This window comes from Rana temporaria, chromosome 1 (assembly GCF_905171775.1).
Source record: "Rana temporaria chromosome 1, aRanTem1.1, whole genome shotgun sequence".
In the NCBI taxonomy this organism is placed as follows: domain Eukaryota; kingdom Metazoa; phylum Chordata; class Amphibia; order Anura; family Ranidae; genus Rana; species Rana temporaria.
Genome location: NC_053489.1, coordinates 220,909,613 through 221,053,791, shown reverse-complemented (window position 1 = coordinate 221,053,791; position 144,179 = coordinate 220,909,613). Strand labels below are relative to the sequence as shown.

Here is a 144,179-nt window from a genome sequence, read left to right as displayed (position 1 = left end):
TTGCACCTGAAGAACTCTTCCTCTAAAACTGCTCTGCCCCATTGCTCAACCCCATTGCTCAATACATGTGCAAAAATGCTGGCACGCAGCTTGTAAAGTGCCTGGAAGAAAATAATTCAAATACACCACATCTGCTCAGATGAGAATGCAAGGTTAAATTAAATACTGTTTTCTGATAGGAAAAGAGCAACTGGAAAAGGAAACGACAACCCTGTGTGTGAATTACTGTCAGAAAAATATAGAAAAGCCAGCTCTAAAAATATTAAAATCATATAATAAATGCCCTTTAGGTACTGCTAATATTATTATAATACTAGTTATTAATAATTAATATTATTAGTACCTACACTCAAAAACTCACTGCACATACACAATAATTTTTCCCTTTAGCATAATGAGATTTCATTCATAAGAAGTGTTTTTGTAGTGTTTTTGTCTTTTTTGACATGATTATGAACAACATTGCAAATATGCATGTAGCCACTAGAGGGTGCTAGAATAATAGAAAGACTTTAGGGAAGAAGAAGAAGAAGAAACAAATCAAACATGCACATCATTTATCAGTGACAATTTCAAATCAGTTGTTATTTTTTTAATTCATTAGAATAAATAAGCACTACTTATAAAGATAAAAGTGCATTTTCATTTTATACATTTCTTTCAAAAGTTGGTAATAATTATTAAAAGTTGAGTTCAAAAGTAAAAGTTAATAATAATCATGTGTCATTGCACTACATTACTTTCCAAGAATAATAACCTTTTTTTTTTTTTTTCTGTAAATCTGTTTTACACATTTGTTATATAGCTCAGTGTTACTTAGAACAGTTACTCAGTGTGCACAGAACATATTTATGGAAAACTTGGCTGCTGGCAAGGTGAATGAAGAAACTTGTATGTATGGTGCAATCACTACAAATATCCCCGGCATGACATGACCTCTGGGAGTGATCATAACATATTTCTTCCATGTTAGAAATGGTCACCTTCAACAACTGTATTCAACAGAAGCAGGTACCAGCTTTCACAGCTAAGAAAAACAAAAGATGCGACTTCTAGCTAAAAAAGGCAACAAAACCTTTCAGGTTTACAATAATCAAACAATTGATTAATGAATTCATATATGTACCGTATTTTCCGGCGTATAAGACGACTGGGCGTATAAGACGACCCCCTAATTTTCCAGGAAAAATTTTGGTTTTGGGATATACTCACTGTATAACACTACCCCCTTCTTACTAGTCTTTCTGGAAGCTGAGGGGTAGCCAGAACCGCTGACAGAAACAGGCTTTTTCAAATCTCACTGTGCCATTACATTACATTCCTCACTGTGCCATTACGTTACATACCCCCACTGTGCCATCACTTGCCCCCTCTCTGTGCCATCACTTGACCCCTCTCTGTGCCTGAGCTTGCCCCCTCTCTGTGCCTGAGCTTGCCCCCTCTCTGTGCCTGAGCTTGCCCCCTCTCTGTGCCTGAGCTTGCCCCCTCTCTGTGCCTGAGCTTGCCCCCACTGTGCCTGAGCTTGCCCCCACTGTGCCTGAGCTTGCCCCCACTGTGCCTGAGCTTGCCCCCACTGTGCCTGAGCTTGCCCCCCACTGTGCCTAAACTTGCCCCCCAGTGCCATCACTCACTTTTTTTTCAGGCGGTGCGGTGACAGTCTCCGACTGCTGCGCGCGTCAATGATTTCAAAGACGCGCCTTCTCCTCAGACTGTCCTGTGTTAGGCGGAACACAAAATATCCCAGCAGCGCCTCTGTTCTGTTCGCCTATCATGGTCGTCTTCTCATCTCGTCCGAGGATGAGAAGGCATCTGTGATAGGAGGAACACAGAACAGAGGCGCTGCTGGGAAGATTTCTGTTCCACCTAACACAGGACAGTCTGAGGAGAAGGCGCGTCTTTTAAATCACTGACGCTCGCAGCAGTCGGAGACTGTCACCGCACCGCACCGCCTATTCACAAAAAAGTGTGATGGCAGAGACCGTACCCGGCGTATAAGACGACCCCCGACTTTGGATGCATTTTTTTGCATCCAGAAAGTCGTCTTATACGCCGGAAAATACGGTATGTTTTTACTGAAGAGTTTGAGAAGTTTAGCAGACATAGCACTGTGTTTCTGAAGGCTGGCCATACACAAGAACTTTTTTTTTTTTTTTGTGCGCGTTGAACAAAAGAAAACGACTCGATTTGGATGGGGAAATCGCTCTCGCTGTGCAATTGTATTCTGACAGCGGGGAAACTTCCCCACCAGAATACACTGATCAGCACTGGTGGCTATAGCCTGTGGCACTGATTGATAGAAAAATTCCCAACAGGCTGGCTGTACACAAGTGGATCGATTTGTGAACAACCAGCCTGCCAATATACCCACTTGCCAACCACCCCATAGCAGATTTACTGCTACAGGTCAGCCGTGCTGCGCAGGATCGCGTATATATATGTGATTCTGCACTTGCGGGTATTGGGTGCGAGTGCACGCCACCCGTGACTTGCTCCTGCTATGATTTCAACAGTAAGAGCTGATCAGTGGGTCCCGCAGACCCGATGTCCGCTGACACTTGCTGATCATTTGTTACACAAGCAGAACGGCAGAATGTCAGTACAGAAGGCATGGATCCTGTGTTTCTGTAAAGCAGAATGCCTTCCATTAAAGCACCTCCCCCACTACACTGAAACAGCTAGGCATACAGTTGACCTTTTCATCGCCCCGGATTTTAACCCCTTCCCTGCCAGTGTCATTAGTACAGTGACAGTGCATATTTTTAGCACTAATCACAGTAATAATGGGCCAGATTCACAAAAGAGATACAACGGCGTATCTCCTGATGCGCCGTAGTATCTCTGAGATACGATTGTCGTATCTATCCGGCTGATTCATAGAATCAGTTACGCATAGATAGCCCTAAGATCCGACAGGTGTAACTGTGTTACACCGTCGGATATTAGGCTGCAATTCTAGGCCGGCCGCTAGGTGGCGATTCCATTGCAGTCTGTGTAGAATATGCAAATGACTAGTTACGCCGATTCACGAACGTCCGCTTTGCCCGTCGATCTAAATTTACGTAGTTTCCGTAGAGATGCGTCGCGTAAAACTAAGGGTGCCCTCTAGGTGGTGTAACCCATGTTAAGTATGGCCGTCGTTCCCGCGTCGAAATTTTAAATTTCACGTCGTTTGCGTAAGTCGTCCGTGAATGGCGCTGGACGCCATTGACGTTAACTTTGAAACCAATGACGTCCTTGCGACGTCATTTAGCGCAATGCACGTCGGGTAATTTTACAGATGGAGCATGCGTAGTACGTTCGGCGCAGGAACACGCCTAATTTAAATGGTGCCCGCCCCATTTGAATTAGGTGGGCTTGCGCCGAGCGGATTTACGCTACGCCGCCGCAAGTTTACAGGTAAGTGCTTTGTGAATCAGGCACTTACGCTGTAAACTTGCGGCGGTGTAACGTAAATGGGATACGTTACGCCGCCGCAGCATAACGTAGTTCTATGTGAATCTGGCCCTATATCACTGGTTCCCAAAAAAGCGTCAAAAGTGTCAGTTAGGTGTCTGATTTGTCTGCCGCAATATCACAGTCCCGCTGATCGCCGCCATTACTAGTAAAATAAAATATTTCATAGTTTGTAGACGCCATAACTTTTGCGCAAACCAATCAATATAGGCTTATTGTGATTTGTTATACCATAAATATGTAGCAGAATACATATTGGCCTAAACTGATGAATAAATTTGATTTTTTTTTTAAAAATTTATTGTATGTGTTTTAAAACAGAAAGTAAAAAAATCAAAAAAAAAATCAAAATTGTCAGTCTTTTTTTGTTAATAGAGAAAAAAAATAAAAAAATGCAGAGGTGATCAAGTACAACTAAAAGAAAGCTCTATCTGTGGGGAAAAAAAGGACATAACTGTTAGTTAAAGTAATGCAGTGCTGTATCACAAAAAATAGCCTGGTCATAAAGAGGTGTAAATCTTCCCAAGGTTAAGTGGTTAAGGATTGAAATTCGGCCAGTCCCTGCTCTCAGCCAGCTGAATTTCAGGACTTTAGGACTGCTGCAAACACTTACTCAATTAACATACCTGAGCTTGAAACCTCCCTTTTGTACCAACTTACTACATAAAAAAAAAAATACTGATTATAAAAACTCATCTTTAGCGAAACCTTTTTTTGCTTTGGATAGAGTTTGGAATGGTTAAAACTAGGGATGAGCAGAATATACTTGGGTTTGGTTCGAGACACGGGTCTCCAAATCCAAACCCCATTTGGAAGCCAAAGTTAAAAAAGAGTCATGAGAATTTTCTTGGCTAATAAAAAGTTTTGCCTATAGTTGTACTTTAACCGCTTGCCGACCGCCCACCGTAGTTTTGCGGCGGCAGGTCGGCTCGGCTGCGCAAAATCACGTAATATTACGTGATTTCGCATTTCAGCCACTAGGGGCGCGCGCGCCCGCTGCTCGCCCCTGGTGCCGACGTGCGTGCCCGGCGGGCGCGATCACCGCCGGGCACCCGCGATCGCTCGTTACAGAGCGAGAATCACACACAGCTCCCGGTCCTTTCAGAGGGAGAAATGACTGATCACATGTTTATACAATGTATGAACAGCGATCTGTCATTTCCCCTAATCAGTCCCACCCCCCCTTCAGTTAGAACATACCTTGGGAACATAATTAAGCCCTTCCCCGCCCCCTTCCCTGCCAGTGAAATTTTTACAGTAATCAATGCATTTTTATAGCACGGATCGCTATAAAAATGCCAATGGTCCCAAAAATGTGCCAAAAGTGTCCGAAGTGTCCCCCATAAGGTCGCAGTACCAGAAAAATCGCAGATCGCCGCCATTACTAGTAAAAAAAAATTTTTTATAAAAATGCCATAAAACTATCCCCTATTTTGTAGACGCTATAACTTTTGCGCAAACCAATCAATAGACGCTTATTGCGTTTTTTTTTACGGAAAATATGTAGAATACGTATTGGCCTAAACTGAGGAAAAAAATAGTTTTTTTTATACATTTTTTGGGGATATTTATTACAGCAAAAAGTAAAAAACATTATTTTTTTCAAAATTGTCGCTCTATTTTTGTTTATAGCGCAAAAAATAAAAAACGCAGAGGTAATCAAATACCACCAAAAGAAAGCTCTATTTGTGGGAAAAAAAGGAGGCCTATTTTGTTTGGGAGCCACGTCGCACGACCGCGCAATTGTTAAAGCGATGCAGTGCCGAATCGCAAAAAGTGGCCCGGTCATTGACCAGCAAAATGTCTCGGGGCTGAAGTGGTTAAACTCTGACTAAAGTTGCAGTTGCTGACATCACAGAGCTGCTGCAGGCTCTGCAAGGTCCTGACATATCATTTTAAAATTTTCCCACATTTCTCCTTTTAAAATCAGGTGGGTCCCCAGCATTTTTTTCAGCAACAGTATACACGGGATACATATATTTGGCTTTAGCACCGTTTTTTCATTTCTTTTGCAATTAGCTTGGCTTGCATATAGCAGCAACGCCCCAATCTGATTTTTTGCAGTTTAAAATAAATCTGTTAGCTTTAAAGGATAAGTTCACCTTTGGGAACGTGTTCCATGTTCCACCCTACTTTAGGGATACTGGAGAAATACTGCAGAGGATACAGAAGTGAGAAATTGGCCAGAAGCAGGACAGGTTTATATAGGGATAATATATAGGGATAATAGGCCAAAATGTACTTGAAATAAAGATTTCAAACAGGTGTATTACTACAAGAATTAGATGCTGCAGATAGTACCGTAGGGGTTAAATTGGCTAGTAGCAGTACAATTTTATTGAGCAAATATAGGTCCAAATTTACTAGAGAGAAAGAGCACAGACTAAGGTTTAAGTGGAAGAATTAAGATACAGTAGTAGAGGATACAGCATTGTAAAATTAGACAGCAGCAGGACAATTTTATTGGGGATGGTAAACCCTATTTGATGTATTCATATATTTAATTAGATCTACTGGGATAGGGAGAGTTGTGAATGTGGGTAATATAAAGTTAGGTGCTTTGGTTGCACACTTATTTTTTTCTTTCAGGCAATGCAGCAATTTCAGGCAATGTAACAGGTTCATTTAGCGTGACAAACAATGTGACAAGCATTTTGTTTTATTGGCACTTATTCCTGAAAATAACAACTGTTATTGCTTAGTTGGGGATGGAGGAGAGGGACAAATATGTCCCTCTTCTCTTTGTCCACCTTTAATTAAAACCATGGCAATTCGAAAAAACAGCATATTTTTTTTTTTTTAATTACTGATAACGTAAAATAGTGATTACCAGAGGTCGTAAGATTTTACCCCCTTCATGACCAGGCCATTTTTGGCTATTCGGCAATGCGCTATTGCGCTGTCATGCAACACTGTACCCAAACAAAATTTATATAATTTTTCATATATTTTTTTTTTTCACAGAAATAGAGCTTTCTTTTGGTGGTATTTAAATCACCACTGTTTTGTTTTTAAAAAAAAAAACAATATTTTTTTACTTTCTGCTGTAAAACATATCTGCAAAACATATCTGCAAAAAAATGTATTCTGCTACATGTCATTGATGGAAAAAAATCCCAATAAGTGTATATTAATTGATTTGCATGAAAGTTATAGCACCTACAAACTATGGTATATATACTGGAATTGTTTTATTTATTCTATACTACTAATGACGGTGATCAGCGACTTCCAGTGCAGCGGGCAATATGACACTAATTGATTTTGGGGGGGAGCTGACTAACTGCCACTGACATCACCAGTGACACTAAGGCCTTGTACACACGACCGAACATGTTTGCTGAAACTGGTCCGCGGACCAGTTTCCGCGGACATGTTCGGTCGTCTGTACGGCCGACCGGACCGGATTCCCGGCCGAGCGGACAGGTTTCCAGCGGACAAATGTTTCTTAGCATGCTAAGAAACATGTCCGCTGGAAGCCTGTCCGTCGGACATGTTCGGTCGTCTGTATGACTCAACGGACGAAAGCCCTCGAATGCGTCAAAGTGATTCGACGCATGCGTGGAAGCATTGACCTTCCAGGGTCGTGCACGTCGCCACATCATCGTCGCGGCCACATCATCGCGGACCGTTTTCATCGGACAGGTCCCGTCGTGTGTACGAGGCCTAATACAGTAATCAGCGATCAAGGGATTAAATTTGTACCTAACTATGTGTAACGTGTGCTATTATTACTAATAGGTCTCTAAGTTTCTCATCCCTGCTTTGCAGGTATAAGAAACAGATTGCTCTCTCTGCACAGAGCTCTGTGTTGATTGTGAATTGTGATTGTACACAGCCGATCAGCAGGTCCTGTCTATGAATTACTGACAGGGTCCCACTTTGTACAATAGCAGCTGGTGCCAGCCAGGGGCATGCATGCGCCCTAAACCCAGAAGTAGGCAGAGATGTACGGGTACATTGCTTTGCCTACACCAGCTACCCATCCGCAGTACATTGCGGGCAGACGGAGAGTGGTTTAAACAGTTTTTACCATCTATATCAATAGTTCGGTAAGGAGGCTTGGTTTTTCCCTGGGCATTCCCCAGGTTTTGTTGTTATCTGTAACAACATTGCCTAATTAGATCCTGCTTCAATAAAGAAGTATTGTTCAAATAATTTCAATAAAGAAGTGTCAGAAAACAACTGTATTCGCATTAGAAAACCATTGTGCAAAAGAAGGAAACATAGCACACTTTAGCAGTGTTAAGAAGGAAAATGGCTGATACTTATCTCACACTGCAGTTGCTATTGATCCAAGCAACAGCAAAGAAAGAAAAATTATCTATGGAACATTTGTCAGAAAAAAACTAATAATGTTCAAGAACTCCCTCATTACTCCCTCATTACTCCTGTAATGGCCATCAGACTCCTCTCTAACTTATCACACCTCACACCCAACAGACACGTCACCACCTCTATACAGTACTGTGCTTTAGAAAATACTTGGTTAAGGTGTATCTTCAGACAAAACCTTTTTTTTTTTAAATAGATTTAGAACCCTCTGTCCAGTTATGTTGTTTTTAATGTTGTGGTTGGCCATTGTTACCAAGAAAGAAACTGATGGAAAATCCAAAATTTAAGATGTCCCCAGAACAAGAGGTAAGAAGAAAACATTGTGCCGGCATTTTTTTTAAATACATGCTTTATGGCGGATTTACGCCAGCCGCCAGGCTATGGGGCGGTTGCGCCTGTGACTACATGCCGAGCCTGCAGTGCCGCCCTAGTAGCGGCGGCAGTGAGGAGATGAGGGGAGAGAGCCGTGACGAGGAGCAGCCGGACGGAAGTGCCGCATGCCCGGTGGAGCGGATAAGATGGAAGCCCTGCATGTACTTGGCGGGCTTGCCGCGATATCCGCTCCCCCTCCTCCTGGGTGCCCGGGATCTGGTGTCACACCCGGGGAATGGCCCAGATTTCAGTGCGGAGAGCCGGCGGGAGGAGGAGACAAGAGCCGAGCTGAAGGAGAGAGGCGCCGGGCTACACAGGAAGGAAGCTTCCCCGACCACGGACAACACGGCTCTGCCTGCTCCTCTCACTGCATCCACCGGACTTCTACCAGCAGCAGTGGCAACCACTTCTCACCCTCCCTGTCTGCCTCCTCCCTCCTTCCCACCGCCTTCATCTCCATCCTCCCTCCCTCCTTCCATCTCCATACAGAGCCCCATCCTTCCATCTCCATACAGAGCCCCATCCTTCCATCTCCATCCCTCCCTCCTTCCATCTCTATACAGAGCCCCATCCTCCCTTCCTCCTTCCATCTCCATCCTTCCATCTCCATACAGAGCCCTATCCTTCCATCTCTACACAGAGCCCCATCCTCCCTCCCTCCCACCTTCCATCTCCATACAGAGCCCCATCCTTCCATCTCCATCCCTCCCTCCTTCCATCTCTATACAGAGCCCCATCCTCCCTTCCTCCTTCCATCTCCATCCTTCCATCTCCATACAGAGCCCTATCCTTCCATCTCTACACAGAGCCCCATCCTCCCTCCCTCCCTCCTTCCATCTCCATACAGAGCCCCATCTCCATCCCTCCCTCCTTCCATCTCTATACAGAGCCCCATCCTCCCTTCCTCCTTCCATCTCCATCCTTCCATCTCCATACAGAGCCCTATCCTTCCATCTCTACACAGAGCCCCATCCTCCCTCCCTCCCTCCTTCCATCTCCATACAGAGCCCCATCCTTCCATCTCCATCCCTCCCTCCTTCCATCTCTATACAGAGCCCCATCCTCCCTTCCTCCTTCCATCTCCATCCTTCCATCTCCATACAGAGCCCTATCCTTCCATCTCTACACAGAGCCCCATCCTCCCTCCCTCCCTCCTTCAATCTCCATACAGAGCCCCATCCTTCCATCTCCATCCCTCCCTCCTTCCATCTCTATACAGAGCCCCATCCTCCCTTCCTCCTTCCATCTCCATCCTTCCATCTCCATACAGAGCCCTATCCTTCCATCTCTACACAGAGCCCCATCCTCCCTCCCTCCCTCCTTCCATCTCCATACAGAGCCCCATCCTTCCATCTCCATCCCTCCCTCCTTCCATCTCTATACAGAGCCCCATCCTCCCTTCCTCCTTCCATCTCCATCCTTCCATCTCCATACAGAGCCCCATCCTTCCATCTCCATACAGAGCCCCATCCTTCCATCTCCATCCCTCCCTCCTTCCATCTCTATACAGAGCCCCATCCTCCCTTCCTCCTTCCATCTCCATCCTTCCATCTCCATACAGAGCCCTATCCTTCCATCTCTACACAGAGCCCCATCCTCCCTCCCTCCCTCCTTCCATCTCCATACAGAGCCCCATCCTTCCATCTCCATCCCTCCCTCCTTCCATCTCTATACAGAGCCCCATCCTCCCTTCCTCCTTCCATCTCCATCCTTCCATCTCCATACAGAGCCCTATCCTTCCATCTCTACACAGAGCCCCATCCTCCCTCCCTCCTTCCATCTCCATACAGAGCCCCATCCTTCCATCTCCATCCCTCCCTCCTTCCATCTCTATACAGAGCCCCATCCTCCCTTCCTCCTTCCATCTCCATCCTTCCATCTCCATACAGAGCCCTATCCTTCCATCTCTACACAGAGCCCCATCCTCCCTCCCTCCATCCTTCCATCTCCATACAGAGCCCCATCCTTCCATCTTTCCCTCTATCCTTCCGTCTCTATACAGACCCCATCCTTCCATCCCTCCATCTTTATGCAGAGCCCCATCTTTCCATCTCTCCCTCTATCCTTCCGTCTCTATACAGACCCCATCCTTCCATCCCTCTATCCTTCCCTCTCCATCCTTCCATTTCCATCTCTCCCTCCCTCCATCATTCCATCTCCATCCATCCCTCCCTCCATCCTTTAATCTCTATACAGAGCCCCATCCTTCCATCTCTCCCTCCATCCTTTCATCCTCATCTCTCCCTCCATCCTTTCATCCCCATCTCTCCCTCCATCCTTTCATCCCCATCTCTCCCTCCATCCTTTCATCCCCATCCCTCCCTCCATCCTTTAATCTCTATACAGAGCCCCATCCTTCCATCTCTCCCTCCATCCTTTCATCCCCATCTCTCCCTCCATCCTTTCATCCCCATCTCTCCCTCCATCCTTCAATCTCTGTATAGAGCCCCATCCTTCCATCCTTACCTCGATTCTTCCATCTCCATCCCTCCCTCTCTTCATACATCTCCATCCTTCCCTCCATCTTTCCATCTCCATCCCTCCATCTTTCTCTATACAGAGCCCCAGCCTTCCACTCTATCCTCCCATCTCTATACAGGGTCCCATCCCTTCATCCTTCCATCTCTATACAGAGCCACATCCTCCCATCTCTCCCTCCATCCTTCTATCTCCATTCCTCCCTCCTTCCTTCCATCCCTGTACAGAACCCCATCCTTCCATCTCCATCCCTCCCTACACCCTTCCAACTCCATCCCTCCCTCCTTCCATCTCCATCCCTCACTCCTTCCCTCCATCTCTGTACAGAGCCCCATCCCTCCATCCCTCACTCCTTCCCTCCATCTCTGTACAGAGCCCCATCCCTCCATCCCTCCAGCGCTGGTATAGTGAAAACACAGGCAGCAATAAAACATTGACTCTGCTTTTAAGTTAATAGTGCATTGCACTGTGTACAGAGGGGGACACAGACGTGCAGGGGGGTACTGATATGTGGGGGGCAGGCGTGCAGGGGGGGACAGATATGTGTGTGGGGGGACAAACACGCAGGGGGGTACTGATATGTGTGTGGGGTGGACAGATATGTGTGTGGGGGGCAGGCGTGCAGGGGGGTACTGGTGTGTGTGGGGGGGGGGGGCAGACGTGCGGGGGGGTACTGATATGTGTGTTTGTGTGGGGGGGGGGAGACATGCAGGGGGGTAATATGTGTGTGGGGGGGGACAGATGTGCAGGGGGTTACTGATATGTGTGTGTGGGTGACGGATGGACAGATATGTGTGTGGGCGGAGGACAGGTGTGGGGGGGCAGATGTGCAGGGGGTACAGAGGGGGAACAGATATCTGTGTGTGCAGGGGGTACAGAGGGGGAACAGATATGTGTGTGTGCAGGGGGGTACAGAGGGGGTGATGATCTGAGACCTGAAAATACAGGAATTGGGGCAATTTGAGGTGTGTAAGTTCAAGTCCACCTTTGTAAAAAAAAATGCAGATCTTTTTGCAGATACAAAAATGTGCATTTATTATTGTTTCTAGTAAGAACCTGTAAAGCATTGTCAGCGTATCTGTCTGCTTGTACAGACAGGCAGACTGTGGACCACGGCTGGCATGAGGAAGCGAGCTGGTGCCATCCACTTTTTGTCTTCGGGCCGGGTCCATGTGCAAGCCTGTGTACCACGGCTTTTTAGTGAGGGGCAGGGCGTGCGTGGGGGGGGGGGGGCGCAAAATTAGGTATCGCCTAGGGTGTCAAAATTCCCTGCACCAGCCCTGGGCACCACCGTAGGACATGGGCAGTGCTTTCCCCGTGGCTCATTTCCAGTTTCTCTATGCCAGTAGGAAAGTGACCTTGATCCTGCAGCTCCGTCAATGGAGAAGTCAAACCAGGATGTGATCTGTGATCTATGTGTCCGTATACTGCAGCATCAGGTTGAATTATTTTTTCCATTTATGGCATTTTTATTATTCTTTTTTTTTACTAGTAATGGCTGTGATCAGAGATTTCTATCAGGACTGCGACATTATGGCAGACAGATCAGACAATTGTGACACATTTTTGGGACCATTGAAAATTATACAGCGATCAGTGCTATAAAATTGCACTGGTTACTGTATAAATGTCACTGGCAGGGAAGGGGTTAACATTAGGGGCGATCAAGGGGTTAACTGTGTTCCCTTGTGTGTGTTCTAACTGTAGGGGGATGGAAGTGACTAGAGCAGATGACAGATCGTCGTTCCTAGCTAGTAGGAACACACAATCTCTCTCTCTCCTCTCCTCACAGAACAGGGATTTGTGTATTTACACACACACACGTCCCTGTTCTGGCTCTCGTGCCCGCGTCTGCTGGCCATGTGCATCGGCACCTCTGCAGTACAGCGCCTGCTTAAAGGAGGCGATGTACAGCTATGACGGTTCACGGGAACGTACCGACCTGCCGCAGTATAATGACGCCAGCTGGTCGGCAAGTGGTTAAGTCGCAAATTAAATCGACATGATTTAAATCAAATCCCCCCTGCCATGTGGTAGGACCTGAACCCAAAGCTTATTTCAAGGTTGATATCTTAGTTGTTACCCTTTCTACCGAGTGACAGCACTGCTGTGCAATTTCACTGTAGAATGAACAAGGTATTCACACTTGTAAAACAAGTGGAAAATCATTGGATCTGGCAAAATCGAGAGGTGATTAAAATGATGTTGTGGGGGAGCAAAAAAAAAACCAGCCCAGTAATGGTAGTGACAGACTGCATCGTCCATGTTTCTGATTTTTCATTCTGCCAATGGGGCAAGTTTATACTAGTGTTGTCCCTTAAAAGCAATCCACAGCAGATGGATTTTCATATCATGTTTGACAGGCAGTGATGAGGCATTATGTCACCTCCTCACCACCTGGTTTAATACCCCAAAAGTCTGTTTCACTGCCCCGCAACCATGTGCATCACCAGGCATTGCAGTAAAGTCCCATTGAGTTAAATGCAACAAAGGGTTTAATTCTTGACATGGCTGTAAAGCATCAAAGCCACGGCATGTGTACACTCATATCTGCTCGCTTTGAAGCCTAAGGGGGAGCAGCAAAAAATTTGCATGTGAATGGTAGGTGTAGATAAAGATGAGGAACACATTTTATTGATTGTTTGCCGAGTCTAGCCAATTACAACTGCTAATATTTATAATTTTTTTGCCACTGGAATCTTGTATCTATTTTGTAACCCCTAGCAGTCACAAATTACCCCAAAGATAGTGTGGGGGTGCTCCATCTATTGTTGTGAGTTGTGTGCAATAGAATGTCAGATTAATTGTCAAAAACCTTGCTAGCAGACAATCGGCTCCCCAATGTGACCCATCTGCACATGTGGATGATCTGCAGTTCAGTTGGTTGACCCATAAGAAGGTTCATTTCAGCACTGGAGCTTCAATACTAGTAACTAATCAAACTAAACAGCATGAGCAGCATGCAGGTGTGCAGTCTGATGCCGGAAATGTCATGCAAGTAGGTGGATTATATTGGGGTTGTTAGTTGGGTTCTTGACTTTTCAGTGCACAAGTCATATAAACAGGCAGAGATTTCCTCCCATAATAAGATATGGGACACACTCTTTGGGGGTGCTATTTAAACTGAGAAATCCACTACCTTTGTATCATAAAATTCACTGAAAACCTCCTTAAGAGGTATATAGAAAGGTCTAGGCTCAACAAAGAAAGGTTACTTTCAATGAAACAGCAGGGAATGCTGACACCTAATCTATATCTAAGCTTTCTATAATAAAATGGAATCACCTTTGTTTGAACTCTTCACCGTGCTAGGGCAGACCACAAATGTGCCATGTTAATGTACTATTCCTCTCCTGGCAATGATATGTCTAATTCTCCATTTCTTATTTCCTAATAAACTGAGCTACAGTTTGACTCCCTGCTGCTTTCCACAGCATTTTTCTTCTGTGTCAAATTTCCAGTGGAAGAATGGATAGATGGAAAATCTTGTACATGCTTTGCAAAATGTATATAAAAAGCACCGGTAAAATGCACAAAATGTAAATTGCCAAATTCTTTCTCTGTAAGAAAAAAGGATAAAGTGTCAGCTATTTTTTGTTTCATTGTGTCAGACTGGCAAATCCATAGAGCACATAGTAAATACACCCACATTAAGAAAGTTATTCTGGGCCATATTCTCAAAAAATCTCCGCCTGCTTCGCTTAGGGCACTTACACTCCGCTGTCCCAACTTGTATTCCCCAACCACTTGCTCCATAAGTTGGGACAGCGGAGTGTAAGTGTCCCGGCGTAGCCTGGCGGATCTCCAAGGGGGCGTCTTCCATTCAAATGAAGCGCGCCCCCGATGCGAAAGAACTGGGCATGCGCCGGGCTGCAAAAAGCCCAGTGCGCATGCTCCAGTTCTCGGCGGAAAACGTCAATGACGCCGACGTGTGCGTCATTGACGTAAAGTCGTATTCAAGAACGACTTACGTAAACGACGTACCCGACGAAAAAACACGACGGGGACTCGACGCCATCCGTAACATGGCCTACGCGAGACTTGCGGAAACTTACCCCTAATATAGCAGGGGTAAGTTTGCGCTTACGCAAACGACGTTAGCGACGGTTACGCGACGCGAACTCGTTCGGGAATCGGCGTAGAAGGATCATTTGCATATGCAAATGACTCCTTCACGTAAATGCCATCTAGCGGCGGCCGGCGTCATTGCATTTAAGATCCGCCAGTGTAAGTGACTTACAGATGGCGGATCTTAAGTGTATCTATGCAAAAATGATTCTGAGAATCAGGAGCATAGATACACTGGCCTAAAAAGGGAGTTACGATGGAGTATCTGACTTACTCCATCGTAACTTCTCTGAGAATATGGCCCTCTGTATATAAATGTAGCGGTTGGTTGCTACTAGTTACAACATCCACGCATATTTCACCCTGCTGCCAGACATCCATTCGACACACTCTGTAGACAATGAAAAGTCTTTTGTTTTGTTATTTTATTAGTGGAATTGAACTTGGTTGGCGAAGGGACATGGGATGCCCATAGAAACAATGAATAGTTGGTGTGTGATTTCTATCGATGCGTCACACTTCTGAGATAGAACAAAAATGGCTGACACTAAACTTGACAGTATTCTGCACCACAGCACTTCTCTTCCTCCTGCACACAGCTTGACCACTTTTACCTCCGACCACTCTCCCTGTCACAGTCTTAGTATTCCCATTACACCATCAGATACAACTGGGACCTACTCTGAATAATCCCCCAGCATGGATAGAAGATGTAACTGTTGAAGGCCTAGGGCCTGCACTACCCCCCCTTATGACTGTTTCTGATTAGAAGATATTACTTTAGAGGTGATAGACTACTGCTCCCAGCACGTCCGACTTGCAAATCCTGCCTGCCCTCATGGCTCTGCATCGATTTGGCACATAACTACACAGCCTCTCCCTCTGGCTCTGCACCCAGCTCCCCTGGCATGCCTCTTCCAGATCTCCACTGTACTTCACTCACCGACTCCTGCCCTTGGCCTTCCTGAAGGATTTACCCTGGACGTGCGGACCAACTGTCTCTCCAGCTACTGTTCCAGGACACCTCTCCACGACCGTGTAAGGAGAGGCTCCCTCCTAGTTCCCGAGCTCCTCCACTGGATCCACACCCCCCCCTCCCAGATGCGGGTGTTCCTCCAGCACTACAGTCTAGCACTCCATTCTTCAGTTCACCCAGCCGACAACCCCCCAAGCAGGCTGACCATGAGTATATGTAGGAGGCCTGCCCCCTGCCAGTCCTAGTTGGGGATTGGTCAGAACTCCTCACATGTACCCCATATCACGCCAAATCTCAGCCCTGCCCCTCTTCCAGAACATTCTCACTGGAAGCAGGGGAGACGCCCAAAAGCTGAAGTCACCTACTGCTACACTAACTACTCCCTACCCCCAGATCCAAAAACAAACAGGCCTAGCTTGCAGCATAGGCCTGCTTAAATTTACCTGCACTGACATAACATACAAAAAAAAAACTGCACTCAGCTCCTACCTAAGGTAGAGGGTGCTACACTAATATTTACAGAATAAGTGAACCGCTATGATAAAAATAAAGGGCCAGATTCACAGTCGAAATACGCCGGTGTATCTACTGATACTCCGGCGTATTTTCAAATTTGCCGCGTCGTATCTTTAGTTTGAATCCTCAAACCAAGATACGACGGCTTTTGGCTTCGATCCGACAGGCGTACGGCTTCGTACGCCTTCGGATCGTAGGTGTAATACTTTGGCGCCTGCTGGATGGAGTTTGTGTCGTTTTCCGCGTCGGGTATGCTAATTAGCTGTTTACGGCGATCCACGAAGGTACGCGCGTTCGTCGCATTCTCTTACGTCGTCGCTAGTCGGCTTTTCCCGTCGTATAGTTACGGCTGCTATTTCATGGCTTATATTTAGACTTGCCATGTTAAAGTATGGCCGTCGTTCCCGCGTAAAATTGTTTCTTTTTATTTTTTGCGTAAGTCGTCCGTGAATACGAAAGGACGTAACGCACGTCGCCATTCAAAATATTACGTTGGTGCAACGTCATTTCGCGCAAAGCACAGCGGGAAATTTCAAAACAAGGCATGCGCAGTACGTTCGGCGCGGGAACGCGCCTAATTTAAATTATACACGCCCCATTTGAATTAGGCGGGCTTGCACCGGACGGATTTACGCTATGCCGCCGCAAGTTTACAGGCAAGTGCTTTGTAAATCAAGCACTTACGCTTAAAACTTGCGGCGGTGTAACGTAAATGGGATACGTTAGACCGCCGCATTTGTACCTGAATCTGGCCCAAAATTATTGTTATTTCTCAAAACCTGTTTGTTCAATGACCATCAGCTGGTAAATCAGCATTTCTTTAGTCCAGGATTTCCATTGGCATTGGGATTGGTACGGGCAGGCATGCTTAGTAAATTCCCTTGCAATATTACTGATTAGGGGTTTAACAATACTGCTTTGCTTTGCACGGGTCCATTTAAAGCTGCAACCTTTTCTTTGATGTCTTTCCTAATAACACTGGTATCAAGTCCCATCCAGTCCACTAGAACACCAGCCAGGTGGCAACCCTATGGCCACCTAGAGCTTAAGGTCACATTGCCCACAACTTTGCAGTAATCGCCACATAATGTTAAAAATGTATTTTAGCATTTATTTTTAAATCAGTAAGAAGGACAGTACTTACATTGAATGGAATGTATCCCTTGTGCTGGTGGCTGCTATGTGTCCGGTGCTGCCAGGGTTTATACGAGCCACTGGACCTTTCATAGTCACACATGAAAAATGCCAACTATGCCTGTCCTTTCTGCCCCTCTGCTCCATAAATGCTTCACTTTCGCTTCCCACAGGGAATCATAGGTCCCGGGTAAGATGGGCTCACAGGAACAATACTGAGGCAAGGAACACACCACCAACCTCCAGTGGTGGCTAATGAAACTCAACTCGCATATAAGACCATCCCTGTCTGTGAATTTTAGTTCCACCAGCAGGTGCTCTGGCTTTGCTGTATGTTTCCCAAACCTACACTGTCAAAAGCATTTGCCTTTTGATTTATTAACTGATGTGCTTTAACTACATCCTTTTAAGCTGCCGTCATGATTTGGCCATCATTATCATCGGCTTGTCCAAGGTCGTCTTAAGTCTTCTAGCAACGCCCCTGGTTCCATTGTTTTATGAAAGAAGGCATTCTTGGCTTCCCTTTAGATATACAGGCATTTTTGCTAAAGGGCTAACAATCGTTTATACAACCCATATCCATTTTCTAGTGGCAGTCCCAGACTTTTGAGAACACCATTAGGCCGCGTACACACGATCGGTTAAACCGATGAGAACGGTCTGATGGACAGTTTTCATCTGTCCAAACCGATCGTGTGTGGGAGCCATTGGTTATTTATCTATAGGTTAAAAAAAAACAATCTTGTTTTAAATTTAACCGATGGATACCTAACCGATAATAAAAAAAACGATAGTTTGTAGGCACGTCTATCGCTTAAAAATCCACGCATTTTCTCAGAATCAAGTCGACGCATGCTTGGAAGCATTGAACTTAGTTTTTTTCAGCACGTCGTTGTGTTTTACGCCACCGCGTTCTGACACAATCAGTTTTTTAACTGATGGTGTGTAGGCGCGACTGACCATCAGTCAGCTTTATCGGTTAACCGATGAAAACGGTCCATCAGACCGTTCTCATCGGATGGACCGATCGTGTGTACAGGGCTTTGAATCTGATGTTTAAGGAGATACCAGGAAATCTTTTTTTGAAATAACACCAAAAGCAGAGTCCTGTGGAAGTACACTTCAAACGGGATTTTTATATTAAAGTAAAAAAAAACATGAAATGAATGAGAGATCTTCCAACAAACCAAATCTTTTGTACCAAACACATAAACGTCCAAATAAAAAAGCATCATATGATTGTTTCATGAGCAGTACGTGTGGTGCTGCAATTATTTCTGCCCTAGAAAAAGCAAAACAATGGAACACTGAGCTGAGTTGTTTTTCTCAAGGGTTCCCCAAAGTTGGAAGCAGTCATGTACACCTCTTTCTGACTGTCATCCAAAGTATCTCAAATCTATTAGTTATTCCATACTTTTTATTTGCATATGCCCAATGTTTAACATTCATGAAATGTCCTTGAAGATCTTAAAGCAGTGGGTCCTCAGAACCCACTAACAGGCCAGATTTTAAGTATTACCTTGGGGAGATGCAGACTAGAATACTGCAATCACTAGGCAGCAAATTATATCACCTGTGATGTATTTCAGTTATCTTGCAAACTTGGCCTGTTAGTGGGTCCTGAGGACAGGATTTGAGAACCACTGCCTTAAAGGAAACATGGACACCACTACTTTCCTCTCTGAAAATGCAGTTGTTTTCTTGCTGTCACAGTAAACTTTGCATTAATACTTTAAAAAACAGAACAAGTAGAAAGATAAATATGTCGGATTTCAAGGCATCTATTGATAAAAAAAATGCATTGTAAATGCCTTAAGCATTGCCACAGCCACTATAAAAAAAAAAAAAAAAGAAACACAAACAATTTTCCTATTACCTTTATTTCCTATGATAGACAGCTCCATCTAGTGGTCATAATATTTTTATGAAATACCTCAATTATCAAGATACTGCAGTATGATCACTAGAAGGAATTGATGATCCTCGAAAATAAACCTATTCGGAAAACTATGGTCATTATTCACGTGGGCTGTACATTTATTATGCCTAGACCCTTAAGTTTTCAGATCTCAATTCTTGTCCTGAAAGAAAGCATTGATGCCAGAGGGTCAACGTAACAGCTAGAAAATTTTGCATTTTCAGAAGAAAGTTGTAAATTCCTAGCACTACTGTTTCTCTACTAACAAGTTACAAATGGTAATATTTATTTGTAGTATATACTGTCTGTGTAATATTTGAGCTATCATTTTATTTTCTGAGCGTAATTCTAAAATAAATGTACCTCCTACACTGGGTATTGTGATAGAAGAATGCCACATGTACAATTTTCTTAAACTGACAAATCTTAGGCCTAACCATACAAACACAGGACAATCCTCTCCAGATGTGCTAAAGAACTTTAATAGAGGATGATTTTAGTATGTCCATAAACATTAACAATCTTCTCTGATTGCTTTACAATGGGTATTCTCTACTCCACCATTGGTGGATGAGTGGAAACTCAAAGTGAATAAAAATATATTGTGTGATAAAGATACGTATCATAAGGAATGGAGAATGTGGTTCCAGATATCTTACAATTGCTAGTGTGGATGTTCCACACAGTCACAACCCAGTGGCAATAGGAGGACCAGAAAGGTCAGTTATGGGACTTTCAACATACTACCTAACTGATGTAATGCACATTCCCATTTACTATATTATGATATTGATTGGAAGGCTGCGACCTCCACTATTAACGGCTACTGTTATTTTTTTTATGGCCCGTGTTCATTCCTGTAAATTCTAATAAAAATTATATTTGCAAAAAAGAAAAAAGGAAAAAATGATGTATCTCTCTTGCCGTGCTCTTCACAAGTTTAGATAGATGCGATGGGCCTGTGTATTACTTGTTATTGAGAATATTGGGCCAGATCCTCAGCCAGCGGTGCAAATTTAGTTTGTCCTAACTTATGTCATTTAAGTTACGTTGCCCTAAGTTGGTGTCGTAAGTGCCGTATCCACAGCGCATTTGCGTCTAAATTTGCGCCAGCGTAACTTAAATTCAGAGGCGTAAGGCGGGGTTTTTGCAAGTGGGAAGGAAGTGGGCGTGCTTCATTGTAATGAGCCGTGACCCCATGCAAATGAGGCGCCGGCCGTACTGCGCATGCGCGCACAAATCGGGACCTCACTGGGCATGTGCAGAACTGGTCTCGGCGCAATCAGTGAGATAGGTAAAAGGCCAAGTGTACTTAGTTTGAGGATCGCCCTGTGTGTAAAAAGCACCACACACACACACTTCCCTTGCAAAAGTATATCCCATTGTTCCCCTTCCATGAGCAATTTGCTTCTGCTCTGTTTGTTTGTGTGTTGGTAAGTTGTGTTTGTGAGAAAAGTGTTTGAGGAGTTGGAGAGTCTAGTTGTTGTTTGTTTTTGAGAAGTGTCTTTATTTATTTTGTTTGTTATTGTTTTTGCTGATTGTTTTTTGGTGTTTGTTTTTTGGTGTTTGTTTTTTGTTTGTTTGTTGGTGCGTGTTTGTTTTTGAATTACTATTAGCTGTGTCCTTGTGTGTTTAGATTTTGGTTAGTTTTTTTGTGGTATATATTTTTGTCAGGTTTTTGGGTGTGTATTGTAGATTGTTTGTCGGGTGTGTTTGTTGTTGCTGGGTGGTGTATGTGATGCCCCCCAAACGCAGGAAGCTTAATTTCACCCTGGGAGAGAAGCAAATTCTTGCTCGGGGCATTGTGAAATATGGGCGATTTCTGCATGGCCCTGAGAGCCAGAACACCACCCCGGCCAGGAGGAGGCAGCTTATAAAAAAAATCACTGACCAGATCAATGCGGCGGGGGGGGGGGGAGACTAGGACCCCCGCTGGCATACAGAAAAAAATAAATGATCTGAGAAGCGTCGTCCGGAATAAGATGGCAAGGATCGACGCTCATACCAGGGGGCACTGGAGGAGGGGGACCCTGCCCAGTCAGACTGACGGAGGAGGAATGGGCAGTGGCCCAGTGTTTCCACCCACAGCAGGTGGTGGGCCTGCCTGGCTATACGTCAGATGTTCCTAGGAGGACAGGTAGGTTTTTTTGTTTATTCTCTGTTGATTAGCATGTGTGGGTGGGGGAAGGGAAGATGTGCCAAGTGTGTGGTTCCTCAAACATGTGATTGTTTTGTGTCCTCCACAGATGGCCAGGAGGTTACACGCCAGGAGGTTACACGCCAGGAGGTTGCAGGCCAGGAGGTTGCAGGCCCATCGGGCCAGGCTGCAGCACCACCCCCAAGACAGGCTGATGATGAGTCCCAAGAAGGGCAGGATTCCCCAGGGGAGGGGATTGGCCAAACCTCCACTCATGAGGAGGTTGAGGGGGAGGAGGTTGAGGGGGAGGAGGATGAGTGGGAGGAGGATGATGAGGGGGAGGAGGAGGAAAATATGCAGATTGGCCGGGAAGTCCTCCTGGCCACTGATATGATGACCTTTGAGTCTTCCCCTGAGGCTACCCCTGAGGCTGGCACCAGTCAGGCCACCATCAGGGGTAGCCCCTCCCACTTCTCCCCCAACAGGCCTCCAGTCACCAGGGTCACTCTCTCCCCTCCTCCAGGCCCGCAAGACTCAGCGGCAGCCAGGGGGCCAACCCAGGAGACCGTGGCTGTGGGCGAGCGTCTGTCGGCCAGTGTGGTGAAGGACAATGCCCGGCAGACCCGCACTCTTGGAAAAATACTGGAAAAACTTACGCAGATGGAGCACAGCCAGGGTGAAATGATGGAGGCACTCGGTGATGTGGCCACCAACTCAACGGCGGTCATTACATGTTTGAACGACATACAGACCGCCACAACGCGCGTGGCCCATGAGCTGAGTGCCCTGACCCAGGCTGTGCAGGACAATACAAGGTCTGGCCAGGCCAATGCGGCTGCCCTCACTGCCTGTCTCACTCGCATTGCAGGGGCCATGGAGGGCAGGCCAGCAGGGGCGGCTCCTCCTTCCCCAGCTCACCCCCCCCAGGAGGCTCCTCCTTCCCCAGCTCACCCCCCCCAGGAGGCTCCTCCTTCCCCAGCTCAACCCCCCCAGGAGGCTCCTCCTTCCCCAGCTCACCCCCCCCCAATGGACATCCTCCGCGACGGCGTGGCCGTGCCCCTGCCCGTGCCCCTGCCCGTGCCCCTGCCCGTGCCCCTGCCCAGCCAAGGCGTAGCAATCGCCGCCGCTAATTAATTTGCTGGGATACTTTTGTTTTTTTGTTTATGCATTTTTTTTTTTATTATTTAATTTGGTCTTCTGTACTTATGATTTGATTTATGTGTGTGAATGATGTGTGAATGTGGGGGGGTGGCATTCCTGAGAAATTAAGGGTGTCACCCTCAGTTTTGGTGGAGAAGGGATCCCCAGGACCAGGGAGAAGTGCAATCCCAGGTTCCTGAATGGTGTATGAATGCACAGTGACATAATTGGAGCCGTGGCGTGGCGTTACTGCTCCCAAGTCCCAAAGGGGGGGGGGGGGACTTGGATCTAATCCAATTCGATGTGCATGTGATGTGTCTGTGCTAGGAACCACAGTGGTGTGCATTCATGCATTATCATTGTGACTTTATTGATGTGCATTTACAGGGAAAAGATACATTCTTATTGTGACATTAATCATGTACGTTTACTGGGAAAAAATGCCTTCTGCAAGGCGTCTCCTGGCTGCTGTGCCCTCAGCAGACCAGGTAGAGTTGGTTGGGGGGGTATTGCCTGGGTCAGGGGTCAGGTCATCACATAAGTCAATATGCAGTCCCCTTCTGAGGGCAAAGTTGTGGAGTATACAACATGCCCCAATTATTTGGCACACAAAGTCAGGGGAATACAGCAGTGTACCCCCAGACTTATCCAGGCATCTGAAGCGGGACTTCATAAGCCCAAAGGTCCGTTCAACCACTCCCCGGGTTCGTATGTGCGCCTGGTTGTAGCGTTGCTCTCCTGGGGTTTGGGGGTTCCTGAATGGGGTCATTAGATGAGGTCCCAAGGCATATCCTGAGTCACCTGTAAGGGAAAAGACAGGAGGATATTAGTCATGCATGTGCCCCTTGTGATGTGAGCATCATGGGGGGGACATACCTGACACACATGTCACTCACCAATCAGCCAGCTGTCTCCATACATGTTCTGGTCCAAATCTCTTGAGATCTGGGTCTGCCGGTAAATATAACTATCATGGCAGGATCCCGGAAATTTAGCACAGACGTGCCAGATGAGGCCATGGGCATCTACGATGACTTGCACATTGATGGAATGCCAGCCTTTACGATTCCGGAACATGTGCTCAGTATCATGGGGTGGTTGTAGTGCCACATGGGTACAATCAATGGCCCCGATGGTGCGTGGAAATCTGGCAATGTGATAAAAGTCTGTCATGGTCTTTAAACGCTGGTCCTCCTGGGTGGGTTTTTGAAACTGATTTCCCATGCGCCGCAGGATTGCAGGGACCACTTGGTGCACACACCTGCTGATGGAGGATTGTGCCATCCCAGCCACGCCTCCACTTGTGCGTTGGAATGAGCCAGTGGCAAGAAAATGCAAAGTTGCCAGTACTTTGGTGAGTGGCTGCAGTGCATGGGAGCGTTGGGTTGGGCTGGTAAGATCATCCTGAAGTATTGTTGTTAATTCCAGGATGGCCTCACGGGTAAATCTGTAGTTGCGGAATACTTCAGAAGCAGGCATGCCAAACAAATCTTGGCGTGGGCGGTATACCCTCTCCTGTGCCCTCCTCCTCCTCCTCTGTGCCCTCCTCCTTCTTTGTGCCTCTATAGACACTAATGCAGCTAGTATCATTGATGGTCCTGGCATTTTGGCAGAGAGATTTTAGTCCTGAACGTGTGTGTGCTGAGCTCTTCCTGAATGGTGTTGCTTCAGCAGACATTCAGACGGCATGTGTAAAATTAGGGCTGCTTTTATAAAGTGTAAATTCCCACCAGGAAACTAACAGGTGCGCACAGGGCGTAATCTACGGCGCACACACTTAATTCTGTGGATCGCCCTATCTCCCTCATTTGCATCTTTGCCTATCAAATAAAGCGGCGTGCCTAGCGTAATTTGCGCCCGAGAATGCGCCGGTGTAATTTTTTTAGGTAGGACGGAAAAGCCGGAATTTCAGGCGCTTCTCGTTTTGAGGATCGGGCGCAAAGATACACGCCGTGTAAAATTAGAAAAATCGAGTTAAGTCGGCGTATCTCTTTTGTGGATCTGGCCCTTTGTACTTATTGCTACTTGTGGGATATATATAAGTGATAGAGTTGCACAGGTGATATCTACGACAACTTGTGGGCTTAGTGCTGTATTTTTGTTGCTTCTGGTTTATTTATTATTTTCTTTTATTTTTAATTCTCCTATTTTGTATGACAGTTTGTCTGTGTCATTATGTCCTTTTAAAGAAAAAAATCTTTAAATAAGATTTTGATTAAAAAAAAAAGTTAAAAAATAAAATGTACAGGAAATACATATTGCATATAATTGCTAGGCTATTCTGAAGCCCCGTACACACGGCCGGGTTTCCCATCGGGAAAACTGCGGGGAGAGCTTTTGACTGGGAATCCTGACCTTGTGTATGCTTCCTGCTCTCTATTTTCCCACTGGGATTCCCGGCGGTTTTAAACCCGGCAGTTTTCTTATGGGGAAACACTGCGAGGGAGTATACACATGGCCAGGGTTCCTGGCCAAAGCTCTCCCCCCAGTTTTCCCGATGGGAAACCCGGCCGTGTACACGGGGGAAACTTACTGAGCAGGTTCTCGGGTTTCCCATCGGTTTTCTTGGCAGACTTTTTACCGTCGAGAAAACGGCGCATGTGTACAGCGCTTAAGATGGAAAGTTAATGGACTCACCAAAACACATAAAACTATTTTTTTCATAACCCCAATAGCGAACGACTTACGCAAACGAATGTAAAAAATTCAAATTTCGAAGCGGGAACGACGTCAATACTTAACATTGGCTGCGCCACCTAATAGCAGGAGCAACGTTACGACGAAAACGACTTACGCAAACGATGTAAAAAACTACCGCCGGGCGCACGTATGTTTGTGAATCGGCGTAACTAGGTAATTTGCATACTCTACGCTGAAAACGACGGGAGCGCCACCTAGCGGCCAGTGTGAGAATGCACCTCAAGATACGACGGCGTAAGAGACTTATGCCAGTCGTATCTTAGGCTAATGTCAGCGTATCTTGCTTTCTGAATACAGAAAGAAGATACGCCGGCGCAGATTTGAATTTACACGGCGTTTCTATGGATATGCCGGCGTAAATTCTCTCTGAATCCGGGCCAATTATGTCGTGGGTCTCAGCTTCATCCTTTAAGGGAAGTACTTTGGATACATAGCTGATCCTGTAAGCCAGTCCAACAAAGGAGAGATGCACTGCTGACACCTTTGGTGCTGGCTATTTAGGGGGGACTTGCACTAATTCTCCAACTTTTCCCCCCATCTGGCAGCGTCTGCTGTTAATTGACATTGTCGCCAGGACAATCAGGCACCATAAAAAAAACTGAAACGACCAGGCGTCTAGGTCAGTAAAGTCAGTCTCTGTATTTTCCTCAGTACAGGTTTTCTTTAAGCTGCCAACTAGCCCCATAGAGCATGTGATAGTAAGCAGGTAATAGCGTGCAGCTGATAAGCCCTGTGTAGGAAACAGACATGATAGTGTCTGTTGTATGTCAAAGTCTCATTTAGCATTTGTCATAAAATGGTTGCTGGGAGAACTGGGTAAAAAAAACATCCAGCCAAAACAATTTAAAGACCAGCAATATAACCCATACTTTCAAATGTAAATATATTTTTTATTTCTTCCTGCAAAATGTTGAAATGTAATTTATAGCTATAATTTTTGAATTTTCTGTTGAGACAGAAAAATCATGCTCAACTGTTTTGCAGGAACTTCTTTTTTTATAAAGGGTAGTATTTATTTATTTTTTCAAATAAAGTACTGACAAGAGCAAATCACACCAATATATACTGTTCGTATGGCTTAGTTCAAGGTTCACATTAAAACTATATGCATGTGCTAATCTTAAAAATATTTAATCTGAAATAGTTACACAGGGAAATGATTGTCCATTTTATCAAATTATCAAATTATTAACCAGCTCATTTAAATAGAACCAATCATGACTTCTTGGAATTCATTACAGTAACATATCTCAGAAAACCTCACACCCCCTGACTGAAGCCGAAGCATTCAACTCTGCAAAACTGAATGGGGAAAATAAAAAGATTTCATAGGTAGCCCAGCATAGTTCTTTTTATAATTGTGAAAAAGTTGTGTTCCTGACATGAAGAACATCTGTGACATTTGGAAACTAAATCAAAACATTTATTGGCACAAAAAGCGCATCATGTTGTAAAGCGCTTTGCAAACTGTAGACGCTATATAAATCATGTATAATAATAATAATAATAATAATAATAATAATAATAATAATAATAATTTACAAAACTTGAATGTATCTGCTGTTAATATCATTTTTTCTCGATTTAAACCTCCTTAGGAGCTACTTGCCTCCAGTAGCAAGATACAGGAAAGCAGGGTTACCCTAGAGCACCCTATGAGCCCTCAAAACTCAGGGGAAGGGATTATTATTTTAATCAAAAAGTTGCCACTGGCCCTGCCCCCTCCCACCTCCTGTGCAGTCTATCATTATGATGGATACTCTATGAACAATGAGGCATAGCAGGAGGGAGGAAAATGGTCAGACATTGCTTTCTAGATGAAGCCACACATTGCATAGAAGAGCACCATGGGTTTTAGGGCTTCTCTCAAAGGCCTAGCCCACTTTTAGGCCTTTGTGCATTCTTTTTCCTGATGTAGGCTTCTTTTTCTGGATAACAATAGTTGCAGAGGGGGTTTTAAAGCCTTTGCAGGTAGTTGATTTAAAGCTGAACTCCAGCTTTTGTTACATTGTACAGTTACTACAACAAACTATGCCCTTCACTTACATGTGAAGCCGCTGGATGTGCTGTATAAACTTTATGTAGCTGAGACTACATACAGCATACCACACTGTGTTCTGGGTTTGAGCCAAGACCTTCCTGTCTCATACCTGGAACCAGGGCTTTTTTTCAGAGGGAACTTGGTGGAACCAAGTTCCACCACCTCTGGCTCAGACCCTTGGGGGGGGGGTGCTCACCACAATCACTTGTAAATGCAGAAGTCTGGTTTCTGTGTTCATAAGTGACAGCTCTGCACTTTGTGTGTAACCCCCCAGAACTCTGTATGTAATGAAATTCTCTTATTTAATACCCCTGTAAGACCCTCCTACTGTTCGTGAAATTTGACTGATTACACCCACTATTTGATGTGACTTGGAGAGTGTGTGTGCGGGTGGAGGGGCTTTGGGGGGTCGTGGTTGAGTTCCAGCACCTATTGTTTGAGAAAAAAAGCCCTGCCTGGAACACAATAGAGTCTATCTGAGAGGCGCTCAGCCATTTATAGGAAGCAATGAATTCTAGCAATGAATACAAAATCAGAGAGGCAGGCTGATGAAGTCACGACCTCTGACTCAGCCAGTCAGAGGAAACTTTTTATTCATATTTAGAATACATCCCTTTCTATAAATGGCTCAGTGCTGCTCAGATAGACTCTAGTGTGCTCAGGGTGTGAGACTGGAAGTCTCAACTTGAACTTGGAAGACAGTGCTGTATGCTGTATGTAGCCTCAGCTACATACAGTTTATACTATACATCCTGTGACCCCACATGTTAGTGAGAGACATAGTTTGTTTGGGTCAGCTTGGCCCAAACAAACTATGTAAAGTGTATCAAAAGCTGAAGTTCAGCTTTAAGTTGCATTGAGGCTTAGATTTTAATTATTTTCTCCATGACCAATTCCAGCGTCCAGTATCTTTGACCACAGATGTTTGTGTCTGCAGAATTCTATGAACCGCTCAAAGAGCTAAGGTATACTGGTAAAAGTAAATTGCTAATGTTTTACCTTAGTGCCTAATCAAAAAGTAAAAAGAATGAAAATGTTGCCTTTCTACAAATCAGGGTCTAATTGCTCTAAAATATATAATACTTAACAAGATTTTCTGTACCCCCATTTATCAAACATAAATAAATAATTAAAATAATAACATCTCATACCTTTGGCCATTTTGGATTCAGAAGTCGTGCTTTGATTGCATCATCCAAAGCCTTTTCATATTTCTGAGTTTTCAGGAAAGCAGCGGATCTGTTGCTGTACAAAATACAGTTCTGGGGGTCGACCTGCAAAGTCTCACTGTACAGCTCAATGGCCAGTTCGAAGTCTCCATTTTTACAAGCTTCATTGCTCTGGCGTACTTTCTCAATAAATTCTTCTTTACCAAGAATTGAATTTTCAACCACTTTCCCTCCAAAGGATTTGGCTGAGATGCCTGCAGCCTGCAACGATTAAAAAAAATACAATGCGTATTATTATTTAATTGTTTCATGTAAAAAGACTTTGTGATGGAATTTCCTGTCGTTTTATTTTAAATCATTTAAAACATACCTGTCTTTCAACTATGTAGGAAAAAGCAACAGTTTCACTTTAATAACAGCTCTACCATCAACCTATTCTTTACCCTTCATTTACCTAACACTCCATTCAAAGAGGAGGTAGAAAATATACTGTGGGGGGGGACATGGGACTTTACGCCCCTTCCTCCTTTATGAAACCTTTAGTGCTTGGCCGCTCAGGTATCTAGCACATCTAGGGGTAGGAAACTAGGGCCTGATCCACAGCCGCCGAGCGCAACTTAACTTTTCAGAGTTAAGTTACACTGCCGCAAATCTCCCAAGTTAGGTGCCGATCCACAAAGCACTTACCTGGAAATTTGCTGCACTGTAACTTAACTCCGTCTGGCGCAAGGCGTTCCTAATACAAATGGGCGATTCCCATTTAAATTAGGCGCGCTCCCGCGCCAGACGTACTGCGCATGCTCCGTCGGGTAACTTACCCGACGTGCATTGCGCTAACTGACGTCGCTCCGACGTCATTTGCTTAGACGTTAACGTAAATGGCGTCCAGCGCCATTCACGAACGTCTTACGCAAACGACGAAGAATTTCAATTTCGACGCGGGAACGACGGCCATACTTAACATGGCTTAAGAGAGCTAGGGCTGAGCCCTAGTTTTACGCGGCAGAACTCGACGTAAACGACGTAGAATTAGCGCGACGGGCCTGTCGGAACGTTCGTGGATAAGTGTTCATTTGCATATTCTAGGCCGGCCGCAATGGCCTCGCCACCTATCGGCCGGCCTAGAATTGCATCCTTAAGATCCGACAGTGTAATTCAATTACACATGCCGGATCTTCTCCCTAACTATGGAAAACTGATTCTGTGGATCAGTTCCATAGTTAGGACCAGGGATACGACGGAGTAACAGCAGTTACTCCGTCGTATCTCTTTTGAGGATTTGTCCCATAGTCTTTAGCCCTGTGTTAGCTCCCATTAGACTGACCTGGATGATATAAGGGGCTTGCGCTCTTTGCTCCTGGAGCAGTGGGAGCAATGGAATATAATATAGGACTAAAAAATACACAATAATACAAATAAATATATAGACCCAAATAATATCTACAATACATACATACAGTATCTCATAAAAGTGAGTGCACCCCTCACATATTTTTTTTATATTTTATAGCTTTTCGTGTGACAACACTGAAGAAATTACACTTTGCTACAATGTAAAGTAGTGAGTGTACAGCTTGTACAACAGTGTACATTTGCTGTCCCCTCAAAATAACTCAACACACAGCCATTAATTTCTAAACCGCTAACAATAAAAGTGAGTACACCCCTAAGTGAAAATGTCCAAATTGGGCCAATTAGCAATTTCCTCTCCCTGGTGTCTCATTCGTTTTACAAGGTGCCCCGCGGTCGCACACAGTGTGAACCCAGCCATATTTTCATATTACTGAGCTGGTGAAGCATGCCAGGCTTCCTGCACTTTTTTACTGCTCCAGCAGATAAAAAAAAAAATCCAGACTAATGCCCTGTACACACGAACGGAATATCCGATGACATAAAATCTGATGGAATTTTCAGCCGGAATTCCATTAAGCCCTGGTTCACACTGGGTACGATTTGGAACGATTTGAGATGCGATTTGACATGTCAAATCGCATCTCAAATCGGCAGCAATTGTTGGCAATGGCACTGTCCTAATCAGTGCGACGCCGCATCTGCGATTTCAAAAAGTAGTTCCTGTACTACTTTTTGCGATTTCGGGCCGCGATTTACATTAAATTGCGGCCGAAATCGCGGCAAATCGCGGCAAAATCGCGGCAAAATCGCGGCCGCGAAATCGCGGTAAAATCGCGCATTTTACCGCGATTTTGAATTCGCAGCAGTGTGAACCTAGGCTCAAGCTGTCTTGCATAAACACTGTCAGACCAAATTCCTACCATCCAAAACACGGTGATGTAAAACACTACGACGAGCCGAGAAAAATGAAGTTCAATGCTTCCGAGCATACGTCGACTTGATTCTGAGCATGCGTGTTTTTTTCTCCGTTGGAGTTCCACACAGATGATCGGAATTTCCATGTTCTATTCTATGTTCTATGTTCTATTTCTAAACTCCAATGGGGCCTTCACACGGTCGGAATATCCGGTGAAAAAATTCTATCTGACTTTTTTCATCTGAAATTCCGATCGTGTGTACGAGGCATAAGACCAACTTTGCTATGAAAGGGATATAGTGTATGCCCTTTCATTTCTTTACTAATGTGTTTTTTATGTAATCTGACAACTAGCTATTGAGGATAATCACAACACAAGCTATTCACAACACAGTAGTAAAAAGTCATGGTGCTAGGGAAGTTGTGTTATCATACATTAAACACCTACTGGTCACGAGTGGAAATATAAAAATAATCTTCAAAAGTTGATGTTAACCTGACTAAATAGAAAAGTAAAAACAAATGTCTAAATAAATGTTATAGTCCTGAACACAGTAAATATAAAATACATGCAATATATACTCTCTTTTTAAACACTTAGGCCCGGATTCACGTAGAACCGTGTTTTTTTGTGCGGGCGTAACGTATCCTATTTACGTTACGCCTCCGCAACTTTGACAGGCAAGTGCCGTATTCTCAAACCAAAGTTGCGGCGGCGTAGCGTAAATCGGCCGGCGTAAGCCCGCCTAATTCAAATGTGGTTGTTGTGGGCGTGTGTTATGTAAATTTACCGTGACCCCACGTAAATGACGCTTTTTAAGAACGGCGCATGCGCCGTCCGTGAAAGTATCCCAGTGCGCATGCTCCAAATTAACCTGCAAGAAGCCAATGCTTTCGACGTGAACGTAAATGACGCCCAGCCCTATTCGCAAACGACTTACGCAAACGACGTAAAATTTTCAAAATTTCGACGCGGGAACGACGTCCATACTTAACATTGGTACGCCTCATGTACGCCTCATATAGCAGGGGTAACTTTACGTCAGAAAAAGCCTAACGTAAACGGCGTTTCTGTACTGAGTCAGCCAGGCGTACGTTCGTGAATTTGTGTATCTAGCTGATTTACATATTTCTGGGAGTAAATCAGCGTAAACGCCCCTAGCGGCCAGCGTTAATATGCAGTTAAGATACGACGGCGTAAGAGACTTACGCCGGTCGGATCGAATACAAATCTATGCGTAACTGATTCTAAGAATCAGGCGCATAGATACGACGGCTCGGACTCAGAGTTACGACGGCTTATCTGGAGATACGCCGGCCTAACTCGTACGAGAATCCGGGCCAGAATATTTTTCATCATCATGAAAATCCAGTGGTAGATTGCAAAACTCTGTGTAAACGCTGTTATTGTGCCAAAAAATGATAAACGTATTGTGTATTATGGTGTACAGTAATAGTGCTTCATTGAGCAATGATGCAAAAATTGAGCGAAGATGATTTTTTCCACACTCTTTGTAAAAATATTTTGCAATCTTTATAGCTAGTAAAACGAGCTTCTATCACCACAAGCAGTGAAAAAGAATAAAATAATAATAGTGACCATCAAAGTCCAACTTTCCAGACTTTTACTAGCACCAAATTAAAAACAGCGGCTTCATTAGGAAACAGGCAACACACCAAAGGTGTATGTCATCATTGGTTTGACATAACTACTACTTAACTTTAAATATAACCTCATAATAGTATATTTTTCTGAGCGTGAGCAAAACAAGCCAAGCAGGCAAAGCAAATTCTAACTGAACTCTTGGAAAATACAGGCTTTCAATATTTTCCATGAATAGATAGTTTGTCATCTTTGGTTCTTAAAATGTCCAAACAATAACATTTCCAAAGACTATTTCGGTAAATGGAAATGTATGAATGCATTTATTAGATGATGTAAAGATTCAAGAAATTGAAGAGAATTGAAGCCGTTGCAGACATCAACAATCACATTTCTCATGAATTTTCCCATTAAAAAATAGATGAGACCTGGTCAGTGTCTAAAGGCAACTGCTTCATTTTTATGTTCATCAGCAGGGATTTTTTTCAGCAGGAACGTAGGGGAACACCTGCAGTTCCGGCACCTGCAGCACTGAATATTTGTAATGAAAAGGGGTGCCAGAGTTTGCTGGAGGGTCTATTGATACTGGCTGCTTGGGGATCTATTGTTGTTGGAATTTATTGTTGTTGGAGAAGCTTATGGTTGCTGGGGGGCTTTTTTGCTGCTTGGAGGTCAATGGTTGCTGGAAGGGTCTACTGTTGCTGGCTGCTGGATTTATTTATTGATGTTGGCTGCAAGGAGATCTGTTGTTGCTGGTGGGGTCTATAGTTGCTGGAGTTGATCTACTCTTGCTGGGGGTTATATTGTTGCAGGTGATCGAACTATTGTTGCTGAAGAAGTGTATTGTAGTTTTTGGGAGATCTATTTTTGCTGCTGAGGGAGTCTGTGGTTGCTGAGGTTGATTTATTAATGATGGGAGGTCTATTGTTGCTGGGGGATCTATGGTAGCTGGTGCAATTTGTTGTTGCTGGGGATCTATTGTTGTAGAAAGGATCTATTGTTGCTAGGAGGGGGGTCTATTGATGATGGTTGCAGAGGGTTTATTTACCTGCTTTCCTTGTTATCATTAACACATTACAAACAAATTACTTTGCACTACAAAACTATACTTGGTTGTGTATTCTTTAAAAGGGGCGGTAGTGAGAGGTGGATGGGGGGGGGGGGGACCAAGGGACAGTGCTTGGAGGTAGGTAGCGGTGGAGACAAGGGGTGACTCAAAAGTTGGTAGTACCTGCACCTATTCTCTGAGAAAATATATTTATCCATTATTAATTGTTAAGTTTTCCATTATTTTTTTCTCAACCCTCCAACTGCCTCTTTTACTGGACAGATTAAGCTGCTAAAGGACGTTGAAAATGACTGGCCAGAACAACAGGTAATAAACTATATTACAGGGGGGACTGCTGTGTAATGTTGCTGACAGACTGCATCATATATATCATTTTTGATTTTGGCCATAGTAACACTTTAGATCTCCTATTAAATTAAAATATGAACAGGCAGGCTCTTTATTGCAGAAGAGACAGGTAATGTCTCTTCTGAAATAAAATAAACCTACCTGTCTGCTTACAGTTGCCTTCACAATGTACTCTGTTTACATTTCTGGCACCGTTTGTATGCGCAGCAGCGACATCATCCTCTGCTGGCCAATGAAGGCAGAAGCTAGGTAGAAGATGACAGTGCCAGCACCATACCATCAGACCACTGACTGAGAGGTAAGTATTGAGGATTTTAAAGTGGAGTTCCACCCATTTTTTTTATGTTTGTCTGTGCTGAATGCCCTAATCTCATAGGGCCAGATCCACAAAAGAGATACGACGGAGTAACTGCTGTTACTCCATCGTATCCCTTGTCCTAACTTTGGAACTGATCCACAGAAGCAGTTTTCCAAAGTTAGGCAGAAGATCCGGCATGTGTAATTGAATTACACTGCCGAATCTTAGGATGCAGTACCGCATCCGCCGCTGGGGGCATTTCGAGTCGAAATGCCGTTTCTAGTATGCAAATTAGCACTTAAGGCGATCCACAAAGCTTTCCAGCTTCGTTTTTTCGCCGTAAGTTTTAGTTTGCAAGTGTAAAACTAGGGCTGGTGTTACAAAGTGTAAACTAGTCACACCATGTAAAAGCCCATTCCAGCGACGGCATTTGGTATGCATTCCCGAGGGAGAACTCCACGGCAATTTGTAAAAACAAAACCGGCATGGGTTTCCCCCCAGGAGCATACCAGGCCCTTAGGTCTGGTATGGGTTGTAAGGAGACCCCCCTACGCCGAAAAATCGACGTAGGGGGTCCCCCTACAATCCATACCAGACCCGTATCCAAAGCACGCTACCCGGCCGGTCAGGAAAGGGAGTGGGGACGAGCGAGCGCCCCCCCCCCCTCCTGAGCCGTGCCAGGCCGCATGCCCTCAACATGGGGGGGGTTGGGTGCTCTGGGGCAGGGGGGCGCACTCCGGGCCCCCCCACCCCAGAGCACCCTGTCCCCATGTTGATGAGGACAGGACCTCTTCCCGACAACCCTTGCCGTTGGTTGTCGGGGTCTGCGGGCGGGGGCTTATCGGAATCTGGGAGTCCCCTCAAATAAGGGGGCCCCCAGATACCGGCCCCCCACCCTAAGTGAATGGATATGGGGTACATCGTACCCTTACCCATTCACCTGGAGGCAAAAAGTAAAAGTTAGTAAACACACAACACAAGGGTTTTTAAAATAATTTATTATTCTGCTCCGGAGGCCCCCCCTGTCTTCTTTATTAGCTCTATTACCAGGGGGGGCTTCTTCTTCCACTCTCCGGGGGTCTTCTTCCACTCTCCGGGGGTCTTCTTCCACTCTCCGGGGGGGGTTTCTTCTTCCGCTCTCCGGGGGGGGCTTCTCCGCTCTCCGGGGGTCTTCTTCTATCTTCGCCGCTCTCCGTTGTTGACTCGGCGAACCCCGGTTCTTCTGCAGATGTCCGGTGCCTTCTTCTTCAGCGCTGGCTGCCTGCTATCTTCGTGTGTTAGCTCAATTAGTAACAGGCAGCCAGCGCGGTCTTCTGTGACGTCATCTTCTTCTCTTCTGTTCTTCTCCCCTCTTCCGATGTTGCCTCGTCGCCTCTTGTCGCTGTAATGATGGAAGCGCGCCTTGCATCCCATTTATATAGGCATCACCGTCCCATCATGCTCCGGTAGGTACCCACGTGGTGGGTGCACGATGTTGCCTCGTCGCCTCTTGTCGCTGTAATGATGGAAGCGCGCCTTGCATCCCATTTATATAGGCATCACCGTCCCATCATGCTCCGGCAGGTACCCACGTGGTGGGTGCCTACCCACGTGCACCCACCACGTGGGTACCTACCGGAGCATGATGGGACGGTGATGCCTATATAAATGGGATGCAAGGCGCGCTTCCATCATTACAGCGACAAGAGGCGACGAGGCAACATCGGAAGAGGGGAGAAGAACAGAAGAGAAGAAGATGACGTCACAGAAGACCGCGCTGGCTGCCTGTTACTAATTGAGCTAACACACGAAGATAGCAGGCAGCCAGCGCTGAAGAAGAAGGCACCGGACATCTGCAGAAGAACCGGGGTTCGCCGAGTCAACAGCGGAGAGCGGCGAAGATAGAAGAAGACCCCCGGAGAGCGGAGAAGCCCCCCCCGGAGAGCGGAAGAAGAAACCCCCCCGGAGAGTGGAAGAAGACCCCCGGAGAGTGGAAGAAGACCCCCGGAGAGTGGAAGAAGAAGCCCCCCCTGGTAATAGAGCTAATAAAGAAGACAGGGGGGGCCTCCGGAGCAGAATAATAAATTATTTTAAAAACCCTTGTGTTGTGTGTTTACTAACTTTTACTTTTTGCCTCCAGGTGAATGGGTAAGGGTACGATGTACCCCATATCCATTCACTTAGGGTGGGGGGCCGGTATCTGGGGGCCCCCTTATTTGAGGGGACTCCCAGATTCCGATAAGCCCCCGCCCGCAGACCCCGACAACCAACGGCAAGGGTTGTCGGGAAGAGGTCCTGTCCTCATCAACATGGGGACAGGGTGCTCTGGGGTGGGGGGGCCCGGAGTGCGCCCCCCTGCCCCAGAGCACCCAACCCCCCCCATGTTGAGGGCATGCGGCCTGGCACGGCTCAGGAGGGGGGGGGCGCTCGCTCGTCCCCACTCCCTTTCCTGACCGGCCGGGTAGCGTGCTTTGGATACGGGTCTGGTATGGATTGTAGGGGGACCCCCTACGTCGATTTTTCGGCGTAGGGGGGTCTCCTTACAACCCATACCAGACCTAAGGGCCTGGTATGCTCCTGGGGGTGAACCCATGCCGTTTTTTTCTTTGAAAATTGGCATGGAGTTCTCCCTCAGGAATGCATGCCGAGCGACGCTGTCATTTTTTTTTTTTTTTTTCGACGCAACTTTTTTAAGCCGGCGCGATCCACAAAACTCGGCGTAACGTAACTTTGCGCATGCGCAGTACGGCCGGCGCGGGAGCGCGCCTCATTTAAATGGGACTCGCCCCATTTGAATAGGAACGCCTTGCGCCCGCGGAATTTTAGTTACACGGCCTGAAATTTCTAGATAAGTGCTTTGTGGATCGGGCACTTAGGTAGAAATTTTAAGGCAGTGTAACTTAAATGGGATTTTTTAAGTTACGCCAGTTTTTTGTGGATCTGGCCCATAGTGTTCAGAATGGACCATTTTTATTTATGTTGTTGCTTGTAAATACCTTTATTTTGTAGTCCTTCATTACTTCCTCCTCCTTATTAGCCTAGGCTATTAAGTCACAAGGCTATTCGCAAGGGTTTCTGGGATAGGCATCATGTATCCCAGTAGTCCTTGCAAATAGCCTATTTGCATAGAGAAAGGGCGGCAACTTCCTCTGACACTCCCGTTGCTACGGAAACCTGACTGAAACCTATTACATCGCTTGTGCAGCACTGAGCATGTGCGAGATCTGCAAGGCTGAAATACAGGAAGTCATACAGTCTGGCTTCATGATGCCCACACTTAAGATGGCCACGGTCTATTTCTAGATTATAAACAAACTAAATGCTCTAACAACCTAACAAAACGGACCTTAGTTTACAGACTAACTTTACTAGACTACATTAAGCTTGTGTATTACAGGGGTATTTATATTTAAAAAGTGAAATTGTGGGTGGAACTCCCCTTTAATTCTGCTTTAATAAAAAAAATGAAAGCCATTAGCTGTAAGGGCAAGGCCACAGCTTTATTGATTAATAGTATCCATAATTTCAGCCAATGCTTGGCATGTTTGAATAACCCCGCCCCCATTTATATTGACCGCAGCAGTGCTTCCAAGAAACATGTCCATAACAGCACAATACTGCAACACAAAAAGCACTTATTAATTGTATATAGCACCCTAATGCACCTAGGAAGCACATTGCAACATACTGTAATTGTAAACCACTTGTGCATTGAGGTGCACTGCCTTAATAAAAGGTTGAGTGTATGGTTCTATGGCAGTGATAAGCTTGTGCATGCTCAGACTAGGACCTGAACCACATGTGCAAGCCCCTCAGAGAGCTGTCACCAACCATCTGCGGCTGGGGCATTCCTTGCCCCACATATGCATATATTTCCGTCCCTTGTACACACATGACTGTGGGGTGGGGAATGCCCCAGCTGCAGATGATTGGCCCTTACAGGTGACAGATTCCTGATAGGTTTTCACACATGGGTTTGGATCCTAGTCCAAGCATGCCCCAGCTCATCACTAGTGCTAAATTGGCCACTCAATTAAACTGAATGGTCTACTTAACTCAAAACATGTTATAACACAAAGACATCACACTACTGACACAACTGACTGTACACTACACAACTCATTAATGTAAATAGGTACTAAACAGTGTGACAGACAGCCTGGCACACAGCCCGGGTGCCCCTGCAAAGATACACTCCTCCACTCTAGAAGCAGGAACCAGGTATTATAGCTGAGAATTGCACCCATGAACTAGACAACCCTAGCTTAGGTGCAAACTGGAACTGACTGTATTGTAAATTCACACAGAACAAATACCACACAAAATCAGGTAAGAGCTTGATCACATTACCCTAAACCATGCAACCTGTAAACAGTAATATCAGTACATCTAACATTACATCTAATAAACAGCTACCAGAATCATAAACAGTAAGCTATTCAACAGCCACACAATGCTTTAATAATCAGGGATCCCACAAAAGTTTGAGTGTGAGAAGTGAAGTGGACACAAAACTACAGCAGCAGACAGACAGAAACAATAGGTGAGTATGTTTACAATGGCAACTTTGGGAAAATTAAACCATGAGAGAAAGACACCTTAATAAACAATGACACATAACAGCAGGAGACCTCAGCATCAGATTGTTTTAAGCTGATTATAATCTTCTGCTTAGAGTCTCTGCGCCTGGTGGGGGGGGGGGGGGTAGAGGCCCTGAATTTGTATTCAGATCCTATGTTCCCAAACTCTGGGTGTTTTGGGGGAGACATGGACCCAAATCTGAAGCAAAACCACTCCAAAAGTCCCCCCAGGCACACAGCTCTGAAACAATAGAGCCCCCTCAAAAGCCACAGCCCACAGTCAGTAGGCAGTAGGTAAGAGGCTATCCTGCAGTGCCCTCCAAAAGCCCTTGTCCCGGATGGGTCTTTCACAAAGAGAAATGGTTGCACACCTGAGCATTGCTGTAAGGGGGGAAACTGAGTCACAAAACATCATTTTCCCATGGTCTGTTAGGATGACAGCAACAGTGAGTAGTACGTAGATAAATGTCAGTGCACATGCAACGACAGGATGATTTTGTGTTTGGAGTAAAGGAAAAGATCACGCATCAATCGCTTAAATTTTCCAATAAAGCTGAAACATCTGAGTAATAAATGCTTGTTACTGCTCTAGGAATGATAATACAAAATGGTGAAATGTACCCCCTACAAACACAAGACAAATCCAATGGGATGGGATGAGAGCAGGGAAGTGGGGAATTAAACAGCACCAAAAAACGAATATAATGAGAAGTTTTGAAGATTTCACATAGCATCTGATGTTTGTTCTAATTAGGGCATTCATACTCATATTCAAATGAACACAAACAGCTGAATGTGCAATCACATTAGAAAAGTTGTGAATTTATAACATTTGCTGTATGGCACAGCAGTTTGTTACAAGACAATTAAATGCTTGTCAACCCCTATGATAGACAAGGAAACATCTGAACACATCACAAAATCATTATGGTTGGAAAGACTAGGTAACATTAATCACGCTTTGTAATCTCAGTGGAAATTTTAATGAATTAAGTGAGATTATGTAAACGCAGAACTGATTGTACAGCTGTACAGATAATCCTCCACACTCCATAAAAGGATTTGTTTTTGGTTATACACCTGAATTTAAAGCTGCAAACAAATCCCAGCACTTAGGAACCTTTGCCACTAATTATTTTCATGTACTGTTTTCCAAAAATGACGACTTCTCAGTACTTGCTTTACCGGATTAACTGGAGAATATTATTAAACTAGAAAGTGAGGACATGGTCGGATGCTTGAGACAGATAGAGCTTTATTTTGGTGGTATTTAATCACCACTGCGTTTTTTATATTTTGATAAACAAACGAAAAAAGACTGAGAATTTTGAAAAAAAAAAATAATAATTTTAGATTCTGTTATAAAATTATGCAAATAAGTCATTTTTCTTCTTCAGTGATGTGCGCTGATGAGGTTGCACTGATGGGCACTGATGAGGCAGCACTGGTGGGCACTGTTGAGGCAGCACTGGTGGGCACTGATGAGGAAGCACTAATAGTCTGCACTGATGGGCACTGATAGGTGGCACTGATGAGGAGACACTGATAGGTGACCATAGGCGTGCGCACAGGGTGTGCCAGGTGTGCCCAGGCACACCCTAATCACTCCCTGCAGTGCAGATTTCCCTTGCTGCCCGGTGCCCCCTCACACAGCATGGCTGGCTTCCCTCCTCTCCCATTGGCTACTGCAGTGGGCACACATAGATGATATTTCAGGATGAGTGGGGGAAGGGGTAATGTAGTGTACCGGCCTATTTTCTTTCTGAATGAACACAGTGAGAGATTGGTACTGTGTTTTTGAGCTTTCAGGTGCACACCCTAATGCAACAGGCTGCGCACACCTATGTAGGTGACATTGATGGGCACCGATAGGTGGAACTTATGGGCACTGATGGGGCTGCACTGATGAACAGTGCCCTGATAATCTGTCTACATGTCCACTGACACACTTGCCAGTTACCAGCTCTCCTATCCTCACGCTGTGATAGTGCGTAAGGAAAGGAATACTGATAATCAGCAAATTTGTTTACATGTGATCAGCTGTGATTCGACACAGCTCATCACATGGCAAAGGTCTGCTGTGATTGGTTCTTTACTACGATCTGTGAAAGGTGCAACTGTGATGAACAGTGCCCTGATAATCTGTCTACATGTCCACTGACACACTTGCCAGTTACCGGCTCTCCTATCCTCACGCTGTGATTACATGTGATCAGCTGTGATTGGACACAGCTCATCACATGGCAAAGGGCTGCTGTGATTGACCCTTTACTACGATCTGTGATCAGCTGTGACCAAAGGACACAGCAATCACAGAGCATGCTGGATAAGAGCACCAGGGCACCTCGGGGTGCTTGAGAAAGCCGTACTGAAGGTGTCTTTTGGCTATAGCACGGGTCTAAAGAGGTTAAAGTGGACATAAAATCAGATATACATTATTATATTTTTATGTTAATTGGTTGCATGCCAAGTTATAAATAACCATCTCTCGCGGAGATCACAGTACTCTCCTGACAATGCCTTTGTCTAATTTTAGATGCTAATCATCTAATGCTTCTACCTTTGTTTAGGCATTATCCAGAGTCACTGTGTGCTTCCTGGGCTAAGTTGCTGACTTAGATGACACAATAATATATCACAAGTCTTTTTGCCTGCGCATTTCTTGGCTGTGTCTGGCACAGATCAGCCCCTGCTCCGACCTTTTATCTTGTGACTTGTTACAAAGTTACAATGTTGCACTGCAGGAGAGGTGACTAAGGAAATGCCTCCTCCTACCTGCAGCAGATTGATAACATCACCTTAAAGCAGTGTTCCGCCCAAAAAAAAAATATGAAAACCAGCAGCTACACATACTGCAGCTTCTGGCTTTTAATAAATGGACATACCTGTCCTAGAGTCTAGTGATGTCAGCACCCACAGCTGATGTTTCCATCAACTGTTGGGTACTGCCGTCCCCATTGCGGGTAAGCGTACCCAGCAGTGTAGCCATTCGGCTTCACGCCGGTAACCCTACTGCACATGCGCGAGGCCCGCTCCCCTCTCTTACTGGCGCGGCGATCGGGGGGAAGGAGGGGGGAGCCCCACGCTGATGTCACGGGCCGCGGCTCAGACTCCCAGAAGTGGGAAAGGATACCTGTCAAAGACAGATATCCTCTCCCCCCGAAAGGTGCCAATTGTGGCACCGGAGGGGGGGGGAATACGATGAGCGAAAGTTCCACTTTTAATCTAGTACGTTTAAAATCAAACAAAATTTAATCATGGAACTTTTTAAGTACCAAAAAAATTAACAAATTAAGTTAAAAAGATAACAATTTATTGATTACATAAAATAAGAATCACAAAATTAAAATCTTCCGACATTATAATAGACCTTAATTAATTTTAGTTTTCAAGTAGATACATTACAACATGTTTTGTCTCCTATTGCTTCTTCCAATTGACTATAATAGAGCATGTACTATATAAATACTATATAAATGAAACTCAGTCTAGCAAGGTCCCTTGACTACAGCTCAAGGATGGATTTTAAACAAAATCCCTATTACCCAACAATAATTAATCCATGTGATAGGAGCATAAAGCTGGGTACTGGCTGACTTTTGGTACATGTGTACCACTGTCTGTTCAACAGAAGCCGGTCTAATGACTGGCTCCTGTTAAATGGCCATGCTGGAAAACCAGAATTCAATCAGCACTTGCAGCCAATGGCTGCAGTGCTGATCAGTGTATTCTAGTGGAGGGAAGACCCTGCTGTCAGAATGACACAGCGGGAGAGATCTCTGCATCAACATCACTTGTGCTGATTGAATGAAAAAACTCAGTGTGAATACCCTGCTTTACTAAAATAGTACGGTACGTTTCACCTTAGACTGCACACACCACAATTACCCAGCAAGGGGTTCAAGGCTAAACTTCCCTTTTAAATTCACATGAGTAATGTGTGGAATTGCTGAAAGTAAACATGAGCTAAAAAAAAAAATTCCGTTTAGTAAATAAACTAGAAAATAAAGAACGAACGGAGACTTTGGTTAAAATGTAGCTTTGTATAATGTGAAAAAGGGTTGCAATCCCTGTCCCATTTTTCTAGCTTCATGTGTACCAGTTGTGGCATTGGGCCAGATTCAGAGAGAACTTACGCCAACATATCTGTTGATAGGCCGCGTAAGTTCTAGGATGCGCTGTCGTATTTATGCGCCGTATTCTTGAAACCAGATACGCCTGAATTCTGGCTCCATCCGACCGACGTAAGTCTCCTACGCCGTTGTATCTTGGGTGCATATTTACGCTGGCCGCAAGGGGCGCTTCAATTGATTTACGCGTCGAATATGTAAATGACCTAGATACGCCGATTCACAAATGTACTTGCGCCCGTCGCAGTAAGCTACGCCGTTTACGAAAGGCGTACGTCCGGCGTATAGTTATGCCTCATAAAGGAGGGGTAAGTCATGTTAGGGTATGGACGTCGGAACAGCCGTCGGATTTTACGACGTTTACGTAAGTCGTACGTGAATGGTGCTGGGCGTAGGTTACGTTCACGTCATACGCATTGAGCCGTCGTTTCTTAGGGAGTATATGCAACGTGATTCTGAGCATGCGTACGCATGCGCCGTTCGTTCGGCCATTCATTTACATGGGGTCACGGTTAATTTTAATACAACACGTCCACTACCTTTCAAATTTGAATTAGGCAGGTTTACGCCGGCCCATTTACGCTACACCGCCGTAACTTAGGGAGCAAGTGCTTTGTGAATACTGCTCTTGCCTCTCAGAGTTACGTTGGCGTAGCGCATATGAGATGCGCTACGCCCGCTCAACGATACGCCGAGCTACCTGAATCTGGCCCATTGTCTTTAATTACTGTCCCAAAGACCTAACAGACAATGAGAGGTTATCTCCCAAAAGATAAAATATGCAAATGTCTTCGGAAAAGGTTTGTCTGTTGGGAAAATTGTAGATTAATTGCTGTTTTGGTAATAACAGTTAGCTTTTGGATTTTTGTATTTTTCCTCCCATTCTGTCCCAGCTGACAAAAAAATCTCTCCAATAGGGTCACAGACAATAACAAAACCCTGACAGAGGTTCTAACTCCTCTCCATGTTATCTAATCTCAAGAAAAAAAAAATGTTGGATTGGATTTCCACTTTAAAAGCAGGATAGGCATTTGGCTAGGTTCCATATTGCACACCGAAGCAGAGAAGGAAAAGGTTCAACTTTATTTTCAACTGTTGACTGTTTATATATTATTACATTGATTGTCTGAACATGCACTTAGACCCCCTTTACATAGGTGTATTACGGTAACATGTGGTAAAATGCACATCAACGCAAAGCACAGCAATGCATGTACTGTGCGTCACGTCTACCCCATCGCAGGTGGTCAGGCACTATAGCTGGCTACTGTGTGATTCACCTATAGAAGCCCCCTTTCCCATAAGGCAAGCAGGCCTACCAATACTTGGTTGCCCCCAGGTCTTACAAACAATGCTATAGTGCCTGGCTACCATGCCAGGGCAGGCGCGAACTGAGCAAAGCAAACAGGTACTTGCGTTTGGCAGACAGGCAGAGTAGTTCAATGACAGTCCAGGTAAAAAGACAGGCTGAATTCAGAGAATAGTGCAATAATCCAGTCCAAGGTTATACACTGGGAAATCCAATCTAGCAGAACAGGGCAGACAGACAGGGGGGCTTGATCAGGAATAACACACGTATCATTCTCCATCACAAGCATGAGACTGAGGCCTCGTACACACGACAGAGAAACTCGACGTGCCAAGCCCGTCGAGTTGCTCGTCGAGTTTCTTGTTGAACTTGTCGAGAAGCTCGGCAGGCTTGCTTTGCGTACACACGTAACATACCAAAATCTGGTCGTTCTCCGGCGCGATGACGCTCACGACGTATGACGCGACTATAAAGGGGAGGTTTGATTTTGTTGGCGCCACCCTTGGGGCTCCTTTTGCTGATTCCGTGTTTACGCGTGTTAGTAAAAGTTTGGTGAGTGACGATTCGTGCTTTTCAGTCTTTGTGCTTTCAGATTGATCTCTGCCGTTCAGTTTGTACTTGTGTGGGTCGTATCTAGGCAATCGAGACGTGCGGTCAGGTCGTATTGTTTTACATTGCGGTCCTGTCCCCGCGTTTTTTATTGTCAGGGTCGTTCTTCATAGGTCTTGCTGTTCTTCACTGCGGTCTGTTTAGTGCAATTCTGATTTGTCGTTTGTAACTAGCCTTGTAGCCATGTTGCAGGCACCTAGTCGTCGCCGACTTCGTGCTAAGCATCTTCTGTCTATAGGTCTGTTTGTTTATGACCTAGACGATGAGGAGTTCATGAACAGGAGGAGGACACGTTCATGGACCAAGAATTGGTTGCTCCGTAGGAACCAATTCTCTCACATGCCTTTGCTGCGGGAGCTTCAGGAAAATAATCCTGTTGATTACAGGAATTTCCTGAGGATGTCTGATCCCGTCTTTCAGCACCTGTTGGCTTTGGTGTCCCCCTATATTACCAGGCAGGACACCGTTATGCGGGAAGCCATCAGTGCTGAGCAGAGGCTAGTTGCCACCCTCCGTTATCTGGCAACTGGGAGAAGCCTTCAGGACTTAAAGTTCTCCACGGGCATCTCCCCCCAGGCTCTGGGCCTCATCATTCCTGACACCTGCTCTGCCATCATCCAGGTTCTGCAGGAGGAATATATGAGGGTAAGTTTTCTCCTTTAATCTCACATTTTATGTCTATAATGTATGCTAATGTCTTGTAGTTATCTCCTCCTTCCCTAATTACCATGTCTGGAATATGCTGTGAATGTCCCCTTTGCCCCCATGCATGATGTAAACTTTGATGCCCCTTTTTTGGCCTACATGCATATTTCCCATCACTTACCTCCCCAGCATGCTATCCTGGGCCCCAACCTACCTAGTCTAGTCACTTCCCAATGTATTGTGTTATATCCATTGTAATGTCCCCCCCCTCCCCTCCAAAATGTGTTGTAAATGTTCACCAATATTTATTTATTTTTTATTTTAATTTTAGGACTCCAAAACTCATCTAGCCCTCCCCTCCAAAATGTGTTGTAAAGTCTATGTTCACCAATAATCAAAATTAATTTTAATTTTAGGACTCCAAAACTCATCTAGCCCTCCCCTCCAAAATGTGTTGTAAAGTCTATGTTCACCAATAATCAAAATTAATTTTTTTTAGTACTCCCAAACTCATCTAGCCCTCCCCTCCAAAATGTGTTGTAAAGTCTATGTTCACCAATAATAAAAATTAATTTTTTTTAGTACTCCCAAACTCATCTAGCCCTCCCCCAAACTTGGGCACTGGCCCATCAGAGGGGGTGTTTAATGTGTTAATTGGCTAAATATATTTAGATATAATATGCTAGTTCCCAGAAATGTTATAATGCTTATAATGTCTTTGTATAATCTGCTTGCAAGGTTATGTGGCTAATTTTTTCTTTTTTTCTTCCCCAGCTTCCGTCCACACCACAGGAGTGGCAGTCTGTGGCTTTGGACTTCCAGACCCGATGGAACTTCCCCAACTGCGGGGGAGCCATCGACGGGAAGCACGTCCGCATCGTGCCTCCACCCCGTTCAGGATCCCAGTTCTTTAATTATAAGGGGTTCAACAGTATTGTGCTGATGGCGGTGGTGTCAGCACAGTATGAATTCCTTTTTGTGGATGTCGGGATGAATGGACGGGTATCGGATGGGGGAGCCTTCAGGCAGACGGAGTTCGCGCTTCGCCTTCAGGATGATGATCTGTCATTGCCACCGGATGACCAGAATGTAGAAGGCCTGCCATTTGTTTTCCTGGCTGATGAAGCGTTTGCCCTGGGACCCCATCTTATGAGGCCATTCCCTCAGCGCACCCTCACCCCAGAGAGGAGTGTCTTTAATTTCCGGCTGGGCCGAGCACGTAGAGTGGTTGAGAGCGCTTTCGGCATCATGGCCAGCCGGTTCCGCCTTTTCCTCACCTCTCTCCACATGGCGGAATATAAGTGGAATACAATTATTTTTGCCTGCTGCATTCTCCACAATTTTTTAAGGAGACAATCTCCAAATTATATGGCCCTGGTTGGGCCCGAGGCACAACATTTGACCCCTGCAGAAACTTTGGCGGGCCTTGAAGCTGGCCACACAGGACTGCCCCCCCAGAGTGCCCGTGAAGTCCGGGACAAATACATGGACTATTTCATGGGTAGGGGGGCAATACCATCTCAATCAAATTTGCCCTAATTGTAGCTTTCTAAAAAATAAATCATAATCTTTTTTCTAAACTTGTTATGTCTTGCTTGTGTTGTTTGGAGTTCTTTACTAAGTGTAACTAAGTGTATTTTCATTATCAACTAGCAAACATTTCCCAGGTGACCCCCAAACCAAACACATAGAAAATTTTACGTATTTTAGGAAAAACACCACACACTTTTTTGATGTTCAAAAGCTCTTTATTTTCTTAATTTTTTTATTTTTATTTATTCATAAATACCCTACAAAAATTTTTGTTATATTTTCTCATACAATATACAATCATTTTTGTATTTTTGTGGGTGATTTTTCTCATACAATATACAATCATTTTTGTAATTTTTTTGGTTTTTATTCTCATACAATATACAATCATTTTTGTATTTTTGTGGGTGATTTTTCTCATACAATATACAATCATTTTTGTAATTTTTTTTGGTGATTTTTCTCATACAATATACAATCATTTTTGTATTTTTGTGGGTGATTTTTCTCATACAATATACAATCATTTTTGAAATTTTTTTTGGTGATTTTTCTCATACAATATACAATCATTTTTGTATTTTTGTGGGTGATTTTTCTCATACAATATACAATCATTTTTGAAATTTTTTTTGGTGATTTTTCTCATACAATATACAATCATTTTTGTATTTTTGTGGGTGATTTTTCTCATACAATATACAATCATTTTTGTATTTTTGTGGGTGATTTTTCTCATACAATATACAATCGTTTTGTATTTTTGTGGGTGATTTTTCTCATACAATATACAATCATTTTTGTAATTTTATTGTTTTTTTTTCTCATACAATATACAATCATTTTTGTATTTTTGTGGGTGATTTTTCTCATACAATATACAATCATTTTTGTATTTTTGTGGGTGATTTTTCTCATACAATATACAATCGTTTTTGTATTTTTGTGGGTGATTTTTCTCATACAATATACAATCATTTTTGTAATTTTATTGGTTTTTTTTCTCATACAATATACAATCATTTTTGTATTTTTGTGGGTGATTTTTCTCATACAATATACAATCATTTTTGTATTTTTGTGGGTGATTTTTCTCATACAATATACAATCGTTTTTGTATTTTTGTGGGTGATTTTTCTCATACAATATACAATCATTTTTGTAATTTTTTTGGTTTTTTTTATTAATAAACATTAAAATCTGGTTTTATTATTTTTTTGTTTTTTTTTTTATTAAAGAAAGTATAAAATCTGGTTTTATTATTTTTTTGGTTTTTTTTTATTAAATAAAGTAGAAAATCTGGTTTTATTATTTTTTTGGTTTTTTTTTTTATTAAATAAAGTAGAAAATCTGGTTTTATTATTTTTTTGGTTTTTTTTAATTAAATAAACATCAAAATCTGGTATTTAAAATTTTTTTTGGTATTTTTTTCAGATTCAGACTCTCCCCAAAACATCAAGTAAATTTTTTAATTTATTTTCCACCCTCCTTGTTCTTTCTTTAATTTTTCGGTTGGCCAGATGAATCTCCTCCACCTCTTCTCTGCAGGCCCAGATTTCAGATATAACCATCTGTTTTGTATGCCTGTCCAAGCCACCACCTGATCCTGAAATGTGGGACAAAACCATTTTTTAAAATTAGGCAGGCCTACATCTACATTACCTGAAGCTGGGTTAGTTATATGTTACTTTACCTGATGTGGTGGCAGGCTGCGCATCATCACCATCCCTCGGGGGTGTGGCTTGCTGGACTTCTTGCTCCCGTGTCGAAGCTTCATGACGCCCTACGAAAATGAAGAAAATGGAAACAGGATTTTTATAGCTTATAGGCCTGAAAGAGGAATATGATTCACTTTATACAATTTCTGGGACTATTGATGTTTTGAAAAACCCCTCAGGGCAAAACACAGGATTGAAGGCATTCACAAAGATCCTGACAAATCTTGTAGCTTTGGTCTACTTTTAAACATGTAAGCCAACAAAGTATACACTGGATCACCTCAGCTCTGTGTGAAGCCCAAAATGGGTTATTAAAGGGGACAACAATTATGCAAATGAGTCCACATGTGTCACCGACTGCTGAGCAGACTCTCCTTTTACTGTATATTTAATTATTAAAAAAAGTTTGGTGGTTTTAATAGCACATCTACATAATTTTTACGATTGATCTCACCACAATTTTAAAAAAATGTCATAATTTCTAGGATTTTAAACACAATATTTAGTCGTTCCGAATGGACGTCCAGTTTGACGACAAATTATTGTGCCTAAAAAAATATTACAGTACAACCTGAAATAAAAAACACATGGCGCGGAACAAATCTTACAAAATATATAACAAACTTACTTCTTCTAATCACTCTCCTGATCCTCTTCATTTGTTCCGGCTCCCGTTTTTTAAGGTCACACCACCTTTTCCGGATCTGCTCCTTGGACCTTTTCACTCCAAATTTGCGATGGAGACTCCTCCTCACCTTCTCCATTATTGCGGCCTTGACCTTGTTCGGGTACTTATATGGCCCATGCCTCCCATCGTAGTCCTCTGCTTTGAGGATGAGGACCATCTCCACCATTTCCTCAAAGGTCATGTTGGAGGCCTTACAACGGATTCGCCGTGCTGCCATATTCTCCAACATGTGCTTCCAACCCAAAAAAGATGGAAAAGGGGCGGGGAAAATACGATACCATGAACGTCAGGGGCGGGGAGACGTGCGTAAAGTCCCACATGCGCGTGTATAAAGGGCTACCACGTGAGTAAAAGGGGCGTTCACAGTTTGTGGAAGACGGCGGAGATAACGATCGGGTCAAAGACCGGTATGTAACTACATTTTACATGTTTTTCTTGATTGAATGATTTTGTGGCCTACATCTTAGGTTCATAAATTAAAACATAGCCAGTTTGAAATTTGAAGGTAATGGTCCGCTATAGTGCCGTCGTACGTAAACAACGCTTTGATTATGCATTTTGATCCAACTACTGTTGTGTGGGCAATCTCGGTTCTCATCAGGATGTCTTCTAAAAACAAGTCGGTTTAAACATGATGCAAATGGTCGCTTTTATGTCTTGACCAAACTATATCGGGAGTGCTTTTATCTAACTAACGTTTCATACACAAATGAGGATGAGATCTGGCTTATTAGTTCGACACAACTGGTCATCTGTTTCCTAGGAACTGACCAAACATGATCTGCTGCCAATTCCACCTTGTCGTTTTTGCGACGGAAGATAAGGGGCGGGGGGGAAACATCAAATTTTTTTAAGCATGGGCGGATGTCGTGTGCGGAGTGTATATAAGGCTCGAACACATGTAGCGTCCATACGACCGGGTTGCGTAAGAAAGACGTTTGAACGACAAGCGTGTAGGTATGCTTCGAACTTGGGACAGCAGTGGCATATTCAGGAAAGACAGACATTTAAAGGAGCAATAAGCCAAAATTGTTTGGGGCAGAAATAACTAACTTTACATTATATCAGTCTTGATTTCATGTCCTCATTGTCCCTTTTTGCTTTTAAGCAGCTGTAATCATTTGCATAAATCATCACTTCCTGGTTCTGCTCCCTCTCAAATTTATCAGGGGAGCTTGTGACTGTGGTCTAAGCTGTGTGTCTAAAAATCAACCAAAACAATGCTAATAATTGTAGAAATTAAAATATGCCCTGCTTTTATTTTTTTTGGGTTCTGTGTGTCTCTTTACTTCACAGAAACAATAACTAAATTTCAAAACAAAAGTGAAACTAGAGGCACATTATATGTATGCACTTGTATGTCTCTAGACACTGTAAACAGTCATTTCCTCCAAAAATATAGTTATCCATTAGTGACCCTTTAAGGGCTAGCTTGTGAGAAAGAGTAATTGACTTTATAGATTGTGTAGTGACATTATTTTTTTATCCTTGGTTTTGGACAGAAAAAGATGAATCTCTTTAACCGACCCGACTTCTTGGAGATCTTTATTGATAGGTGGCAAGAACTTCCTGTTCTGTGGGCCACCAAAGACCCCATCTCTAGAAATAGAGAATTGCGGAAAACTGCACTGGAGAGCCTGCTCCCACTTGTGCGGAGACAGGTGGGGTTTGATGTGACAACTGACCAGTTGGAGGTCAAAATTGGGACCTTGAGAGGCACCTACAGGAAGGCACGCAACAAGGTCTTGGCTTCGATGAGGTCTGGAGCTGGAGCAGGGCGGGTATTTAAACCCAAGTTGTGGTACTACAGCAAACTGAGCTTCCTGGATGAACACCTGGAGGTTAGGGAGTCACTTTCTAGCCTTCGCCCCAGAAGCCACAGAAGCTCCAGCCTTCCCTCCAGCCAACCTGCTGCTCCCTCTGCAGAAGAACCCTCTCAGCAGCCTTCCATCCTGGATGAAGATCCAGATTTGCCCAGCTGGAGCCAGGTATATAGTACTTTCAATGTGCAAATATGTGGTGTTTAAATGTTGTTAAAGAGATGTAAATTAAGATATTAAAGGTAAATAAAAATTAGATCTAAAAGTGTTATTCCTAAAATTTGTCAGTATTGGCCATGAATTTTTGTGGTGTGATTGACCATAAAAACATGGGTCAGAATGATTGGCTTAGCTAAGTCGTGACCAAAAAAAATGCAACAGTCAGGAGCTTAAATAAATAAAACAAAAATTTTATAAAATAGTAAAACTTTACTTTTTTTCCATACACAGGACGAGACCAGGCAGCAGGAGGATCAGGAAAATGCCAGGCAGGAGGAGGACAGGGTGAGTGGCTTGGAGGAGGCTGCAGGCCCAAGTATCTTGGACGTGTTGGCAGGCCCAAGTATCAGTAACGTGGTGGCAGGCCCAAGTGGAGCGGATGAGGTGGCAGGCCCAAGTGGGTTGCACGAGGTTGCTGGGCCAAGCACGAGATGCCAGGTGTCTCCTCTTCGTCTGCGTCCGAGAAGGCAGGTGAGGGATACAAGGGTGCGTGACGCCTCACTAGCCCTCATTCGGGACGCCCATGCAACCCTGCAACAGCCTCCCACTGCTCAGGAGGGATTTGTCACAGTGGTTTTGGCCAAAATGTCAGAAATGACATTAGACCAACGCCTCCTCTTTGAGGGCCTCCTCATCACCCTGGCAAATCAGGGGGTGAGGGGTCTTCTCACGGAGGACACTGTGATTTGCCGCCATCCCCATCCTCACACACCACATAACTCCCAAGCTCCCCCACCTTCTTCTTCTTCTCATGCTCCTTCTCAAGCTCCCCCACCTTCTTCTTCTTCTTCTTCTTTTTCTCATGCTCCTTCTCAAGCTCCCCCACCTTCTTCTTCTTCTCATGCTCCTTCTCAAGCTCCCCCACCTTCTTCTTCTTCTTCTTCTTCTTCTTCTCCTGCTCCATCTGAACATTCTTCTTCCTCTTCTTCTCCTGCTCCATCTGAACATTCTTCTTCCTCTTCTTCTCCTGCTCCATCTGAACATTCTGCTTCCTCTTCTTCTTCTACTACTCCTCCTCCTTCTACTGCTCCTCCTCCTTCTACTGCTCCTCCTCCTTCTACTCCTCCTCCTTCTACTGCTCCTCCTCCTTCTACTCCTCCTCCTTCTACTGCTCCTCCTCCTTCTACTCCTCCTTCTACTGCTCCTCCTCCTTCTACTCCTCCTCCTTCTACTGCTCCTCCTCCTTCTACTCCTCCTTCTACTACTCCTCCTCCTTCTACTGCTCCTCCTCCTCCTCCACCTCCTCCTCCACCACCGTCGGCTACTCATCCTCCACCACCTTCGTCTACTCCTCCTCCTGGCATGAGTACTACCCCTGTGGCACCACCTCCAGCCAGGCATAAGAGGAAGGCTGCTGAGAAGGCTGCAGAGAAGGTGAAAGAGCAGGCTGCAGGGAAGCCACCAAGGAAGGCCTTGAAGAAATCAAGAAAGTGACTCCCTTACTTCCATGTGGTGTACCAGAGTTCAGGCTGCTGTAGTACCACAACCTGGTGACATCTGCCTGCCCTGCTCCAGTTTCTGACCTCGGGGAGTCCAAGACCTTGATGCGTGACTTCCTGAATGAACCTCTCAAGTCCCCATTTTGGCCTCCAACTGATCACCAGTCACATCAGGCCACACCTGTCTGTGCACAAATGGCAGCAAGCTCTCCAGTGCTGACTTTTGCATATCAAATTTTTTTTTATTACCAAAATAAATGGTACATTTTTTTTTACAGTTCATACTTGTCCTTGTATTTTTTTACATTTCAATTTTGCAAGTGAGAAGGCAGGTTCTTATTTTGTAAAAATTGGATATAAGGTGTAATTTGAAAGGGACACATGAGATAAGACAAAGCAATAAGGTTTCTATGGGGGGAACTTGACATTACAAAAAATAAAAGGATTTGCATTTTTAAAAAATTTAAAATTAAGGTGATTAAAAGCAGGATTTAAAACACACGACTAGGGTTGTCCCGATACCACTTTTTTAGGACTGAGTACAAGTACCGATACTTTTTTTCAAGTAGTCGCCGATACCGAATACCGATACTTTTTTTAAAATGTGTCCCCAAATGCAGCGATGTCCCCCCACAGATGCAGCCATGTATCCCCCCATCCAGCCATTGTCTCCCCCCATGCAGCCATTGTCTCCCCCCATGCAGCCATTGTCTCCCCCCATGCAGCCATTGTCACCCCCCATGCAGCCATTGTCACCCCCCATGCAGCCATTGTCACCCCCCATGCAGCCATTGTCACCCCCCATGCAGCCATTGTCACCCCCCCATGCAGCCATTGTCTCCCCCCATGCAGCCATGTATCCCCCCATCCAGCCATTGTCACCCGCCATCCAGCAATGTATTCCCCCAGCCATTGTCACCCCCCATCCAGCCAGCGTCACCCCCCATCCAGCCAGCGTCACCCCCCATCCAGCCAGCGTCACCCCCCATCCAGCCAGCGTCACCCCCCATCCAGCCAGCGTCACCCCCCATCCAGCCAGCGTCACCCCCCATCCAGCCAGCGTCACCCCCCATCCAGCCATTGTCTCCCCCCATGCAGCAATGTATCCCCCCATCCAGCCATTGTCACCCCCCATCCAGCAATGTATTCCCCCAGCCATTGTCACCCCCCATCCAGCCAGCGTCACCCCCCATCCAGCCAGCGTCGCCCCCCATCCAGCCAGCGTCGCCCCCCATCCAGCCAGCATCGCCCCCCATCCAGCCAGCATCACCCCCCATCCAGCCATTGTCTCCCCCCATGCAGCAATGTATCCCCCCATCCAGCCATTGTCACCCCCCATCCAGCAATGTATTCCCCCAGCCATTGTCACCCCCCATGCAGCCATTGTCTCCCCCCATGCAGCCATTGTCTCCCCCCATGCAGCCATGTATCCCCCCCATCCAGCCATTGTCTCCCCCCATGCAGCCATTGTCTCCCCCCATCCAGCAATGTATTCCCCCAGCCATTGTCACCCCCCATGCAGCCAGCGTCACCCCCCATGCAGCCAGCGTCACCCCCCATCCAGCCAGCGTCACCCCCCATCCAGCCAGCGTCACCCCCCATCCAGCCAGCGTCACCCCCCATCCAGCCAGCGTCTCCCCCCAACCAGCCATTGTCTCCCCCCATCCAGCCAGCGTCACCCCCCATCCAGCAATGTATTCCCCCAGCCATTGTCTCCCCCCATGCAGCAATGTATCCCCCCATCCAGCCATTGTCACCCCCCATCCAGCAATGTATTCCCCCAGCCATTGTCACCCCCCATGCAGCCAGCGTCACCCCCCATGCAGCCAGCGTCACCCCCATGCAGCCAGCGTCACCCCCCATGCAGCCAGCGTCACCCCCCATCCAGCCAGCGTCACCCCCCATCCAGCCAGCGTCACCCCCCATACAGCCAGCGTCACCCCCCATACAGCCAGCGTCACCCCCCATACAGCCAGCGTCACCCCCCATACAGCCAGCGTCACCCCCCATCCAGCCAGCGTCACCCCCCATCCAGCCAGCGTCCCCCCATGCAGCCAGCGTCACCCCCCATCCAGCCAGCGTCTCCCCCCATCCAGCCAGCGTCTCCCCCCATCCAGCGTCTCCCCCCATCCAGCCATGTCAAGCTTACCTGCATCCCCGCTGCCGCCGACTGTGTAATACGGGCGGGAACATTACAACTTTGAATCTCTGTTATGATTGGCGCCGCGCTGCGTATAGACACTCCCCCTCGCTCGGGATTGGACAGTTCACCCGAGCGAGGGGGAGTGTCTATGCGTGGTGCGAATCATTACAGCTATTCAAAGCTGTAATGCTCCCGCCCTTATTACACAGTCGGCGGCAGCGGGGATGCGGCGAATGGCGGCGGATTACGGCGTTTCGTGGCGACGGGCGGCGTTCAGCGGCGTTCGGCGGCGGCGGTCGGCGGCAAGTATTCTATTTATGTATCGGGGCGGGGTATCGGCGTCTGAGTACCGCCGAAAAAACTCGGAATCGGTCCCGATACCGATACTAGTATCGGTATCGGGACAACCCTACACACGACCAAAATAAGGTGACAATAAAAAAAAAAAAAAATATTGAGTCCAGTAAGAAAAAGGTTCCACCTAATTTTAAGGAACTCTGTGTGAATATCGTAAAAAAAAATTAGTATATTGCTGTTTTGTGCCCTTAGGAAAAATTGTGTAAAGCGCTGCAAATAAACGATTAAATAATGTTGGAAGCGACACGAATGTGCTATCTCCATTCCAAACGCTAGTTTTACCTATGTTGGTCTCCAGTGTCTAAGTTTTTGACAGGTTTCTTAGCATACACACGACCGAGTTTCTCGTTTAAAAAACAGCCCGATGAAGAACTCGTCGAGCCAAAATCCACTGCCATCGAGAAAATAGAGAACCTGCTCTCTATTTGCTCGACGAGTTCCTCGGCGGCTCCATCGGGCCGAAAATGTACACACGACCGAGTTTCTCGACAGAATCCGGCTCTTCACCGAGATTCTCGACGAATTCTGCCGAGAAACTCTGTCGTGTGTACGAGGCCTGAGGGTTTGGCTTCCTTATACCAGGTTTGGTTACCACCAAGAGACTAACCACATCAATCACCTTGCAGGTGGACATATGTCAAAGCATCTCTTGTACCAGTATCACACAACAGGGAAGGAAACCCAACTCAGTGAAATACTTTGAGTATTTACTGGCACCAATGTTTTAGGGGGCCTCAGCCCCTAACTTTTTAGCGTTACCTAATGTAATATACCTAAAATAGTATAAAATGCAAAGCCATATTTAGAGAAAGTAATTTATATCTAATACCACTGATAATGCCCTGTACTCATACAAGCATTGCATGTAGACACACCAAGCAGAATATATAAAGCTGCATCTTGGGCCATCCTAATGTACTGAGTCCTATTTATTGTCCATTTGTGGCTTGCAATTTAAGGCTATTATGGTGTCAAATCTAACATGCAATCATTTTTAGATGACAGTAGCAATTTCCATTAGGCAAAGTGAATATTTCCAAAGGATCTATTTTCCTTTGTTGAAAAGAAGTGACTTACCCAATTGTAGCCTATACTTCCATGGAATGTATTCCATTTAAATCACACCCATCTTTATATGTATCTAATCTATTCTAAAACTGCATTTCTCTGCGCTCAAGTGACTAAATAGTTGAAAAAATTAGGAAGTTACAAAAAAATAAAAAATAAATAAAAAGAGCTTTAGCTAGTGATCCTTCAGGAGATATAATGTATGTACATTGTGTTTCAGACTCAATACAACCGTTCTGCACAGATTGCATTTACTGTATTATCTTCCAGCTGTACCTCATGCTCATTTCTTGCTTCAAGAGAGACGAATGCTATCATTTTTATTTTGCAATGAGGACTTTTACATTTCACTCTGTAGGCAATTGGCTGCAATGTGTCTTGCCAATTATTTGTGTAATGATGAATATAAATTACATGCAATCAAACAACCATCTCAATGTGTTTTAATGATTTGAAAAAGAAAAAGAAATGCTCATGTTTACAGCTTTCAGGCCCCATACACATGATAGAATTTATCCGCAGATACGGTTCAGCGGACCGTATCCGCGGATAAATCCTCTCTAAGATTTCAGAGGATTTCAATGCGATGGCGTGTACACACCATCGCATTGAAATCCGCGCTGAAATCCTCTGCCGATGACGTGTCGCGCCGTCGCCGCTATTATGACGCGGCGACGGGCGCGACGCTGTCATATAAGGAATTCCACGCATGCGTCTATTCATTACGGCGTGTGCGGGGAATCCCTTTGGACGGATGGATCCGGTAAGTCTGTACAGACGAGCGGATCCATCCGTTGGAATGGATTCCAGCAGATAGATATTCTGTGCATGTCGACAAATATTTATCTGCTGGAAATCCATTCCAGGGGAGATTTATTTGCGGATAAATATCCGTTGGCGTGTACACACCATAGGATCTATCCGCAGAAACCCATTTGATGGGATTTATCTGCGGATAGATTCTATGGTGTGTATGGGGCCTTATCTGCTGATTTACATGATAGCAGACATATTTGCATGTTTCATATACCTTGCATGATTCCTGCTTAGAGAGGTAGCATGTTGACTGGACTTTACTGGTACTCGTATGTCTCTACAATCCTATGAGAAATGTCCAGAATTGTTTATATCAAGTAATATGTTTATTTTTTAAAATGGTCAGCTGCCCAATTTAAATACTGGTTAAAATAAAAGGCAAAATAGCATTAGGTTGCCCGTACATAAGCTGAAGGTACAGTGTATTTAGATATCAGTAAAGTTAGGTTAAGAAAAATACATAAATTACTATTAAGTCATTCATATGACCCTTCTGAAATGTGACAGGGCACACGTAAGCCCTTTGTGTAAAACATCTTCAGCTTAGGATGGTAAGCATGACTTGCCTGTAATCTTTTATGTGGAGTTACCACTTTTATAAGGGTGGTAACAGAGAGACAACATCAGCCTCTTGGGAACTCTAGGTAAGGCCCAGCCTGGCCTAACCAGATTACAACCCCATTATCAAGTTCACACTTTTCATCGGCATCTGTACCGTTGTCAATGCACATGAATTTTTGATCCAGAGAACTGTCTCTTGAAGAAATTACAACAGTTCAGGCTGGAATTCCTTATTTAACAAGATAAACACCTTACTATACATTTCAAATAACATAACTTTCAACATCTATAGAGGCATCTGTTACTTCTCAGTTACTTTTGTAGCTCATACTCTTGTAAAAGTTCCCCATGATAAACCCTCTCCTGGAGAGATGCATGTCCACACATAATCTTCCTCATACATACAGTATACTGAACTCTGCTATGCGTGTAGGGACCCTTCAGGGTAAGACCGTGCTATAATAAGATACCTCTCAACTCAACTACATTTCCCAACTAAGGGTGCCCTAGCTTTCTTTCCCTCTCCATAGGGAATAGTTCAGACATCTCCCCATGGAGAATGTATAACCTAGCTCTGAGTTCACATACGTGCTGTCTTCTGTGCAAGCCCCATGTGTAAAATGGAGTTCTGCTTTTATTTCTTCCCAACCATACAACACAATCATGGGCTCCTCGTACAATCCTGGAAATAACCCCCAGTAAACAAGTATGAGTGGCAGGTAATGATGCCCAGCAACTATCCCCAGCAGGAATAACCCTAAAATGGTTCTGCATTAAAGGAACAAGGATGGGAATTACAATGTATATGCTATTACGTGAGATTGGACATTGATGGAGCAGAAGCCCACCACAGAGCTCATCCTTCTGCTGGCCCTGATTTCTCGTCTGCTGGCCCTGATTTCTCTGCTTGTAATGCCGCGTACACACCATCACTTTATGTGATGAAAAAAAACTACGTTTTGAAAAATGTCAATTAAAGTGACCGTGTGTGGGGGAAAACGTCAATGGTGTGTAGGCAACGTCGTTTTTGAAAATTAAGTTTCAAAAACGTTGTTCTATTTCATGATTTAAAACGTCGTTTTTTGTCATCACATAAAGTGATAGTGTGTACGTGGCATAAGAGTATTCAGTGTCAGCACATGTGCACTGCAGGCAAGCCTGGTCGGTTCATAGTGGTAGTCTTCCTTTACCTAGTACAGAGTGCTGCTGTGCAGTAGGAAACATGAGGCTAATAACAGAAGAATGCTATCAAGAAAAAAATGTAGGTACTTAACAAAAGTTCAATTAACATTACTGATCGCTCAGTTCTTGGTCTTCAGTGAGCAGCCATGACACCTTCTCCTTAGAAACATCTAAGGCCTCGTACACACGATAGGTTAAGCAGAGGACAATGGTCTGATGGACCGTTTTCATCTGTCAAAACCGATCGTGTGTGGGCCCCCTAGGTTATTTAACCATAGGTTAAAAAAAAGCCAACTTGCTTTAAAATTAACCTATGGATTCCTAACCGATAGGTCAAAACTGATCGTTAGTAAGCACGACCATCGGTTAAAAATTCATGCATGCTCAGAATCAAGTCGACGCATGCTTGGAAGCATTGAACTTCGTTTTTTTCAGCACGTCGTTGTGTTTTACGTCACCGCATTCTGACACGATCGGTTATTTAACCTATGGTGTGTAGGTGTGACGGACCATCAGTTAGCTTCATCGGTTAACCTATGACAACGGTCCTTCAGACCGTTGTCCTCTGGTTAACCTATCGTGTGTATGAGGCCTAAGGCCTCATGTACACTGAGCTTATAAAAAACACCACTTTTTTCAGCCTGTTAAATCATCTCTATGTAAGCCTATGTGTCCATGCATTTACAGGTGTATTAGAAGAGTAGCATTTACAGGCTGAAAAATACCCACAAAGGAGAGGAACTAAAGAGCAGAAAAAATTACGAACGCAGGTAAATTTGTCAAAACGAGCTTAAATGCTAGACATGTCAAGAGTTTGAGCGTTAATTCATTCCAATGGCCAAAATAAATGAAAATTCTGGCCTATGTAATCCATTAATGTCAAACACTTCACACGTCTAAACATGCCTAATCGTGTGCCATATGCAACTTTCTCCATGTTTTTTTAAGCAGCTTTTCCCCTGTCAGGCGTTCTGTCATTAAGGGCTAAACACACACCCCGTGCCCATGAGGCCTAAAAGGTATAAATATTTTTTTTAAACTATTTTTGTTATGCTCTGTGAATGGAAACGCTTAAAACATTTGTTAACCCCAAACAATATGGATCCTTTAAAGAATGTTATATGACACAGTGCTTGTCCTGTGTTATTTGGCCCCCTGTAACACCTAAAAAAAACCTGGCTGGTCCTGCCAGTTTATCCCCACACCTCTGTAAACTGACCACAGTGTATCATGACTGCTGAGACCAGATCAGTTTACATGCCTCTGTCATCAGCAGCCTGCTATCTGCTCTCCTCTCTGCTCCTGTGTCCTCATCCCCCCTCCCTGTCTGTGTGTGAGCCGCCCCTCCCCCTCCTGCTTCTCTCAAAACACTAATCTGTATACACCATCAGCACTGCCTCCTATTCCAGTGTCCTTATCTGTGAATGATTTATAAATATAAATGCTGTAAATACCTAATTTATGAGCTGAGATTGCAATCACATGACCAGCCAGCTCTCTCCTCCCCTCCAGACTGACATCAGCAAAGGAATCTCAGCCCCGCCCACTGCACCTCTCAGAGGAGAAAAGGAGAAAGCTGGGCAGTCATGTCATCACAATCTCTGTAATGAAATTAGGTATTTGCAGCATTTATTTTTATAAATCACACACAGAGGGATACTACAATAGGAAGCAATGCTGACGGTGTATACAGGTTAGAGTGGCTTAACAACCACTTTAACAAACATATAGTGAGATTTTGTCAAGTTTGACTGTGAAAGTGGATATACCCTTTAATCATGTGCTCTCATGTGAACAGCAGTAGAACAGACAGCTCTCCTGCTTGCCTTTTGTTCTTTTGGACCTCTATAGCGAATGAAGTTGCCCTACACTGCTTGTACAACATCTCTAGATTGCAACAGGACACCCAGTGAAGTAAAACACAAGAACAAAGCTATTTTTTACAATAGATTTGCCATATTTTTAGAAGCGGTCACCGCGATGGCATGCAATCCCCTTTGGAACCCCGTCTGCAAACAACATTTCCTAATAACCTCTTTTCAGAGAAAACAGTCTTATCTATGTAAGTAGTTTACACAGTGATATAATCAACTTTAAAATGGACTGCTAAAACAGATTATGCGCATTTGATTCCACAGAGATTCTTGCTAAATAGATACTTAACTTTATCAGCTAATCTCAGTGTAATAACTTTACACGCTCGGGATGAAGACATACATAAAATAGACACTATTAGATATGAGGATTACAATTTCTTATCTCTTCAAATCGATTAGATATGTGCAGCTAAAATTCTTACAAAGCAATTGTTCTGATGGTAGCCTGAAAAAAGCAGCGCTGATTGCCTTTTTTCTCGGGTTAAAAAAAAGTCATCAGTAGATAGAACCTATCATTGTTTCTAGAAGAGATACAGGCAGACAGAATTGACTTTTACGAGAAACTATCATTTTATGTCCTCAGTCATAATATGGGCACCAAGAGACTAAAGGCAGAGCCACGCGTTGTGATGAGTGGTCACTAAAACAATTACATCTATCTGTGAATATTAGCAGTTGTTCTTTTGCTCCTTATCCTGCACTGTAATTGGATTTGCTGTATTTTTTTGCTACCCTTAGGTGTTACATGATCATCACCCGATGTTGCCAGCTTTGTGATGGTCATAATGTCTATGTAGACCTTATGGCTGCAGGTGATAACTGCTAGCTGACTGAAGGGAAAATTGTCAAATGGCCAGAGTCTACTGAGCACATAAGTATATATGTGGTACAAAAAAACTGTTTTTATAAACGTATTAAAGATACATATGCAATATAGATTTTATGGAATTTAGTTGCATTCTTGTAGAAACACATCAGAAATGTGCCCTGCCTAATAGTTAACAAAGCAAAATTTTAATTTTTAAAATATCAGTTTTAACCCTCTTTTTTGTCCATGTTAAAATAAACGAAATACCAGAAAAAAGTTGGCTTCATTCATTTAAAATAATGGGCCAGATTCAGGTACAAATGCGGCGGTGTAACATATGTAATTTACGTTACACCGCCGCAAGTTTTCAGCGCAAGTGCTTGATTCACAAAGCACTTGCCTGTAAACTTGCGGCGGCGTAGCCGCCTAATTCAAATGGGGTGTGTATCATTTAAATTAGGCGCGTTCCCGCGCCGAACGTACTGCGCATGCTCCGTTTTGAAATTTCCCGCGTGCTTTGCGTGAAATGACGTCGCACCGACGTAATTTTTTGAACGGCGACGTGCGTTACGTCCTTTCCTATTCCCGGACGTCTTACGCAAAAAAAAAAATTCAAATTCGACGCGGGAACGACGGCCATACTTTAACATGGGCTGTCTATTTTTACACCACCTAAATAGCAATCGCAACTTTACGACGGGAAAAGCCGACTAGCGACAACGTAAGAGAATGCGACAAACACGCGTACCTTCGTGGATCGCCGTGAACAGCTAATTAGCATACCCAACACGGAAAATGACGTGAACTCCACCCAGCGGGCACCGAAGTATTGCATCCTAAGATCCGAAGGCGTACGAAGCCGTACGCCTGTCGGATCTTAGCCAAATGCCGTCGTATCTTTGTTTGAGAATTCAAAATAAAGATACGACGCGGCAAATTTGAAAGTACGCCGGAGTATCAGCAGATACTCCGGCGTACTTTTTCTGTGAATCTGGCCCAATGATTGCAAAAGTCTTAACAGCCAAAATGGGGCAGTTTGATAAATAAAAATAACGTTTTCAAGATATTAAGTAAAACTGGTTATGACACACGACCATTTTTCATGACGAGAAAAATTCAATTTTTTTAATTGGTCGTGAAAAACGGTCGTGTGTATAATCCAGAGCATTTTTCTCGACGAGAAAAATGGCCCCTAAAAATTTAGAACCTGCTCTATGTTTTCTCGTTGTTTTTCACGTCGTTCTATTTCACGTTGTGAAAAGCGGTTGTGTGTAGGCTTTAACGAGGGGGAAAAAAACGAACATGCGCAAAAGCAAGTTATGAGACGGGAGTGCTCGTTCTGGTAAAACTAGCATATGTAACGGAGATAGCACATTCGTCACGCTGTAACAGACTGAAAAGCACGAAGACTGAAAAGCGCAAATTTGTCTCTCACCAATCTTTTACTAACACGCGGTAACACGAAATCAGCAAAAGCAGCCCAAAGGGTGGCGCAATTTGAATGGAACTTCCCCTTTATAGTGACGTTGTTCACGTTGTCGTACGTGTTGTACGTCACCGCGCTTTGCTTGAGCATTTTTTTCACGATCGTGTGTATGCAAGGCAGGCTTGAGAGGAATCACATCGACAAAAACATTGTTTTTTTCAATTACTGTTTAATTAGTGTCCATCAGTGCTGCCAATCAGTGCCTCACCATCAGTGTCACCTGTCAATGTCCATCTACCAGTGCCTATCAGTGCCCATAAGTGCCACCTATCAGTGCCCATCAGTGCTGCCTATTAGTGCTACCTCTCAGTGCCGCCTATCAGAGCCTATCATTGCCACCTATCAGTGCCCATCAGTGCCACCTATCAGTGCCTCCTCATCAGTGCCCACCAGTGCCACCTCATCAGTGACCATCAGTGCCATCTATCAGTGCCCATCAGTGCAGCCTCATCAGCGCACAACAGTGAAGGAGAAACATTTTCACAATTTTAAAACAAACTATGAATTATTTATTTATTTTTCAACATTTTTGATCTTATTTTTTTTTTTTAGCAAAAAATACAAAACCCAATAATGATTAAATACCACCAAAAAAAAGCTCTATGGGCCAGATTCACAAAAGAGATACGGCGGCGCAGTTCCTGATACGCCGTCGTATCTCTGTGATCCGCCCGTCCTAACTATGCGGCTGATTCATAGAATCAGTTACGCATAGATAGCTCTAAGATCCGACAGGTGTAATTGACTTACACTGTCGGATCATAGGATGCAATTCTATGCCGGCCGCTAGGTGGCGAGGCCATTGCGGTCCGCGTAGAATATGCAAATGACTAGTTGCGGCGATCCACGAACGTCCGCGTTACCCGTCGCTCTAACTTTACGTAGTTTCCGTTGAGATACGCGTTGTAAAATTATGGCTGAGCCCTAGATGTTCTAAGCAATGTTAAGTATGGCCGTCGTTCCCGCGTCGAAATTTAAAAAATCACGTCGTTTGCGTAAGTTGTCCGTGAATGGCGCTGGACGCCATTTACGTTAACGTCTAAACAAATGACGTCCGTGCAACGTCATTTAGCGCAATGCACGTCGGGTAATTTTCCCAACGAAGCATGCGCAGTACGTTCGGCGCGGGAACGCGCCTGATTTAAATGGTGCCCGCCCCATTTGAATTAGGCGGGCTTGCGCCGAGCGGATTTACGTTACACCACCGCAAGTTTACAGGTAAGAGCTTTGTGAATCAGGCACTTACGCTGTAAACCTGCGGCGGTGTAACGTAAATGGGATACGTTACGCTGCCGTGGAGCAACGTAAATGTATCTGAATCTGGCCCTATGTGTGTGGAAAAAAATGATAACAACTCTGTTTGGGTACAATGTTGCATGACCACACAATTGTCATTCAAAGTGCCACAGCACTGAAAATCGGCCTGGGCAGGAAGGGGGTATAAGTGCCCAGTAGGCAAGTGGTTAATAAATGAACCCCAAAGTGTTACCATAACAACAGGTTAAATATGTGCACTTGTACATGAAATTGCAAAAGCTATACAAAAAAGGAGCGATGAAGAGTCATTGGTGGCTCTGATGGTTATAGGGCCACTTTTATTGATGCACATACAAAACAATAGTACATAGATATTTACATACATGTAGTAGTTTGAATGCCACTAGCCCATGTATATATTTCACAAGTATAACTACTCCTGTTGTAGGACACATTACAGCTACTACATCTACATTCTTTTCCAAAATCCAATGTTACTGTAATAGCTGGATTCAGGATGGCGGGCGCATAGTTGCGGCGGCTTAGCGTATGGCATTTACACTACGCCGCCGTAAGTTAGCGAGGCAAGTACATGATTCACAAAGTACTTGCCTGCTAAGTTACGGCTGAGGGGGCGTGTTTTATGCTAATGGGGGGTTGACCTGACGTGATTGACGTATTTTACGAACGGCGCATGCGCCATCCGTGTACATATCCCAGTGTGCATTGTGGCAAAGTACGCAGCACGGTCGTATTGCTTTCAACGTGGACGTAAATTACGTCCAGCTGTATTCACGAACGACTTACGCAAACGAGGTAAAATTTTCAAATTTCGACGCGGGAACGACGGCCATACTTAACATTACTATTCCAGCTATTTGATGGAATAACTTTAGGCCTGAAAGTGCGTTACGTAAATGGCGTATCTTTACTGCGTCGGGCAAGCGTACGTTCGTGAATCGGCGTATCTACTCATTTACATATTCTAGGCCGACCGCAATGGAAGCGCCACCTAGCGGTCAGCCTAAAAAGTACACTTTAGGATACGACGGTGTAAGATACTTACGCCGCTCGTATCTGAGCCTAATTTAAGTGTATCTGGTTACCAGAATACGCTTAAATTAGCGCCGGCGCACATTCAGACTTAGGCTGGCGTATCTACTGATACGCCAGCCTAAGTCATTCTGAATCCACCTATAAATGTCTAATTGGTGTTACTTAAAAATGGACTACCTAAAGGGGTTGTAAAGGTTTGTTTCTTTTTTTTCTTCTAAATAGGTTCCTTTAAGCTAGTGCATTGTTGGTGTACTTACCTTTTCCTTCCATTTCCCTTCTATTTGTTTTCCTTTTGTTTTCTTTGTCTGAATTTCTCACTTCCTGTTCCTCCTCAGTAAGCTGTTCTGGCTGACTAACCCCCAGACAGATGATGGGGGCAAGCTTACTGAGGAGAAACAGGAAGTGAGAAATTCAGACAAAGAAAAAAAAACATTTAAAAGGGAAATCGAAGGAAAAGGTAAGTGAATCAACAATGCACTAGCTTAACCACTTAAGGACCGCCACATGTACATATACGTGGGCAGAATGGCACGTACAGGCACATTGGCGTACCTGTACGTCCCTGCCTAGACGTGGGTCGGGGGTCCGATCGGGACCCCCCCCCCGGTACCTGCGGCGGTCCCCGTGGCTGTCCGAGCGATCCGGGATGAGGGGGTGGCTGTTTGTTTTTGTCCGCCCCCTCCGGATCGCTCCCAGCCAATCCGCGCCCTCCCCCGTGTGTCACTTCCTCTGCCTGTGTAAACACAGGAAGAGGGAAGTGATGTGATCTCTCCTCTCGGCGGTATTTTCAACCGCCGCTGAGGAGAGAAGACATCACACAGTGAGTCTGCACAACACTACACTGACACCAGGACACGCAGGCACATTAACCCCTTGCGATCACCCCCCCCACCCCCCTGTCATAGTGTCACTGAATGCAGTGATCATATATGTACTGATCACTGCATTTAGTGGCAGTGTGACAGGCAGTGTGACAGGCAGTTAGTGTTAGGTTCAGGGTAGCCCCCGTACCCCCCCTAATAAAGTTTTAACCCCTTGATCACCGCCCTAGTTAACCCTTTCACTCCCTATTGCCAGTGTCACTAAGCAATCATTTTTCTGATCGCTGTATTAGTGTCGCTGTTCCCGCTAGGTAGCTATTTTTTTTACTAAAGACATGTGGCTGAATACATTTTGGCCTAAATGTTTGACTAAAATTTAGTTTATTTGATTTTTCTTATAACAAAAAGTAAAAAATATAGATTTTTTTCAAAAATGTCGCTCTATTTTTGTATATAGCGCAAAAAAAAAAAACGCAGAGGCGATCAAATACCACCAAAAGAAAGCTCTATTTGTAGGAAGAAAAGGATGCCAATTTTGTTTGGGAGCCATGTCGCACGACCGCGCAATTGTCTGTTAAAGCGACGCAGTGCCGAATTGTAAAAACCCCTTGGGTCATTTAGCAGCATATTGGTCCGGTCCTTAAGTGGTTAAAGGAACCTTAGAAAATAAAAAATTACCGTAACCTTTACAACCCCTTTAACTATGAATGCCTCTATGCAAGAAGTAGTCTACCATGTTAAATAGACACAAATCAAGTTTGTCTTACTATAACATGGAGGTTTTGGAGGTGTGTTCTCAGAGGACTATGCAGAACTTCTGAAATATTCCTCTTATAAAGAGACGTATTTTTGTAAAAAGTAATAATACATTTTCTAGAAAGCCATGGATGTGAATAATGTTACTGAGCATTTGTTTTGCATTTGTTAGCACACTAAGGCCCCGTACACACGATAGAATCCATCCGCAGATAAATCCCAGCAGATGGGTTTCAGCGGATAGATCCTATGGTGTGTACACGCCAGCGGATCTGTTTCCGCGGATATATCTCCCCTGGGATGGATTCCAGCAGATCGAATATTTGCTGACATGCAGAACAAATCCATCTGCTGGAGTCCATCCCAACGGATGGATCCGCTCGTCTGTACAGACTCACCGGATCCATCCGTCCGAAGGGATCCCACGCATGCGTCGCAATGATTCGACGCATGCGTGGAATTCCTTATATGACAGCGTCGCGCACGTCGCCGCGTCATAATCGCGGCGACGGCGCGACACGTCATCGCCAGAGGATTTCGGCACGGATTTCAATGCGATGGTGTGTACACTCCATCGCATGAAAATCCGCCAAAATCCTCGAGAGGATTTATCCGCGGAAACGGTCCGCTGGACCGTATTCGCGGGTAAATTCTATCGTGTGTATGGGGCCTTAGAGACTGAATTGTCATAATATCAGATTTGCTGTGTGGCCAACACTGGCCTGTATAAAATGCTGATCTGCCACTCCCTCATGGTCTTTTGTATGCTTTCCATATTGTTTTGCATTTTTGAGCTTAGTCCCACTTAAACAATAAGCACTCGCAATAGATTCTGTGCAGCTACAAATTGTATATCTACTTGTTTGCCAGAGGAAATCCATTTCTACATATCCTGCCAATTGTTAGTTCTTTTATAACAATTTATGGGCACTCCATGGATAGACAAAAAGGCAAGAAATGTCACATTTTTCAAAATATTGTAATGCTGTAAATGCTGGCAATGCAGGATAGAGTGGACTAAGAGCTACAATTTAGATAGGATGCTATTTATTGTTATATTGATCATAATAGGGTAAGGAACAATGCATTATTGAAAGTAATTGAAATGCCGATTCTGAACAAGGTGTAAATGTTCCACGCTTAATTGCTTATTTCGTTTTAAATAATTGCACAACATTGAAGAATATTATAACATGATTGATTTTTGATTGCACACAAAGCGGATTTACAGTATCTCAGAAAAGTAAGTACACCCCTCACATTTTTGTAAATACTTTATTATATCTTTTCATGTGACAACACTGAAGAAATGACACTCAAGTAATGAGTATAGAGCTTGTATAACAGTGAGAATTTGCTGTCCCCTCAAAATAACTCAACACACAGCCATTAATGTCTAAACCGCTGGCAACAAAAGTGAGTACACCCCTAATGCCGCGTACAGACGGTCGTTTTTTTTTATGAAAAAAAACGACATTTTTTTGTGAAGTAAAAAAACAACGTTTTTGAAACTTCATTTTCAAAAACGACGTTGCCTACACATCATCGTTTTTTCAAAATGCTCTAGCAAAGCGCGGTTACGTTCAGCACTCTATTCCATTGAAGCTCACTTCATAACTTGCTTCTGAGCATGCGCGGGTTTAAAAACAACGTTTTAAATGTCGTTTTAGCTACACACGTGATTTTTTGTGACACAAAAAACAACGTTTTGAAAAACGACACAAAAAATTGAAGCATGCTCGAATTTTTTTTTTTTTGTCGTTTTTCAGAAGACATAAAATGAAGTTTTCCCCACACATGGTCATTTAAAATGATGTTTTTAAAAACATTGGGCCAGATCCACAAAAGGGATATGCAGGCGTATCTGCTGATACGCCGTCGTATCCCTGTTTCTATCTATGCGGCTGATTCATAGAATCAGTTACGCATAGATATCCCTAAGATCCGACAGGTGTAATTGTTTTACACTGTCGGATCTTAGGATGCAGTACCGCGGCCGCCGCTGGGGGGAGTTTGCGTCGTAAACCAGCGTCGGGTATGCAAATTAGGAGTTACGGCGATCCACGATGGTTTTTCGCGTTTGCTACGTCGCCGCTAGTATAGTTTCCCGTCACAATTTTTTTTTGCTGCCCTAACTTTAGTCAGCAAGTGTATTGCTGTCTAAAGTATGGCCGTCGTTCCCGCGCCGAAATTTAAAAATCAACGTCGTTTGCGTAAGCCGTCCGGGAATACGGAATTACGCTACGCGCATCGCCGTTCGAAAAAACGACGTCACGGTGCGCAAAGCACGGCGGGAGTTCGGAAACGGAGCATGCGCAGTACGTCCGGCGCGGGAGCGCGCCTAATTTAAATGGGACTCGCCCCATTTGAATTGGCCCGCCCTGCGCCGGCCGGATTTAGGATACACCGCCGCAAATTTCCAGGTAAGTGCTTTGTGGATCGGGCACTAACTTGGAAAAATTGCGGCGGTGTAACTTAAATCCGAAAAGTTAAGTTGTGCCCGGGATTCGTGGATCTGGCCCATTGTTTTTTTACATCACATAAAGCGACCGTGTGTACGGGGCATTAGTGAAAATGTCCAAATTGGGCCCAGAGTGTCAATATTTTGTGTGACCACCATTATTTTCCAGCACTGCCTTAACCCTCTTGGTTATGAAGTTCACCAGAGAATTCACAGGTTGCCACTGGAGTCCTCTTCCACTTCTCCATAATGACATCACGGAGCTGGTGGATGTTAGAGACCTTGCACTTCTCCACATGCTTGGCCAGCCCATCACCTTTACCCTTAGCTTCTTTAGCAAGGCAATGGTTAGCAAGGCATGGCTCCTATTGTCAGTCATCAAAGAGATGACTGACGATAGGAGCCACGCCATCCAGCAATGGGAGCAAGGCTATACTATAATTGCCAATAGGGGATAGACCCATTTTCCCAGATCGCTGGGTTCTGGACTAATACTACATAGACCAGGATTTTTAGATTGCATTGGTACTATCAAAATTGCACTTTCTATGGGAAGCCTGACTCCTATTGCCCTGGAAAATATAGTCTCCAAGATTGATCCAATGATGTTGGTATCTAGTCTATGCTCACTGTAACGCCTTGATGGTCCTTATGACCCATGGAGCCATAGTATGTGCATGTGTGCGGCCGAGGGATCACCTCCTTCCTGACTCTACTTTTTTTTTTTTTTTTTAAAGATATTTTTATTAGGTTTAAGACAAACCAACAAACAGAAAAACATACAAAAAAAACACCACAGACAACCTGGTCATAAACGTTAGGCAATACACTCAAACATAGAAAAAGAAACTGACATCAGTGCAAAATATAAAGTAGGCACTGTGGTAAAAGGATCAGGTATAATATCTGGATATAGCAAAAGCGGAGGTCCAGACATTAGAGATCCGTGAGGCACGGCTCATCAATGATCAAGCAAGAGTAGTACAATCAGTGCTGGGAGAGGGTTAGCGGACTAGCCAACCATCTACCCCAAATTTTGTGGAAGGTTTTTTTTCCGTCTCCGGAGTTCAAAAGCCTGACTCTACCTTTATTTGAATTCTCATCTCACAGTGAAACATCTACAGTGGGGATTCAAGTTTTACAGCTTTGAAAAGCATTAAGCCTGGTCAAGTCCCTGAAGAAGAATTAAACCATGTGTTTTTTTAAACGCGTTGGATAGTCTGTCATTCGACAGCCTTGGGCTTCCCTTCTCAGTTGGTTTTTAGCTATTTTCTCATATGTGTTTGTTGTTTATTTTTATGTTTGATGTTTTATCACGCATCAGTTTTTTTGTATACGTTAATTAATTGTTAAAACCTTTTCTACACTCCACTGTCTGTGGTTCATTTAAAGTCCCAATTTCTGAGGAAAACTGTTCTTACTATAGGCCATTTTTATGTAGAGCAACAATTATTTTTTTCAGATCCTCTGAGTTTTTAGCCATGAGGTGCCATGTTGAACTTCCAGTATGAGAGAGTGAGAGTGATAACACCAAATTTAACCCACCTGCTCCAAATTCACACCTGAGACCTTGTAACACTAATGAGTCACATGACACTAGGGAGGGAAAATGGCTAATTGGGACCAATTTGGACATTTTCCCTTAGGGGTGTTCTTACTTTTGCTGCTAGCGGTTTAGACATTAATGGCTGTGTGTTGAGTTATTTTGAGGAGACAGTAAAGTTGTAGCGTTATACATGCTCTACACTCACTACTTTACATTGTAGCAAAGTTTAATTTCTTCAGTGATGTCACATGAAAAGATGTAATAAAATATTTACAAAAATGTGAGGGGTGTACTCACTTTTGTGAGATACTGTATATAATTTGTGACCAATAGTTTGTGTCTACCTTTATATCAATTATGCAATAATTTGTTCTTACAATTTTGATTTATCTGACTGGGCTAGAAAGCCATCTGCATCAGTGACAGACAGGGCTGGATTAACTAGTTACCGACCGCCCACCGTCGTTATACGTCGGCACTTTAAAGATGGATATCTCGGTAACGGCAGCAGCTGCTGCCACAACCGAGATATTCATCTCTTCAGTCGGCGGTCCTGTCAACGATAACAGCAGTCTCCGTGGAGGATTCGCCGCTAAATCGCCGTTATCGTTGGCGGGAGAGGGGCCACCCCCCTCCCGTCGCTCTCCCGCGCCCTCCGCCGCTTACCGTAGCCGTCGGTAGCGGCGGAGGCGATCCGCTCGGCTGCTGACTGGGGATGCGAGTGAGTGAAAAATGTCCTTCACCCGTCCCCATTGCTCTGCTGGGCGAAAGTGACGTCAAAACGTCAGTCCCGCCCAGCGTCTTAAAGAAACATTTATTTTTTTTGTCATTTGAAAAAAATGACAGTTTCGATTTATTTTATTTTTTTTGCATTTAAGCCTAAATATGAGATGTGAGGTCTTTTTGACCCCAGACCTCATATTTAAGAGGACCTGTCATGCTTTTTTCTATTACAAGGGATGTTTACATTCCTTGTAATAGGAATAAAAGTGATCATTTTTTTTTATTTCAGTGTTAAAAATTGTAAAATAAATAAAAATAAATCCGAAAACAAAAAATTTTTTTTTTAAAGCGCCCCGTCCTGACGAGCTTGCGCGCAGAAGCGAACGCATACGCGAGTAGCGCCCGCATATGAAAACGGTGTTCAAACCACACAAGTGAGGTATCGCGCAATCGTTAGAGCAAGAGCAATAATTCTAGCCCTAGACCTACTCTGTAACTCAAAAAATGCAACCTGTAGAATTTTTTAGACGTCGCCTATCGAGATTTTTAAGGGTAAAAGTTTGACGCAATGCCACGAGTGGGCGCAATTTTTAAGCGTGACATGTTGGGTATCATTTTACTCGGCGTAACATTATCTTTCACAATATGTAAAAAGATTGGGCCAAATTTATTGTTGTCTTATTTTTTAATTTAAAAAAGTGAATTTTTTCCAAAAAAATTGCGCTTGTAAGACCGCTGCGCAAATACGGTGTGACAAAAAGTATTGCAATGACTGCCATTTTATTCTCTAGGGTGTTAGAAAAAATATATAATGTTTGGGGGTTTTAAGTAATTTTATAGCAAAAAAAAAATGTTTTAGTCTCGTAAACACCGAATCTGAAAAACAGGCTCGGGGCTTAACTAGTTAAACGGAGGCGAAGGCAACAATTATGGGGCTTCCATCAGTGGGTATCCACACATGGGCCAGTCTCCAGTAGGGTATGTTTGATCCCATCTCTTTGTGCACAATTTATAGTTACATAGTTAGTCTGGTTGAAAAAAGACACAAGTCTACCTTATAGTGAAAAATAAGATATATACACCTATATACACAATCCTATGAGAACATAACACTGACAAGGCACTCCTAAAAGGACATGTGGGTGTCATATATGCACAATTTGATAAGACCTCAAAAGGCTGACTGGCAGTGATATTAAAAGCCCAGAAGCACAGAGCACAGTGTATCCATTAAACAGGTTTGGTTTATTCCACACCCGGTAAAAAACAAATAAGATGGACGGTGGTTACCAGTTAATGACCAACCCCATACCACAAGCATGTAGCATATGCTGGGAAACCAGGTTATCGATGAGGCCGTATGATCCGTGTTTGAATGATCTCACCGGCAGCGTCAAGGAGGCAGGCAGATCCACGTCACTGGATGTAGACGTCACCAGAAGGGACATAGCCAGAACCAGGAAGCCTGTGGTGGTGGACACTCAGTCTGGGGGACACACCAGAGAATCACGCCAGTTGCCAGGATAACATGTTTCGGGGGACTGCCCGTTTGTCAAAACAAAACTCAGCCATTACAACCTCCCTTATTCTATTGCAAATAAGGCTATGCAAAACAGGAGCAGTAAAACCCTTCCATCTACTGCTCTTTTGTATCCCTGCAACAGAACAAAAATTTGCTTCTGACCATTATTCAAATATGCATCTGTTTCTAGGGACAATCTGTCTCTCTCCAGGGGTAATTCTGTTGTAGACCTTTGCAAAACAATCTCAGTTGTCTGTGCAGAATTACAGATGCAGTGGTCGCCAGTAAACAGAGACTGCTGCAAAGACTTTCCAATGTGCTAACTAAAACAGTCTAATCTGCATCTGGTTTTGCCACTAATTTGCCTATTAGAGTGTACACAGTGATAGGAGGTCAGTGAAAAAAAATGGGGCAGACTCAGTGGACTACTTGGTTATTTTTCTGCTGTTACTCTTCTATGTTTCATTAGCTCAAAGCTACAAAATGCTTAAAATGCCATTTAGTAATGTATGCTCCAACCTGGATAGACAGCAAAGCAAGCAAAAATGGCTGTAGTGTACAACAACTTGTTTTAAAAAAAAAAAAAAAAAAGCCTGCAAAACAATCAAAGACACTCAGCTCAAGTATGACTGCAGCCTTAAAGCTCATTTACTGCTTGTTAAGAATATGCACATACTTGAATGTCCATAGCCTGGCCACATTTTTACTTTACCTCATCCTTTCCATCTGTCCAAAAAGAGCACCTCTGTTGCTTTGTTCTGGGGCCAAAGCTTAGCTGGAAGGTTAGTAGGTTGGAAAAGTATTTGAAAAATGAAACCAGAATCAGAGATGCACACAGGAAAGAATAGCTTTTTAGACTAATACACGTAATATGCACAAAAAAATGAAACAGAAAAAGGTTCCCTTTAAATTCTATAGACTATTGTCAGAGCCATGACAAGTTGATTTATTGTTATTATACAGGATCTATATAGCGCCTTCAGTTTGCGCAGCACTTTACAACATGAAGGCAGACAGTACAGTTAGGCCCCTTTCACATGGATGGCTGTTCTGCCACAGTTAAAAGCATGTTAGGTTCAAGACTCCAGGCACAGCGATCAGCTGCATTTGTACAGTGCGATTAGCTGCATTTACATGCGGTTGCGTTTAGCCGCGGCACGATATTGAACGGAGATCCGACTTGTATCCCCGCCAATACCAGGCACTGTGTTAGGTATGAATCATGAGGGGGAACTTCACTAAATTGTAAATAAAAAACCGGCATGGGTTCCCCCTCCAAGAGCATACCAGGCCCTTGCATCTGGTATGGATTTAAAGGGGAACCTCTATGCCATAAAAACGGCGTTGGGGTCCCCCCAAAAGCAATACCAGAGCCTTTTTCGAGGCACGCAGCCCGGCTGGTCAGGAAAGGGGGTGGGGATGAGTGAGGGCCCCCCCTCCTGAACCGTACCAGGCCGCATGCCCTCAACATGGGGGGGTGCTTTGGGGCAGGTGGGCGCCCTGCGGCCCCCCCATCCCAAAGCACCCTGTCCCCATGTTGATGAGGACAAGGGCCTCTTCCCGACAAACCTGGCCGTTGGTTATCGGGGTCTGCGGGCAGGAGGCTTATTGGAATCCAGGAGCCCCCTTTAATAAGGGGGCCCCCATATCACGGTCCCCCACCCTATGTGAATGAGTATGGGGTACATCGTACCCCTACCCATTCACCTGGAGGAAAAAAGAGTAAAAAAAACACACTACACAGGGTTTTAAAGTCATTTATTAGGCAGCTCCGGGGGTCTCTTCTTCTGCTCTCCAGTGTCGTCTCTGTACTCTCTGTTTCTTTTCCCGCTCTCCGGTGCCTTCTTCCTTCTGCTGGGCTCCTCCGCTATCTTCTTCCAGCTCTTTTACTAGCGGCGGCCCAGTCTTCTCTGTAATCTTCTTACCTCTTCTCTTCTTCGATATTGACACAACGCTTCCTCCCGCTGTAATGCAGGGTGCGCGGTGCACAAAGATTTATATAGGCATGGGGCGTGGTCACCGGGTGATATCACCTGGTAATCCCGCCCCTTATGTTGTCACCACCCGGAGCATGATGGGACTGTGACCTCATAAGAGGCCTATATAAATCGTTGCGCATTGCGCTCGCGGCATTTCAGCGGGAGAGATCGTCGAGTCAACATCGGAAGAAGAGAAGTGGGAAGAAGATGACGCAGAAGACCGGGCCGCCGATAGTAAAAGAGCTGGAAGAACATAGCGGAGGAGCCCGGCAGAAGGCAGAAAGAACCAGGGAGCGGGAGAAGTCGGATGAAGACCCCAAAGTCAGAAGAAGGGAGAAGATGCAATCTTTTTGGGGGGAAATTTGTACGACATTTGCTCTACACCAATTAGTTGGTATCATTCCAGTTAATAAGGTGTCCTTAAAAAATAGAAATGGCAGGTTGACTATGACTGACCTAAGTTCCCAAAGGACTCGTGGATCTGGTCATCCGAATCTGGTGATTACGTTTCTTTAGTTTTTAGTCAATCACAGAGGTACCTTTGGTGAAATTAGAGCAGAAGTAGGGTGCTACTACCCAATATGATAAGAAGATTGTTTAGAGCTAACGGGGTGCAGAAAGGTAGTCGCTAGTGTTGCTCACAAATATTAGCATTGCGAATATTCGTTACGAATATGACATATTCGAATATTCGCGAATAACTCGAATTTCGCGGCCAAAATTCGCTATTCCGAATATTCGTATTTTTTCAAATTTATTTTTAAAACAGATCACATCCTAGTGATCTCCATCGACGTCTAAAAGCATTGCTGGTATAATTAGAGACCCTGGGCCGAGTAGCTAAGCTGAGGCGATCCTTTTATGTTGACGAATATTCGCAATCGCGAATATTCGTATTACGAATATTCGCGAATACTTTCTCCGCCCTTCTTTTGCATCAGAGCCAATCAGAGTTCTCCTACCACAGTTGTCATAGGAGAGAGTGGAGTGTTTCTGTGTATCACATCTTCAAAGAATTTTCCATCTTTTGTCCCGTGTCATCATTTGCATTTCACCTCTTTAATGAGAATAATAACTGTTTAACATAAAGACATTTAAGAGATGTCAACGTAAACGGTTTACTTGGCTTTTTTTTAACTCAACAGAATCAGGGGCCCCAGTGTGCGGTTGATCTTTACCTAACTCAATACAGGTCAGTCTAGAGGAGAGATCTGTATTTTCCAAATCTATGGTTATTCAATATCTATTAAACTAATCAATATACAAATTGGTCAAAGTAAACCCTCAAATCTATATAATAATGTATTTATTTTATTAATACCTTGTTGTTAGTTGCAGGGTCCATTACGTAAAACCACACTTTTTCCAAAGGGCAGGTGAAATTGAATGTTTCAAAATTTCGCAATCAATTTCGCATTCGCATTAGCGAAATTTCGCAATCAATTTCGCATTCGTATTAGCGAAATTTTGCAAAAAAATGTTTTTTGATAAAATATCACGAATATTCGATTTTAGCGAATATTTCACGAATATTCATCTATATATTCGTGATATATCGTGAAATCGAATATGGGGTATTCCGCTCAACACTAGTAGTCGCACAGCTGCATTAGCAAACATAAGAAAAGATGGTCCACAACTCCTTACTTGCTCTTTAAAATCTTCAAAATGTTTTGATTCCTTATAAAAGACACAGACAGCAGATGTAAACATGTTTCAGCCTTGTGAGCCTTGTTCACTACAAACGCCATATACAAAAATGCCACAATATATAGTGTATAAACCCCTCCTGGCAGCACATGTCATTAATTTGCCAATTAGTAGATATTAGAGTGACTTGGAGAGGTGAAACACCATACATGGACAGACATAGATTCAATCGAGATACAAATTTGATTGGTTGCACGATCAATAAAGGACATTAAAATACAAGAAAATAACAATACAAAAACTAAAGCTGAATAAACAGAAACTTTGAAAAAAGTAAGCAAGAATGCCCAGTGGGGGGGGGGGGGGGGAATAATAATAATAGTACTAAAACGGAAGAGGCAGGTAGTGCAAAAAATAAATCAACATAAATGTAAATCTAGTTCCCATCTGAGGTTTAACCCCTGAGGGACCCTGGTTTTTAATTTAAATATCCACCATGTCTCCCTATCTAAAAGCCATCTGTTCCTATCACCAACCCTGGGCAAGGGGGTCAATCTCTCAATGTTAGTAATCCTAAAGTAGGACATGTTACCCGAATGGCATTCTTTAAAGTGACATGAGACATTTGAAATGTGCTTTGCATTTGGATTAACAGAATCACAACAATGTACTCCTATTCTTGATTTTAAAGCAGGTGTGGTGCATCCAATGTACTGCAGGTTGCAATAAATGCAGCAAATCTGATACACCACATACTTGGTTTCACAATGAAGATATTGCTTAATGACTTTTGTCTGAGTAGAGGATGGGAAGATTTTTAATTAAATTAACAAGTTGATGGTACTCTTTTGAGAAGGTGTCATGAAAAGTTGTCACTATCTTTGAAGTGCCTCTGAGCTTGGATTTGGTGTTAAGTAGGATAGTGCAGGCCAATAACAAAGCAGGCTTGTCCCCACAATTAGTTTGTGTAAAAAAAAAATAATAATAATAATAATATTTTTCATATTTAAATAAGTTAAGTTAAGGTTCTGAGGGTGCAAGATATTTAAAGATTTTTTTTTTTTTTTACATTTAATTTGTCTTTTCATTAGTTTTTCTTCAACTTATTAAGCAACTATATAATGCATGAATATATGAAAGAATGCATTCTATCACATCTGTAGTAAATTTTGTTTGGGATATAAGAATTCACTTAGATAATGATATTTAGCCAGTATGAGCTGGATTTTGATGTAGTTCTATGAAGAAGATGTGAGTGTATTTTCTAACCATTCTCTTATAATGAGTTTGTGTTTCTAGTGTCAGGGCAGAAGAATTGTAGCTTAGCCAAACACATGGAAATCCTTGCATGCTTTCACTGTTTGTCCTAATCAGATCGTCAACAATGAAAACCTGCCTTTGAAAAGCTCATGAAAATAACATATCATTTTAGTGCGCTGAATGACCACTGTCTGGGCTGTCTTGCAGCGGTATTGCTTTCCTGATTTGTGATGTCCTGCGCTCTACTCATGGCTCTGTCTTTCCAGATTTATTGCACATCCAGTTCGATTCTACTAGATGAATACAGTTTCATAAACAATTCATACACAATGCATTCAGTGCTGGGTCCTAGTGTTACTCCAATGAAGATACGCTAAGAAGGACTTATTGTTATTTTTATTTATATTTATTTTATTTATTACTTTTTTTTATTTATTTATTTATTTATTTATTTTTTAAATAAGTCCTAATATTCATATAATTAGGGTGCTCCTGCTTATACATTAACGATACACTAAGACGGACGTATTGTTATTTATATTTATTTATTTTATTTATTACCTTTTTTAATTTTTTTACATAATTTTTTACTTTTTTATTTTAATTAATCCTTATATTTCTTATAATTAGTGTGCTCCTGCTTATACATTAGCGATACACTAAGAAGGACTTATAGTTATTTTTATTTATATTTATTTATTTTATTTAATACTTTTTTATTTATTTCATAAATTGTAACTTTTTTTTTAAATAAGTCCTAATATTCGAATGATTAGGGTGCTCCTGCTTATACATTAATGATACATTACGAAGGACTTATTGTTATTTTTATTTGTATTTATTTTATTTATTAATTTTTTCATTTATTTCAAACATTTTTACTTTTTTTTAGAACGAGTCCTAATATTTGTAATAATTGGGGTGCTACTGCTTATACAGTAACAAGCTGAAATCCTACATATACTGTACATAACTGGAAATAACCGAGAACAACCAATAAAAAATGTATTCTGACTGATCCAGCTTCAATAAACATCACTTAAAGGAGTTGTAAAGGAAAAAAAAAATGTTGCCTAAAATTAATGTCTGCAAGGTAGACAGACCGAATAGTGTAATGATTCTGTTAAAAAACGAGTAAATACCTATTAAATTCCTTCATCTATATCACCTCCGGCATTCTAGTTTCTGTTCTCTCATTCACTTCCTGGTTTGCATCGCTCGTTCATGTAAGAACTACATTTCCCAGTATGCATTGCGGCACGCCCAGTAATTCACACCTCCTTTAAGTCTCTAACACGTACAGAGCATCCTGCCGCACAGATGTAGTTCCCAGGAGGGGGTGAGCACGTTACTGACCACAGCAGTAAAGCCTCCCTTCACGGTGGTCAGTAAAATCAGACAAGCAGGAAGTGAACAGAACAGAGAAGAAATAGAGCAACATCTGAGCAAAAACAAACAACGAGGAAGTGAAAAGAGGAATGTCTGCAGGTAAAGGATGCTTATCATGAAAATTTCCTTTACAACCCCTTTAATATTACTGGATGCTTAGGGCTTCTTCAGGTTGCATATTCCCTTTTATATTTAGTAAATAAGGACACACATTTCAAAACAGTGCTCCCGAGCTTGTCCTTTTGGTGCATCAGGCACTTAATCACTGTGTCCAGTTCAATTCTAATACTAGATGAATACAGTTTCATAAACAATTCATACACAATGTGTTCAGTGCTGGGTTCTAGTGTTACTCCAACTAAGAAGGACTTATTGTTATTTTTATTTTTATTTATTTATTTTATTTATTACTTTTTTTCATTTATTTCATAATTGTAACTTTTTTTTTTTTTTAAATAAGTCCTAATATTCATATAATTAGGGTGCTCCTGCTTATACATTAACGATACACGAAGAAGGACATATTGCTATTTTTATTTATATTTATTTGTTTTATTTATTACTTTTTTAAATTATTTATTTCATAAAGTTTTACTTTTTTTTTTAATAAGTCCTAATATTCGTATAATTAGGGCGCTCCTGCTTATACATTAACGATACACTAAGGAGGACTTATTGTTATTTTTATTTATATTTATTTATTTTATTTATTACTTTTTTAATTTATTTATTTCATAAATTTTTACTTAAAAAAAAAAAAAAACAGTGCTCCCGAGCTTGTCCTTTGGTGCATCATGCACTTAATCACTGTGGGCCAGATTCAGATACAATTACGTTGCTCCACGGCAGCGTAACGTATCTGATTTACGTTACACCGCCGCAGGTTTACAGCGTAAGTGCCTGATTCTCAAAACTCTTACCTGTAAACTTGCGGCGGTGTAACGTAAATGCGCTCCCGCGCCGAACGTTCCCGCGCCGAACGTTCTGTGCATGCTCCGTTAGGAAATTTCTCGACGTGCATTGCGCGAAATTACGGCGCCCCGACGTTTTTTTTTAAATGCGACGTGCGTTACGGCGTTTCATATTCCCGGACGTCTTACGCAAAAAAAAATTTTTTTAAATTTGACGCGGGAACGACGGCCATACTTTAACATGGCTGATCTAAAGATAAGCCATGTTAAAGCAGGTGTAACTTTGCGACGGGTAAAAATTACTAGCGACGACGTACGGGATTGCGACAAACGCGCGGATCTTCGTGGATCGCCGTAACTAGTCATTTGCATATTCTACGCCGATCGCAATGGCCTCGCCACCTAGCGGCCGGCCTAGAATTGCATTCTTAAGATCCGACAGTGTAATTCAATTACAGCTGTCGGATCTTAGGACTAGCTATGCGTAACTGATTCTATGAATCAGTCGCATAGTTAGGACGGCCGTAACACAGAGATACGACGGCGTATCAGGATATACGCCGTCGTATCTCTTCTGTGAATCTGGCCCTGTGTTCTTGTTTCTTTAATAAGCTCATATACGAGTATTGCACGCAATGAGACTTGAGGATTAAAAAGGCATACTGTTTAAATCAGACTTTACATTTACGATACCCTCAGAAATTATTCCGAGAATCAGCAGTTCCCAGAAGCTGTATTTACAGTGACAAAACATGAGCCGTGGTATGGCTGACTTTAAATTACAACAAAGCAGAGGTTTTAGCGAATAAAATTAAAATTGTATTTTATCTTGCTAATGGAACCCATGCATCCAAACCCTGTCTATCAAGGCTGCGTATATGTCAGAATTTATCTGGATTCAAAATAATGACTGCCCTGCTATGTTATGAGGCCAGGGGGCAAAAAATAAATAAATTAATACATAAAATGTTTAGCTCTGGAATAAAATGCTGGAATTCTAAAACAATGGCCTTTAGAATGAGTCAGAAATAATAACGAATCAATACTGTTTCTAGTGAACTGTAGAAATCATAACTAAGCAGAAAGGACGGCATTATATCACTTCTCCTAAAATATTACAAAGTGTACATTGTGGTTATCAGGCAACTAACAGATAACAATGGGTGACAGTAGACAGGTACTTAACCACTTGACCCCCAGGCCAAATTCTGACATCTCTCACATACATACAAAAACCAGCATTTTTTGCTAGAATTACTTGGAATTACTAAGAACCATCAAACATTATATATTTTTAAAGCAGGCCCAGGGGAATAAAATGGTGAGTGCCCCCCTTGGCTTATACTCGAGTCACCTTTTTGCACCTAATCTCCCGGAATTTGGGGACCCGGTACCAGCCGGCTGTAGATTCTCTGGACCCCAACCTTGGCACACATATAGCCACACTCTTTCTCTACAAGTGTGCAAAGTTTGCTGTCTGGGGGACCTACAGCCGGGGGAGCACCGATTTGTCTATAGACTCCCATGTTAAACATAAGTTTAGTCATGGACACCGTGTGTCATGGACTCAGTGAAGCACAGTGAGGCATGGGCACAGTGAGGCATGGGCACAGTGAAGCATGCACATGGACACAGTGAGGCAAAGTAAGGCACAGTGAGGCATGCAGATGGACGCCCTAGGCTTATACTCGAGTCAATACGTTTTCCCAGTTTTTTGTGATAAAATGAGGTGCCTCAGCTTATATTCGGGTATATACGGTAAGCGTAAATTTTCAGGAAAAAAAACTTTAATGAACACAAACAAAATATAAAAAAAATGTTATGACGAGTAAATAGATACCAAACATGTCACACTTTAACTACTTGCCGAACAGCCGAACAGGCGGCAGGTTGGCACGGCTACACGAATCGCCGTAGCTGTACGGCGGCCGCTTTAAAAAGGTGTGTGCGCGCCGCTGGAGCCCATGCGTGTGGCTGAAGATCCGCGATCGCTCTTTAGAGAGCCAGAACAGGGATCTGTCAATGTAAACAGACTGATCCCTGTTTTGTCAGGGAAGTAGAGAGAGATCTGCTGTTCCTAGTAATCAGGAACAGCGATCTCTCTCTACTACAGTAAGTACACTCCCCCCAAAGTTAGAAACACCTCCTAAGGCCCCGTACACACGACCGGATCTGTCCGCTGATATTTGTTCGCGGACCAGTTTCAGCAGACAAGTTCGGTCGTGTGTACGGCCTATCGGACCGTTTTCCGGCGGACATTTGTCCAGCCGACCGTTTTCCAGCGGACAACAATTTCTTAGCATACTAAGAAACCTGTCCGCTGGAAACCTGTCCGTCGGACATGTCCGGTCGTCTGTACAGACTCACCGGACATGTCCGATCGACTGCCATCCCTCGCATGCGTCGAAGTGATTCGACGCATGCGTGGAAGTATTTACCTTCCAGGGCCGCGCACGTCAGCGTGTAATCGTCGCGGCGACGGCGCGGCCACGTCACAGCGTATCCTGTCCGCGGGGATTTTGGTTTGATGGTGTGTACAACCATCAGACCAAAATCCGGCAGCGGACATGTCCGATGAAAACGGTCCGGCAGACCGTTTTCATCGGACAGTCCGTCCGTGTGTACGAGGCCTTAGTGAACACTTAACCCCTTGATTGCCCCCTAGTGTTAACCCTTTCCCTGCCAGTGACATTTATACAGTAATCAGTGGCTATTTTTAGCTCTGTTTGCTGTATAAATGTCAATGGTCCCAAAAAAGTGTTAAAAGTGTCCGATCTGTCTGCCGCAATGTCACAGTCCTGCTAAAAATCGCTGATCACCACCATTACTAGTAGAAAATAAATAATAATAAAAATGTCATAAATATATCCCTTGTTTTGTAGATGCTATAAATTTTGTGCAAAAACATGTAGAAGAATACATATTGGCCTAAATTGATGAAGAAATTCATTTTTTTTTGTTTCTTTTGGATATTTACAATAGAAAAAAGTTAAAAATATTGGGTTTCTTTTCAAAATTGTTGCTCTTTTTTTGTTTGTAGCGCAAAAAATAAAAACCGCAGAGGTGATCAAATACCACCAAAAGTAGCTCTATTTGTAAGAACAATTATTTGTGTATATCGTATAGCCGCGCAAAATTGATGAAAACATTTTTTTTTTTTGCGTTTGTTAATAGGGATATTTATTATAGCAAAAAGTAAATAATATTGTTTTTTTTTTCCAAAATTGTTGGTCTTTTTTTGTTTATAGCACAACAAATAAAAACCGCAGAGATGTCACCAAAAGAAAGCTATATCTGTGGAAAAAAAAGGACATCAATTGCGTTTGGGTACAGCGTTGCACGACTATGCAATTGTCAGTTAAAGCGACGCAGTGTCGTATTGCAAAAAATGGCCCGTCATTAAGGGGCTGAAGTGGTTAAAATTGCGCATTCCTGTCAAACGGTGACAAACTATGGTACATTAACCGCCTCCCATCTGCCATATTGTCAAATGATGTGCACACTCATCGGTGAAGCCTATCAGTGCCCATCAGTGCAGCCTATTAGCGCCTATCATTGCTGCCTCATCAGTGCACGTCAGTGAAGGAAAAAAAAAAAAGTTATTTACTAAATTTTATAACAGAAACTAAGAAAAAAAATCAACATTTTTGGTCTGTTTTTTATTTTTTTTGGGCAAAAAAAAAAAAAAACAGTGTTAATTAACCTCTTGACCACCGCCCCATGTCAAAAAGACGTCCTCTTTTTAAAGTTGAATATCTCGATAACGGCAGCAGCTGCTGCCACAACCGAGATATTCATCTTTTCAGGGGGCGGTGGTGTACACGATAACGGCGGTCTCCACGGCGGATTCGCCGCAAGATCGCCGTTATCGGTGGCGGGAGAGGGGCCTCCCGCCGCTCTCCCGCGCCCTCCGCCGCTTACCGGAGCCGTCGGTAGCGGCGGAGGGGATCGGATGTGTCCGGCAGCTGAGCGGGGACGGGACTGAAGGAGAAATCTCCTTCACCCGTCCTCATAGCTCTGCTGGGCGGAAGTGACGTCAAAACGTCAGTCCCGCCCAGCCTCTTAAAGAAACATTTTTTTTTTTGTCATTTGAAAAAATGACATTTTTTTTTTTTTTTTTTTTTTTTTGCATTTAAGTCTAATTATGAGATCTGAGGTCTTTTTGACCCCAGATCTCATATTTAAGAGGACCTGTCATGCTTTTTTCTATTACAAGGGATGTTTACATTCCTTGTAATAGGAATAAAAGTGATCAATTTTTTTTTTTTTCAGTGTAAAAAATTATAAAACTAAATAAAAATAAATAAGAAAACCAAAAAAAAAATGTTTAAAGCGCCCCGTCCCGACGAGCTTGCGCGCAGAAGCAAACGCATACGCGAGTAGCGCCCGCATATGAAAACGGTATTCAAACCACACAAGTGAGGTATCGCCGCGATCGTTAGAGTGAGAGCAATAATTCTAGCCCTAGACCTACTCTGCAACTCAAAAAATGCAACCTGTAGAATTTTTTAAACGTCGCCTATCGAGATTTTTAAGGGTAAAAGTTTGACGCCATGCCACGAGCGGGCGCAATTTTTAAGCGTGACATGTTGGGTATCATTTTACTCGGCGTAACATTATCTTTCACAATATATAAAAAAATTGGGCAAAATGTATTGTTGTCTTATTTTTTAATTAAAAAAAGTGATTTTTATCCAAAAAAAGTGCGCTTGTAAGACCGCTGCGCAAATACGGTGTGACAAAAAGTATTGCAATGACTGCCATTTTATTCCCTAGGATGTCTGCTAAAAAAAAATATATAATGTTTGGGGGTTCTGATTAATTTTCTAGCAAAAAAATTGTGATTTTCACATGAAGGAGAGAAGTGCCAGAATTAACCTGGTGGGCAAGTGGTTAAATACCGCCAAAAGAAAGCTCTATCTGTCTCAAAAAATGATTACAATTTTGTTTGGGTACAGCATTGCATGTCTGCGCAATTGTCATTCAAAGTGTGAATGCACTGAAAGATAAAAATAGGTCTGAGCAGGAAGGGGGTGAAAGTGCCCTGAAGGCAAATAGTTAAATTATCTATAGGTGTCAGTTTAAAAGTCTTTACAGCAGGGGTGCCCAACCTTTTGAAGAGCGAGGGCCAATTAAAGCGGAGCTCCACCCTAAAGTGGAACTCCCGCTGATCGGAACCCTCCCCCCCTCCGATGTCACATTTGACACCTTTCAGGGGGGAGGGGGGGTACATATACCTTTCTAAAGACAGGTATTTGCACCCACTTCCGGCCACACAGTCTCTGGCAGACTGCGGGCATGACGTCACCTCCCGTCCCCCCCCCCCCATTGTGTTCTGGGAACACTCGGCTCCCAGTACACAGCGGGAGCCAATCGGCAGGCGTAGCGCTACTCGCGCCGTAGGGAACCGGGCAGTGAAGCCGGAGCGCTTCACTTCCTGGTTCCCTCACCGTGGATGGCAGGGGGGGCGGGCAGCAGAGTGACGAGCGATCGCTCGTCCTCTGCTGCGGACGGCGCTGGACTCCAGGACAGTTAAGTGTCCTAATATTAAAAGTCAGCAGCTGCAGTATTTGTAGCTGCTGGCTTTTAATATTTTTTTTTCAGCGGAGCTCTTGATAAGCAGTCACAGGCCACAATGAGCGGACTCTGCTTATGCAGAGGGGACAAGGACATAGCCCACTTTACTCTATGGGCCCTCCAATCCGATCTGCTCAGACGGAAGGGAACAGATCGCGGTCGGCGGGTGTAAACGGACACAAGACTGTTTACATCTGCCGTTCCATAAAGGTCAGATTGGATCAGACTGATTGTGTGAAAGGGGCCTAAGGCTGCTTTCAAGCTGATGCACTGGGGTTTACCGCAGCGCAGTGCACCTGTGGCTTTCCTGCGAGTTAGCTGAACTTTGCCTTAGTCTTCTATTATATCCTGCAGGTGGAGTGCACTTTCTGAAAGCACACCAAACCCGCAGGTAATAACAGAAGTCTATGGCTCAGTGCAGGTAACCCGCAGGTGCACTTCGCTGCACCTGCAAATCAATTTGAAAGCAGTTCGGTAAGCACTGAAGAACAGATATGCCCATATATATACACTGTGGGGTGGATTCAGGTACGACTTGCGCCCTCTTACGGAGGCGCAGCGTACCGTTTTAACGCTGCGCCTTCGTAAACTACCTGCGCTACGCTTCATTCACGAAGCAGTAGCTCCGTAATTTGCGTGGGTGCTCCGTAAAAATGGCCGGCGTAAGCGCGCGTAATTTAAATGATCCCGTAGGGGGCATGGATCATTTAAATTAGGCGCGTTCCCGCGCCGAAAGTAGTGCGCATGCTCCGTCGGGAAACTTTCCCGACGTGCATTGCGGCAAATGACGTCGTAAGGACGTCATTTGCTTTAACGTGAACGTAAATGACGTCCAGCGCCATTCACGATTCACTTAGGCAAACAACGTAATTTTCAAACATCGCGACGCGGGAACGACGGGTATACTTAGCATTGGCTGCCCCTGCTAATAGCAGGAGCAGCCTTACGCGGAACCTGACGAACGTAAACGACGTAAACTGCATACGCAGGGCGCGCGTACGGTTGTGAATCGGCGTTAGTATGCAATTTGCATACTCTACGCTGACCACTACGGGAACGCCACCTAGCGGCCATCGTAAGAATGCAGCCTACGATACGACAGCATAAGAGCCTTATGCCAGTCATATCTTAGGCTGCAGTCGGCTTAACGAGCTTTCTGAATACAGAAAAGTCGTTACGCCGGCGCAACTAAGCAATTGCGCTGCGTAACTATGGTTACGCAGACGCAATTGCTTACTGAATCCACCCCATTGATTTTAGTAATACATTTACCTATAACAGTCTTCCGTTCATGTATCGCCGACTGTTCATTTGGTATTACTGTGACAGGAGGCGGCGATTTACAGGTGATAGCGACTTATGCCGCTCTTCTTCGTAGCCGCTTGCGTCCCTAACCACCGCCTTCATTCAAAACACTGATGCTCTGAGATTGCCAACCAGTCATCCTAGAGCAGGAGGTCGCGGGCCACATTAGAGGGCTCCGCAGGCCACATGTGGCCCCCGGCAGGGCCGGCCTTAGGTGTTCGGGCACCCTGTGCGAGATAATCCTGTGGCGCCCCCCCCAAATGGCCCCTGTAAATTAAAGTGTAGGGTGGTATTGGGACGGCTGGGGCGATATAGGGCAGGTTGGGGTAATATAAGGCAGGTTGGGTTGATATAGGGCAGGCTGGGGTGGCATAGGGCAGGATGGGGTGATATAGAGCATGGTATGGTGGCATAGGGCAGGTTGCGGTAGCATAGGGCAGGTTGGGGTGGTATAGGGCAGGCTGGGGTGGTATAGGGCAGGTTGGGGTGGTATAGGGCAGGTTGCGGTGGCATAGGGCAGGTTTCGGTGGCATAGGGCAGGTTGGGGTGGTATAGAGCAGGTTGCGGTGGCATAGGGCACGTTGGGGTGGTATAGGGCAGGTTGCGGTGGCATAGGACAGGTTGCGGTGGCATAGGGCAGGTTGTGGTGGCATAGGGCAGGCTGGGGTGGTATAGGGCAGTTTGTGGTGGTATAGGGCAGGCTGGGGTGGTATAGGGCAGGTTGCGGTGGCATAGGGCAGGTTGGGGTGATATAGGGCAGACTGATGTGGCATAGGGCAGGCTGAGGTAGCATAGGCCAATTTGCAGTGGCATAGGGCAAGTTGCGATGGCATAGGGCAGGTTGGGGTGGTATAGAGCAGGTTGCGGTGGCATAGGGCAGGCTGGGGTGGTATAGGGCAGGTTGCGGTGGCATAGGGCAGGCTGGGGTGGTATAGGGCAATTTGTGGTGGTATAGGGCAGGTTGGGGTAGTATAGGGACAGTTGTGGTGGCATAGGGCAGGCTGGGGTGGTATAGGGCAGTTTGTGGTGGTATAGGGCAGGCTCGGTTGGTATAGGGCAGGTTGCGGTGGCATAGGGCAGGTTGGGGTGATATAGGGCAGACTTGTGTGGCATAGGGCAGGCTAAGGTGGCATAGGCAAGTTGCGGTGGCATAGGGCACGTTGCGGTGGCATAGGGCAGGTTGGGGTGGTATAGAGCAGGTTGCGGTGGCATAGGGCAGGCTGGGGTGGTATAGGGCAGTTTGTGGTGGTATAGGGCAGGTTGGGGTGGTATAGGGCAGGTTGTGGTGGCATAGGGCAGGCTGGGGTGGTATAGGGCAGGTTGCAGTGGTATAGGGCAGGCTGAGGTGATATAGGGCAGTTTGTGGTGGTATAGGGTAGGTTGGGGTGGTATAGGGCAGGTTGTGGTGGCATAGGGCAGGCTGGGGTGATATAGGGCAGGTTGCGGTGGTATAGGACAGACTGATGTGGCATAGGGCAGGTTGCAGTGGCATAGGGCAGGCTTAGGTGGCATAGGGCAAGTTGCAGTGGCATAGGGCAGGTTGCAGTGGCATAGGGCACTCTGGCGCTTGAGCGCCCCCACCTCTGTGGCGCCTGGGTGAACTGCACCCCATCTAGGATCGGCCCTGATGTGACTCACATTCTGTGCCGCACAGCGCCCCCTGTTGCCCATGGCGCCCTGTGCAGCCGCACGGCTCGCACACCCCAAAGGCCGGCCCTGGCCCCCGGGCAATTGCTTGGGCACCCCTGCTTTACAGGTTACCAGTATAGAGTTATGCAGGAGTTCTAAAGCTAGAATGATTGCTCTCATTCTGATGTTTGCAGCGATACTTCACATGTGTACATGTGTGGTACGTATATTTATGCATGTACATTAGCATCTGCGCATTAGAACAGGGGAACCTTAAAGTTTTTTTTTTTGTTTTGTTTTTACACTGTATCTTTAATTACTTTATTTTTTACTTTATTTCTATCACAATGGATGGACAACATTCCTTGTGATAGCATGGAATGTGACAGGCACTCTTTATGGACAGAGATATATATGAGACCCCACATCTCTCCTATGGCCTGCAAAGCAGACGATCAAACCGAGAGCACTTATCTTAGGTGATCATAATCACATTGGTGGAAGGAAGGTAAAGAGTATATACGATTGGATTTGGACACTAACAACACCAACTATGTTTGAAGATTTATTTGTTGGACACTTCTCTTTTGCATGTATTACACATTTTCAGCAACGGTTACATAATAATTATAGTTGGTGGTGGAATGCATTGTGTTGGGAAAAGAAGACTCAATTCACCAATACTTATTGCATGAGATCTTTGTACTTCATACAAAATATCTCATACGATATGCAAAGTGTCAATTCACTACCAGAAATACTGCATTTGCACGGATCCGCATTGCTGGACCACATCTTTAATAATGGATGTACATCTTGGGACTTTTTCTTTTCTTTATAATAAAGGACTTGTCAAAGGTCTGGGTGTCTTTATTTCTAGGATACATCCTTTTTTTTTTTTTATGAGTAGGGGATCCCACCTGGGGGGTTGCTGGTATGGTTTAACCAGTTAACAACCGCCCTATAGACGAAATACGTCTACAAGGCGGTTGCTTAACTCTGGGAGGACGTCCATGGACGTCCTCCCAGAATCGCGCTCCCACGCGCCCTCTGGGGCGCGCACACGGGAATGTCCGTGATCGCCGGGTTCTACCGGACCCGGCAGATCACGGTAAATCGCCGCTGATATCGGCAGTTTACCATGTGATCGCTCCGTCCAATGACGGAGCGATCACTTGTAAAAAAACGGCGTCATGTGATGACGCCGGTTCCTCCCTCCCCTCTCTGTACTGAACGGTACAGTGTGAGAGGAGAGAGGAGGGAGCGGATGCAGCAGCAGCAGCTGCTGTGGGCTGGATCTGTGACAAATGCAGTCACAGATCCAGCCATCCATCCCTGCCCCAACTCTGCAATACCCCACAATACTCTGCAATACCCCACAATACTCTGCAATACCCCAAAATAATCTGCAATACCCCAAAATACTCTGCAATACACCAAAATACTCTGCAATACACCAAAATACTCTGCAATACCCTAACAATACTCTGCAATACCCCAGAATAATCTGCAATACACGAAAATACTCTGTAATACCCCAAAATACTCTGCAATACACCAAAATACTCTGCAATACACCAAAATACTCTGCAATACCCCAACAATACTCTGCAATACCCCACAATACTCTGCAATACCCCACAATACCCTGCAACGTCGCCTATGGGGATTTTTAAGTAGCGAAGTTTGGCGCCATTCCACGAGCGTGTGCAATTTTGAAGGGTGACATGTTGAGTATCTATTTAGTCGGCGTAACTTCATCTTTCACATTTATGCAAAAGAATGAAGAAAAAATCCTAAATTTTATAACAGAAACCAAGAAAAATTCATTTTTTTTACAGAATTTTCAGTCTTTTTTCTCTTATAAAATAAAAAACCCAACGGTGATTAAATACCACCAAAAGAAAGCTCTATTTGTGTTAAAAAAAGGACGAAAATTTCATTTGGGTACAATGTTGTATGACTAAGTAATTGTCATTCAAATTGTGAGAGCACCGAAAGCTGAAAATTGGTCTGGTTATTAAGTGGGTTTACGTGCCCAGTGGTCAAGTGGTTAAGGGCATGTGTTATAGTTCAGGAGGGGTTGGCTCAAGCTGCCTCCCCTTTCCTGGCCTGCCAAGCTACATGCTTGGATAAGGGGCTGAAATGGAATTTGGGGGGACCTTGATCATTTTTTTTCTTCTTTTTTTAGCCCCCCTTAAAACTGACACAGATCTGAAGGGCCTAATATGGATTTAGGGGAAAACCCATTTTTTTAAAACACAACTTGGCCACTAGATGGTGCTATGGATAATAGAAAATTCCTTATAGTGCCCAAAAGCAGAACTTTATGTTTTAAATCAGTGAAAAACATCTGTACAGCACAGCAAATCATAAATTTTTTGCCCCATTTGCACAAAACATGTGTGCACGTTCAATGGGAAAATTACTATGCTTTTTTTTTTTTTTTTTAAATACACCCCACTTTGTAATCTTAAGACCTGCAGAGCAGCACCAAGCAATTTCAAATACAAAGTAATATTTGCTGTAATTACAATGCTTTCCATTGAACCTAAGTGATCTGTATATTACTTTTTCCTCCCTCCAGGCTGATCCTTATTTCAGATATGCAATAAAAAGGAAACTCTCATAAAATGAAATATATCATCACTCCAGACTGGTTCTCAGGCATTTGCTTTCTGTGTGTTCTGCACTTTTTTTTTTTTCTGCGTTAGTCATGCTACATGCAAACGGCAGTGCTACTGGGAAAATCGAGCCAAGCCAAGACTGTGACATATTAAGGACCATTAACATTTTTTTCCACCTCCTCCATCAAAAATGACTGGAAGCTTAACCAAAGCATTATCTTTGTATATGGGATTTTTGTGCAACCTATCATCTGTGTTGCTTGTGGCAGTCATGTCAGGCAATTACTCGGGAACATTTTTCCCTGCCCCATATCAAATAAGAGGTAATTCAGACTGTAATAGACAGGGAGCAGTGTATTGTATAGGGAGCAACAAAATTGTTTAATGGGATTCAGCACCTAAAATATAAAGAATTCATAATTTTTCTTAAAAAAGTGAATATTTAGGACCAGATTCACGTGCAACTTTGTGCGGGCGTAGCGTATCCTATTTACGCTACGCCTCCGCAACTTAGACGGGCAAGTGCAGTATTCACAAAGCACTTGCTCCGTAAGTTGCGGCGGCGTAGCGTAAATGGGCCGGCGTAAGCCTGCCTAATTCAAAATAGGCTGGTAGGGGGCGTGTTGTATGTAAATGAATCGTGACCCCACGTAAATGACGCGCCTAACGAACGGCGCATTCGCGCGCATGCTCAGTATCAAGTCGAATTTACTCCATAAGATACGCCAGGCCCAATGCCTGTGACGTGAACGTAACCTACGCACAGCCCCATTCACGTACGACTTACGTAAACAACGTAAAGAGATACGCTTGCCGACGTCCATACTTTGCATTACCTACGCCTCATATAGCAGGGGTAACTTTACGCCGGACATAAGCCTTACGTAAACGGCGTAGCGGCCGCAAGTACGTTCGTAAATCGGCGTATCTAGCTCATTTACATATTCGACGCGTAAATCTATGGAAGCGTCCCTAGCGGCCAGCGTAAATATGCACCCTAGATACGACGGCGTACTAAGACTTACGTCGGTCGGCTGAAGCCATATTTCAGGCGTATCTTGTTCCCAGAATACCGCGCAGAGATACGATGGCGCAAATTTAAAATTACACGGCGTATCAATAGATACGCCAGCGTAACTCGATCGTGAATCTGGCCCTTAGTATTTTTTTCCCCCCAAAAATAAAAAGCTTACATACTGTATTAATGGAGAATCTGATTCTTTCCAGTGATCCATTAAAATAGGCAATATATCATTTCTGTACTAATGCATATAAAGTGTAATTAGGGAGAAAACAAAAACAACTATTGTGGCTTTTACCTATATTTTAAAGCGGTGCTTAATCCTCTTACCTTTCCTCCTCTTACCTGTGTTTCTGCATTGTCCTTAAAATACATATTTACTCGCACAGCGAATCCAGCGTGGTTCCACTGCAATCTGTGATTCAGGTGACATACACAGTGCTGCCATCTGGGGTCTCTTCATATGGCAGCCTCTTCCAGGTTCGGCCAGCCTGATGATGTATTGGACCCATCCTCTGGCCGCTCTGTGTGCTTGGTCCTTTGACCTCTTAGGACAGGGATGTCCAAACTTTTTTCAAAGAGGGCCAGATTTGATGAAGTGAACATGCGTGAGGGCCGTGCATTTTGCCTGAGATTCTGTGAACCATTAAAATTCGGTCTAAGTGTGTTCGATTGAGCACCAATGCACTGCCCAACAAGAATTATCTTGCCTTTGTGGCTGTGTGTGGTGAAGAGATGAGTTCGGCAGGGCCGATACTAGGGTCATAGACATAGTACAGGAGATGATCAGAGACTGCAGACATAGTACAGGAGATGGTCAGAGACTGCAGACATAGTACAGGAGATGGTCAGAGACTGTAGAATTAGTACAGGAGATGATCAGAGACTGCAGACATAATACAGGAGATGGTCCATTACAGTGGTCATCAACCCTGTCCTGCAGGGCCCACTAACAGGCCAGGTTTGCAAGATAACTGAAATACATCACAGCTAATATCATTTGCTCCTCAGTGACTGCAGTATTCTAGACTGCATCTCCCCAAGGTAATACATAAAACCTGGCCTGTTAGTGGGCCCTGCAGGACAGGGTTGATGACCACTGGTCCATTAGACCCCTTTCACACTGTAGGTGTTTTTCAGGTGCTTTAGCATTGAAAATAGTGTCAGGAAAAAAGCATAATTTGCAATCCCAGTGTGAGAGCCTGAGTGCTTTCACACTGGGGCGGTGCGCTGGCAGGACGTCAAAAGTATTCCTGCAAGTAGCTTCTTTGAGGCACTTTAGGAGCACTGGTGCATTTGAACCCTCTATTTGGCCGCTAGTGGGGGATAAATGTACCTCTAAAATGACAGTAAAGTCCCGACGCCCCCGCGCTGTCAGTGTAAAAAGAGGGGTCTTGGTACATCTCATTATACATCACATATGTAGATGGACTACTGAGGCGCAGGAATAGGCAGGGGCTGTGTATCCTATGCAATCTATCATGCCATAAAACATCTAGAGCAGGGGCAGCCCAGAGCATGTGTAAAGGGATGCTGGGGATGCCATCCCCTAGCACACAGCACACTGTGACTCACCTCGGTTCTCTCTCTGTGCAACCTGAGATAGAGACGGGAGAGGGAGGCATTCCAACTGGAGTTGGTGGAGACAGTGCGGGATCCAAGACTCCCAGTGTGAGGAATTTATTCCTGCACATCAGCACTCAGCAGCCACTGAAAACTAGAACCCTTGTGTCAGGAAGAGGAGCAACCCCTCCCCCAAGCACTGCCAGGCTGGACGGGCTGCCCTATGCTCACACATCAGTTCTGGACGGACACACACCTATGCTCAGAACACTAGTTCTGGATGAACACAAACAAGGGGAGAAGGAGGGAGGGGAGAACTCTGGCACTTTGTCGCCCCCACCTCTGCAGGCGCCTGGGTGCAAGGCACCCTGTGCACCCTTCCTAGGATCGGCCCTGGAGCTCAGACGTGTTATTTGGATATACCGTATTTCACTTTAAAAAATCTTAAATTTTAAATAAAGAACTGTGAAGTAAAATAAGGGTCACTGCCCATCAATGCAGCCTCACAAGTGCCCATCAATGCAGCCTCACAAGTGCCCATCAATACAGCCTCACAAGTGCCCATTAATACAGCCTCACAAGTGCCATAAATGCAGCACCCCCATTGCCCTGAATGCAGCACCCCCACATTGCCCTGAATGCAGCACCTTCACATTGCCCTGAATGCAGCACCCCCCTTGACATGAATGCAGCACCCCCCTTGACATGAATGCAGACTCACCATTGCAGCCTGATTAATGCCCATTTGCAGCATTGGAGGAGAAAGGGAGGGGGCGGGACAAGTGCCAACAGACATACAGGAGGAACTTCTGTTTTATCGGCGGCCTCTTTAATAGAAAGTTCTTTTACAGAGGTTGTCGTGTAAACAGGAAATACTCCGGTATGCACAGCGCTCGTCCCGCCTCCTCCGCGGCAGTCAGCATGTATTTCTATTGTGGCCCCCGGCGCCCGGGGATTCGTTGGGGAACACAAAACATATACATGTCAAAATGACCCACGGGCTGCACTTTGGATATGCCTGTCTTAGTAGATGTGATATAAGTGTTCCAGGGGACTGCTAGACCAGGGACACAACATTCTGACTTAGGCAAAAAATTGGCATTTCTGGTTAAGGAGGGAACAGGGGTTTAAAAGAAACTAACTCCATTTTGGTCCAAGCTGGTGTTGGTGTGCTATAGGATAATCGTGGCGCTGTTGTGATGATCCCAGTGCATCACACTATTAACTTTTTTTAAAATTAACTTTATTAAAATGTTTATTAAGGGATGTTAAAGCCTTGTTTTTTTGTTTTTGTTTTTTATATAAAAAACATGTTATACTTACCTGCTCTGTGCAGTGGTTTTGCACAGAGCAGCCCGGATCCTTCTCTTCTCAGGTCCCATGCTGGTACTCCTGGTGCCTCCCTCCTGCTTGCTATGGGGGCACCCGAGCCAAGCTGCTGCTCTGTGTATCCATTCAGGCACGGAGCTGCAGAGTTTCAACGTGCTGTGCCAAAAAGTACTACATGCTGCACTGCAGAGAGGTGTGAACTGGCTTGATATGACACAAAGCATTTTGCCTAGCCCTGTGGTGGTGTCCCATTACCTGGTATTAACATGCCCTAAAGCAGTGTTTGCCACTCTCAGTCCTCTAGTATCTCCAACAGATCATGTTTTTAGGATTTTCTTCCCCTTGCACATTTAATCAATGTCAGTGGCTTGGTTTTTATGAGAGCTACTTGATCTAAGGCCTCGTACACACGACTGGATCTATCCGCTGGAATTGATCCGCGGATCAGTTCCAGCAGACAAATCCGGTCGTCTGTACTGCCTAGCGGATATTTATCCGCGGAGATTCCTCGGGCCGGACCATTTCAAGCGGATAGAAATTTCTTAGCATGCTAAGAAATCTATCCGCTTGAATCGGGACCAGCGGATTGATCCGGTGGTCTGTACAGACTCACCGGATCAATCCGTCCGCTCCCCTCCCTCGCATGCGTCGTAATGATTCGACGCATGCGTGGAAGTACTTACCTTCCAGCGTCGTGCACGTCGACGCGTCATCATCGCGGCGACGGCGCGACACGTCACCGCGGATGAATTCCGCGCGGATTTTGATCCGATGCTGAGTACAAGCCATCGGATCCAAATCGGAGATCCCCTCGTGTGTACGGGGCCTAAGGGAAATTTCCAAAACATGGTCTGTTGAAAGTACCTAATGACTGAGGTTGGGTACAACTTCCCTAAAGTATAAGTGCATTTTAAGATGCACTGTCCCTTGCTGCCACCCACATCTCTGTGCTGTACATGTCTGTAATAAGGCATACTTCCTTAAAGTGCAGTTATTTACAGATTTTTACTGAGTGGTCTGCCTGGTGCTATACAGCCATGCTATAAAGCCTTTCCTTTTGCACTGTGCTTCCTTTAGATTCCTGGACCTAGGCTTCAAAGGAATGCCCTTCAGCAATCCATCAACCTGCTGATATGGCTTACATTGCAGTCTATTAAGTCTGAGGTGCTCATTGCAGGAATAGTAGAATTTTGAAGCAAGACTGTATGGGAAGGCCACACAGTAAAGACCTGCCGGTTTAGGTAACTACAGTATAAAGTATTGGGCCTTTTTCACATAGGTGTTCTGTCAGTCCATTGTTTACCCATAGTTACATAGATCAAAAATGAATTGCAATTTATGTGCATCCGTTTACATCAGGGTTGCCACCTCTAAACCCAAACGCATATGACTTACACAGGTTCTGAGACTAACTTATTCAGATAAGGCACCAAGTGAGCAGTGGCGTCACTAGGGTTGGTGTCACCCGGTGCGGTAAAACATGGTATCACCCCCCCTCTGTCTAGGCTGCTTAGCACCAAGCAGGCAGCGCACGGGCATGGGGCGCACCCCAAACCAGCCCCTGTAAATGATAGTATAGGGCAGTATAGTGGCAGGTTAGGGTAGTATAGAGTGGTATAGTGGTAGGTTGGTGTAGTGGGGTGGTATAGGACACGTTAAGGTGGTATAGGGCAGGTTGGGGTGATATAGGGTAGTTTGGGGGGGTATAGGGCAAGTTAGGGTTGCATAGGGCAGGTTGGGCTGGTATAGGGCAAGTTAGGGTGGCATAGGGCAAGTTGGGATGGCATGGGAAAGGTTGGGGTGGTACAGGGAAAGTTATAGGGCAAGTTATGGTGGCATAGGGCAGATTGGGGTGGTACAGGGCAGGCTGTGGTGGCACAGGGCAGGCTGGGTGGTACAGGGCAGGCCGGGGTGGTACAGGGCAGGCTGGGGTGGTACAGGGCTGTTTGGGGGGGTACAGGGCAGGCTGGGGTGGTATAGGGCTGTTTGGGGTGGTACAGGGCAGGCTGGGGTGGTACAGGGCAGGCTGGATGATACAGGGCAGGCTGGCGTGGTACAGGGCAGGATGGGGTGGCACAGAGCAGGCTGGGGTGGTACAGGGCAGGCTGGGATTGCACAGGGCAGGCTGGGGTGGTACAGGGTAGGCTGGAGTGGTACAGGGCAGGCTGGGATTGCACAGGGCAGGCTGGGTGGTACAGAGTAGGCTGGTATTGCACAAGGCAGGCTGGGTGGTACAGGGTAGGCTGGCATTGCACAAGGCAGGCTGGGTGATACAGGGCAGGCTGGGTGGCACAGGGCAGGCTGGGGTGGTACAGGGCAGGCTGGGATTGCATAGGGCAGGCTGGGTGGTACAGGGTAGGCTGGCATTGCACAGGGCAGGCTGGCTAGTACAGGGTAGGCTGGGGTGGTACAGGGCAGGCTGGGTGGTACAAGGTAGGCTGTGGTGGCACAGTGCATCTTGGAACTCTATGTAGTGACACTGCAGAGTAACTTACTTACATAGCATAAATGCAGATTAAGACCCGGGCTTGTGGGCGGGGCTGCTGTGTCCTAACCTCTAGCTGCTTGAGCTGCAGCATCATCGATGGTGAAGGAGTCTGTGGGAGGAGAAGAGGAGGCAGCCACACCCACAGCTCCGCCCACCAACTCCGGCTCACATGGGGATAGCCTGACTGAGGAATGTTACAGGCAGCCTCCCCGCACGGCTAGATGCCCTGCTCGCACCGCTCCAATCAATACAGTACGGTGTTTAGCAGCGCGGCGGCCCCGGTGTCACCCCTCTGGCGGGTGTCACCTGCTGGGCATGTCAGCTAAAAAAAACAAAAAACGGGATGGTGTCACCCCCTCTAGCGGGTGTCACCTGGGTGCTGACCGCACCCCCCTAGCAACGCCTCTGCAAGTGAGTTTAATTACCACCTTAATCAGTCACAGAACCTGTGTAATTAATATGTGTCGGTTTTAAAGGGACGAGGTGGCAACCTTGGTTTACATCCAGGTCTGTTTAGGTTCCTTGGACCGTACACATTAAGTTGCCTGCTTTTTAGGACCTGGTATGGGCAGACACATGTTCATTTACATCTGACCACCCATAAGGAATTTTCTCTCCTTCAGAAGATGTAGGGAAAAAAAATCATGAATACAGAGGTCCCATATGTAAAATCCTCCAACTCAACAGGAAAGCAGTCTATGGATCTTGTGTTGAGTCAGAACGGAAGTGCCCATGTTTATTTACTCAAAATTGGGAGAAGTAAGGCAGATATGGACAGTACACTAAAAGTGCACTTTATTGTACTGCATTGTGTTCCAAATGCAACGTGATCTAGGTCATGAAAGAATCATGCACACTAGAGGTTCCAATGCCGCGTACACACGATCGGTCAAACCGATGAGAATGGTCTGATGGACCGTTTTCATCGGACCAAACCGATCGTGTGTGGGCCCCATTGGCTAATTATCCATAGGTTAAAAAAAAGCAATCTTGTTTTAAATTAAAAAATCCATGCATGCTCAGAATCAAGTCGACGCATGCTTGGAAGCATTGAACTTTGTTTTTTTTTAGCACGTCGTTGTGTTTTACTTCACCGCGTTCTGACACGATCGTTTTTTTAACCGATGGTGTGTAGGTACGACTGACCATCAGTCAGCTTCATCGGGTAACCGATGAAAACGGTCCATCAGACCGTTCTCATCGGAAGGACCGATCGTGTGTACAGAGCTTTAGTCCCTCTAATGGTCTTGGTTGGGGTAGATTCCTCTTTTTCATAATATAGGAAATGCAATCCTCTTTTACATTGCCCCATACAGGGTCTTTTCGTGCACCAGCGGAAATAGGCCTCATATCTTTTTATATCTGCCAAGCAAACTATAGCCCAGGCCTGCAAGACTCTATCTGTTGCTTTTCAGGGAGTGAAAACCAGGATGGCCGCCCTGATGGTTGATGAGCAGATGTCCAGTATTTTGAAGGATTCCTCCTCTGTCCTTCTTTTCCTCTTCATTCCTGATATGAAGGCTATTAGACAAAGACTGATTTCCCTTAGGGGATGATACAGAATAGCTTGTGATACTTACCTTTCCTCTACCATGACTCTTTTGGGTCCTAGTAACAGTTTACAGTTATGTTTATCATTCTAAGTACATATGCAGTTTTTTGTATGTGCCTGTTCAATATTGCCCCTGCGTGGGCACACCATGGCTTGCCATACTCTCTTGAAACTTAATAAAAATATTTCCAATGGTAGTGACGAAAAAAGTCAAAGGAGTGGATAGAAAATTTGTATATATATATAAAAAAAAAATTCTAACTAAATGTGGTTTTCATTCAGAAACAATTGTACAAATTGGCAATTCTTTTTTAGGAACAAAAGAAACCTGTTCCATACGTCTGGGATTCTATTCAAGAAGCAGGTCTGGCTGAAATTTTAAGGGCTTTCAAACAAAATTAGTTGACTCAGTGGTGCCAGGATGGAATGCTCTAAGAATCAGAATTCTTACTGATGTATGGACAGCTTAAAGCCATGTACACACGATCAGTCCATCATCGGTTAACCGATTAAGCTGACTGATGGTCAGTCGTGCCTACACACCATCGGTTAAAAAAACGATTGTGTCAGAACGCGGTGATGTAAAACAACGATGTGCTGAAAAAAAAACGAAGTTCAATGCTTCGACTTGATTCTGAGCATGCATGGATTTTTAACCGAAGGACGTGCCTACAAACGATCGTTTTTTCTTCTATCGGTTAGGTATCCATCGGTTAAATTTAAAACAAGATTGCTTTTTTTTAACCTATTGATAAATAACCGATGGGGCCCACACACGATCGGTTTGGTCTGATGAAAACAGTCCATCATCGGTTTGACCAATCGTGTGTACGCGGCATAAGGGTGACAACACTCATTCAAACTATATCTATGGAGGAGCAGTGTTGTCATCCTACAACAGGAAGTATGTGAAGACTGCAGAACATCTCTCCCTCCTCTCCTTCCTCTGCTCCATACCATAGGGAAGGTGCTCTGTGGTTCACAGGAGATAACCTGGACAGGAGAGTATGCTCAGAGCTTGCGCAAGGCTAAACATACTCTCTCTGATCCCATGTGACAATGTTGCAGCTTGGTGATGTGCTGCTTAGGCACCCAGCAGTGCATTGTGGGAGGAAGTGGAGTAAGTCAAATGAATTCCCATTGGCTATTAGTTTTAGGCCATGTAGCTATGCAGACTAGAAGGGTTGTCAAGGAGAGGTAAGTACATGAGGGTGAAGAAAACCAGCAATAAAGTGAGTCCATTGCAGTGAAATGCATAGACAAAGCACAGGTTCATATTTATGGAATATATGGCCTCAATTTAGGTGTTAAAATTGGCATTGTGGGGTTGATTTACCAACGCTTTTGATTTTCAAAATCTGGTGCAGTCCTGCAAAGCTTCCATTTTTTTTTTTTATCAAAGCTTAATTGAACAAGCTGGAGTTAAAAGCTGATTGGCTACCATGCACAGCTGAACCAGAGTTTGCACTTTATAGCTTTAGCCCTGGTTCACACTGGGTACGATTTGGAACGATTTGAGATGCGATTTGACATGTCAAATCGCATCTCAAATCGGCAGCAATTGTCGGCAATGGCACTGTCCTAATCAGTGCGACGCCGCATCTGCGATTTCAAAAAGTAGTTCCTGTACTACTTTTTGCGATTTCGGGACGTACATTAAATCGCGGCAAAATCGCAGCCGCGAAATCGCGGTAAAATCGTGCATTTTACCGCGATTTTTAATTTGCAGCAGTGTGAACCTAGGCTGAGTAAAGCAACCTCTGTAAGACTGAAGCTATTGCCTTTAGCTGAAAGCATAGGTTTCTTATATTGTGGAAAGCAATGTGTAGGCTTGTACGTTAGTACACTATATATGTGGTATTCACTAGATGTATTCTATTTGGAGTACCAACATCTAATCTATTCAAATGTTTTATGAAAGAAGGAAACTATGGGGTTGATTTACTAAAACCCGAGTGTGCAAAATCTGGTGCAGCTGTGCATAGTAGCCAATCGGTTTCTACCTTTAGCTTGTTCAATTAAGCTTTGACAAAAAAAAAACTGTAAGCTGATTGGTTTCTTTGCAAAGCTGCACTAGATTTGTCTCTCTCTAATTTTACTAAATCTACCCAAATGCGTTTTTGGAAAGCTTGCTTCAGGTAGCTACCTGAAAAATATGGCCTACATTTTTACTTTCCTACTACTGCCCATACTGTACCTAACACGGTACCACACTCCACTGCTAATACCCCTGTTCAAGTTCCATGCCAGTCCCTGCCATTTCAACTGAATATCTGCCATACAATCTCCAGCATGACTATAATATGACAACATTCAAATGAAAAAGAAATGAAGGATAACCTGATTATTATGGGGAAAGTTAAAGCACACCCTTCCTAGTGCATAGTTACCTCCATTCTATCCTATACATAGAAAAACTTTTTCTCCCAGATTACTGGCACTCCAGGGAAATAAAGCAACGGACCTGCTTGTGAACAAATGGAGGCATAATTCCAGTCTAGGAAAGTCCCTTATTGCCCGTCCATCACAAAGCCGATCCTTTCAGATCAATGAGCTAGACATTACACTAATGAAACTGTTAAACCCCACACATGCAATGCTGAATGTTATTGTGTTATTCACCACAGACAGACCACTTTTTACACAACATTTTGATGGAATGGCTAATGGCATCTTACAGAAAAGTATTGCAGGTTTTTTTTTTTTGGTTTTTTTTTATGCTTAACGTAATTAAATATCAAGAATTAAAATATTCAGCGAAAGTAGATGGAATGTCAGCAAGAGATCCAACAGCTTATCTCTTCCCTAGTCAGCACTCAGATTTTCAGACTGGCCAAATCACAGAGCAGATGAACAGGCATGCATGATCTGATTGCCCTCGGGCTTCCTTATCTGTGGCAGCTCCATACACATCTCTCAGCTGAGCATGCATATTTATGCAGCAGTGGAGGAAGGGGAGACACTGTCAGAGACTTCTGGTGTCTGTTTATAACATGGTAAACAACGGGGAAAAAGACCAATTTACCCCCTAAGATTTGTTCTTTAACTGGCAAAATGGATGTACAATGGGTTTCAATCTATTCAAACAAGGCAAGGTCACAATACATTACTATGTCAAAAGATGACAGAGTCAGCACATCAGAAAATGGCTCGTGTCATATTATGACAATAACTGAATAAGGTGCCTATTGCCTAATGCATTTGCCATGTGTCCATGAGAGGCCCCACTAGCTACTAGGAAGTCAGAGGTCGGGAGAAGGCCCCACTAGCTAATAGGAAGTCAGAGGTCGGGAGAAGGCCCCACTAGCTAATAGGAAGTCAGAGGTCAGGAGAAGGCGAGTCAAATATCAACCACGGAAGTTGTAGTTTAAAAAGCATAACAGAGCGCTTGGGTATTGAGGACTCTTGTCCTCTCAGAAGATAAAACAAGCACAGACCTAGCCTCATCTTGCAAGGTGAGCTGAACCCATGAGTTTACTTAAAGGACTGCCTTTGGAACAAGTTATCCTTTAATGCATTCCCCCATTACCTTTTCCCCCAATTCCAGTCATCTACATTGTGCACCTCCACCCAAAGCCACTCAGCCTTCAAAAAGCTTTCCTGCTGGCTTGTCTTCATGCTGCACATGTACACCATGGCTGAATTCATTCCAATGGAGAAAGGCATACTCAGCAAGATCGCTGGAGCTGCCATGAGTATGGCCCCCTACAGGAATGAATAAGGGCCACATTGTGCACACACAGAATAAAGATGACTATAGGGATCCTTTCAGCATAAAGGCTGTGCAGCCTCAGGCACAACCACACAGTGAAGCTTGCTTAAATGGGGAGAGAAGTAAATACTTGACCAGGTGACCTTCACTCTTGGGGTACAATTATCCTTTAAAGTGGTTCTAAAGGCAGAAGGGTGTTTACCTTAATGCATTCTCTGCTTTTAGGTTAAAAAGTGCAGCTCCCCCCCCCCAACCTACCCTTATACTTACCTGAGCTTGATCTCGATCCAGTGATGTGCACAAAGAGCAGAAGCTCTCCCAGCTTTCTCACTCCTCATAGCTCAGAGACAGCAGCAGGAGCCATTGGCTTCCACTGCTGTCAATCACAGCCAGTGATGAAGAGGTGGGGCCAAGCCAGACTCAGTGTATCTATGGACACACAGAGTCGGCTGGGGAGCAAACCCATATTAGTGCCCCTATAGCAGTTGGCTTGCTATAGTGGGCACTTGGGGAGAGCCAATAGTGCCATCAGGGGACACAAGAAGAGGAAGATTGGGGATTCTCTGTGCAAAACCATTGCACAGAGCAGGTAAGTATAACATGTTTGTTATTTTTTTTAAGTTATGTGTTTACAATCACTTTAAAACTAAAGTTGTGGCAAACAGTTAAACACACAGTTGAAAAACAATTATAAGCAGTCTAGGGGTTCATTCCATGGGTCCATAGACCTGTACATTTGTGAGGAGGTGAATGTTATGTGCCCGGAGTAGCTTACAGCTGGGTCTAACAGCCTGTAAATAAATCAATGCACATCCTGTATAAAATATGTCTGTGTCCAGAGCTGCTCATCCGTACATATATGTGCGGTTTTTGGGTGAAAAAACAAACATCTGTTCACTGATGCACAGGTCTATGTGTCTGTGTGAATGAGGCCTTATTTGCTAAAAGATTTGTCATTCTGTTTAGCCAGTTTTGTGATCCAGACACTGTTGCCACACTGTAAATCTACAGGAAAGGTAAAATGGATGTACAGGACATAGACATGAACCTCAATTCACTGGGCTATACCAATCAATGTTTGTTATAATGGCTTCTATTTTCAGAAATAAAGGCAAATCAGAATCTGACAGTTGTATGTTAAAAAAAAACCTCAAAAGTCATAGCATAGTGAATTGAGACCAATAATAATGCAATGCTGAGACTTAACTGAGCCCAAGGCAGTTGCATCTTCTACATGCATTTATCTCCTAGAAGTTATAATCTGGGCATATTGCCAATAAGCTACAGTGAAATAACCACCTCAGGCAACACTTGGTGGGGGGAGAGAGGGTACTGAGGTAAAGTGAGGTGATCATCTCAGGAGGCGCTTGGTGAGGCGCACCACTGAGGCAAAGTGAGCTGACCACGTCAGGTGGCAATTGTGGGAGGTGGCACTTAGACAAAGTGAGGTGACCACCTCAGGTGGCATTTGGTGGTGCGAGGAACTGAGACAAAGTATGATTACCACCTCAGGTGGCACTTGGTGGGGGGACAGGGCAAAATGAGGTGACCACCTCAGGCGGCACTTGGTAGAAAGTGCAGCATTGAGGCAAAGTGAGATTACCAACTCAGGCGTCACTTGGTGGGGGGGGGATGGAACTGAGGCAAAATGAGGTGAACACCTCAGACGGCACTTGGTAGAGAGAGCAGCATTGAAGCTGCAGCTCAGTAAGCTCAAGCTAGACCACACAGTATCATTGGTTGTTATGCTGAAGGAGTCAAGAACGGTCAGCAATTAACTTATTATAAACACAACTTGCTTATTAATATTACTGTAAAAAAAATTTTAAATTTTAAAAAGTAGAAAGCACTGATGATAGTACGTAATCTTACAACAGGTCTTCCCCAGTAAACACAGAGCTGTGTGCCCATACTGAATAAGTATACAACTCCTACTGAAAACACAGTAAACTTTTTTAGGACTGATGTGTGCCGCCTCCTCTGGGATCTCAGCCATTCAACTAAGAGGGTGCTGCTCTAGTGGTCAGGAACATGCCACACTTTTGGTCTTTGTTCCAGAAGAAAACTGCATATGTAATAGAAAGCCATTGTATTCACTGCCAAATAGAGGTTTGCAAATGCAGCATCTTTACTGTCGGCCACCACTAAGGGGCATCCCAAGTTTTCCACTTCCTTTCCAAAGGTGCAAATGCCATTTAATAATTTCCCAGTGTATTTTGGCTTTGCAGGATTTTTGACAGCTTGTTAAAGAGTATTCTTCATTAACAGAAGAGCGTGAGACTTCATAGTAAATGCTCAGAGAGGTCAACTACGCTCTGGCAGAGCTCTCTGCCGGTACTTAAAACAGACAAAGACTGCTGGGCGCACACAAATATCTTCTTTAAAGGCAAGAAGCACCATGATTGGAAATAAAAAATAGGATTATTGAAAAAAGGACTACTTATGTTAGTCTATGTCAACTCCTGTTTCTTTCAGTCTGTGTGCACTGTGGTGGTGGCTACAATTCACTTTCCAGGGATACAGAATTACGGAGATAAGGGCTCAATGATAAGAGGATTTTCATGCACACAGAGACATGAAAGCTATGGAGACTTCCAGCAATCAAAGCCAATGCTAATGGACCCAGAAGAACAACAGGAACTTGAAGACATATGAAAACAATATAGAAGCAATGACAAAAAGCAGGCGGCACTCACAAGGGATTTTAAGTAAAGTGCACAATTCTTTTTTTCTATGTAAGGGTCAACAAGAGCCAGACATGTAAACTTTGATATATGAACCGAAAATGTTCTGTTCTATCACACCAGGACTCCCTCTGCAGTGCTCTTCTTGTCTAGACAGCAAAGGTCACCCGTAGGGGGTCAGAAGAGTCGGTCATTTCATATTGTTATGCACCAGTTATTGCAGCAAAGTAATACATGATTAGACTTTTGATAAAATGTATTTCTGAAAAATCATTTATCAGAGCATTGAAATCAAAGAAAGACTAGTGCAATCCAATGGTTATTTACATTTTTTAGATATATTGCATATTTCTGAGTAGATTTATATGTCCATTCTAACTTTGTGGGCTTATAGTGGATATAAGTGGCGGTCGGTGCCAAACATTTTGGGGAGGTAGCAAACAAACCCCCCCCCCCAGATCCACACTCAGCCCTTCATGGTTTCCCCCCACAACCACCCCTCTACAGTCCCCTGCACTCAGCCCCTCCACTGCTTCCTTAGCTTCTCCTCCCAGCCAACCCGATCCGCCTCCTGTCCTTATTGTCCGGGAGGAGAAGCCAAAAGACAATAGCAGAAGTCCAACCTTTTTCAAGCCAATTAGAGCCTCCGGCTCTAATCGTGTGGCTTGGAGAAAAAAAAACTCATAGAAACCTATTAGTCCGGTGCCCCGAATGCATCGCTGCATGCAAACTAGGGGGGCGGCGCCCCTTATGAACCGGCCACTCCAGGTGGATGTACTGCAATATCGGTAATGGATTACTGATTAGGCACCAGCCTAGGGGCCTAATGCCATTTAAGGACAAACGGATCAAAACAATACTTATTTTATCTTGAAAGAAAAATTACAATGACGATTTATTAAGGTTCTAAAGGCAGTTTTTTTTTAATGCATTAAGGTTAAAAAAGTAGTCAGCCTCCCCTAAATACTTACCTGAGCCCAATCTTGATCCAGCGATGTGCACAAAAGTGGTGGCTTTCCCAGCTCTTTGCCTCCAGTGAGGGAGCGGTGGGGGGCTGAGCCACACCTTTTATTAGCCAATCACCAGAAGTGGGCTGGCAGGGAACTGGTATAACCCATAAACATGCCAGAAAGGCAGAGTCGGGTGGAAGATGGAGAAGCAGTGCTGAGGAGAGACTGTCGGTGGACCTTGAGGGACCCCTGCCGGGGAGGGGTTCTACCTCGGGCTGGGAGCTCAAGAATGCTGGCCTGAAAAGAACTTAACACAGAAGGCAGTGGAGGGGCAGCGGGAAGGAGTAAAGCAGACACAGTGAGTAGATCAGCATGGTGTAGGGACAGGACAAGACAAGGGATATGACAGTCAGTGCTTTCTTGAAGACCTTGTTGTGCCAAATCTTCATCTAACCGTGCCCTGGAAGGTGTGTGTGCCAGTCGGGCAGGACTGGGGCAAAGAGTCAGTCGGGAGGACTGGGAGTAAGAGCAGCCAGGGGGTGCTAGCATTTTGCAGGCAAGTGGAGCTGGGATCAGTAGTTACAGGAATGCAGAAGGAGAGATGGTAAGCTGGATTTTGAGTCTCCCTATTTCTGCATAACCAAGCAAAACATATTTTCTAACTTTCATTCCGAGACAATGAATTAGTCCATTTGTTCGTTTTTTGTTTTTTGGGGGGGAAGGGTTAACACAGGTTCTGCATTTTTGCTCTAGCTTTTTGGGTTCTGCCCTCCACCCTGTTTGGCTTACATAAAGGCCGGGCTCAGAGGGAGGGAGGGACCTCATGGGAAAACAGTGAGAGTTTGCCTGAGAAGATGTAACCTGCAGCAACCCGTGAACTGCCCGCACAGGAATCTACCTCATTAAGGACTTTGCCAATTATGGACTACTAACTACAATGCTATGTCTGGGCAGCCTAAGTGTTCTGCACTTTTTAGGCTAGGTTCTGAGACTGTTTCAGTAAAGGTTATCAACTGTTTCATAACTGGTCTGAAGTTTTTCAAAGGGGTGCATGAAGGTATATGGCATATCAGAATAACAGGGCCTGTAAAGCACACACAGGGTTGAAGAGGAAGGAACGGAAGGCAACTACAAAGGGTTAACTCAGCAGAAGGATGGAGAATGTGTGTCATTGCTATGGGTACCCAAGAGCCGGTTCACACACAGGCGACACGACTTTGGGGGCGACTCGGCAAGGCGATCTCAAGGCGTCTTGAGAGGCAACTTGCAAAATGACTTCAGTATTGAAGTCAATGCAAGTCGCGCCGAATCGCCCCCAAAGTAGTACAGGAACCTTTTTCTAAGTCGGAGCGACTTGCGTCGCTCCTATTAGAAGGGTTCCATTCACTACAATGGGACGTGACTTGTCAGGCGGCTGTGTCGCCTGACGAGTCGCCCCAGTGTGAACCGGGTCTTAGACTGGTGGGAATACATAGTAGCCAGATAGAGTAGAATTTGGCGTAGGTGACAGGTCCTCTGGTAGCGAGGGGGTTGGTGCTCTGACTTCTTCCCTAGCATTCAGTTCCCCAAAAGCAATCGGAATTGAATTCACGGTACGGAGAACCCATACATTTAGCCACATGGTACGGGAGAGCTGAAGGAGATAATTAAGTGCACGCATGAGGTCTTAACTTGGTGCACGGCAGGACCCCATTCTGTCACTAGGAGTGTGGTGGCAGAGGTATGCTAAACTGGTTGATCAGGGCACAGACTAAGCGGTATGCCTTCCTAAATATTGCATTCGGGAAGGCGTGCAGTGATATGGTACAGAAAACTTCACAGAGGAACTCTGTATGTTATGCACCTGCACACGGTGTACAGCTCATCTCTAAGTAAGGGTATCACCTTAATGTTCTTTCACATGTTCTTTCTTTGTTGACTTTTACAAGGCCCGGAGCCTTGCCTGGTCACAGGCATTAATGAGCATGTACACAAGAAAAGGTACCCCCATGAGCAGAGTGAGTAGGCCCCTCCCACAAGCGACCAACATGCACACTACTTAGTTCAATGTTATCCTACTAGAGCACAGGTACAAGAAACCTCCAGAAAACTGCAAGAGGTGCCCTAAGGTTTTGACAGCCTAGGCTCCGCCACAAAATGTAATCTGGCACTGGGCAATATGCTAGAAGAGTGGTCTCTATAGTGCGGCTTGGGGGCCAAATGTGGCCCTTTGCTTGACCCTATCTGGCCCTTGGAGCACCGTTCCTCCCTCTGACACCAACAATAAGGCACTCTCTGGTGACAGAAATAGTGGGCTATTTTTCCTCCAATTTACACTAATGATGGGGCATTATTCCTTCCACTGACACTCCCAATGGAGCACTATTCTTCCCACGGACACTTATGATGGAGTTCTATCTTTCACACTAATACCAATAATGGAGCATTATTCTTTTTAATACTGACCATAGGCGTTATGTATTTTTTTTACTCCCACTGGCCACCAAGAGTCATTTTCTATTCCCTCTGATGCTGGGACAATCTTTACTCCGATTGGTCACAGTCCGGCTCCCCTAAAGCCTAAAGGACAGTAAACTAGCCTCTGACAGGTTTTTATTAGCACCTCACTTCCTGACAGGACAGGAATGGGGTAAAAAATATACACTTTTATAAGATAGAGAAAGGGTTAGAACTTGTGAGACACAATGTTTAAAATTGCTGTCTGTGCCTTCCTGTCCGGTGGCAACAACTCCTCCCATTTTTTGAACGGGTGTCTCATGGACAGGAAGTGAGGGAAAATATCTCTGTGAGGTTACAGACAGAAATAAAAACTTTTAACACTTTCCTACTTTATCCAAAACTGAAAAAATGGCTGAAGTTAGGCTTCTAATAAACCCAGCGGCAAGTTAGTTTTTAAATGGGTCTTCTTCAGAGGTTCTGTTGTAGCTAGGAGAGATTTACAAAAATATTAAATGTTTTTACAAATATCCCCCCTACCCCCTTCCCCCCATTAATTACAGGGGGAAAGAACGGGGAAGGGGAAAGAAAAAAACACACAAACAAATTTACATTATTAGCAAAATTACCAGGTCAATATGTATGGGTATGGAACAGTCTGAACCAAACTTTTCCATCAAGTAGAGAAGGCCCCAAAGGATTCCCAGGCTGGTATCCTGACACCTCCGCACCCCAATACAGATCATCCCCCAAAAAGCAGAGTGGTCACATGTAACTTACAGGAAATCAGGGATTATTTCTAGTGGCTATAGCAGCCACTAGTGATAATTTCATGTAAATCTGGCAGGCTGGTTGTACCTAAGTTGATCGATTGATCAACTTGGTACATTCAGCTTGCCCACACTTTCAGCCTGCCCACATAGACATCGAACTGTCTATGGCCGGCCTTACACCGTCATCTGGCATTTACAATTAGGTCTAAAATCTAAAGGAAATATACAATACAGTGATTCTTCCAAGTAAGTAGAACCCAACTATAAATCAGGTGCTTGCTACAATAAAACTAAGCTAATAGAAACCTAAATGTTTTGTACTCTCCATTTACAATCTATAGTGGTGTATTGATGGCAACAGGGGATTAAAAAAAATTGTAGGGCTCCTCGTTTCAAATGGGACCTATACTATATCAGAAATGACAATTATTATTCCCTGGGTGATGGTAGGGGTTTTCTACAGCACTGCCCTCACCATTCCCTATCCATGGCATATACATGGGAATTGTCTCTGTGCAATGCTCTGGAATGATCATTCATTATAAAGTGTCCAAATCTGGTGTGTATGAAAAGTCATCATCATCATAAGTCCATAGACAGCATGGGAAAAGTATGAGTCTGGAAAATTACTTCTATCACAGTAACACTGTCTGTTCTATTCATAATCATAACTAAAAATATTCAGTACAATAATCTTTTCAAGCCACAGGTTGTTTTGACAATAATGTATAATTCAATATAATAAAAGCTGTTCTAGGTGGCAAGGGCTGCTTGCATCCTAGCAAACCAAGGGCTGGGGCCACGTATATCCTAGCATCCAAGGATTTTGGGTGGAAGGCACCCTCTGCATCCCAGCAACCAAGGATGCTAGGTGGCAGAGGCTGACTGCATCCTAGCAACAAAGGACACTAGGTGGCAGGGGCCATCTGCATCCTAGTCACCAATGATGCTGGGTGGCAGTGGCCGCCTGCATTATAGCAACCAAGAACACTAGGAGACAGGGGCCCTCTGCATTCTAGCAACCAAGGGTGCTAGATGATAGAGGCTGACTGCATCCTAGCAACCAAGGGTGCTAGGTGGTAGAGGCTGCCTGCACCCTAGAAACCAAGGACTCTAGATGGCAGGGGCCATCTTAGCAGCCAAGGGTACTAGCCAATAGGAAAGGCCTGCATTCTAGAAACACATAAAAAAAAGAGGGGATAGATCAGGAGAACTGGGTGCAAAGTTATTTAATGTCATCAATCTGAAATATCTGTTCCAGGCACGGTAACATGTTTGTTAGTAATCATTTTATAGACATTGTAGACATTATAGATCATAAATGAATTAATTTTTTCGAATTAGGAGATGTAAAAGATAGAAACATTTTATTGAATTCCTAGGATTATGTTCTGAACTCTATATTTCTGCTTTTGGTACCTGCCTTCTGTTACATCTGTTTCAATTGTCTCAGAACAGGTACAGCTGGTATACACAATGGAAAGAATCAGGTTAAAATACAACTATTTTACTACATTGTACAAAAAAGTAGCAGAGCCTTATGCACCGTAGAGGATGACATCTGATTGGATAGAAGCCACTTCTTCTAAGGTAAGTAATAAGTCGTTGTGACAGGGGAAGGAAAGCTACAGTGATAACATCTGAACTTTCATCGTGCATTCCGCAGTAAAACAATTACAATGTCGTGATCTATGTATACATTTTACACTGATAACAAAAAAGACACAATCATTTATCTATGTATACACCTAATGAATCTTCTGTGACCTGTGACGTGTCCCAGAAGATTGCAGGTAGAAAGGGGGGAGAGGTGAACTTCCTTCCGGCGCTGCAGAGCCAGGGGAGGAAGTGTTAGCTGGGTGCCCGCTCCTCCCTCAAAAAAATTAAATGCCAAATGTGGCATGTCAGGGGGTCATCTGGCGGAAGTTCCATTTTTGGGTGGAGCTCCGCTTTAATATATTTGAATTCAATTAATAATGATAATATACAGACCAAAAAATACTTTCCTAGCATAAATAACTCTTCTTTATCACTCAAAAAAAGTATTTCGATTTCAGAAATCTCAGTTATCACACTCTCAAAAAAAATTAAAATGACCACACCTGCTTCCAACATTGCAAGTACTGATTAGCAAACTAAGCGCTTTGTAGTGGATCGCTTTTCACAGAAATGCACAGATGCGTTCGGGGGGTGGTACTGTTGCCACCTGAATACCTGTTTTTTCTTGCTCTTTTTGTGACAACTGAATTTTGCACCGCAAACATGGGCCTAACGTATGGCTCAGGCCCCGTACACACGGCCGAGGAACTCGACGTGCCAAACACATCGAGTTCCTCGGCCAGTTCAGCCCTGAAGCCGCCGAGGAGCTCGGCGGGCCGAGAGCTCCCATAGAACAACGAGGAAATAGAGAACATGTTCTCTATTTCCTCGACGAGTTCCTCGGCGGCTCCATCGGGCCGAAAGTGTACAGACGACAGAGTTTCTCGGCAGAATCAGGCTCTGACCAAGTTTCTCGCCGAATTCTGCCGAGAAACTCTGTCGTGTGTACGAGGCCTCACTGTTGCAGAAAAGCCTCATTCACTTGTATGGGTAGCACAGTGTTTCTCAACTCCAGTCCTCAAGGCGCCCCAACAGGTCAGGTTTTCAGGATTTCCCTTAGATGAAACGGCTGTGGTAATAACTAAGGCAGTGAAACTGATCAAATTACCTCTGCAAAATAATGGACAGCCTGAAAACATGACCTGTTGGGGCGCCTTTGAGGACTGGAGTTGAGAAACACTGGGGTAGCATATGGATGGCAGAGCACTGCATGTTGAATGTGTCAAGGGGGATCATTTTTGTCTCGCTGCGAAGCTGTTGCTGTCTTATGTATTTGAACATAGCACTCCATCAACATGTGCTTAAACCCAAAACACAGTCTACAGTGTTTCATGCGTTAAAAAAAATGCAGGTCAAATGTGGCGTCAGAACTTTTATCCATACTGCACCATTGAAGTAAATAGGAATCTGCTGGTATGTGTTTGCAGTGCACGTCAAATGCAGGAAACACCCTTCTACATTCCCGTAGATGTTCATAAGGTCATTCAGACAAATGTTTTCTTGATTCTGCTCCTTCCATTTCCAAGATGTACACTCTAATGTCACTAAGGTTAGCCACTCAAGATTCCCCATTGGGTGAGAAATATGCCATGCCAGGCTATTGTATCCAGACAGCCAGGACCCGCAACGGTCAGAATACCCGAACAATGGCTGCATCTGGATAAAGCCACTGTTCAGCCAACAATTTTTTAGCCCTGTTTCTATGATTTTCATATAAGGTCAGGTGCCACCTATGGCTTTATTTTTGCCAGTTCATTAGGAACTGCCCAAAATTCACTCTGTGTATAGCCAACTTCCACCCAAAAATGGAACTTCCAAAGTCTTATACAGGTATTTGCTCCCACTTCCGGGCATAGATATCCGCTGATATCTATGCCATGTCCAGCGCCTCCTCCGTCCCCCCGCTGTCTTCTGTGAGAAACACAGGTCAGAGAAGACAGCAGGAACCATTCAGATTGCGCAGCGTGGCTCGCGCATGCGCAGTACGGAACCAGGAAGTGGTCCCTGATTCCCTTACCGAAGATGGCGGCGCCAGCACCCGAGAGCCGAGGAACAGATCAGCTTTGGGTGCCGACATCGCGGGCACCAGGGACAGGTACGTGTCCATATTTTAAAAGTCAGCAGCTGCAATATTTGTAGCTGCTGACTTTAAAAAAAAATATTTGGTGGAACTCCGCTTTCAGTAGAAGAAGGTGAATGCCACCTTGTGGACTTATCTCTTTTATCTGCATCTGACAGTTTTATGGAATTGGAAGCATAGCTAACACTACACCCCAAGGTTGTTTACCTGCACTTACACAGATGTCATATTGGGAACAGCGGCTGTGTATGTGCAGCTGCTGCATCCCAAATGGCAGAAATGTGTTTATCCACATAGGGATTCAAAGAACACCAGTGCGGGTGTATGCTCACGTGGATAAACAGAGATATCATATGGGGCATGGATTCTTACGTTCTGTGTTACTTAGGCCTAAGGCCCCGTACACACGAGGAGACATGTCCGATGAAAACGGTCCGTGGACCGTTTTCATCGGACATGTCTTCTGGGAGCTTTTGGTCTGATGTGTGTACACACCATCAGACCAAAATCCCTGCGTACAGAGAACGCGGTGACGTAGAAGACACCAACGTTCTCAAACACGGAAGTGCAATGCTTCCACGCATGCGTCGAATCAATTTGACGCATGCGTGGGATTTAGGGACGCTGGTTACACGTCATAACCAGCGGACATGTCCGATTAGGTGTACTAACCATCGGACATGTCCAACGGACATGTTTCCAGCGGACAAGTTTCTTAGCTTGCTAAGAAACTTGTGTCCGCTGGAAACCTGTCCGCTAGGCCGTACACACGGTCGGTTAGATGTAAATTAAAGAAATAAGTCCTTAAGGTGGCATACACCTCATTGGACTTAACTCATAGTATGCCTGCACATTTTACAAAGTGGCTGAATTCCTGGTGTTCAGCTTTCGGGAAAAAAATTCACACTATTTGCATCTCTTCCATGCTAATAAAAAAATAGTGGAAATTGTGAAATTGTGCAAAAAGTGTGTGCCAACATGGGATTGTCTACATGTGCCTCCAGCATCACTTTCAATGACTGGATCGGAACTTGTCAGTGTAGCGGTTCTCCAGGGATAATAAACAAGCATTTTCAACCTGCAGAAGGCTTTGGCACACACTACTGCATGCACCTGAGTGCACGTTAGCAGATGCATGGGGGCACCATTAAGAATTAATGGCATCGCCATGCATCTGCATAAGGGCAGCACAGCTAGCGTGAACCTAGATGAAGTTTTATTACTGCATACAAACATATTCCAAACATCTTTGTGTGCAGGTATTGATCCTCCACTAATTTACAGAAATGAAACAGGACTGACCCATATGTAGATCACCCCCTTTAACCAGCTGGGAAAGAATAAAACATCTGGAGGGTTGCAATGCAATTCTTAGGTTCATTTCACACTAGCAACTTTGTAGCAGCTACAGATATCTCAGTGGTCATTTTTTTAAGGGATTTGTAACTGGCTACAGAGTTGATGTTGTAGAGGACTTTCTACATGCACCTCCTATTGTATATAATAAAGATCTCCCACGCTCAAAATGATAATGAGAAAAAGAATCCAATATTTGTAATCAATGCTGCTACTTATAAACATAAATAGCAAAACAAGTGAGAATAAATTCTATATACCAAGGTGCACACACAGAAATATTTGTTCTAGAAATATTCTCAGTAGCACAACAGTAACACGTGCTGAATATTAAAGGGGTTGTAAACCCTCATGATTTTTCACCTTGATGCATTCTATGCAGTCATTGGCTCACACTGGCTCACGCGGGGCCGAGTCCTGCATTCTGCATGCATGGACACAGATGCGGGACTCGGGAGCTTCTCCAACTTGGACACTTAATTGGCCACCAGCGCCGCTCAGGGACCCCAGAAGAGAAGGACCGGGGCCACTCTATGCAAAACGAACTGCACAGTGGAGGTAAGTATGACATGTTTGTTTTTTTTTGTTTTTTGTTTGTTTTATACAATGATATAAAAAATGTAAACCATATTCTAAAAAGATTAAAAAAAAAAAAAAGTCCCATAACAGTCCTCTTTATCCAATGAAAAAAATATGTAAGTAATTCCCAGTGCTGTCCTAATTAGGAAAAAAACACCATAAGCGATCCACCACTGTGTGTGTCACATCAGACCCGCTCCTATCAGATGGAGACTCACCAAATATAATTGCCTACCACTCTTGTGGTTAGGCTAGTATGCCATATGAATCAATTGTAGGAACATTCCTTAGTAAGCCAATCCACTTCTCAGTTTTTTTAGTGCTTGGGTAATTATTCATTTCATTGGCCAGAATATTAATTTAGTCTGGCCATTAAAATGAAAAACGCTCAAGCGCTAAAAGCTCCTATTGGACGCGTTTACCCACGTTTAGGCATTTTGTATCAAAAGCTCCTCTCCTGAACGCACAATTGATGTTGATGTTGGGTTAACTTGGAGGGTTTAGAGTTTAGAGGCAGAGGAAAAAAAAACTCAAATGCTTATAAAAGCAGCATATTTAAACTCAAGTATGCATAAAGTAGGCCATACACGGTCAAATTTTCGAAAAAAAAATAATTTTCAAAATCAGAAAGTTCGTTTTTTTGTGATCCGATGATGCCACCATTGATTTTCGAAATTCGGCCGACCAAACCTTCATGTTGCCGAGAATATTCTTTTCTCTCCTGAAATATTCCTTTCTTTCTGGGAATATTCTTTTCTTGCACATGCGTATTTTTTTTTCTGTAACATTTCTCGCACGATTCTCCCATCATTGATCAGAAAATCGTTTGTTTTTAAAAAAAATTCCAAAATGTCGGATTCCTCAAATTTGATTGCCGCACAAGAACCGGCTGTTGCTGCTGCAGCCCACTAACAGTGCGAAATTCGTACGAAAATTCTTTGATAAGATTTAAGGCCTGAAGTTATTTTGCTCAGTGAACACTAAGGCCTAGTACACACGAGAGGATCGATCCGCGGAAGCGGTCCGGAGGACCGGTTCCGCGGATAAATCCTCTGGCGGATTTTGATCTCATGGTTGTACTAACCATGAGATCAAAATCCCCGCGGAATTCCCCTTCGCGGTGACGTGTCGCGCCGTCGCCACGATGATGACGCGGCGACGTGCGCGACGCTGTAATATAAGGACTTCCACGCATGCGTCGAATCATTACGACGCATGCGAGGGATGGAATCAGACGGATTGATCCGGTGAGTCTGTACAGACCAGCGGATCAATCCGCTGGACTGGATTCCAGCGGATCGATTTCTTAGCATGCTAAGAAATTTTGATCCGCTGGAAATCCATCGGCCTGAAAAAAATCCCCCTGGGTTGTACACACCAGGGGATCTATCCGCTGAAACCGGTCCGCGGATAAATTTCAGCGGATCGATCCTCTTGTGTGTACGGGGCCTAAGGGCCAGATTCACAGTGAGAGTACGCCGGCGTATCTACTGATACTCCGGCGTACTTTCAAATTTGCTGCGTCGTATCTTTATTTTAAAATCCTCAAACCAAGATACGACGGCTTTTGGCTTCGATCCGACAGGCGTACGGCTTTGTACGCCTTCGGATCGTAGGTGTAATACTTCGGCGCCCGCTGGGTGGAGTTTCCGCGTCGGGTATGCTAATTAGCTGTTTACGGCGATTCACGAAGGTACGCGCGACCGTCGCATTCTCTTACGTCGTCGCTAGTCGGCTTTTCCCGGCGTATAGATAAAGCTGCTATTTCTTGGCCTATCTTTAGACTTGCCATGTTAAAGTATGGCCGTCGTTCCCGCTTCGAATTTAAAAAAAAAAATTTTTTTGCGTAAGTCGTCCGTGAATAGTAAAGGACGTAACTCACGTCGACGTTCAAAAAATCACGTCGGTGCGATGTCATTTCGCGCAAAGCACGGCTGAAAATTTCAAAACAGAGCATGCGCAGTCAGTTCGGCGCGGGAACGCGCCTAATTTAAATGATCCACGCCCCATTTGAATTAGGCGGGCTTGCGCCGGAGGGATTTACGCTACGCCGCCGCAAGTTTACAGGCAAGTGCTTTGTAAAACTTGCGGCGGTGTAACGTAAATGCAATACGTTACGCCGCCGGAATTGTACCTGAATCTGGCCCTTATTTGTGATACAGAGACTGCCCAAACATCAGTCATAGGTGGAGATGTGCCAGGCTGTAGGTGGTAGATGTACTATTCATACTAGCAGGCAGTCAATCAGCTAATTTAATTATCAGCTTGTCTATTAAGAATTTATTTATTTGTACTGTCAGTGCACTGCGTAAAGGCACACAAAATTCAACAGATAAAATACAGAATTCAAATAGCATTGCAACACTACCAGTGTGCAGGAGATTATCAAATATTTTCCTAAAATACATCAAGATGACTAGAAGGGATAACGCATAAGATGCGAGGGCTAAGCCTATTTTGAAGTTTTCTCCTTGGAAAAGTAAAAGTATTCGTGAGATGTACAATTTTGTTATCTATTAAGAACTATTATAATATATGATACTAACTGGACAGGAGCATTTAAAAATGGAAAAAATACTCTTCATGTATTAGTCACACTCTAGCCGCAATTTTTTTTTTTTTTTTTTTTAAAGTCATGTATTAGAAATAATCTTTATTGCATATTTAATTCAGCTTGGCAAAATGTAAGTATGCATATACCTGATGGACTGCTGGGGAAGCTGGAAGTCACTGTAGTAGTCAGAGCTAACACAATAATAGCCATCCTGCTGGGGATCTGTGCAAGCAACTTCTTCTATGCACACAGAGCACAGGAAGTCAGTACATCCGCCATTTATAAACCACTGTGTATTTTTAAAAATAAATACAGGTGTTTTCTGATTGGATGAGGTGGAGAGGCAAAGTGGCCCACCCCATCCAATCAGACTATGCCTTGTACTTACTGGAAAAATACAAGGAGTTCTATAGGTGGCAGTGCTGAGCAAGCAACTTGTGTATGCAATACAGATAATTCCTGAAGTTCAGCTTTACCCTTTGAAGAGAACAGGAAGAGATTAGAACCTCTGTTTTGTTTTATATTGAGGAGATTTCCCCTCACCTCCTGTCCTAATGATGGATTGTAACGAAAACAGACGGTGACAAGAAATATCACAATTTTCAACAAAGACAGCAACAAAGCTTTAACCATCTTTAGTAAATTGTGGAAGGATTAGAACCTCTGTCGAGTTATGCTGTCTGTGCTTCTCTATTTCAGTGGCCCTGCGTTCTCCACATTTCTTGTTCTGGTGTTACAGGGATAAAATGTAAGGACTCATGAACATGGGGGTAGAGGCCATACGCTGTCTTGAAAAATAGTATTTCTTTGCCTGGGAATCACAGGTATTTGTGTATTGCCTCGACCAGCACAAATCAATAACAGGCTGACAGATGCCATGGCTGTATGCCAGTGTAGCACCCTCTAGCTAGTGTGCTAGGTGTAGATAGTTTTCGTAAGCTGTAGAGTAGGTACATTTATCTTGAATCTGGGTCAGGGATGAGTGATTAAGGGAGGCTGGATGACTCATCAAGCAGCACTTCTAGCAACTCCCCCCCCTCTCTGGAACCTTGGAGAGGCTTCCAGAAGTAGAGGGTTGAGTCTAGGAGGATCTAATTGGAGTATTGAGGAGGGCCCCAGCCAATCCCCAGCAAGTTGGCTGGCATGGGGCTGGCACCTCTTAAATACTCTTAGGTCATGCCAGCAGGGGCAGTCAGGTGAAAGATGGAGTGCTAAGGGGGCTGTCAGTGGCCATTGAGGGTTCCCTCTAGTCTGGGGGGGTGACCTTGGGACTGGGGCATGGATGCTGGAGGGACTCTCTATAATACACAGATGAATCATTGCCTGGATGCATGGGAGCAGGTGTGGGGACAGCAGGAGAGAGAGTCAGCAGGTCCGGGAAATCTCCTGAGAGTCGGTCTGGGAGGACTGGTGAGTGTCAGTCTGGAGGACTGGGGAATGTCAGTCAGGCCTCATACACACAACCGGTTTCCTCGGCAGAATTCATCAAGGAACTTGGTGGGAGACTTTTTTTGCCGAGGAAACCGGTCGTGTGTAAAGGAAACTGACGAGGAACTCGACGAGCCAAAAAGAGAGCATGTTCTCTTTTTCCTCGACGGGAATGGAGAAAATTGGTTTGTCGAGTTCCTCGACAAGCCTAACAAGAACTTGACGAGGAAAACGATGTGTTTCGCCCGCCGAGTTCCTCGGTCGTGTGTACGAGGCCTCAGGAGGACTGGGGAATGTCAGTCAGGAGGACTGGGGAATGTCAGTCAGGAGGACTGTGGTGAAGTAGCCGGGAAGGCTAGTGAAAGAGGCTGCAGCAGCCAGGAGGGCTGGCGGGGCCTGAAGAGGAGGTGGTGCTCGGAGTCGGACCAGTGACCACAGGAGAAAATAGGTTAGTGGTGTCACTCTACATCCTACAAGTATAAGGGCTGTAAGTCCCTGACTGTAATAGGCCAGTGCTACAGATTTTTACATAGTGATACCACTGGTGATTCTGCATGCAAGTGAAGTACTTGAGGAAGGAAAGGAGCTGTATATAGGACTGTATATACTAGGAGTTGTCCCTGAAGACGTTTCAAAGTCAAGTGGACATCCCATAATACCCCTACTCCCTATCCGAGTTCTATCCCCTCAAAAAAATTACAAAAACAAGCCCTGGACTGTTAACCATATTTACACCAACATGTTAAATAGATCATGTTTCCCAGCACAACAGTGAAGTTAATTTTACGACTGTTCGCTCATTGCAAGAGATTTTTCCCTTAGCTTAGTGAATGTGGTGAAGATTCACTTTGTAAGGAATACCCAAGCATGATGCAAGTAATTTTTAAAAAAAAAATCATATTTGCTTGCACGTGATTGAATGATGTAAGTCAGGGGAGCTTCACTTCATTCACTGGGGAAATTCTCCTGCAAAGTGAACAGCCTTTTTGCCTTTAATACATCAATCCCATTATTGTGTTTCTGATGAACATTTCAGAATGTTGCCTACTATGTCTTGGTTGCCCAGAGCAATTATTTATGCTTTCTCTCTCATTCTCTAAGCTTCCTTCTGCTTCCTTGCCATGGGCTCTTTTCAGACACCTTTGATAAGTGAGGCCCAGTGTTACCTATGCTTTCGCTTTCTCTCTACTTCCCATCACATTTATCTTGTTTGAATATGGCCTGTCACTTTACTCTTTGTTGCATTGGATCCGTCTAAGACCCTTCTCAGAGACCCTTTTGCTCCCCAGGCTTCCTATTTAACATGCAGTTCATTTGTCTCATACTAAGTAGATCAGCTTCAAACTAATGAATGGGACTCCAGCTCTGGCCTACCGCAGATTTGGTACAGTTCTTGTTGTGTGTCCATGGAGGTCAGTCAGAATGTCCCTTTCATTCCATCTGAATTGGGAACGTGAAATAGATTGGATGCTGAAGAGATCATGGGCCGGATTCAGAAAGAGATACGACGGCGGATCTCCTGATCCGCCGTCGTATCTGTGAGACCCGACGGTCGGATCTGTGAGATCCCACAGGCGGATCTATGCAACTGATTCATAAGAATTAGTTCCGCATAGATCTCCCTTAGATCCGACTGGTTTAAGTGACTTACACCAGTCAAATCTTAGGCTGCAATCTCCCGCCGGCCGCTAGGTGTCGTCGCTTTTTTTTCCGCGTCGGATATGCAAATGAGGAGAACCGCCGATTCAAGTCCGTACGCCCGCCCGTCGCTTTTTTTTAACGTCGTTTGCGTTCGGCTTTTTCCGGCGGATAGTTACCCCTGCTATATGAGGGGTAGCTAATGTTAAGTATGACCGTCGTTCCCGCGCCGAGATTCAAATTTTTACGTCGTTTGCGTAACTCGATCCGGAATACGGATGGCCGCAATCGACGTAGCCGCCGCAAACAATGACGTCCTAGCGACGTCATTTGGAGCATGCGCACTGGCAAATTTCGCCGGCGGAGCATGCGCAGTTAATTTGGCGCGGGAATACGCCTGATTTAAATTGTACACTCCCCCTAGCCACGGAATTTGCATTCCGCCGGGGGAGTTACGATCCGACAGTGCAATTTTCGAGGTAAGTGCTTGATGAATCATGCACTAGCCTCGCTAAATTGCACCGGTGGATCGTAAAACACATAGATCGAGCGGATCTAAAGATCCGCTGATCTACATGAATCTGCCCCCATATGTGTAAAAAAGCACAGAGATAGATAGATAGATAGATAGATAGATAGATAGATAGATAGATAGATAGATAGATAGATAGATAGATAGATAGATAGATAGAGGGATAGATAGAGGGATGCATGGGGGTAGAGAGGGATGGAAAGGTGGAAGGATTGATGGATGGAGGAATGGATAGGTAGACAAATGGATGGAGGGATGGTTACACAGGGGTGGGTTTACTAAATGCAAACAAGCTGTCCACATTGCAAGTGCAGTTGCTCCAGAGCTTAGTAAATGAGAGAGGGTAGTCGTTAACTACCTTTGACTGTATTGTTTTGCCAAATTCGGGCTTCCGTTCCAGCCATGGCTGTACTGTGAGTGACCACTATTGTTGTCTGGGGTGTTGGTACCACCCCAGGCCAAGGGTGGCAGCAGTCAAGTCAGGGTGTATTGGGTGTTCTTCCTCGGCAGCCAATCAGTGAGAGTTGATCGTCTCACTGTGCATGCTGGGGGAGAGTACTTAAGGAACAGACGTCATTAGTTCGGGGTCGTCGTCCGTCCCTGGTCAGTCGTCCCACCACCCCCTGTGAGTGGCCCTCCTGGCCGGGGGTGCGTGTTTAAGTGTTCCTGGCTCCGGGACCATGTTGGTCCGGAGTTGTGATCTACCAGTAGGCCTGGTAGTTAGGCTGGGTCTAAGCTTGCAGAGTGGTCCTGTGCTGTCCGTCCTAGAGGGAGGAAGCCACTTAATGAAGTACCTATTCTGGAGAGCAAAGAGCAGAAGGCTGGTACGCTCAGGAGAGGCCTTGAACTTCATTGAAGGACGCACTATTACTGAGAGGCTGAGTGAAGGTTGTCTTTCAGTTCTGAGTTTACAAGAATTTATTCAAGAAGAGATCCAGGTGCTTAATCCTGTGCTGAGAGGATTCTGGACCGAACATATCTCCATCTTTGGGAAGGTCTGTGGCAGAGACTCTACCAAGTTTTCCGTGTGACACCCTGGCTGCTAGGTTAGTGAGGTTGGTGGAAGCAGGATTGTTTCCAAACAAAACTTATACACCTGAACCTACTACCTATTACCCCTCCACATCTTCAACTACTACTTTTATTCTTTTACCACACATTCTTGTAAACTCCGAACTGAAACAGGGATGGACGTGGTATTTACGACGTTTGGTAAATAAAGCAAAGAAAAAGACATTGTGGACATTGAACTTTCTTTCAGCTCTCATCAAGTAACCAATTATGTGATTATACTTGCCTTGAAAAGAGTTATGCCGCGTACACACGACCGTTTTTCATGACGAGAAAAATGCCATTTTTTTAATTGGTCATTAAAAACGATCGTGTGTAGGCTCCAGAGCATTTTTCTCTATGTGAAAAATGTCCATTAAAAATGTAGAACATGCTCTAATTTTTCTCGTCGTTTTTTCACATCATGAAAAACGGTTGTGTGTAGGCTTTAACCACTTAAGGACCGCCTAATGCCGATATACGTCGGCAGAATGGCACGGCTGGGCACAATCACGTACCTGTACCTGACCCGCGGACCCGATCGCCGCCGGAGTCTCGCGATCAGTCCCTGGAGCTGAAGAACGGGGAGAGGTGTGTGTAAACACATCTTCCCCGTTCTTCACAGTGGCGCTGTCATTGATCGTCTGTTCCCTGATATAGGGAAAGGCGATCAATGACGTCACATGTCCAGCCCCGCCCCCCTACAGTTAGAAACACATATGAGGTCACACTTAACCCCTTCAGCGCCCCCTAGTGGTTAACTCCCAAACTGCAATGGTCATTTTCACAGTAATCAATGCATTTTTACTAACACATGGTAACACAAAATCAGCAAAAGCAGCCCAAAGGGTGGCGCCATCCAATGGAACTTCCCCTTTATAGTGCCATTGTATGTGTTGTACGTCACGCGCTTTGCTAGAGCATTTTTTTTTCACAATCATGTGTTTGCAAGGCAGGCTTGACAAGAATCATGTAGAGAAAAACGTAGTTTTTTTCCATGACATTAAAAATGGTCGTGTGTACGCGGCTTTACACACAGAACACCTACTTCAGAAGCATGGCTAGTGCTTTTTCATAAAAAAAAAAAAAAAAAACAACAACATTATGCTTGACTAAAGTAGTGCAGAAAAACACTTCACTTGATTGTTCCCAACCTTAATTCTTCGTACACACGACCGGTTTTCCCATCGGAAAACCTGCAATGAGAGCTTTTGGCCGGGAATCCCGGCCGTCAATGAGAGCTTTTGGCTGGGAATCCCGGCTGTGTGTATGCTCCATCGCAGTTTTTCGTGTGTGACCGTGTGTATGCAAGGCAGGCTTGAGAGGAATTCCGTCAGGAAAACCATCAGTTTTTAAGGCCGCGTGCACACCATCGGTCCAAACCGATGAAAACGGACCAAAGTTCAGTTTCATCTGTCCAAACCGTCCGTGTGTATGCCCCATCGGTCTTTTGTACTTCGGACAAAAATTAGACAACTTGCTTTAAAATCGAACCGATGGACCGCTGCCCGATAGGTCCAAACCGATGGTTAGTACACAAAAGCATCGGTTCAAAACCCGCGCATGCTCAGAATCAAGTCGACGCATGCTTGGAAGCATTGAACTTCGTTTTTTCAGCACGTTGTGTGTTTTATGTCACCGCCTTCTGACCCGATCGGTTTTTGGAACGATGGTGTGTACGCACATCAGACCATCAGTCTACTTCAGCGGTGAACCGATGAAAACGGTCCGTCGGACCATTCTCATCGGATGGATCGAATGTGTGTACGCGGCCTTATCCAACGGAAAAAACAGTCGTGTATACAAGGCATTAGATTGGCCATACATCTTTAGATTATCTGCAGATTTTCTATGGTCAGATGGAAAAAGTGGAACAGATTCCTCCATCTACGCTGAACTGTGTGGATGGAAGAATCTCCCACTGGCCCAAGCTTCCACAGGGCTGGACTGGGACAAAAATTTGGCCCTGGACTTCATCCAGACTGGCCCACTTTGACAGGTCTCTCCCATGGCGTCCGGACAACTCCCGCACCCCCCTGGCCACCCAAGCCCCCTCTCCCCGTTCACTACTTTATTAGAGTAGAGCGGCTGGTACTGGTACTTTTATAGGCAGTACCAGTGGGGAAGCTAGACATTATTTCACCCGGGGAAAATAATCAGTTTGGTGCCCCTCCTTATGGGACAAGATTAGGCAGAAGTGAGAAACTCCCAGGCCATACAGTAGCTGTTAAGTCAGCTGTCTGTCCCCTTCCCCATGCTCCTCTGTCATCCCCCCTGCTCCTCTGGTCCTCCATCTGCTTCTCTGTTCCCCCCAGGTGAGCGCTGCGGGGAGGGAGAGGAGGTAAGCGGTGTGGGAAGGGTGAGACAAAGAAGCAGAGGGGGGCGGCGGTCTGCTGTCACTAAAGCCGGCCCACTGAGCCATCGGCCCACCGGGAAACTCCCTGTAGTCCCAATGGCCAGTCCATCCCTGAGCTTCCATATCTTGCTAGTTGGCCCCACTGGCTCTCACAATACCTGAACATTCTGATTGGGTGCAGGCATTGTTTAGGTTGAGAGCCAGCGGGGCCGACTAGCAAGATACTGAAGCTTGGCCCAGTGGGAGATTCCTCCATCCACACAGTTTAGCGTACTTGGAGAAATCTGGTGCACTTTTTCCATCTAACCATAGAAAATCTGCAGATAATCTATAGGTGTATGGCCAGCTTAACTGTAACTGCCCTGTAGACCATGCTGGAACCCTAACACACAATCTTCGCCCAACCTGAACCTTAAAGAGTAATTCCACTTTTGCACAACTTCCTTTCTGTGATGTACATTGCAGGGATTTTAGCAAACTTCGTAGCAGATTCCTACCTTTTGTTACTCTGAAGGAATAGCTGTTTCACCAGATTGATCGCATGCTCATCCTGAATGGGAAGGTCTAGTTTATTATAGATGATGCACTTTCTGTGTTTTAAGAGGGAAGCTAAGGTGTCTGCATCCCTTTAGAAGTGATAAACCCTTGGGGAGTATCCTACCAAAATGTATATTTCAATTGCAGAGAATGCCTAAAATCTCACTTGTATCTTGCAGCTCAGCGAACATTTACGGCTCCTGGTCGGTGCCACTATGATGTGACCAGCATGCACATGTGCGGGAGTGACGTAATCACGACCTGTCCATTTAAGTGGCCATAGACACAGAACTCGGAAGGAAGCCATAATACTTAACCCACACCATACCTAAACCTCAAACCTTCCCGTACCTGAACCCCTTCACCCGTACCTAAACTTGAGTTTAGGAGCTTTTGGCATTGTTTTGCCAAAGCTCCTAAACCAGGGATGTCCAATCAGTGGCCCGGGGGCCAGATGTGGCCAGCAGAGGCCTCTGATGTGGCCCGCGACCTCCTGCTCTGGGATGGAATAAAAAGAATACTGTTATTAAAGATCAGTTTATTACTAAAATCACAGTGTGTATATGGGCATATCTGTTCTGTAGTGGTTACTGGGCTGCTTTCAAACTGATCCGCAGGTGCAGAGTAGTTTACCTGCCGGTTACCTGCACTGAGCCATAGACTTCTGTTATTACCTGCGAGTTTGGTGAGCTTTCTGAAAGTGCACCAAACCTGAAGAATATAATGAAAGACTATTGCAAAGTGCAGGAAACCAAAGGTACACTGCATTGCACCAGTGGTGCGGGTAAACCGCAGCGCATCAGTGTGAAAGCAGCCTTGGGCCCCCTTCACACGGTCAGTCTGACCAATTGGACCCTCCATTCACCTCTAAGTAGTGGAAGACATAAACCGACTTGTGTCATACCTACAATATGATCCACTCAAAGTATCGTGGGCTGCGTCCATGTCCGCTCTGCATATGCAGAGCAGACACGGACATGCCATCCACCTGCTCCGCTCTTTGTGGCCCGCGACCGGTTACCAAGTGGCTTAAGTGGCCCTCGCTCTTTATAAGGTTGGGCACCTCTGTCCTAAACCATGTACACACAGGCGTTTACCAGAGTTTAGAAGCTGCTGCATTTAGGGGAGCTTCAACCTCCCTCTCATGAATGGGGAAGAATTGTATTCGCTATAGAAACGTTTTGATCGCCAACCGCTGGAAGACGCAAACCACAGCAAAACAGTTTTGCATTTTCCCGTGGCTGGCGGTCAAAGTAGGCTGTATGTACCTGAACCCTAGCACTAAATCTTCTACCTACCTATTACATAACACTCAATTTCACCCTTAGCTGAACCCAAACACCCAGCCCTCCCCAACGTTTAACCAATTTGAACACTAAACATGTTATATGAACTCATTATAATCAATATTAGGTACAGGACAATGCAAATATGCATGTAACAGCCACAATACTGCCCCAAAAAGCTTACATTCTAAAAAGGTGAGGGTACAGAAGAAAAAGAAGAGCACATAAGGCAAAGGGTATATTGATGATGTTGATTAGGTCATATCATTAATACATTTTCTCAAAATGAGAATTAAAAGTCAGCAAGTAAGCCTTTTTTAGCAGTGAACTCTCCATGACAGTTATTCAAATTCTTGATACAAGCAAACACGCATTATATTACCTCATTATGTTACTCAGTGTTGCCCTAACACTGCCAAAATGCTCTCTCCAATACTGTCACGCTTGGCGCTCAGTTCTTGCCAGCGCTAGGCTACTGGTACTTGTGGTGGAACTACATACCCCAGCACACACTGCCGGCAAGAAGATAACATGACCTGCTGGGACTTGTAGTTCCCTGGAAATTTTTAGAGCCACACATTGAGTTAACATTATGGTAGTCACTCTCGATCAATGACTACATCTCTCATCTTCTCCCACCTTAATTAAAAGACAGTAAGCTCCCCCTCTACTCTTCGTCATTCCTTGACCTTGTTCTTGAGCCTACTGTAGAGGTCCAAGGACAGATCCAGGCGAAAGGTGCTTAGTTATCCCATGGCCAGGAATGAGCAGCGTTCTGAGATGCTCCAATGTCCCTAAAAGTACATCTTCTCCTGTAAGTCCACATTGTGGAGCCCCTCTGTTTTCCCTCTCATTTGATATCATACAGGCCACAAGTTTAAACTCATGCTTGAGGTGATTGTAGCCATATTAGTGCACTTGCAACAAAAACAAGTAAGTACGGTTCGTGATACTTTTTTTATTAACACTATTTCAGGGTGTTCCCGAGTCCTGCTTGGACCGAGAAGAAGGGAACACTGCGAAAGCTTGTCCTGAAATTTAAAATAAAAAGAGTATCACAGACAGTACTCAGTTGGTTAAGTTGGACCACAAGAATCCTTGACTTAGGATGATAGATCAAAGAAAGTCCTGACCCTGAAAGAGACAACACATATACTTCTACTGCATTGTTAGTAGTGAACTTTAGAGAGGAGCATTGAGTGTTGTACACAAAGGTGTACAACACTCCACAGAAAAGCACCGCTCCTCATCCCTCTTCAGCTAGGTCACCAAGCCATTGACCGACCACCGCCGCAATAATCAAGTTAGCATGATAGCACTACAGGGGTTAATTAAAAAGTCAACAAAAGAAGTTTACTGCATCCTACCCTTTCTCTCCTCTTTACAGCCTGTTGCTCCATTGTTCCTCAGGCAGTAATGGCAGGGCTGACAATACAGGCCATGGCAATGTGCTGAGGAAACTTCTACAGGTCACACAGGCTCCTGTTGCGCAGCTCTCTAGCACACTCTTACAAGTAACGGTTTCGTACTGAGCATTTCCCAGGAAAAGTTCGCCATATTTTCACATCCTTTTCTCGTACTCAAGTCTCACCCCCCCCCCTTTTTCAAGGAGGAGGTGGAGGAGGAGGGGAGGGCGGAAAGAGGTTTCAATTTTCCCTGCAAAGTCAAACAATGAGCTCAGCTCTGCTGGAGTTCAGTTACGTTCTGCATTGAGCAAAGAAACCCAGGCAACAGAAGCAGTGCAAAGTGTGTGGAGACCCAGGCCTGAGCCTGCTGGAGAGGACTCACTGCAACTACTGCTGTGCAACATGGCTTGGCTTTACTCAACTATCAGCACCCATAGGGCCTGATTTACTACAGGGTGTAGTGAAAGTAAAACTGTCAAGACATAAATGCAAAGACTTGCTTAGTTTTGTTGACAAAAAATACATGCCTATTGAGTTCAACCAAAAATAAAAATAAATAAACACCTTGCAACACTGAAACCCTCAGGCCCCGTTCACACCTTCACAATTTAATGTACAAAGTAAAGTAAAACAATGCATGTTATTTAATGAACCTCTTAAAATCTCTATGGTGTGTTGCGCTGCAGTTTGAAAAATGAGGCATGCCAAATTTTCTTGTGTTGTGATGTCCAATAAAATAAAAAACGTGTAAATGCGCTATAGCGCATGTTACAAAACACACTAAACACACTAAGAGCCAGTTCACACAGGGACGGCACGACTTCGGGGGCGACTTGGCCAGGCGACATGAAGACGACATCTAAGGCGACTTGCAAAATGACTTCTGTATAGAAGTCAATGCAGGTCGCCCCGAGTCTCCCCCGAAGTAGTACAAGAACCTTTTTCTAAGTCGGAGCGACTTGCGTCGCTCCTATTAGAACAGTTCTATTCACTAGAATGGGACGCGACTTGTCAGGCGGCTGCGTCGCCTGACGAGTCGCCCCAGTGTGAACCGGGTCTAAAAGACCGACAAAAGACACAAATAGTGTGAACTTCTAGGTTTCATGCATGTTGGTGATCAAAATCGCCACTTTTCAGGGTTTTTCTCTGCCTCTAAACGCCCATCTATGTTAGACTATGTGTCCTTGCACGCAAAGGCCATACATGGTTCAAATCTCCGCTGGTTCAGCAGGAACCGGCCGAGATTCAAACCATAAATTTTCAATTTACAAAAAATATTAAAAGCCAGCAGCTACAAATACTGCAGCTGCTGACTTTTAACCACTTCGTTACTAAGCCTGTTTTTCAGATTCAGTGTTTACGAGACTAAAACAGTTTTTTTTGCTAGAATATTACTTAAAACCCCCAAACATTATATATATATTTTTTCTAACACCCTAGAGAATAAAATGGCAGTCATTGCAATACTTTTTGTCACACCATATTTGCGCAGCGGTCTTACAAGCGCACTTTTTTTGGAAAAAATTCACTTTTTTAAATTAAAAAATAACACAACAATAAATTTGGCCCGCTCGTGGCATGGCGTCAAACTTTTACCCTTAAAAATCTTGATAGGCGACGTTTAAAAAATTCTACAGGTTGCATTTTTTGAGTTACGGAGTAGGCCTAAGGCTAAAATTATTGCTCTCGCTCTAACGATCGCGGCGATACCTCACTTGTGTGGTTTGAATACCGTTTTCATATGTCGGCGCTACTCGCGTATACGTTCGCTTCTACGCGCGAGCTCGTCGGTACGGGGCGCTTTAAAAAAAAAATATTTTGCTTTTCGCATTTATTTTTACTTTTTTTACAATTTTTAACACTGAAATAAAAAAAAAAAAATTATCACTTTTATTCCTATTACAAGGAATGTAAACATCCCTTGTAATAGAAAAAAGCATGACAGGTCCTCTTAAATATGAGATCTGGGGTCAAAAAGACCTCAGATCTCATATTTGAGCTTAAATGCAAAAAAAAAAAAAAAAATTTGGAAATGTCATTTTTTCAAATGACAAAAAAAAAAAATGTCTCTTTAAGAGGCTGGGCGGGACTGACGTTTTGACGTCACTTCCGCCCAGCAGAGCTATGGGGGACGGGCGAAGGAGATTTTTCCTTCAGTCTCGTCCCCGCTCAGCTGCCGGATGGTCGCGATCCCCTCCGCCGCTACCGACGGCTCCGGTAAGCGGCGGAGGGCGCGGGACAGCGGCGGGAGGGGGGGGGCCCCTCTCCCGCCACCAATAACGGCTATCTCGCGGCGAATCCGCCGCGGAGACCGCCGTTATCGTGTACAGGACCGTCGGCACTAAAGATGGATACCTCAGTTGTGGCAGCAGCTGCTGCCGTTACTGAGATATCCATCTTTAATAACAGGACGTATTTTGACAATGAGCTGGAAAGCAAGTGGTTAATAAATGGACACTTACCTGTCCTGGAGTCCAGCGACGTCGGCAGCAGAAGACGAGCGATCGCTCGTCTCTTGGCTTCCCCCACTGCCATCATCAGCGTTGCGGCTTCACTGCCCGGCTCCCTACTTTGCATGCGCTGTGTTCTGGGAGCCGTGTGTTTCCCAGAACACAACTTTCAGGAAGTCTATGCCCACAGTTTTCCGCAGAGTCTATGCCCAGAAGTGGGTGCAAATACCTGTCTTAGACAGGTATCTGCAACCCCCTACCCAATGAAAGGTGCCAATTGTGGCACCGGAGGGGGGGAGGAATCCGATGAGCGGAAGTTCCACTTTAGGGTGGAGCTCTGCTTTAATCGATCAATCAACTCGGGTACAGCCAGCCTGCTGGATTCTCTTATGATTATTGCTAGCGGCTGCTATAGCCGCTAGCGATAATCACTGTCATCTCACAGTGGGGGCGGATTCTTCTGCCGGCTCTCCGCCCGCCAGGAGCAGACAATAGCTCGGCAGGAGGGATCCCCCTGACAGGACCCATGACAGCAACCCATGGTTGCAGGAAAGAAATTCTCACTGTGTAGGGCCTGCCATAGGCTTTTCTCAATGCACTGTATTATATACTGTACACTGACTGCACTGTGTATGTGTGTGTGTATATATATATATATATACACACACTAAACTTCCTGCACGCCACTAACTAACCTGCCTAATCCAGCCCCAGTTATCTCAATCTCCTCCACATATGACACTACATACAGCCGCCGTGTAAGCAGCCGCAGGAGGCGATCGCCTTTCATTTTCTCCATCTGATCATCCCCCCACAGTTATTACCTTTTGTATCACTTGACCCTCCCTCCTATATTGTAAGCTCTCTGATTCCACCTGTATTGAATTGTATTGTAACTGTACTGTCTGCCCTCAGGTTGTAAAGCGCTGCGCAAACTGTTGGCGCTATATAAATCCTGTATAATAATAATAACTCTAATATGATATTGCAGCTTGATGAATCTGGCCTTTGTCATTATTTACATTAGGCGGATCATCTTCATATACTGTATACAGACTATACAGACAATATGTTAACTTATGCTGGCCATACACTATATGAAAAATCTGTCGAAATTCGGTCATTTAGACAGTTTGTTTGTTTTTTGGACAGTTAACCCCCTTGGCGGTGTTCCCGAGTCTGACTCGGGGTTACATTTTTTTGCTGCGATCGGTAACCCCCGAGTCAGACTCGGGCTTGCCTCGCTGAATCCACAGGCATGGTTTACTTACCTTGTCCCTGGATCCAGCGATGCCACCGCGCTGTGTGAGCGAGCGGGTGCTCGCTCGATTCACACAGTGCCTCTGTGTGCCGCCGATCTCCGTTCCCTGCAACGTTACGACGCACGGGGGCGGAGAACAGCGCCAAATTCAAAAAGGTAAACAAACACATTACATACAGTATACTGTAATCTTATAGATTACAGTACTGTATGTAAAAAATACACACCCCCTTGTCCCTAGTGGTCTGTCCTGTGTCCTGCATGTACTTTTATATAATAAAAACTGTTCTTTCTGCCTGCAAACTGTAGATTGTCCATAGCAACCAAAAGTGTCCCTTTATGTCAAAAATGGTTTTAGATCAGCTAAAAAACAGCGATAATAAATTATAGTCACTTGCAGAATTGTGCGATAGCGATTTGTGGGGAAATTCGTCATAAAAAAATAAAAGTAACGACAGCGACAATTCTGCAACTGAGCACATTTCAGTGATTTTGAGTTGATTACATTATTGAATAATTTTTATTATAATTATATCATTATTTGTTATAATTATTTATAATTATTTATTATATTATAATTTATCATTTTGTTTTTAAAAAAATTTCATACCCGGGATGCCTACTAGACTCTTGTTTGGTCAGATTTAAGTGAGTTATTCCTAAGAATTACAGGCCTACAGTATAAAACACCAAATTTCCTTGCAAATAATGGTACCGCTTTCAGCACCTAAAATCTGAAATAAGCATACCGCTAGGGAGGTTAATGGGCACAAAAATCGATAATCGTTGGGACGTTTTTGAGCTGAAAAAACGAAGGACAAGTTTGGAAATTTTCTGCCGAACGAACGATAAATTGAAAGGTTAATGTGTTTCTCGTCCGAACTGTCTGCACTAGATATATGTAAAAAAAAACTAACAAAAAATGCATTCATTTATGTCCACTGAATGATTTATCGGTCATTACATGATGGCACTATCGTTTGCGCTCGCGGCCGAATGTTTGTTTTTCGAAAATGGGTTCAGCCGATTTTTCATATAGTGTATGGCCAGCATTAGTTAATGTAGTATTTTAGATAGAATTTTCCTTTCCAGTAATATCCTGGCCTGGCACATTATCAGCACTGTAGTCATACTATGTGTGCTCTCCCTATGCAGCACAACAAGAAACTACAAGTGATGACAATCCACTGGTCAACATGTAAGAGATCTATAGAAAGGACAGGATGAGTAACAAAGAAAAGAGACAATCAGAGGACAGATTGTGACAACAGAGATGTTAAAGGGTCACAGTACAAGTGTGAATTGTCAATTCATTAGTAGCAATGTATGTGTATTATAATTTCTGTTTGCCGTAGACATCAGCGCCCGTCATTATTGTAAATATATTTCAAACACCTACAGATAAGCCTTAATCTAGGTTTACCTGTAGGTAAAAACAGTTGTACAGGTTGCACAACCACTTAAAGTAAGAGCTAGACGTTAGACAAGAATCCTCAACACTATGCCCTCAGATCATGTCTGTCAGTTGTTTTGAATTCTTACATCCCTGGTGATCCTAGTCTAGTGTTACGCCCTGTACACATGATCGGTTTGTCTGATGAAAACGGACCATTTTCATCGGACAAACCGATCGTGTGTGGGCTCCATCGGTTTGTTTTCCATCGGTGAAAAAAAATAGAACATGTTTTAAAAATTTCCTATGGATAAAAAACCGATAGAAAAAAACGATCGTCTGTGTGGAAGTCCATCGGTCAAAAATCCACGCATGCTCAGAATCAAGTCGACGCATGCTCGGAAGCATTGAACTTCATTTTTCTCAGCACGTCATAGTGTTTTACGTCACCGCGTTTGGACACGGTCGGATTTTTGACCGATGGTGTGTAGGCAAGACTGATGAAAGTCAGCTTCATCAGATATCCGATGAAAAAATCCATCGGATTAGACTCCATCAGATATTCGATCATGTGTACAGGGCTTAACAGAACCAATTTTTGATTATTCAGTGAGACTTTAAGACGTTATGTGCATTTTAAAGAGATACTAAATTATATTCTTAATTACCAAACATAATCCATACACACCCCTTATGTAATAGCCCAGTAATCTATTTTTCATGAAATAGTTTCTTACTGTGTTTTTCTGCCTGCTTTCATGTCCTATGTGAGCTCCTGAACCTCTCTTCCTCCCTCACCTTCTTTGTTTGGAACAAGACGTGCACTAAAAGCTTATCAGTGCCCCATTCGATCAGCCACGATCACCACAGGCAAAGTGTGTCCAGCCATGATTACCACAACCAAAGTACATCCAGCAACCATCACCACAGGCAAAGTGTTTCCAGCCATACAAGAAAGCCAAAACAGGTGTCCACTACCCCCACCTATAACTGGCCATTGCAGAAAGTAGCATTGGAAGGCAACATATGATATAAACAAGGCCAAGGATAAATCCAAGGAAAGATCCAAGCTTACTCACGACTAGCACGCTGACAACTGAATCAACCTATCTAACAGTATGCGTTAAAACAGGGGTGTCCAGCCATGATTACCATGACCAAAGTACATCCAGCCACGATCACCACAACCAAAGTACATCCAGCCACAATCACCACAGCCAAAGTGTGTCCAACCATGATTACCACAACCAAATTACCTCCAGCCACAATCACCACAACCAAAGTACATCCAGTCACAATCACCATAGCCAAAGTGCGGACAGCTATGATAACCACAGCCAAAGTACGTCCAGCCACGATCACCACAGCCAAAGTGCATCCAGCAGCAATCACTACAGCCAAAGTGCATCCAGCCACCCTAACCATGGACAAAGTACATCCGGCTGTCTTCACCACAGCCAATGTGCATCCAGCCCAAAATCACCACAGCTCAAGTGTTTCTAGCCAAGATCAACACAGCCAACGTGGGTCCAGTTGCAATCACCACAGCCAAAGTGCATCCAGCCATGATCACCACAGCCAAAGTGCATCCAGCCATGATCACCACAGCCAAAGTGCATCCAGCCATGATCACCACAGCCAAAGTGCATCAGCCATGATCACCACAGCCAAATAGTCCAGTTGCAATCACCTCAGCCAAAGTGCGTCCAGCCATGATCTCCACAGCCAAAGTGCATCCAGCCATGATCACCACAGCCAAAGTGTGTCCAACCATGATTACCACAACCAAATTACCTCCAGCCACAATCACCACAACCAAAGTACATCCAGCCACAATCACCATAGCCAAAGTGCGGACAGCTATGATAACCACAGCCAAAGTACGTCCAGCCACGATCACCACAGCCAAAGTGCATCCAGCAGCAATCACTACAGCCAAAGTGCATCCAGCCACCCTAACCATGGACAAAGTACATCCGGCTGTCTTCACCACAGCCAATGTGCATCCAGCCCAAAATCACCACAGCTCAAGTGTTTCTAGCCAAGATCAACACAGCCAACGTGGGTCCAGTTGCAATCACCACAGCCAAAGTGCATCCAGCCATGATCACCACAGCCAAAGTGCATCCAGCCATGATCACCACAGCCAAAGTGCATCCAGCCATGATCACCACAGCCAAAGTGCATCAGCCATGATCACCACAGCCAAATAGTCCAGTTGCAATCACCTCAGCCAAAGTGCGTCCAGCCATGATCTCCACAGCCAAAGTGCATCCAGCCATGATCACCACAGCCAAAGTGCATCCAGCCATGATCACCACAGCCAAAGTGCATCAGCCATGATCACCACAGCCAAACAGTCCAGCTGCAATCACCACAGCCAAAGTGCGTCCAGCTGCGATCACAACAGTCAAAGTGTGTTCAACCATGATCACCACAGCCAAAGTACTGAAATCTCCACAGGTAGTCCCTGGCTGTGCAAACAGCCATGAATAGTTGCAGGCACTGACAGCCTTCCAGTGCAGTGTACGCACTTGGTGGCAGGAAGGCTGGGTTTACATCTGAGCAGCCAGTCTAAAATCATTAGCATGTTTCTATTAGAAGATAAGCAAAGACTTTAGGGGGGGTGGCCTCATCTTCAGTATGCTATTGCCTTTTATTAGAAAAACATCACCTAGAGTAGATCATTGACAAGGATTTATTATCATGTTATCAGGACCTGCATATGCTTTTTGGTAGGAAAACCTAGAGCACAAGACGGGCTGAACAGGACTAAAAGCCCTTGATAGGTAAAAACAAAACAGTTCACATCTATGAATTTCAGCCGTTTACCTGGACGTCACTATAAATACTTGAAACTTGACAAATGGGACCAAAGTTAGCTCTTCTGTCCAAAGAGAATTTGGACTTTGAAACTGATTTAGACATGTTTCCCCTCTTTTTTCCAGCTAAGTCCATACTAGAGAACCTTAGCACTGAAAAGATAACACTAATAAGTCAGATGTCTTACGAAAAAGTGATGAGTAGTGAGATGCCTTCACCACCATTACCTGACCGCGAAGTGATCCCCCAACTTGGAGCACATGAGGCAAGAGATCAAAAGGAAATGACCTGTAACCCAATCACACAGAGGTTTTACAACATTTCAGAGCATATATCTTCGCAATAACATGTACTTCTGAGGCATGGTGTCTCTGTTTTGTTCAGAATGCAATAACTTTTAAAAGACTGTTTTTAAAAGTTTATATCAAGTAACTAGGAAAATTTGTATATTAATATTCATGGAATTGTATAAATAAAATCAACATTTATATAGAAACGATTGCCCTGGATAATAGCCGTGGTGTCTTTAAAGCGGTTGTATACTCTTTTTTTTTTTTACTTTTACCTACAGGTAAGTCTATAATAAGACTTACCTGTAGGTAAAAAGAATATTCCCCTTGCAATGAGCCGCTGACTTCAGCGGCGCATGCGCTTCTGAGTTTCTCGGCTGAAAGTCCGGCAGACGCCGGACCTTGCCAGAAAGAAGTCTCCCGCGTGCATGTGCGGGAGTGATGACATCGCGACTCTGGCCACTCACATCGCTGGAGCCGCGATACCTGGAAGACACGGCGAGGGAAAATGTCCGTTCCCTCGGCGTGGACCGGGATCACCTGCGACGCCTCGTTCTAAGGTAAGTATTTCATAATGAGCTAGTATGCGGTGGATACTAGCTCATTATGCCTTTTGCCTCACAGGTTAAAAAAAAGAAAAATTGGCGGGTATACAACCGCTTTTTTAGGGTGGTTTTCATAAAAAGATGCAAGCTGGCTGAAATTCATGTAATCCTCACTACATCGTGAAATATTGTATATTATTATTTAATGTTCCTATTCCCAACCAGCAGGTAAAACACTGGGCTCATATGTTTACAAGGAAAAAAGGAAAAAACTGCGCTACACCAAAAACAATAAAGTAAAAAAGCAGCTAGCACACAAACAAAAAAAGTACAAAGCAATCGTGAAACAAAAAGTGCAGCGCTAATACGATCATATATTTACCAGGCTATTCTTAACTGCTCGGCTGAAAAAAGTCTGTTGTGTATAGAGCTTAATAGTGTAGGATTACATTTTCACACAAAACTGTATTAATCAAAAGGAATCACATTGTTTTCCCTCTCCCTTCTGTTCCTTGGAGTTTCAATCAGAGAAAAAGAGAATCTGAAAAGTGACAGCTCTATACTCCTCTCTTTTTAGAAAACCAATTAGACTCTGGGGCTGATTTACCAAGCCTTTACTCCATGACTCATGGAGTAAAAGCAGGAGTAGCAGCCGTTTGGTGATTTACTAAAGAAATACGCTGCTAGTGCAGTGTATTTCCCTAGTTACTAATGTGCTCCGTGCGCCCAGGAGAGGGTGCATTGTGCACCAGTACAGACCTGGCGCACGGCACATTAAACTGTAAATTGCGGGGGTTCGGGCGGGAGTTTATTAGGGGGGAGGTGGGGGGATGCAGGGGAAGTGAAGTGACATGTGTTTTGAAGTGTTTGGCGGGCCGAATTGAAAGGGAAAGTGTTTTTTGAAAACAGATCCCCGTACGCTTGCACAGTGCGCCTGAACCTCGGGAGGTTCATTTGCATACTGGGCATGCGCAGAGAGAAAAGTCAGGGATTCCCGTGCGCCTTGTCAGTACGCCGTGAAAATCTTGGTAAATACCAAGCGGCGTACCCGTGAATGCGCTGCGTGACGCGGCGCACGGGAATCTCCGAGCTGTTTTCAGCCCTGAAGGGGAACTCGGCGCCAAATTTCAAACTTGAAATCGGCGCGGGTCCCCCTCCAGGGCTACATTAGGCTCTTAGGCTTGGTCCGGAACGTGAGGGGTTAAACCCGCGCCGATTCGGCGCGGGGGTCCCCCCCAGATCCAAACCAAGCCCTCATCCCAAGCATGCAGTCTGGCCCGGACAGGAATGGGGGCGGGGACGAGCGAGCGCCCCCCCCCTCCTGAGCCGTACCAGACCGCATGCCCTCAACATGGGGGAGTGTGTGCTGTGGGGGAGGGGGGCACTGCCCCCCCACCCCACAGCACTCTTGCCCCCATGTCGATAGGGACAAGAGCCTCTTCCCGACAACCCTTGCCATTGGTTGTCGGGGTATGCGGGCGGGGCTAATCGGAATCTGCGAGCTCCCTTTAATAAGGGGGCCCCCAGATGCCGGCCCCCCACCCTATGTGAATGAGTATGGGGTACATCGTACCTCTACCCATTCACATGGGGGAAATGTAAAGTAAAATAAAACACCACACAGAATAAAATATTTTATTGATCTGCTCCGGAGCCCCCCCTTTCTTCTTTAGCTCTCTTAGAAGGGGGGTTTCTTCTCTCCCGATCTTCCGCCGGGACCCTGGGCTTCGGTGATTTCTGCCGGGGGAGGGCGCCATCCCTCGGTCCTCTCCGGAGCCTTCCGCCGGATGCCCCCACCCCATTTAAGCTCTTTTTCATTAGGGAGGGGCATCCGGACTTCGGGGTCTTCTGCCGGGGGATGGCGCCTATCCCCCGGTCTTTCCGGTGCCTTCCGCCAGGGTTCCGGTCTTCCTGGTCTTCTGCCGGGGGTGCGCCAACTCCCAGGTCTTTTCTCTTCTGTCTTCTCTGCTCCCTCTTCTGCCTGGCTCCCCCGCGGAGCCAGGGCTTTCTTCCGTCTTCTTTCTTCTCTCTTCCTTCTTCTGCCTGTCTCCTCCGGGAGCACAGGGCTTGTCTCCGCTGTCTTCTCCCTTCTCTTCCATTCGATGTTGACACGACGAGGTCCGGCGCTGGAATGCCGTCTGAGCAGTGGGCATGGACTTATATAGGGCAATGCCACCATGTGACCTCAACCCATGTGACATCACATTCCCATCATGCCCAGGGAATGTGATGTCACATGGGTTGAGGTCACATGGTGGCATTACCCTATATAAGTCCATGCCCGCCGCTGACACGGCATGTCAGCGCGGAACCTCGTCGTGTCAACATCCAATGGAAGAGAAGGAAAGAAGGAAGAAGACAGCGGAGACAAGCCCTGTGCTCCCGGAGGAGACAGGCAGAAGAAGGAAGAGAGAAGAAAGAAGACGGAAGAAAGCCCTGGCTCCGCGGGGGAGCCAGGCAGAAGAGGGAGCAGAGAAGACAGAAGAGAAAAGACCGGGGAGTTGGCGCACCCCCGGCAGAAGACCAGGAAGACCGGAACCCTGGCGGAAGGCACCGGAAAGACCGGGGGATAGGCGCCATCCCCCGGCAGAAGACCCCGAAGTCCGGATGCCCCTCCCTAATGAAAAAGAGCTTAAATGGGGTGGGGGCATCCGGCGGAAGGCTCCGGAGAGGACCGAGGGATGGCGCCCTCCCCCGGCAGAAATCACCGAAGCCCAGGGTCCCGGCGGAAGATCGGGAGAGAAGAAACCCCCCCTTCTAAGAGAGCTAAAGAAGAAAGGGGGGGCTCCGGAGCAGATTAATAAAATATTTTATTCTGTGTGGTGTTTTATTTTACTTTACATTTCCCCCATGTGAATGGGTAGAGGTACGATGTACCCCATACTCATTCACATAGGGTGGGGGGCCGGAATCTGGGGACCCCTTTATTAAAGGGGTCTCTCAGATTCTGATAAGCCCTCCGCCCGCATACCCCGACAACCAACGGCCGGGGTTGTCGGGAAGAGGCTCTTGTCCCTATCGACATGGGGACAAGAGTGCTTTGGGGTGGGGGGGCAGTGCCCCCCTCCCCCACAGCACACACTCCCCCATGTTGAGGGCATGTGGTCTGGTATGGCTCAGGAGGGAGGGGGCGCTCGCTCGTCCCCACCCCCATTCCTGTCTGACCAGACTGCGTGCCTGGGATAAGGGCTTGGTTTGGATCTTGGGGGGGACCCCACGCTATTTTTTTTTTTGCGCGGGTTTAACCCCTTATGTTCCAGACCAAGCCTAAGAGCCTGGAGGGAACCCACCTTATTTTTTTTGGGGGGGTCTGGAGTTCCCCTTCATGAACAGCAATCTGTCATTTACACATGTCAGTCCCACCCCCCCCCCTACAGTTAGAACACACCCAGGGAACATATTTAACCCCTCCCTCGCACCTAGTGTTAACCCCTTCCCTGACAGTGGCATTTTTAGAGTAAGCAATGCATTTTTACAGCACTGATCGCTAGAAAAATGCCAATGGTTCCAAAAAAGTGTTCGATGTGTCCGCCATAATGTCGCAGTACTAGTAACTAGTTAAAACACAAAAAAAAAATATTTTGTAGACGCTATAACTTTTGCAAAAACCAAACACTAAACGTTATTTGCGATTTTTTGGAACCAAAAAGATGTAGAATACGTATCGGCCTAAACTGAAGGTTTTTTTATTTTTTACAATATATATTTTTGGGGATATTTATTATAGCAAAAAGTAAAAATCATTTTTACATATGTGGGCGGGACTTACGCAAGTCCCGCCCACATATATAAACATCGTTCAAACCACACATGTGAGGTATTGACGCGTGCGTTAGAGCGAGAGCAATACTTTTACCACTAGACCTTCTTTGTAACTATAAACTGGTAACCTGGAAAAAAAAAAAAAGGTCGCCTATGGGGATATTCACGGAATTCATTTTGGCCCCATTGCAGGAGTGTTTCCAATAGTAAAGCGTGACATGTAAGGTATCTATTTACTCAGTGTAACATCATCTTTCACATTATCCCCAAAAATTGGGCTCACTTTTGTGTTTTGTTAATTTTTAACCACTTGAGCCCGGACCATATTTCTGGTCAATGACCGGGCAAGTTTTTGTGATTCGGCACGGCGTCGCTTTAACTGACAATTGCGCAGTCGTGCGACGTGGCTCCCAAACAAAATTGGCAACCTTTTTTTTCCCACAAATAGATTATTAAATGTGCGTGTTTACTTCTGTCTTTAACACCTCCCCTTCAGGCTGGAAAGCATCAGATCAGGGGAAACAAAAAAAAAAAAAAGCTCTCATTCCATTGCAGCTTGGTTCCTACATGTGTGATGAACTGAGCATGCTCAAACACTTAGAACAAAAATATCCTTTCTTTTTAAAAGGTGAAAAACACTCCTTGGATGCTCATAGAGCGTAGTTTGGGTTAATTGCAGGTGTGCCCAATTACAAGCTCACCCAAACTAGAGACTGCAATTTGTTCATGTGATTTCAATTGCTTCATTACTAGCACTGTTATAAAAAGCTTGGATCGATCAGTCCTCAGCTGCCCTCAGAAGGGGCAGGCTGGCAGAAATGCTGTTGCTAAACACAAATGTGGTTTGTTGCATGGGTTTTGTTTTATTTTGCCAATGGTTTTGGTTTATTTTTAAATGATGTTCACTTTGATGTATTTGTCTATGTGGCCTTATTTTATGAAAAATGTGTGAAGCTATGGTTAGTTAGAATTTTGAAATGTATTTTTGTTTGTGTTTGTTTGTTTGTCTTTTTTCGCTTTCCTTGTTTTGTTGACCAATAAAAATTATTTTAAAATTGTTAAGTTTGTCTTTTGTTACTTTTTCATGCTACATATGTTGACAGCTGCAGCTGAAATCGGTTTGGGCCTAACAAATTATGTGTGTCTAAGCTTCTTTCCTGGTGTGTAATCATGAAATGTTTGCCATGTTTATTCTCCATGACTTTAAAGAGAAAACTGGTAATTATTTTATTTTTTCTGCAGTGGTCCTCAGCCCTCAAGTACCCCCGACAGGACATGTTTTGTGGATTTCTCTTATCAAGAATTGCTGCCCAGACTGTATTTTAAAGCACATGTACAAGATGAAGGAAAACCTGCAAACATGGCCTGGGGGGGGGGGGGTTTGCTATTGGTGGACAGGCTTGACGTGCTGATTTACAGCACTGTGCTTAAATCTAGCGCAAGGCAATCCTATTCAAATTGTGGGTGTTTGAGGGAAGCCAAGTGAGTGTTAGAACCCCTGCTTTGTGTTTTTTTATTTTTGTGTTGAGCTTTGTGTCCCTTTTCTTAAAATTGGCTTCACTTCCTGTCACACAGCTGAACAGGAAGTGAGGTTAAAACCCTACCAGTGTCATTTCTTGGGGACACAGGTCAATCTAACTAGTGTCCCCATTAAGCAAATTGCACTCCAGCACTGTTGTGTACACCCCAAATCATGGGTCTTCAAACTACGGCCCTCCAGTTGTTCAGGAACTACAATTCCCGTCATGTCTGTGAATGTCAGTGCATTACAAGGCCTCATGGGATGTGTAGTTCTACAACAGCTGGAGGGCCGTAGTTTGAGGATCCCTGCCCCAAATGATTATTTAGTTTGGGGTTTAGTAAAGGCAAAGCCACTCTGCAGTACAAGCATAGTTGCTGAAAATCAGAGAGGAAGCACTGATGGTTTTAACATCCAATCCTGTAGAAGCAAAGTTGTTTTGTTTTCTTCCTTGCTTTGCACTTGTAGGAGTGGATTTGCCTTTAGTAAATGGACCCCAAAGTCCAAGATCCCTAATAATTTGGGGTGTACACAGCAAAATGCTAGAGTGCAATTTACATAATGGGAAACTATTTAGATTGATCTCTGTGTCCCCAAGAAAATATATTAGTAAGGTTTTACCCTCACTTCCTGTTTGGCTATGTGACAGGAAGTGAATGAATTAGAAAGGGTGAAGACACCTCACAAATGTTGTCACTATCAGGGGTGCAGACATCCCTAAAAAAATTAGCAGATAATACTTAATTGCAAATTAATAATTTTTTAGTTAACATTGGGTGGGGTGCTCTAACACACACATTCCTACATATTAGCAACGCTCTATCCTGGCCTATTGGCATGGTTATATTTTCTTAGGGCTCTCAATAAAACTCTATGAAATTTGTTCTTAAACTAGAACCAGGGGCGGACTGACAACTCATGGGGCCCCTGGGCAATAGAAGATTATGGGGCCCCTCTGGCTTACAGATGGCCACCACGCCAGGAGGTAGTGCAGAGGCGGGCAGCTAAAATCTTGGGATATTCACATTAAAAGCATGTCATTTTCGGACATATCAGGGACAGATCTAAAAAAAACACAGATTTTTACATACTGTCCTTGGTTTTACTGAGCCTGGCAACCCGGATGGGGCCCCCTAGTGGCATGGGGCCCTCGGGCAGTGCACGAGTGACTCAATGGTCAGTCCGCCCCTGACAAGAACTATAATCAACAAGTTTTATTTTCTTTAATTTTGGATAGTGAGGAAGGGTTATAGGCCCTGTCAGTTTATTTTGTATTATCTGTGTCCAATTGGGGAGATTTGCCTTCACTTCCTGCCCCATAGCCAAACAGGAAGTGAGAGAAAAACTATGCAAATTAACCACTTCCCGCCCAGCCTATGGCCGATTTACGTCCGGGAAGTGGTTACACAATCCTGACAGGACGTCCTGCAGGATTTCATGCCGCGCGCGCCTGTGGGGGCACGCAGCGCGGCGATCGGTGATGCGGGGTGTCAGTCTGACACCCTGCATCTCCGATCTCGGTATAGAGTCTCTCACGGAGACAGACGCGAGTATAGGAGAGCCGATCGGCGGCTCTCCTGACAGGGGGCGTTCGCGCTGATTGTTTATCAGCGCAGCCCCCCCTCGGATCACCACACTGGACCACCAGGGATGCCCACCCTGGACCACCAGGGTGTGCAAAAAAAAAAAATATAGAAAAAAAAAAAAGCATTAAAAAAAAAGAAAAAAGATGCCAATCAGTGCCCACAAATGGGCACTGACTGGCA

The 144,179-nt window shown here is 44.6% G+C and overlaps 1 protein-coding gene across 1 annotated transcript; it reads right to left on the bottom strand.

Moving 5' to 3' along the window:
- Positions 1-28,039: 28,039 nt before the first annotated feature.
- On the bottom strand, positions 28,040-128,543 carry LOC120937514 (tetratricopeptide repeat protein 28-like). Its single transcript, XM_040350801.1, has 2 exons — positions 128,332-128,543; positions 28,040-28,698 (listed from the first exon to the last, which is right to left on the bottom strand). Exons 1-2 carry the CDS (start codon positions 128,362-128,364, stop codon positions 28,414-28,416), a joined length of 318 nt encoding a protein of 105 aa, XP_040206735.1. The 5' UTR covers positions 128,365-128,543; the 3' UTR covers positions 28,040-28,413.
- Positions 128,544-144,179: the final 15,636 nt, after the last annotated feature.

What these genes read in the sequence shown, in the direction of transcription:
- LOC120937514 (XM_040350801.1), bottom strand. Translation starts at nt 128,364, where the DNA reads ATGGAGCAACAGGCTGTAAAGAGGAGAGAAAGG. An exon ending in CTGTAAAGAGGAGAGAAAGG is followed by an intron (nt 28,699 to 128,331) that starts GTAGGATGCAGT and finishes TAATCGTTGCAG; the next exon opens with GCTGCAGGCATCTCAGCCAA.